This window comes from Thunnus albacares, chromosome 14 (genome assembly GCF_914725855.1).
Source record: "Thunnus albacares chromosome 14, fThuAlb1.1, whole genome shotgun sequence".
NCBI lineage: Eukaryota > Metazoa > Chordata > Actinopteri > Scombriformes > Scombridae > Thunnus > Thunnus albacares.
In genome coordinates this window covers 30,355,736-30,489,334 of record NC_058119.1, presented here as the reverse complement: position 1 = coordinate 30,489,334, position 133,599 = coordinate 30,355,736, and the positions used below count along the sequence as shown (strand labels likewise).

The 133,599-nt window shown below is 39.7% G+C and overlaps 2 protein-coding genes, 1 long non-coding RNA gene and 64 other non-coding genes across 73 annotated transcripts; 8 read left to right on the top strand and 59 right to left on the bottom strand.

The window, feature by feature from the left end:
- Window positions 1–7,761: 7,761 nt before the first annotated feature.
- opn4a (opsin 4a (melanopsin)) lies at window positions 7,762–27,080 on the top strand. Its single transcript, XM_044372200.1, has 10 exons — window positions 7,762–7,920; window positions 11,515–11,648; window positions 13,957–14,160; window positions 18,085–18,256; window positions 18,470–18,646; window positions 19,282–19,389; window positions 21,845–22,040; window positions 22,736–22,900; window positions 23,957–24,016; window positions 26,427–27,080. The coding sequence occupies exons 1-10, from the start codon at window positions 7,784–7,786 to the stop codon at window positions 26,589–26,591; spliced, it is 1,518 nt and encodes a 505-aa protein (XP_044228135.1). The 5' UTR covers window positions 7,762–7,783; the 3' UTR covers window positions 26,592–27,080.
- Window positions 27,081–35,154: 8,074 nt separating this feature from the next.
- On the top strand, window positions 35,155–128,649 carry LOC122996608 (LIM domain-binding protein 3-like). 7 transcript variants are annotated; one of them, XM_044372171.1, is made up of 17 exons: window positions 35,155–35,270; window positions 35,514–35,606; window positions 43,986–44,190; window positions 95,981–96,132; window positions 103,227–103,290; window positions 108,068–108,090; window positions 111,048–111,236; window positions 115,206–115,363; window positions 115,849–115,891; window positions 120,916–121,014; window positions 122,913–122,963; window positions 124,837–125,132; window positions 125,801–126,185; window positions 126,324–126,504; window positions 127,600–127,720; window positions 127,822–127,937; window positions 128,216–128,649. In XM_044372171.1, the coding sequence occupies exons 3-17, from the start codon at window positions 44,095–44,097 to the stop codon at window positions 128,303–128,305; spliced, it is 2,064 nt and encodes a 687-aa protein (XP_044228106.1). In that variant the 5' UTR covers window positions 35,155–35,270; window positions 35,514–35,606; window positions 43,986–44,094; the 3' UTR covers window positions 128,306–128,649. The 7 variants fall into 7 exon arrangements, with proteins under 7 accessions (XP_044228106.1, XP_044228111.1, XP_044228109.1 ...); XM_044372176.1 differs by lacking the exon at window positions 111,048–111,236; XM_044372174.1 differs by lacking the exon at window positions 122,913–122,963.
- Window positions 60,233–60,306, bottom strand: trnat-cgu. The gene has a single exon. It is a non-coding gene; the product is annotated as a tRNA-Thr (tRNA).
- trnat-cgu lies at window positions 60,549–60,621 on the bottom strand. The gene has a single exon. It is a non-coding gene; the product is annotated as a tRNA-Thr (tRNA).
- trnat-ugu lies at window positions 61,273–61,345 on the bottom strand. The gene has a single exon. It is a non-coding gene; the product is annotated as a tRNA-Thr (tRNA).
- Window positions 61,590–61,663, bottom strand: trnat-agu. The gene has a single exon. It is a non-coding gene; the product is annotated as a tRNA-Thr (tRNA).
- Window positions 62,140–62,213, top strand: trnat-agu. The gene has a single exon. It is a non-coding gene; the product is annotated as a tRNA-Thr (tRNA).
- trnat-ugu lies at window positions 62,799–62,872 on the bottom strand. The gene has a single exon. It is a non-coding gene; the product is annotated as a tRNA-Thr (tRNA).
- trnat-agu lies at window positions 63,038–63,111 on the top strand. The gene has a single exon. It is a non-coding gene; the product is annotated as a tRNA-Thr (tRNA).
- trnat-ugu lies at window positions 63,765–63,838 on the bottom strand. The gene has a single exon. It is a non-coding gene; the product is annotated as a tRNA-Thr (tRNA).
- Window positions 64,367–64,440, bottom strand: trnat-agu. Its single transcript has one exon. It is a non-coding gene; the product is annotated as a tRNA-Thr (tRNA).
- On the bottom strand, window positions 64,696–64,768 carry trnat-ugu. The gene has a single exon. It is a non-coding gene; the product is annotated as a tRNA-Thr (tRNA).
- Window positions 65,013–65,086, bottom strand: trnat-agu. The gene has a single exon. It is a non-coding gene; the product is annotated as a tRNA-Thr (tRNA).
- On the bottom strand, window positions 65,325–65,398 carry trnat-ugu. Its single transcript has one exon. It is a non-coding gene; the product is annotated as a tRNA-Thr (tRNA).
- Window positions 65,983–66,055, bottom strand: trnat-ugu. The gene has a single exon. It is a non-coding gene; the product is annotated as a tRNA-Thr (tRNA).
- trnat-ugu lies at window positions 66,368–66,441 on the bottom strand. The gene has a single exon. It is a non-coding gene; the product is annotated as a tRNA-Thr (tRNA).
- On the bottom strand, window positions 67,340–67,413 carry trnat-cgu. Its single transcript has one exon. It is a non-coding gene; the product is annotated as a tRNA-Thr (tRNA).
- On the bottom strand, window positions 68,102–68,174 carry trnat-ugu. The gene has a single exon. It is a non-coding gene; the product is annotated as a tRNA-Thr (tRNA).
- trnat-ugu lies at window positions 68,462–68,535 on the bottom strand. Its single transcript has one exon. It is a non-coding gene; the product is annotated as a tRNA-Thr (tRNA).
- trnat-ugu lies at window positions 68,929–69,001 on the bottom strand. Its single transcript has one exon. It is a non-coding gene; the product is annotated as a tRNA-Thr (tRNA).
- trnat-agu lies at window positions 69,497–69,570 on the top strand. The gene has a single exon. It is a non-coding gene; the product is annotated as a tRNA-Thr (tRNA).
- Window positions 70,369–70,441, bottom strand: trnat-cgu. The gene has a single exon. It is a non-coding gene; the product is annotated as a tRNA-Thr (tRNA).
- On the bottom strand, window positions 71,140–71,213 carry trnat-agu. The gene has a single exon. It is a non-coding gene; the product is annotated as a tRNA-Thr (tRNA).
- Window positions 71,946–72,019, bottom strand: trnat-ugu. Its single transcript has one exon. It is a non-coding gene; the product is annotated as a tRNA-Thr (tRNA).
- trnat-agu lies at window positions 72,253–72,326 on the top strand. Its single transcript has one exon. It is a non-coding gene; the product is annotated as a tRNA-Thr (tRNA).
- On the bottom strand, window positions 72,978–73,051 carry trnat-ugu. Its single transcript has one exon. It is a non-coding gene; the product is annotated as a tRNA-Thr (tRNA).
- On the bottom strand, window positions 73,831–73,904 carry trnat-agu. The gene has a single exon. It is a non-coding gene; the product is annotated as a tRNA-Thr (tRNA).
- On the bottom strand, window positions 74,091–74,164 carry trnat-ugu. Its single transcript has one exon. It is a non-coding gene; the product is annotated as a tRNA-Thr (tRNA).
- Window positions 74,796–74,869, bottom strand: trnat-agu. Its single transcript has one exon. It is a non-coding gene; the product is annotated as a tRNA-Thr (tRNA).
- Window positions 75,121–75,194, bottom strand: trnat-agu. Its single transcript has one exon. It is a non-coding gene; the product is annotated as a tRNA-Thr (tRNA).
- Window positions 75,581–75,654, bottom strand: trnat-agu. Its single transcript has one exon. It is a non-coding gene; the product is annotated as a tRNA-Thr (tRNA).
- On the bottom strand, window positions 75,893–75,966 carry trnat-ugu. Its single transcript has one exon. It is a non-coding gene; the product is annotated as a tRNA-Thr (tRNA).
- On the bottom strand, window positions 76,590–76,663 carry trnat-agu. The gene has a single exon. It is a non-coding gene; the product is annotated as a tRNA-Thr (tRNA).
- Window positions 77,040–77,113, bottom strand: trnat-agu. The gene has a single exon. It is a non-coding gene; the product is annotated as a tRNA-Thr (tRNA).
- trnat-agu lies at window positions 77,505–77,578 on the bottom strand. Its single transcript has one exon. It is a non-coding gene; the product is annotated as a tRNA-Thr (tRNA).
- On the top strand, window positions 77,812–77,885 carry trnat-agu. The gene has a single exon. It is a non-coding gene; the product is annotated as a tRNA-Thr (tRNA).
- On the bottom strand, window positions 78,247–78,320 carry trnat-agu. Its single transcript has one exon. It is a non-coding gene; the product is annotated as a tRNA-Thr (tRNA).
- trnat-agu lies at window positions 78,705–78,778 on the bottom strand. Its single transcript has one exon. It is a non-coding gene; the product is annotated as a tRNA-Thr (tRNA).
- trnat-ugu lies at window positions 79,014–79,087 on the bottom strand. The gene has a single exon. It is a non-coding gene; the product is annotated as a tRNA-Thr (tRNA).
- trnat-cgu lies at window positions 79,452–79,524 on the bottom strand. The gene has a single exon. It is a non-coding gene; the product is annotated as a tRNA-Thr (tRNA).
- Window positions 79,871–79,943, bottom strand: trnat-ugu. Its single transcript has one exon. It is a non-coding gene; the product is annotated as a tRNA-Thr (tRNA).
- trnat-ugu lies at window positions 80,188–80,261 on the bottom strand. The gene has a single exon. It is a non-coding gene; the product is annotated as a tRNA-Thr (tRNA).
- Window positions 80,643–80,715, bottom strand: trnat-cgu. The gene has a single exon. It is a non-coding gene; the product is annotated as a tRNA-Thr (tRNA).
- On the bottom strand, window positions 81,365–81,438 carry trnat-ugu. Its single transcript has one exon. It is a non-coding gene; the product is annotated as a tRNA-Thr (tRNA).
- On the bottom strand, window positions 82,237–82,310 carry trnat-agu. The gene has a single exon. It is a non-coding gene; the product is annotated as a tRNA-Thr (tRNA).
- Window positions 82,688–82,761, bottom strand: trnat-agu. Its single transcript has one exon. It is a non-coding gene; the product is annotated as a tRNA-Thr (tRNA).
- Window positions 82,983–83,056, bottom strand: trnat-ugu. The gene has a single exon. It is a non-coding gene; the product is annotated as a tRNA-Thr (tRNA).
- On the bottom strand, window positions 83,446–83,518 carry trnat-cgu. The gene has a single exon. It is a non-coding gene; the product is annotated as a tRNA-Thr (tRNA).
- trnat-ugu lies at window positions 84,195–84,268 on the bottom strand. The gene has a single exon. It is a non-coding gene; the product is annotated as a tRNA-Thr (tRNA).
- On the bottom strand, window positions 84,708–84,780 carry trnat-cgu. The gene has a single exon. It is a non-coding gene; the product is annotated as a tRNA-Thr (tRNA).
- trnat-agu lies at window positions 85,275–85,348 on the bottom strand. The gene has a single exon. It is a non-coding gene; the product is annotated as a tRNA-Thr (tRNA).
- trnat-cgu lies at window positions 85,898–85,970 on the bottom strand. The gene has a single exon. It is a non-coding gene; the product is annotated as a tRNA-Thr (tRNA).
- trnat-agu lies at window positions 86,478–86,551 on the bottom strand. The gene has a single exon. It is a non-coding gene; the product is annotated as a tRNA-Thr (tRNA).
- trnat-agu lies at window positions 86,941–87,014 on the bottom strand. The gene has a single exon. It is a non-coding gene; the product is annotated as a tRNA-Thr (tRNA).
- Window positions 87,248–87,321, top strand: trnat-agu. Its single transcript has one exon. It is a non-coding gene; the product is annotated as a tRNA-Thr (tRNA).
- Window positions 87,693–87,766, bottom strand: trnat-agu. The gene has a single exon. It is a non-coding gene; the product is annotated as a tRNA-Thr (tRNA).
- Window positions 88,041–88,114, bottom strand: trnat-ugu. The gene has a single exon. It is a non-coding gene; the product is annotated as a tRNA-Thr (tRNA).
- On the bottom strand, window positions 88,429–88,502 carry trnat-agu. The gene has a single exon. It is a non-coding gene; the product is annotated as a tRNA-Thr (tRNA).
- On the bottom strand, window positions 88,782–88,855 carry trnat-ugu. Its single transcript has one exon. It is a non-coding gene; the product is annotated as a tRNA-Thr (tRNA).
- Window positions 89,216–89,288, bottom strand: trnat-cgu. The gene has a single exon. It is a non-coding gene; the product is annotated as a tRNA-Thr (tRNA).
- Window positions 89,782–89,855, bottom strand: trnat-agu. The gene has a single exon. It is a non-coding gene; the product is annotated as a tRNA-Thr (tRNA).
- trnat-ugu lies at window positions 90,125–90,198 on the bottom strand. Its single transcript has one exon. It is a non-coding gene; the product is annotated as a tRNA-Thr (tRNA).
- trnat-agu lies at window positions 90,957–91,030 on the bottom strand. The gene has a single exon. It is a non-coding gene; the product is annotated as a tRNA-Thr (tRNA).
- trnat-agu lies at window positions 91,588–91,661 on the bottom strand. The gene has a single exon. It is a non-coding gene; the product is annotated as a tRNA-Thr (tRNA).
- Window positions 92,052–92,125, bottom strand: trnat-agu. Its single transcript has one exon. It is a non-coding gene; the product is annotated as a tRNA-Thr (tRNA).
- Window positions 92,369–92,442, bottom strand: trnat-agu. The gene has a single exon. It is a non-coding gene; the product is annotated as a tRNA-Thr (tRNA).
- LOC122996695 lies at window positions 99,934–120,992 on the bottom strand. Its single transcript, XR_006407067.1, has 3 exons — window positions 120,003–120,992; window positions 107,197–107,206; window positions 99,934–99,943 (listed from the first exon to the last, which is right to left on the bottom strand). It is a non-coding gene; the product is annotated as an uncharacterized LOC122996695 (long non-coding RNA).
- Window positions 128,650–133,599: the final 4,950 nt, after the last annotated feature.

Here is a 133,599-nt window from a genome sequence, read left to right as displayed (position 1 = left end):
TGTTCCCTCAATTAGTCGTTTTGTCTTTACTGCAACATAAACTATTTTACTGCAACATCAGAGATTTTACTGCTAAAAGCTCTTCAGAAGTGTGGCGTCATCCTGATTATTTCTCATGAAAAACCGTCACTTCCTTATGATATATTTTGCGAGACGTTCATCAGAAGTTTGTTGTTCTTGCTGAGAGAAGATCCAACAACATGTCGACAGGAAGGAAGAACTCTTTTCTTCTCCTACGTCACCAGTTTGTCTGGATTTGAACCAGCTTCTTCTACATCATTAGACCAGTTGTGTTGTGATGATGTTCTGTTCCAGGACACATCGGTGGGTTATTTATCTGTTGGTTCAGCTGACCTTCCAGTATATCTCCCCCCGTCCCTATATCAGACCACGAGCCACGGGTTGGACAAACACACTTCAGTTTGAGATGATTTTATGACTTTGAGATGACTTCATCCGCTGGACAAACGTAATGAGAAAACGGACTTATAGAGGAGATAAGGGATGATAACATACATGAGCTGTGGAAACCTTAATTACATCCAGAACGACTCACAGACGACTGTAATTACAGCGTGAGAGTAATCTGGGGCCGCCGCATATAGAAAAGGTACATTGTGTTACATAATTAAAGTAGTAATGGATCACTGTCGACTGTAAGTGATCCAGTTTACATCCAGTTCATGGAGGATTTTCTATTTCTGTGTTACAGACACTCGCTGTTCTGTACATAACGCTGCTTTCATGGAAGGATGGAAAAAAATGGAAAAATGTCCAAATCGAGATCTTTTACACATTATTACAGGTTTGTTATCACCAGATAAATAAAATGTAGCTTAATTAGCTTATACATTTGGCTTGTTAACAAGTTATTTAGTTAATTGATGACTTGATGATCTAAATTGCCAGAATATACTGTATACTGTAATTTAATTCACTCACTCAGTCACATTTGAATTATTTAAAACAATAATCAGCTTTAAAAAATCCTCATGTGTCATTTGAAATCCTCAAATTCCCAGAAACCCTCTGAAGGACGTGACGCTGCGTTTGTTATCTCCACTGTTGCTCCTGTACAGAAATACAAATAAAATGTTTTTGTTATAAATGTGTATCGGGTTGTTAACAAATGAATCAGCTCCATTAATTAGTCCAAAAATAGTTTGCATATTTATATTATTTCATTTTTTTAACATTTTATTTACATTTTCTGTAAACTTTATATTCTCACAGGAGGATCTAAACTGTGATGAGTCTCGTTATAGAGGAACAATAATAACAATTTAATTTAATTTAGTTTCCTTTTAATTTGTTGAATCACTTTTAAAGTTTCTTTTTAATCAATTTTCCTTTAGTTTAGTGAATCTATATGTTATATAAAATAACAAACACTAATAACATGTTACTGTTTATACTGATTCTATATATTAATCATCTAATACTGCACATCGAACCACAAAACTAACTGTTAACCCTAAATGTAATAGTTTCCATTAAAACATCTTTATTCAACAACACGTCCTTCCTCTGCAGCCATGTTTCTATATACATATATATACATATATATGTGTGTGTGTGTGTGTGTGTGTGTGTGTGTGTAGGTGCTCATTAAATCATCATAAGGAACTGTTGATTGAGAAAATGACCGTAATGAGAAAAACGACCTTTCAGTAAAGTCACAGAGATAATTTACATGTGAGGCTGAAAACAGCTTCCAGTTCTCATTAGTGTGTAATTAGCGTCCGGCTGTACGAACACAGACCTGCAGCCGATTACATAAAGACAACAGCTCACAACAGGTTGTTTCACTTTAAAGCAAACACTCTTATGTAACGTATTAAAAAACTCAGCATCAGTACAAACTTTTAAACCTCTACGATATGTCCTGCGACCGCTGCGGCTCATCGTTCATCTCGCCGGCTGTCAGAGAATCCTTAAAGGAAACACATGACGGATGGAGGTGAAGCTTTATACCTCAGCGACGGGTCGACGTGCATCCATCAGTGTTTCCTTCGCTGCTCAGACGTCCTTGAATGTCACCGCCGCTGCGTCGCCGACTTTCTAAATAAACATTACAAGACGGGAAACGTCCTCGCAGGTCAACAAGGTCGCTGCCGTTACAAAGATTTTAGGATCTAGAAGACAAACCCCCAAAACATCTTTTAGTTCGTTAATGGTGCGTTCGGGAGGTTGTCGTTAACTTGAACGGCCCTTAAATGTCACCTGACCTGGTTTTATTTACCTGTTTACTTTGATACTGAGGAAAACTCTCAGGCAGCTTCTCTGGTTTCTAAACGGTTGTCTGGAGGTTTATTGGTGACGGACATCAGAGATAATAATGTCTTCAGGAAGTGAAAGTCACACTGAATCACATCAACATGTGTTTCATGTCTGTGTGTTCAGTTTTGACTCTTCTTCACTTCACTTCAGTATCTTCAGCTCCACGTCTGTTACAGAGCAGCTCAATTATTTCATTCCTCCACCTCCCTCTGTGATGTTAATCCTGTCTGAATGGAGCTTTAGAGAAACGTCCTGATCAGTTATCGCTGCTCCTTTAATTCATCTGATCACATAAATATAGTCGGTAGAAACGTTTTACTTTGTCAACATGTTCAGGAATCTGTTTAAAACATGTGCAACACTGAAATCGATGATGTCACTCAGTGGATGCATCATCAATCAATGAAGAGCTGCGACGACATGATGCAGAAAAAACACAGTCACAGAGGTGGAAAAGTGTCTAAATCAGTAAATAAGTAAAGAAAATTATAAATAGTTTCTGAAGATAAAGTGAAATGCAAAAGTTTTTACTCAAATTCACAACAAACTGAGGATTTATTTCTGGAGCTTTTCAGGGTCTGAAGATGACGTCAGACCAGAAAAATGTGAAAGAACTTGAACTAAATCCAAAAAAAAAAATGTTGCGAGCAGTTTCACAGACTAATTAGCTCTGTTTTTAATGTGTTCACTTGGTCAGTAAAGCCCAGAGGAAGAGGAAGAAGAAGAAGAACAGACAGAAGCAGAGACAGACTGTTTCTAATGATCAGACTGATCTTCTCTGACTTTAATGCAGCAGCAGCAGCAGCAGCAGCAGCAGCAGCAGCAGCGGGTGAAACTAAAGCGCTGAATCCTTTGTGACAGGCCACACTCCTCCCGACGTGCCAGAGTTGATCCGCTGTGAGATTTGTGACCTTGCGGCAAAAAAACCAAAATGAAAACACTCGCTGCTGATGAGACGGAAAAGATTTTGATAATGAAGGTTTGCACAGAAACACAGAGACTGTAGGAACATTTAGATTCATGTGGAAATGTGCATTTATCCGTGTTTAAAATGAATATGTGACTTGCTGGATGACTCGCAGCAACATGAAAACACACGTTTTCAGGCGGGATTTATTTTGTGGTCCACTTTTGTCTCCACTAAAACTGAAACTAGATTAAATTTTAAATGTATTTATTGGATAAGAACTTAAAGGAAATCCCTGTAAATGTGTTGATGTGTGTTCAGCTGCAGTTCCTCTAATGTCCACTAGATGCTGTTGTGATAAAACCACAGACTGTAAAAAATAATGGACGTTGGTTTGTGGACTCACATGTGAAGCTTCAAGTTCACATTTTTACCTTTGCCATCTTGAATTTTTGTAGCCAGAGTTGACCATATTTGGACGAGAGGGTGGAGCTGACCCTGACACTAGCTGCTGGCTGCTAGCTGCTAGCTGCTGGCTGCTGGCTGCTGGCTGCTAGCTTGGTCAGCGTGGTGTATTTACAGTCTGTGGTTAACTGTGATAATGCTAATGCTAATTTCTGCTAGCAGAATAAGCAGGCTTAAAACCATTAAAACAAAATATATGTACCAGAAAAACTGAACATCAGCTCCTTGGAGGATCTTTTAGTTCAACCAAACACTGAACGAGACTTTTTAGAAAATGTTACAATAAACTTTCATGAACTGGAAACAGGCTGAAATAGCGACGGCTACGTTTATACTCTGTGAATCTGGGGTTACGTTACGGTTACGTTATCTAACCAACATTGTTGCCGTGGTAGCGATTTGCCTGTGACAGCACCCGCCTGTCACTCAAAGTGGCCACGACCTTAATTATGCATAAATTTAAACCCTAATGGCATCGCTAGATGCCACTAAATCCTACAGACTGCACCTTTAATTCAATCTGAGTTATAAAAATGTTTGACTGTATAAGCAAACATCTGTTGGTTGTAGCTTCTCAAAGATTTGAAGCTTTTCTGTGTCATAATGATAATAAACTGAATAAACAAGACGTTTGGAGACGTCTGCTTGGAACAGAAAGGATTTCATTTTGCATTTTTCAGACAAAATGATTCATCGAGAAATGAATTGGCAGATTAATTGATAATGAAAATAACTGCTGGTTGCAGAACTGCAGTGAACCTTTAAACTCAATAAATAACGTTGTATTTCCATCATTACTAGAAACAGCTGTGTCCTTTACTACACTGTCTTTCATTGAGAATTATCTATAAATAAACAGATTATATGATTGTGTTCTGCTTTTTAAAGTAGTGAGAAGTGTCTGTAGGCTTTATTCAGCTCCAGCAGCCTCCACCGAGACGTCAGTACAGTCTGTCTTCTGTCTGAGAGGTGAAACTCAGGACAGAAAGAGTTCATCACTCACTGCTGCTTGCACTGCTGTAAACCAACTGACGGCGACTCAGATGAACATATTAAACATTATAATCAAATCACAGCTTCTCCCATCTGGGACAAATGTTTCCCCCATTTCAATCTCCACTTTTATCCATTAACAAGGAGTCCTTAAAGTGCATCTTATGTTGTCACATCACAGGAAAGTAACAAGAAGAAAAAAACACCAGTTTGGAGCGAAGTGAGACTTTAAAAAGGAACATTTGTGGTAAAATCAGGGTTTTAACCTGCAACCTGCTCGTCATTTATCACCACGTTTCTGACACAAACATCCAACATGACTGAAGGCAGCAACAAGTTCACAGATCGATCTAAAGGATTTGAGAGTTTTAAAGTCTTTCCTGCTGATTCGCTCGGACGCTGCAGTTGTTGCGTCCTTGAACGTGTTTGTTGGTTCGTCTCCTGCTGCATCAGCTCTCACTGTCTGCTGTCACAACATGTCTGACTCCATCACCGTCACCACGTCCCTCACAAGGCTTTTTATTTATTTATTTATTTATTCATTTCACGTCGACTGTTGCACAACAACTTCATGCACATTTGCACCGAATCTCGGCTCTTGAACGTGACGTCTGCCGTGCGACGTTTTGATCTCGTTTCACGGTTCGCTGCAGGAGACGCGAAGCATCAACGTCACACGACACGGAGCGTCTCCTGCAATGATCCCACACGGATCTCTGATTGGTTGGATGGTTGGATTATCACTTCTCTAATCAAACTCTGTAACCGTGGCGACATGCTGAAACAGCAGCACGCCCGGAGACATTTACACATCATGACTTTGGTGAAAGTTTGCTTCATAATATTGGATTTAAATTTTCAAAATAAAGTGAATTCTCATATTTGTATCCAGTTTTCTGTCCTGTAGAGTGGATGAAGCTCCTCTTCATCATGTCTGGTCATCTGTGTTCCTCCTCAGGCTGCTGGACGCTAACAGCGCTGCAGGAGTGAGCAGCAGCTACTGTATCATTAAACGTGATCTCAGTTCTGCACTATTTCTTGTGTAAACAAATAGAATCTTAACTTTTTATTAAAACAAGAAAATAAATCTGATAAAGAATTCCAGGCCACCATTGCTCAATGATGAACTGTTCCAGAGCTGTAACTAACGATTATTTTCATCATCAACTAATCTGTTGATCATTTACTCGATTAATCGTTGTGGATGTTGATCAGTGTTTCCCAAAGTCCAAGATGACGAAGATATTCAGTTTACTGTCATAAAAGACCAAATAAACCAGAAAATATTCACATTTAAGAAGCTGGAATCAGAGTTTGGACTTCTTTTCTTTAAAAAAATGATTAAAAATGATCGATTGTCAAAATAGCTGGTGATTAATTTAATAGTTGACAACTAATCGATTAATTGACTAATCGTTGCAGCATTAAACTGATTGCCAGATTGAGAATTCAAATGAGCCTGATATGGTTTGAAAGTTACTGTGTTAAGCTAACTAGCAGACTTGGATACATCATCCAAATCTGTATTAATCACTGAGTGGATAAGTAGCTCAAAAATGTAGCATAGGAATGCTAATGCTAACCGTTTCATGTAAGTGAATGGAAAATGCTAAAACGATTAGCGCCACACTCTGGAAGGTATAGTTCAATAAAAACAGATATGTGTCATCTACTCCAGTCTGCTAGTTAGCCGATTAGTCAAGATAACTAGTAGCCCACTGGGGTAGTTGATAATAAGCTCAAAAGTTTTGAATAAAAAAGCTAATGCTAACCGTTTCATGTAAGTGAATGGAGGATGCTAAAACGATTAGCATCATACTCCAGGAGGTATAGTTAAATAAAAACACAGTTTCTGGTGGTCTAACCTACTTTGTTAGTTGGTGGATTATTCAAACTTTCAACCAAGTGGGGTCCATTTGATAGATTTGGTAGTAAATAGCAAAACATTTAAGCTAATGCTAACCGTTTCATGTATGTGAATGGAGGATGCTAAAACGATTAGCGCCATACTCTGGGAGGTATAGTTAAATAAAAACACAGATTTGGGTGGTTCAACCTGTTTTGCTAGTTAGTCGATTAGTCAAGCTTTCTAGATTTGGTATTTTATTCCATATCAGCAAAATGTTTTAGTGAATTAATAGAAAATAAAACGGTACTTGAGCTGAAAGTGAGCTGTCAATCAAACGTGATCTGGACACGCCCACACAGTCCTGAGAAATGCTTTGAGCAGCAAATGAGCTGTTTCTGAAGTTTTCTAATAGTTATGAATGATTATATTCATTCAGATTTTTGTGGATGTTTAATAAAAGACTCAACTTTGATATCATATACGCATTTTCATGATTTCAAGCCACGTTTCCAGAGGCTTTAAATAAATAAAATCATTATATCTAATAACTAAGAAGATGAAGAGGAATCGTTTAAAGATTGTTTTACCCTTCATGCATCTGGTACCTGCTGCAGGCTGTGAACTGAGCTGCAGATAAACTGATTGATGAGTCTGTGCAGAGAGTTCATGAACGTGTAGGAGGAGCAGGCACAGCGGGAGTAAACCAGCATGTCAAGGTCCAAAGAAGTTTGAGACATTTTTTTTAATAAACCTGCAGTTAGTTTCTCAGTCAGATGAACCGGCTGCTCCTCTGACTGACCTCTCGTCTGTGATGAGCTCTGCCTCATACTTCTGCCGGCAGAGGAGTAATTTATGCCGTTAACGTGGCAACAGGGGAGATGGGATGAAGAGATGAGAGATATGATGGAGAGGGAGGGAGGGAGGGAGAGAGGGAGGGAGCCCCGAGCAGGTTAATTAGAAACAGTGATGCTCAGGACGGGGAGATATTAGCGTTTCAAAGAGAATTAAGGCTGGTAGCTGGTGATCAGGGCGCTCTGTGAATGTGAAGGTTTAATAATAATGGCCCTGATATGAACGACCTTTTCATCTTTGCACACTTTCATGTTAATTCAGCAGATAATAAGACTTAAAAAACGGTTTAATACATTCAGATCATTTTTTTTTTTTTTTAAATTAGATGAGCTGCCTCTCTCTCTCTCTCTCTCTCTCTCTCTCTCTCTCTCTCTCTCTCTCTCTCTCTCTCCGTGCAGCATCTTCATGTCCTTCTGTGTTTTGTCCTCTAGGTGGCGATGGTGCCCGAGCCCCCCCACCCCTTCCCCACCGTGGACGTGCCCGACCACGCCCACTACACCATCGGCTCCGTCATCCTCGCCATCGGCATCACCGGCATGGTCGGTAACTTCCTGGTCATCTACGCCTTCAGCAGGTGAGTCTGATCCTCTCACGCTGCGTTCAGGGGACGACGGGAAATCAGAAACTACAACTTCCTAAAAACTCTCAAAGTTTATGCTTTAATGGATTTAATGGTTGATTGAAAATCTTTTTCTATTTTTTACTTTTTATGGAATGTAATTATTTTGCTGACTGCATCTTATTTTAAGGTTTTTGTTTATTGATTATTGTTTGAGAGGAAACACGTTACGTTCAACTGACGCAGTAAACACAAATAATCTGTAAGACAAGATCTATATCAGTTATTAAAGAGCAGAAGTTACAAGAGGAATATAAAATAAAACAAAATTAAAATAGTAACAGTTAGTTTACAGACTGAAACTGATAAATAACCAAAGTAGAGATGTTTACATGATAAACTCTGCGTAGAACGACGGCGTCTTCTGAATAATTTTAATTTCATTTGATAACAGATCATAATTTAAAGAGTTTGATTCAGTCTTATTCTAAATGAGCTGTGATGATACAAACTACAAAACATCCTGTTTGTACCTGATTTTATGTTTAATTGAACCAGAAAATATTTGAGAAAAGGCTTTAAACTGTGTGTAGCCGTTAAATTCAAATAATATAGAAAAGAGACCAGTGTGTATAAATAACACAGGTTTACACTTTAAAAATACTTGCTGCATTTTTAACGTTTTCCTTCATTTAACACTGTTGGTTACGTTTAGGCACTTGGTTAGGATCAGAGAAAGATCACAGTTTGGGTTAAAACACAATAAGAATGTGACGGTAAAAACGTCGGGTAGGTGGTTTCCAACACTGCTCTCCTGTTGCTTTGCAGCTTTTTGCCAGCTAACACCAACACGCCTCCTTCTAAAAAGGCAAAAAAAATCACCTTATAGAACGGTAGAAAGTCGCGTTATATGACGTCATTTCTCTGGAAATGATTGTTGTATCACCTGCATGTAAAATTGGACTTCGGCGTATGAACTGTACGTAATGTGAAAGTGTGAAGTCGTGTTATTTGTAGGCAGATTAAAGGAGAACAAGTTGAGTTTATATAATATATTATTAGAATTTAACAATGTCTAAAGCCGTCCAATCTCAGATACATGCACATGATGCTCGGAGATAATTAGGAGACACAAAAGCAGTGATCAGAACTTCTCTTTTCCTCTTTGGGGGTGCAGTGTTCTTCTGTCTTTCTCTGAAATGTTCTTAAAAAGTGGTTTTGCCGACAGTCCGTCTGCACTCAAACATGCTGGAAGGGAAACAGATCGTCTCAGCCGCGTGTTTGAGGAGGAAATAATTGGTCTGAGCTGCTGTTTCGCCTCTAAACCTTCACCTGTAGACTGAGAGGAGCCGCCGCTGTGATGTTGAGCTGTGAGAATCGTTTAAAAGCTGCAGAGCTTTTCAGACGGAGGTTGAATCTTCTGCAGCGACCTGTGTGTGTCTGTAGTGAGTCATCACCGCCCGACGTCTATCGACTCCGGCTTTTATCTTCCATCACCGCTCAGAAGTTGTCTCTGAAACACAGAATCTTTTGAAGTAGCTTCACCACTTAAAGCCAGTTCGACCCACTTATTGATCGAACCGTTTATGGGACATTTATTGATCTTTCATTAAAATCAGAGCTGCTCCATCATGAATGTTCCATCGATTACAGTTTATTTTAGAGATGAAGCAGCTCTGAGTAGTTTTTCACGATTAATTCAGTATTTACCTGCAGAAAACACTTAAAATCAGTGCTGCAAAGTACTTAAGTACAGTTTAGAGGTACTTGTACTTTACTTGAGTATTTCCATGTGATGCTACTTTCTACATTTCAGAGGGAAATATTGTACTTTCTACTCCACTACATTTATTTAACAGCTTTAGTTACTTTTCAGATGAAGATTTGACACAATGGATAATATAACAAGCTTTTAAAATACAACACATTGTTAAAGATGAAACCAGTGGTTTCCAACCTTTTTGTCTTTTGACGTCTTACAAAAAGCAGTGTGTAGTCGGGGTCACATTTCACATGTCTATGAGTTGTTAACAGCTCCACCAAATAGTGATTTTTCCCTCTAAACTTCTCACATGCTTTCATTTCAATAAATGTTCAAATGATCCAATATTTCAGCAAAAATCAAAGATTAGAGAAAAAGTCCACAAACTGAAAACAGATTTGTGTATCAGAACTTTGTTTTTTCTTCTTTCCTCTCCCATTAATCATCTCACCACCCCTCAGATTTATCTGCTGACCCTTTGGAGGGGCCCCGACCCCTAGGTTGGGAACCACTGGACTAAACTAGCTAACTGTATATAAAGTAGTGTAAACTAGCTCCACCTCCAGCAGCTACAACAGTAACATGCTGCTCTAACACTGATGCTTCACTATTAATAATCTAATGATGTCATATATAATAATATATCAGTCAGAGGGACCAAACCACTACTTTTACTGCAATACTTTAACTACATCAAGCTCATAATACTTATGTACTTTTACTGCAATACTTTAACTACATCAAGCTCATAATACTTATGTACTTTTACTGCAATACTTTAACTACATCAAGCTCATAATACTTATGTACTTTTACTGCAATACTTTAACTACATCAAGCTCATAATACTTATGTACTTTTACTGCAATACTTTAACTACATCAAGCTCATAATACTTATGTACTTTTACTGCAATACTTTAACTACATCAAGCTCATAATACTTATGTACTTTTACTGTAGTAGCCAACACAGATTTTTTTCCACTTTTTAAAGAAGGAGCAGAAACATTTCTCATCTTTCTTATCTTATATAATGCCTCCTGCATGTTTAGGAGTCCTGACCGGTGCAGAGCTGCAGGAGATGAAGGTCGGCGACAGTCGGCTCGTTAAAAGATTGTTAAGATGAAAAAAAGGATGATTTTAGAGACCGACCTTGTGTGTCCAGAGGAGAAAACAAACTGTCCCTGAAGCTCCGATTCTATCAGAACATCAGAGCCTGAACTGATCTAAACTAAATACTCTAATTATAAAACAAATAATATGTCTAATTTATGAGGCGTCCTACACTGACTGTCAGACAGGAGACGGACTACCAGGAAATGATGATTAGTTCTCTTACAGTTTGAAATATTAGACTATTTATTCAGTGTAGGTTTTGTGTGTATACATGAATACATTTTAAGGTTCTATGCGAAAATATATGATGCTTAAATTATAACATGATGTATCATAGACTATAGAGAAGCTGCATCTTCCTTGTTACAATAAATCAGTTTCTGCAGGTAAAGTTTGTTGCTTATTTTCTTCAAACTTTCCTGAAGCATCTCTTTTCTCTCTGAACAGCTCAGGACTCTTAAACATCAGCAGAGATACGAATCATTTCCAGAGTTAATAAAGCTGATAAAACTCTTTTACTCCTCGTCCTAAAAGTAGAACCAAAGAAAAACAAAAGTGTCACTGACCATTTTTGGCCAGTTGGTAGTGAAATCCTGCCCTGAGAGGCTTTAAATAAAGACTCCAGACCTCCAGTTCAGATATGTGGTGCTTCTCCAGGTTTAGTTTGGACCACAATCCTGTCTGTCTGCCATCTGGATCAACTGTGTGTGTGTGTGTGTGTGTGCTGCAGGAGTCGCAGCCTGCGGACGCCGGCCAACATGTTCATCATTAACTTGGCCATCACAGACCTGCTGATGTGTGTCACCCAGACGCCCATCTTCTTCACCACCAGCATGCACAAGAGGTGGATCTTTGGAGAGAAAGGTACCTGAAGGTCGTCTTTAATAATCAAATGAATAATATAAAACACAACATAAACATGTGTTGACCTGCTGTTGACAAATCAGAAACAACAACAACAACAACAACAACAACAACAACAACAGGACTGAAAGAGGCTCAGCGTGTAGGAAGCTTCTCCTTAAGAAAACTACTAGTGTGAAAACAAACTTCAGTTTCCTGTACAAAGACCTTCTCCCACTGAGTCCAGTTCAACAAACAAACAGGGAGAACGTCTGAGGACTGGTGGACTAGTGGACTGGTGGACTGGTAGACTGGTGGACTAGTGGACTGGTGGACTGGTGGACTGGTAGACTGGTGGACTGGTAGACTGGTGGACTAGTAGACTGGTGGACTGGTGGACTGGTGGACTGGTAGACTGGTAGACTGGTGGACTGGTGGACTGGTGGACTGGTAGACTGGTGGACTGGTGGACTGGTGGACTGGTGGACTGGTAGACTGGTGGACTGGTAGACTGGTGGACTGGTGGACTGGTAGACTGGTGGACTGGTGGACTGGTGGACTGGTGGACTGGTAGACTGGTGGACTGGTGGACTGGTAGACTGGTGGACTGGTGGACTGGTAGACTGGTAGACTGGTGGACTGGTGGACTGGTGGACTGGTGGACTGGTGGACTAGTAGACTGGTGGACTAGTGGACTGGTAGACTGGTAGACTGGTGGACTGGTGGACTGGTGGACTGGTGGACTGGTGGACTGGTAGACTGGTGGACTAGTAGACTGGTGGACTAGTGGACTGGTGGACTGGTGGACTGGTGGACTGGTGGAGGGACACACAGCCCGACTTGGACACAACAACATAAACAGAGTTATGACCTCAGGCTGGACACCATCAACAGATGATAAATTAGTGAAAACATGCAATTTGTTTTAAGATAATTAATAATTTTCAGTTATATTTCAACAACACAGAAGTGAAGAATCTTCTAAACTTTAATTAGTGAGAGAAAATACAAATGCACAAATAATTACACAAAAAGTTAAGAGTCAAAACTCAAAGTTCTGAATATAATAAAGAGTTTTTTGTGTGATTTTAAAGTTATAATCTGTCGCCAGTGAAAACAGTGATGTGTTTACGTCTGAGCCTCCAGAGAGACGCCGCCAGGTCGTTTTAATATGAAAGCAGCGAGACGTGTTGATTTACTGCTTTTTATTAATTAAATTCACAGAAAGTGCAAAAGCAAAGAGTCATATTTCACATTAAATCCTTTCCCACAGTTTGAGTGTGTATGTTTAAAGGGTCAGTTCACCAAATTAACCCCCCCCCCCAAAAAAACTAACACAGTCATGTCACTTCCCTCCAGTGGAATCTGCGGCCCTGACGTGGAGGAGTTCATGTCTGCTGCTCAAAACATTAAAAAACTGAATTTAAAGAGAAACTTTCAGTAAACTTGTTCTCCTTTATGTGACAACCAGTTTCTCTAAAACATGAAAACTGTCTTACAGATGTAAATCCAGATGTTTATATAGAAACATGAGCAGCTCTGTGTCCCTCTGACCCGTCACAGCCTTCATTACTCTAAAAATAGTAACTGGACTATATATATATATATATATTTATATATATATATATATATATATGTATATATATATATATATATATATATGTATATACATATACAGCTGCAACAATTAGTTGATTCATCTGCCATTATTTTGATTATTAAAGGGGACATATCGTGCTTTTTTGTGGTTTTCTGTTATTTATATCCTGTTCCTTAAAGAGACAGGAGCCTGTTTCAGACAGAGGCTGAACTGAGGGGCTGCATAAAGGACCAGTAGAAGATAAATAAGGAGTTTTTAACTGGAAATCATGTAAAGATATTCCAGTAGAGCCCCAGAATATAAATATAGAGCTGGAAATGTGCAGAATATGAGTCATTAAAGTCAGTTTTAAAGAACAAAATCCAAACGTTCTCTTATTTCAGCTTCTCCAATGTGAAAATTTGCTGCTTTTTCTTGTCTTAACCGTACAGCAAATGTAATGTCTTTGGTGTTTTGGACTGTTGGTCGGACAAAACAAGACATCTGATGACATCACTGTATGAATATGTGAACACATAGAAAACTAAACTAAACTAAAGATCCTGCAGGTGTTTTGGTGAAAATTCACACTAAAAAAAAACAATCCTGATCTGATTTGTGCTGTTTCACACTTGAACCTAATGATAAATGTCTCTTGTCCACGTCCAGCTATGACTGTTGGTCTTAAATAATAATAAATATGTCAACAGGAAGTGATTTTAAACACATTCTCTCTGTGTCTGCGTTCAGGTTGTGAGCTGTACGCGTTCTGCGGCGCTCTCTTTGGGATCTGCTCCATGATCACGCTGATGGTGATCGCCATCGACCGGTACTTCGTCATCACTCGGCCTCTGACGTCCATCGGGATGTTGTCATGGAAACGGGCCCTCCTCATCCTCATGGCGGCCTGGGTCTACTCTCTGGGCTGGAGCCTGCCGCCGTTCTTCGGCTGGAGTGAGGAGACACAAACACACACACACGTTTATAGTACATACAGACTTTGTGTTGTTCTTTTCTAATTAATAAACGGCCGGTAAACATCCGGAGCCGCACACACACACACACACACACACACACACACACACACACACACACACACACACACACACACACACACACAAACACACAAACATCCTCAGGCTGGAAGTGGCTCCTAACCGGCTGAGTGAGGAGAAACCTAAAAGACGCTGACGCATCAGTCGAGGAGTCGAGTCGCATTCTGTCAGTCGAATCGCCTTTTTTTTTTTTTTAGCCACGTCATTATAACAGAGAAAACGCGGCGTGACAGCATGACAGGCTGTAAACTTTTACAGATTCTTGTCTCTATAAATGACCTGAATACATAACTGTGATGGAGACAGAGAGAGAGAGAGACGATGGAGCGTCCCCGTGTCTCTACTGATCAGCAGAGACGCTTCGTGCTGCGTTTGGATTTTCACTTTGTGTTTCTCTGACTGTTTAAATGTTTTCACATGACAGACGATGAACAGCAGCATTAAAAGTCTCACAGGGTAAACATGAGACACGTTGGCAGGTGCGCTTGGTTTTTAACCGTGATAACCGGGTGGAGACGTGAATAATATTTCTGACAGGAGGCTGTATATTTAAGAAATTCACTAACAACGACCACGCCATTTGAACGGTATAAAAGTAGATTTATTTGGATTGTCGAGAGGGTTCAGGATTGGATGAGGATGGTGTACGGTGGGATGAAGGGGGGGTCGATTGCCGGGGGATGAATGGGAGCTGTGGGTCGGTCTGGGTCGTGTACGGTGGGCTGGATGGGAGTCGAGGAGAGGGATAATGGGGGTCGATGGTGTTGGGACGACCGGGTACCAAATGGAATCACAAAGAGGCTGGAGCGTCCAGGAACCCGGGGGTCGAGACTCGGGGTGGGGGAATTAGTGGTCTTGTTCCTGAACCTTGTTATAATAATAACTCCATGAAAAAGTCATAATGTTGTTTAGTATGTCAGCCTGTCACAACGACATATATGTAAAAAAAGATCAGTCTGAATATATAGATGAGAATGTGAGAACTTTTATTTTATTTAACTTATTTTATTTCCTTTTCTCGAGTGCAGTCGTACAGAACAATCAGCTTTTCAGATATTTACATTAATAAAGGTGTAAATGAAGCAATGTTAAGGGTCCGTTCATGATTTTTGACCTTCCATCACGTGTCCATCATCCATACAGCCACTATCAGTGCACAAGTAAATAAAATGAATAATAATAATAATTAATTAAATAAATAAATAAACAAATTTTAAAAAAACAAAGCAAAACAAAAAAAAAAAAAGAAAGAAACACTAAAATGTTTTATGAATCCTAAAGTTAGACCGTACTGTCGTCATGACAACCAGCCGCAGCCGTCACACGCGCACTCACTCTTTTTTGGAAAAAACACACATGTAGGAATTTAAGAGTGTTCGTAGAAACACTTCTAACTAAACTCTAACCGTCAATATGAACTCATGCCGATCACTGTTCAAACCTACAGAACTTTATTTAAACTTTAAGATCGGACAGATCCATATTTCTATTTGATGGAGCTTTAAAGAAACATGTTTCTGGTTTAAATGTTTCTCTCAGTGTAAATATCACAACACAGTTTCATTGAGGAGTTGGTTGTTTGTACAGTATATATATGAAACTACCAGACGGTGTAGAATCATTTTAACAACTTTAAATCTTGAGGGGAAACCGATCCGGACAACGACACGATAAGAGGTTCGCTTGTAAGATGGATGGCTGCTCTTTAATCTTCTGTTCTGCCTCAAAGCTTCAGTTTTATCAAAATTATTGTTCATTTACCTTCAAAATCTCATTTATTATCAGTTCAGTTCAAGTTCACTCACACACTCTGTCTACATGCGGTGTGTTTCTTCTCTCACCTGGTTTTCATTCTCCTCAGTTTTATTTTTTTCATTTTAATGTAATTTATAACTTTTGGAAAAAGCAGAACTCTCATAAATCTTCCTCATTCTTCATGGAAAAGCTTCCAGTGCAGATATTACGTCATAAATATACAGGTTTGTTTTTTTTAGCAGGTGTGTGATTTATGTGTCTGCGGTTTTTACACATATGAGGACAAAATGTTCTCATGAAGAGATAAAGAAGTCGTCTTTAAGAAGTCGATTCAGGAGTTTATGGGTTCACGTCTGGAGCGAGCGGAGGTGAACGTAGTGAATGAATGTTCTCACGAGTGCAGTTTGACTTTTATTGTAATGATTATTTTACAGTCTGAGAGTGACGACGACAGACTTTAATCATCAGAAACTCACAGTGAAGGATTCATTAGATTCATTTTCTTCCACTCAGGAAGTCAGAAAGTATTTCAAAGTCAGAAAATTACAAATTGTATATTAAGGACATACATTAATTATGTGAGGGGTTAACTTATAATGTGTGACACAAAATATTAATTTCTCTCCCCAGTATTTGAGTCAGCTGCTGAAAATTAAATTTTTTCACATCTGATTTTATTTTAGAAAAGCAAAAGGACATCCTCATATTATAAAAACACACTTTTACCTCCAAACACTCACAAATACAGTTGTCAAACTATTTTTGGGAAGTTACCGATGTTTGTTCAAGATGTTTTTTTTTCCTTCTACATGAAAATTTAAGCACATCACTGGAAGATAAAGGAGGATGAAGATGTTCAGACTATCCAGTAGAATATGAATCAATGCTTGAATTAGTTTGGAAACAATTCTGACAAGTCTGAGTAACAGTGAGTTCTTATTTCTTATTTCAGTGATGTTTTCCTGAAGTCAGTTCAGTTTTATTTATAAAGCACCAAATCACAACAGAAGTCATCTCAGGGCACATAGAGCAGGTGTAGACTGAACTTTAATCTACAGAGACTCAACATTCCTCCATCAGCAGCAGGAAAAACTCCCCTTTAACAGGAAGAAACCTCGAGCAGAACTGGACTCTACGTGGACGCCATTTACCTTGACCGATAGTCTAGGCCTATAGCAGCATAACTAAGGGCTGATCCAAGGTGAGCCTAACTATAAGCTTTATCAAAAAGGAAAGTTTTAAGCCTACTCTTAAACATAGAGAGGGTGTCTGCACCCCGGACCGAATCTGGAAGATGATTCGACAGGAGCCTGATAGCTGAAGCTCTGCCTCCCATTCTGCTTTTAAAGACTGTAGGAACCACCAGTAAGCTGCATACTGGGAGCGCAGTGTTCTAGTGGGATAATACAGTACTATGAGCTCTTCAAGATATGATGGTGTCTGACCATTAAGGGCTTTGTAAGTTAGGAGAAGGATTTTAAATTCTATTCTAGATTTTACAGGAAGCCAATGCAGTGAAGCTAAAATGGGAGAAATGTGACTAATAATAATAATAAGTATTGGTAGCAGTGGGCATCAAGCTGGACAGTAGTCAGTCTGCAGCTGAAGGTTTCCTGTGAGACGAGAAAGTTAGTAACATGCATTAATGGTACATGAATGTGTACAGATGAAGAGGAGAGAGGAGCTCAGTGCATCATGGGAAGTCCCCCTGGGACAAATGCAAATGTGAGTGTGACAGCTTCTCCTTTTGCTTTGTGTCCTGCACCTGAACCCGACTAGACTGTTTCCACCTTTTTCACTTTTCAAACATAAATCCAAACCTGCACTGTAGGCGTCTACAGCAGGACTCCAGTTAACCCCTTCACACCCACTATGAATGCAGCTGCAGGCGGTGGGATTTGAATCCCTCTGCTTTGACTGAAGGTCAAAACTGAAGCATCGGAGCACAGACACGTCCTGGTTAACTACAGCTGATCTTCAGTGTTTTTATTATGCAAACAGAAGAGCTTGTAAAACATGACAGGACATTAAACTGTGTGTGTGTGTGTGTGTGTGTGTCGTCCTGCAGGTGCGTACGTCCCTGAGGGTATGCTGACGTCCTGTACGTGGGACTACATGACCTTCACCCCGTCGGTGCGAGCGTACACCATGCTGCTCTTCATCTTCGTCTTCTTCCTGCCGCTCTTCATCATCATCTACTGCTACGTCTTCATCTTCCGCGCCATCCGCAACACCAACCAGTCAGTGTGTGTGTGTGTGTGTGTGTGTGTGTGTGTGTGTGTGTGCTATAACTAGATATTTTAAAAGGAGCAGCTTTGTTTCTCCTGGATTTTACATTTTGTTTTGAGTGTTTGTGATTTAATGTTATTATGAACCTCGAGGGACTGAATGTTAGTTAATATAATGTGTTAACAGGTACAGCACTACAGGTGTGTGTGTGTGTGTGTTTTCAGGGCTGTGGGGAAGATTAACGGCAGCACTCACAGTCACGGCAGCAGTCGAGACTCGGTGAAGAGTTTCCACCGGCTGCAGAACGAGTGGAAGATGGCGAAGATCGCTCTGATCATCATCCTGCTCTACGTCATCTCCTGGTCGCCGTACTCCAGCGTCGCCCTCACCGCCTTCGCCGGGTAAAACAGAACCAGCAGCAGCAGCACCATCAATAAAATCACTGTCATGTTTTAAAAACTAAAGTATATCAGAGGGATTTGTTTGTTTCCTACAGAAAATATTGCTGGAGGTTTAATATTTTCTGCTCATTCAGCAGACAGAGCTGCAGTTCCTCTAATGTCCACTAGATGCTCCAAGAAGTGAACGAAAAAAAACCTCCAATTTCTGTCAAAAAAAAGTTGAAGTTCAGCCCTCATGCATGTTAATTTTGCACTCCAGTTCACCACCAATCACTACAACCTCAATAATAAACATAAAGCTGAATTATTACCTGTCTGACAATGTTGACAACAACTGAAAATGTAAAAGCTTTGTAACAATAGAGTTGATGGCAGAGCTGTTATATTGGATTGGATTAGATTGCACAGGTGTTCTACTACTACTAATAATAATAATAATACATTTTATTTGGAGGCGCTGTCAAGTCACCCAAGATCACCTTACAAGAAATAAAAACATAAAAGAATCAAACAAAACATCAATTAAAACAAAAATCGGCATAAAAACAGGTGAGTTGCACAGTGTTCAGTTATAGGGAGTATAACTGTAACTAACTTCCTCCTGTTCTGGTTTCTTGTTCTGTTTCCTGCTGCAGGTACGCCGACATGTTGACTCCCTACATGAACTCTGTGCCCGCCGTCATCGCCAAGGCCTCGGCCATCCACAACCCCATCATCTACGCCATCACACACCCAAAGTACAGGTAACAACATCACATGACCCACCCAGGGTCATGCTGTTGTCCTGCTGACTGTTACAGTCAAAATCTCTCAGTATAAAACAAAGTCACGCCTACATTCACGACGATTGGCTGTTATGTTACAGCTTGTGATGCTACAGTCACTTCCTGTTCACAAAGTTGGTTGTTTCTTATTAGACTATGTTTCCTAGCAACAGATTTAGTGTTTACTAGTTAAGACATTTCTTAGGTTTTACTGTAATGGTACTTAAGGCTGTCGCAATAACCGCAATATTGCTACACCGCGCTATAGACAACCACTATGTTCATGTTTTTCTTTTTTTCATGAGATGAGGTCTTTCTTGTTTTACACTTCAATGTATGTGTGTTGAATGTTTGGCGTCTCCTGTGGTCCGATATACGGTGGCTCCGGAGGATCCCACCTGCCTGGAGCCTCTCGCAGCTAGCATCCAGGCTAACAAGCTAACCTGCTAACCAAGCTAAGCCCTCGTAATCGGGAGTTGGTGCCGATGCTCGGTAGTTAAAAACACGTCTGTATGAATATTTTGTCTTGCTTACATGTTTAAACTCTCCTGCGTCACCACACAGCCAGGCAGGCCGCTGTTTAACCTACTAAAGTAGTTTTCCACCAATCATACAATCTAAAGGTGCGTCCAGCCAGACTCTGTTCATAAATCACAGGTTTGGCTGTAGGCCAACGTTGTTTCCACCACAACACGATTTAAAGTGTTTTCTGTGTTCGTCAGGTGCTGCTGCTCCATTCAGCCGACACGTAATCACACTGACATACTTTGATTTCATCACAAAAGAAAATAAAAGGTGCTAATAACACATATGATCACATACTGCGCTGTTGAGCCACTTTTAATCACTGCAGAGGAAATTCCTTCACGCGACGGCCCTGAAATGACGAGTTTGAAACTAGTTAGTTGTTACTGAGAACTTTAAGACTTTACACACAAACTTAGTGATGGATCTGCAAACAGCTGGTGCAACACAGTCCAGATCTCAAGGAAACTAGATCTGATTTTAATTTGGTTTATTACTCTTGAATTGATAATGATATATTTCCACATTTTTCAGAACATGAGAAGGAGAAGAGACTTATCTGAGCTCTTTAATACGAGCCTCGAGTTGTACAAAGTGTTTTAATTTGACTCCAGCTAACCTTCCCGCCGCGGCGCCTGTTCTTCTGTTTTTCATCCGTCAGCTCAGTGAACCGTCACGCTGTACGAGAATCGATCCCATTAGAGAAAGCTCCGCCGCCGCCGCCGCCGTAAGCGCTCTAACACCTCAGCTGAACCAACCGCTGCTCAATTAACCTGAATGTTAACTGGGCTGGAGAGAATTAATCACACACACACACACACTTTAATGCAGGACACATGACCTTCATTGTTGAGAGATTTTAAAAGCTGCAGGATAAAATTAAACTTATAAAACGTCATGATGAAGGAAACGTAGAGAAAGAGCTTCAGTTAGACTCACAGTCAGGAGTTTTGATATGAATACTTTACTTAATGTTCACTGTAATAACTAATCTTTGATGTAATGTATTTCAACATGTTCCCTGAAGGCAGAGAATGAGGTTTTCTTACTTCTGGAACAGAACCTGGAAGCTCCAGTTTGACTTCGGCTTTCTATATAAGAAACAGCTCATATACACGGTGTTACAAATCAACTGGTTCTCCTGTTGAACATGTTACCTTTGATTGTAAACATTGGGCGTTTCTCATGGCGACAGCAGATGATCCAATCATGGAGAGGAAACATTGCTGACCTTGCAAATGCCTGATTGTGATATTATTATTATTATATTATTATATCACTCTTAATTCCGTAGACTAGACTATCCATCTGTTTAATTCAGCTTATTGATGGTTTATTGATGGTGTGGCTGCTATCACTGCAATAACAGTGGTCACAAGTTAATCTAGCAGAGGTATTTTAAAACCCAAAGATAATATACGGTTGTTTTTGCTGTGTGTTTGGGTATATTGGTAGTTCTCAAAGCCTCATCGCTCAGTGATGCAGCACAACGTGCCGTCAGTTTTCCTTTAGTTTTAACACCTGGTGTCGAAACCTAGTTGGGGAGTTTGTATTTTGAAGAAAGTACATCAATATATGGTTAAGAATATTTCTGATCTCAAAGTTTCATTGAACTCCATAAACCATAAGCGGAATAAATCAGATGTCTAGTCTATGAAATTATGAGTGATATAAAATCATAATCAGGCATTTTGCAAAGTTTCCTCTCCGTGATTTTAACATCTGCTGTTGCCATGAGAAACTCCCGACGTTTATAAACAAAGGTAACCAGTTAACAGGAAAACCAGTTGATTTGTAACACTGGAGATGTTTCAGTCTTCAGTCGGGGCTGGACCGCTGCCTTCCTCTCCTGATGATGGCGTGTTGATCAATGCTTCGTCAAACTATAAATCTCTGTCCATCTCTTCAGGGTGGCGCTGGCTAAGTACATCCCGTGTCTGGGCATCCTGCTGTGTGTTCATCCTCGTGACCTCCGCTCTGCCAGCAGCAGCTTCGTGTCGACGCGTCGCTCCACTGTGACCAGCCAGACCTCTGACATCAGCAGCCAGTTCAGACGGCAGAGCACCAACAAGTCCCGCCTCTCCTCCGCCTCCGACAGCGAATCGGTGAGCTCAGACAGCTTTGATGGACAGCTGTGTGCTTGTAGTTAAATGTTAGCTGAGACGCTGCTGAGGTTCAAATTCATCAACAACTGCTGTTCTCATCACAGGAGGACTTTTATGTTGAAGTCAGACACACTTCCTTTCATTTGAGTTTGACTCTTCTTCTTCTTCTTCTTCTTCTTCTTCTTCTTCTTCTTCTTCTTCTCCTTCTTCTTCTTCTTCTTCTTCTTCTTCTTCTTCTCCTTCTTCTCCTTCTTCTTCTTCTTTTTCTTCTTCTTCTTCTCCTTCTTCTTCTCCTTCTTCTTCTTCATCTTCTTCTTCTACTCCTTCTTCTTCTTCTTCTTCTTCTTCATCTTCTTCTTCTTCTCCTTCTTCTTCTTCTTTTCCTTCTTCTTCTTCTTCTCCTTCTTCTCCTTCTTCTTCTTCTTCTTCTCCTTCTTCTTCTTCATCTTCTTCTTCTACTCCTTCTTCTTCTTCTTCTTCTTCTTCTTCATCTTCTTCTTCTTCTTCTCCTTCTTCTTCTTCCTCTTCTTCTTCTTCTTCATCTTCTTCATCTTCTTCTTCTTCTTCTCCTTCTTCTTCTTCCTCTTCTTCTTCTTCTTCCTCTTCTTCTTCATCTTCTTCTTCTTCTTCTTCTTCTCCTTCTTCTTCTTCCTCTTCTTCTCCTTCTTCTTCTTCTCCTTCCTCTTCCTCTTCAGGGTTTGACCGACACCGAGGCCGATCTGTCCAGTATGAGCTCCAGACCCGCCAGTCGCCAGGTGTCCTGTGACATCAGCAGAGACACCGCCGAGTTCCCCGACTTCAAACCTTCCTCCAGCTTCAAGTCCAAGATGAAGAGTCACGACTCGGGCATCTTTGAAAAGGTGAAAACACATCCATCTTAAACAAATTATTTAAAAAAAACAGAAAAAACAAATGTGGAGGGAGGAAGAGGAGTTCAAATATGAAGGCTTCCTGTATATTTTAGAGCTGTGAAGCAGTTAGACTGATCAGCTGCTTTTAGCTTTTATCAGGCTTTTCAAACTAAACTTAAAACGTTAAGTCGTCTATGTAGGATTTTAACTTTTTAATGGTTTTTAACTCGTGTCTCTTTTAGCTGTGTTCACTTATTTTGTATATTATTTACATAGTTTTTGTGTCTGCAGCTTCCCTGATAGCTCGTGCTCTGCACCTGGAATGAAATGTGCTATATAAATAATATATAATATTATATATTAAATATATATAATAATAATATTAATATAAATAAGGTTTTGCTTGCTTGCTTAGCTAAATGCATACAAACATGGGCAGAAGAAATTAACATAAAATTGATAACTTATTGTTTATTTAGGAAAAGATTATAAATGTGTTAATTCAAGTGTACAAAAAGAAGTTGAGGTGTTTTAAGCTTTAAGTTTTACACCTCAACATGGGAACCACTAACAGGTATAATTATATAATAAATAATATGATAAGTACTATGAGTGCGGCTAGAATGATGATTGACAGGTTAAAATGTTTCGGGAGCTTTCAGGCAGCATGAAAGCAGCAAGACATTAAACACCAAAAATCATTTTAGCCTTCATGCAGATTATTAACATCACTTTGATGATGAAGATGAGTGGGGTCACTGGAGGAGGAGGTCTGAGGGTCAGTCGAGGCTGCTCTGAAAACATAAAACCTTTTTTTTCATAACACCGGTGTTCACGTTAATCTGTGTTCTGTCTGGACAACCAGGAAGTCAGAGGACGCTGCTCGTTAATCTGCTTGATGTGTTTTTCAGCTCAGAGCAGAAAATCCTCTTAGATCATTTCTTATTCTATGAAGGTGCATTAAAGTTCTGATTAGTGATGCTGAAATACGTTTGATTAAAACTGATTCAGGGCTGATAAACTCTGTCTTTGCGTTTAATGTTTGTTTGTTTTTTCTTCTTCCAGACATCCTATGACACTGATATCTCCATGGCAGGAGTCAGTGAACGCAACAGCATCCCAAATGTGAGTAACAGCATTTATCAGCCCTCTGAACATAGCAGCAGCACGAGTAAAGCAAACTGAATCTATTTTCAATGAGAGGGTATACAACAGTCTTTAGAGAGCCTGTAAAACAGTAGTCCTCGCCTAAGGAGTCTGGAGTTAGGTCAGGTAATGGTTTAGTTTACCTCCTCTGAACCACTTAGCTCCAAGGCTAACCAATCTGATATTGAATCTTTTATCAGAGAAATGCACAAAGATTTCAATTGAATCTAAAACAATTTGTCAACATCAGTGACTGGTTGAGTTTAGCAAATAAAAAGTGTTGATTCAGGTCATCTAACAGTTTAGCCACTAAAACTGTTTGCTCCAGATTAGCTCACGGTTCAGTTTAGAGGCTAACAACATTATTGTTCAGCTGCTAAATTATCTTGACAAGGATTATCTGATGCTAAAATGTGTTTCATTTTACATTTAACAGTAAACTGTTGAAGCTAAACAGTTGGGTTCAGGTTTGTTAAGAGCCCAGTTGAGCTGCTAAAACATTTTAAGATTAGCTAACAATTAGTTACACGTGGCTAATGCTTCAGCCGTTAAGCTAATGGTTTAATTTAGCTGCTAAATTATGTTGATGAGGATTATCTGATGCTAAAATGTGTTTCAGTTTAGCTAAAGGTCAGTTTACCTTTAACAGTAAACTATTGTTTTTCGTGTGTTTGTTTGTTTCTTTCTTTCTTTCCTTATTATTACGCCACTTAAACAAGACTTTGCCCCAATTTTGGCCCCTGAACAAACGCTATGTCCTCCGAGGGCGTTAATGGTATCAGCTTCAAACTTTAATACATGACTTATGACACTATGCTGAAAAAAAGTTGTTAAAAACTTTGTAATAACTTGAACGGTTTGGATTTAATAAGCCCTGAAAGTTGCAGTGCCACATCACCCTTACAATGTAAACCAATGGGGAGGCAATCTATGGGCATGAACTTTGTGTCAAACAGAGGCTGCTGACGTCTAATCTATAAGTCTGACCACTTTCAAACCTGTATCAATGGATTCACCACAAATTTTCATACTAAAATATGATTTTTAATGTAAGATTTGGCCAAAGTCATGGGATTTATGAGGATATTTCACAAGAAGCGTACTCTAAAATCCTCCTCTCCAACTGCTCCTGGTGATGTCACTCCCTCAGTGCTGTGAAACATTCCGCAATACACACTCATTATAAAATCACAGGAGGAGCAAGAAAAGACTTTAAAACTCACACTCTAATATCTCAAAAACAATAAAAGATAGAAAAAACATGTAAATTCGAGATTTGTAGGTCAAAGTCTCGTGACTCATTTAAAGTTCAAATGAAGTTTGTATCTAAAACTATGTGGAAGCAGTAAATGTTCAAAAAGGTGTGGTTTCACTCACACTCTCCATTCAAATATATGAGTATTTTTCTGTGTCCAGCTGCAGTTACTTATTGTCTCTACACACCTGACAGTACACATGTCAATCACACTTTCAAAATAAAAGCACACCACACTTGTAAGAAATATCCCTCATTTTTAAGAAGCAAAATGATCTGATCCCAACGGGCCAGAGCGCGAGGTCCCGACCAACGCCGCTTGCAGCTTTAATTACTTATTATTATTCTTTTAGTCTAGAGCAGAGGTCTTAAAGTAAAGTGGTTTGGATCATCTGGATCAAGTGCTGGTTAGTCTGATGGTCATGACGATGACTCTACAGACACACTGACAGTCAGACACGGTCATTAACTCTCTGCATGCTTTTATCAGCGTAAATGTCAGCTGTGACTGAGTTTATCAGCAGGAGTCTGTCTGACATTATCAGTTCTGACTTCCAGAGGAAAAGACAAAGCAGCCTGCAGGTGATGTCATCCATCTGGCTGACAGGAAACATGTTTGTTTAGTCGTGTTGAGGCAGATGAAAACATGGCAGCGTTTATCTGCTCTGTGTTGAGTCATATCTCACCTTTAAAACAGAGATTGAGATCAACTGCAGACACATGTTTTCTCTGAGGATTTATTTTAGCGTTTAGTCCTTCCGTCCACAGTTTAGCTCCAGACTGAAATATCACAACTGTTACATGATGAATATTACTGACTTTAGCAAACATGCTAAACTACGATGGTGGAGACGGTAAACGTACCTGCTAAACATCAGATTTATTTTACATCTGTTATCTTCAGATCACAACAATAACTTCACATATGGATTGCTTGTGATATCAGCTTTGTAGAAAATGACATCATACACTATAAAGTTATTTTTAAAGTTATTAGTAAAGATGAATCTTGTTTTTGTTCAGTTGATGTTCAGTTTTTGGTGATTAAGTGTAGATCAGTGTTCTGAAATGATCTTTCTTTATTGTAAAAAAGTACTACTTTATTAAATTTAACTATTTAACTATGTCTGACAGAGCGCCGACATCGCAGACGGACACGTGATGAGAGGCGCGATTGGTCGGATCCCGAGCATCGTCATCACCTCCGAGACCAGCCCCTTCCTTCCCATTGGCCGAAACGGCTCACGCTCCGCCCGCACCAAGTCAGCCAACAGCAACACGGGGGCGGGGTCTGGGTAGAGCCCCCCCCCCCTCCAGCAGCTCATCACCTGACCAGCTCACGTCCAATCAGAAACCTAGAAATCAAACTCACAGATGAAGTTTACCTGAAGCTCAGCATGCAGACAGAAACAAAGAGGTTTAGAGAAGTTATCTCACTCGCTCCTTTCGTTTTATTTTTAACTCATTTTTAGAGAAAAAAACGAGCTCTTTACAAACCAAACTGGACATTTGTGCAATATCACTTAAAGAGCAACTTAATACTCTGTTTTAGCTTGAACGCATCACTTTCACATAGTAAAGAAATGCATTTACAATCCAGTTCAGACCAAAAAAACAAAATAAAGGCAAGCGGAGCGTCTTATGGTTTCATAGCTGTGATTCAAGTTTCTTAAACAGAAATTTAAAGACAAAAAAGGAAATAGTCAAAAATGTCAGATATAAACTTTAAAGTAGACGTGATTTTTATTCTTTTTCTATTAAAAAATGAAACTATAATAATTCAAAAATCACAGTTTTACACTTCAGTTCTGTCTGCTGGCGGTGAAACAGGTTTCACGTCAAATTACGTCTCTAAATGTTTTATATGTAACGTCAGTTCTTCACCAGAAACAGTGAGCGCCTGGGAAAAATAAAACCGAACTCACAGCACTGATTATTCCTGTTTTTAAATGTCATGACAAGGGGAATGTGGCCCAGATCGGAGTCAAAATTAATGTTTACTTGTTTGCTTTTTTTTTTTTTCTGTCTAGAGCAAAGGTTTTCAAACTGTGATGTATAACTGCAGAAGCTGCCTGAGAATCATCACATTTGTTAAGTTTTCTTCAGTATCAAAGTGATCCAGTGATAGTTAACAATGAAAACAAATGTGGTCTAAAAAAAAAAAAAGGAAGGACTCAAACTTCAGCCCACAAATACCAAACTTGTTTCAAATTTGTCTGAACAATGATGACGGCAAATAACCAAATGATTTCTGTTGTAAACAAAACTGGGACCACTGAGGGTAAATTATATGTACACTCATATATTATAAACTCCAGAAAGTGTTTTCAGTGTTAAGTTGCCCTTTAATAATGCTGTGATTGATTGGATTTTGGTATTTTACCTTTAAATCTTTACTTCTAGTATTTTTTTTAATATGAAAGACCTTGCACACCTGCACAGGTAGTTATTCTGAGTGAGCAGATCTCTGTGTAAAGATACATTACAGTACAAAGTCTAAGAAAATAACCAGGCACCTGTGTGTGTGTGTGTGTGTGTGTGTGTGTGTGTGTATAATCCCTTTAACATTCAATCAGAAGACTGTAATATGAGTCTTTTATAGTAGTGAAGCCAAACAAGTACGTTTAAGTTTTTACCCAAAGAAAACAGTTTTCCTGCTCCTGACTCCTCGTCCCTGACTCAGATCGTTTCAAACAGGTTTTTAAAAGTGTTGTATTTGTCTCTTCAGGTGAGTTCCTCTGAGCCCTTTTGCAGAAATTTATTTACTGTTTCAGGAAAAAGTAAAGTATTAACATGAGATGACTGTCAGTGTTGAGATGGACTTTAATTTTCTTGCCGCACTACGTGATTTTTCTACAAACTGTGTGGTTTTCTGTTTGTGTTCTTGTCGTCTGTTGCTTTTGATTTGTTTATTTTGTGTTTTTCCGGCTCAGTCCTGTGCAGAGTGACGTGACAGGTGGAAAGTTTTTCTGCTTATGTGAGTAAACTAAAGGACTGAGATGCCATATAAACCTCACAAAAAAAAAAAAAACACAGTATAGGTCTCAAACGACCTGTAGTTACGTTTACACCATCTAGTGGTCGTAGTAATTATGACCTGCAGTTCAGATGACGTCAGTATAAGGTGACATGATGAGATGATTTTGCCTTGTTAAGAGGAGGCGGGTTGGGTTGATAGATGGTTAGTTAGAGTTCATGACTGTCATGTTTCCAACTACGATTCAAGACATTTTTTAAAAAAAACGTTGTGGTGTTTACTTTTGCCTTGATGACGAAGGTTGTAACTTTTGGGAAGATAAACCACTTTTCAAGTGACCCAAACTGTGATCTTTCCCTAAACGTAACCAGACCTTAACCACAGCATCATTACTGTTTAACAGTGATGTTAAGTGAAAGCAGCGTATTACGGTCCAACGGGTCATTCTAGAGGTCGTTCTTACTACGGCCACTAGATGGCGTAAACGTAACTATTGGTTGTTTTTTGCCAGCTGAATTTTCAACCTATATTGTTGTTTATTATGAGGATTTGTTGTGTAATTACTCATTTAATTTGAAAACCAAAGGCCTTCTGATTGACCGATCGTTAAGCCCGTCCCTCGCATAGTGATTGTCCAATTATAGCTTAGCAACTGTAACTAGGCAAGCAAGAGTGATGCTCAGTTTATAAAGAGCTTGGATGGTGGTTTCTTGTTTTTTATCCTCTTCAGAGCTAAAAGTGTAAAAAGTGGATTAAACTATGTGTTTATGTGCTCGACTGTCAGCTTTACACCACCATTATATCCAGGACGTTTCACTCTAACGTTACTTATTTTGTAGGGTTACAGGTTAAAAAAAAAGCACCAATCACAACTAGCGCACCCACTGTGTATATTTCCCCACAGTGTCAAAGCTGCTCATACAGTGTAGCTTCACATTAGCAACATCAAACACATCACTTTGTCCTCATTTTAAACATCTTTGATGGAGTTTTCTGTAGCCTGCGTAGAAAAAAGAGACAAGCTTGTTAATCAACCTGCTGCCTCCATAAAGTTTTGACAAATTGTGATTCTAATGTGATCAGAAAAAACATTTTTTTTTTTAGAAATGATGATATCAACATGTACGACTTGTAAAGCCAGACCTGCCTCCAAAGTATGACGTTTTAACTTTCATGAATATTCATAAATGTATATTAACATTTTAACAGATTTTTGAAAACCACAATTAAAGATCCCTTCAATATAATTCCATTTATAATTTCTATATTAAAGTTCCACATTTCACAGAATTCTTGCCTGAGATTCTTGAGTCTGTCACTGAAAGACATCCAGCAGCTGTTTAAGGACACAAATTATTATTCAAGGTGGAGCATTTTTATGTCTTAAAACATGTGTGGAGGGAATCTTTAAGCAATCAGAACAAAATATTAAGGCAGTCATCTCCACCAGGTTGTCTGGTTGGAGAAATATTGAACAGAAGAAGACAAACACCATTTTTAATAATCAGTTCCTACTGAAATGTGTCCATTTTATTATTTTTTTTTTTTAAATAACTGGTAAAACATCTTCAAACCCACAGCCAGCGTGGCCTCAAACATGAAGGAATTACTGGTTAGATGACAACACTTCATTCTTTATCTCCTTCCACCAATAAATCCGTCTGAGATAAGATTCTTAAAGGAACTATGCAATATTTTGAGAAATCCTCTCGTCATCAGTTGAAGTAGAGTGAATTAGCGTATTGTGGGACATCTACGCTGACATGCATCTGTCTCTTCTAACAAATTAACAAACAGAACTAAACCTGGTGTGTAACTGAAGTCACATGACTTCACACATGTGATGCATTGAAGCAATGTTGCCAGTTATCAGATTGTAATGAATGATATATTCATGCATCAAAATACACTATAATATGGTAAAAACATGTTTTGTTTTCATTGTCTAGCTTTGGAAAACGTTCTTAAATTGGTGAAATGTTTTGTTATATCTAGGCAGATTATAAATGTATTATTACCAATATTAATACTATTATATTACTATACGATTTGTAACAAGAAAACATTGTAAATATTGACCAGAGAAGGTTTTATCGTATGAATTAAGATGATTTAGACTTTTCAGCGTCTCAGTTTTCAGCCTGAACTGTCCCGCATCAGTATCAGTATCTGAGTGTGATATCTGTTTTCATCTTTTCTGATATGATCAGATAACACTTTGGGTGTGAAATATATTACTGAAGTGCCAGTTGCAAAACAGGTCCCACTTTACTCTAATTCACCCTATATTTATTCCTGTTTTGCTTCCGGTCTTTGTGCTAAGCGAGGCTAAACACGTCTTGGACCATCATGGATAACATCTGAATAAGATGAATATTAATAGGATTTTTCCAAAATGTAAAAGTTTCTCCTCATCTCAGTGAGTCCTGAAAGCCTGAGGCCTGCAAAAGCACTTTTTAAAACAAGAAACCAGATGTTTTAAATGTTTTTAAAGTTTCCCTGCGTACTAGTGATCAGTGTTCACTTTGTATTTTTTCTCTTTGTTTGTGTTTTTCTTTCCGTTTCTTACTTATATTCAAAGTGTGTATCTTGCTGAAGGGCAGTGTTGTGGAATGTGACCGTGATGTTGTTGGTGTTTGTACGGGGGGTGAAAAGGGACATAATTGTTGATTGTAACGCAGCTGTTGAGCCAATCTGACCTGTTGGTCTGTGTGAACTTATGTATTCCCAGAATGTTTCTATAAAAGAACACAGAGATAATATGTCAACTCATGGGAGGAAGTTTTCATCAGTTCATCCAAGTCAACAAACAAAACCTGATTAGCATAAAAACTGAACAGTTGGCTAAACTTTTCACAAATGTAACAGGTCAAAATAAACTGTATAACCGCTAAACTGAGTCGTTAGCTCACGTTAATGTGTTAATAAATACTCAACCTGAATGACAAGATAATTTAGCAGCTAAATTAAACCATTAGCTAAACAGCTGAAGCATTAGCCACATAAAACTAATTGTTAGCTAATCTTAAAATGTTTTAGCAGCTCAACTGGGCTCTTAACAAACCTGAACCCAACTTAACCTGACCTTTAGCTAAAAGGAAACACATTTTAGCATCAGATAATCCTCATCAAGATAATTTAGCAGCTAAATTAAACCATTAGCTAAACGGCTGAAGCATTAGCCACGTGTAACTAATTGTTAGCTAATCTTAAAATGTTTTAGCAGCTCAACTGGGCTCTTAACAAACCTGAACCCAACTGTTTACCTTTAACAGTTTACTGTTAAATGTAAACTGAAACACATTTTAGCATCAGATAATCCTTGTCAAGATAATTTAGCAGCTGAACAATAATGTTGTTAGCCTCTAAACTGAACCGTGAGCTAATCTGGAGCAAACAGTTTTAGTGGCTAAACTGTTAGATGACTTGAATCAACACTTTTTATTTGCTAAACTCAACCAGTCACTGATGTTGACAAATTGTTTTAGATTGAACTGAAATCTTTGTGCATTTCTCTGATAAAAGATTCAATATCAGATTGGTTAGCCTTGGAGCTAAGTGGTTCAGAGGAGGTAAACTAAACCATTACCTGACCTAACTCCAGACTAACTAATGTTTTAGCTGTTAAACAGTAATATTACCAAACCAACACCACTTTGGCAGCTTTGGTTCAGTACTTGGAGTTTTAGATGTTGTTATATTCACTCCCAGGTCTTCAAGCTGTTAAATCTTTCTGTCTGAGGCCTGCAGACAAACCTCACTCGTTTCCTAATCATTCCTTCTAACGTCTGATGACTGAACGTATAATGCGGCTCATGTTTAATGCAGTAAATCTCTGCACACTGAACACCAGTGTTGAATATACAGTAATTATAATGAATATAAATGCAGATGTTTGACAGGTTCTTGTGTATTAAAGTTTCTGTTCTAAAAGACTGATGTTTGAAAATGGGAAGAGATGATTTATTGTAAAACTCCTGTTTACTTCAGTGTTGCTTTTATTTATTTTTCTAAATAAATATCTATTATTCACCATATTCAGTGTGGAACGCCTGTATTTGTGCTTTCATCACTGCAGAGACAGAGAGAGAAATTCTGTCACATCAGCTTTAATTTATTAAAGGACAGTTCACAATATTTCCAGTGTGTCTTAAACCAGCAGTCAGGTGTCTGTAATCATTCCTCCTGTTCATACTGGATATTAAAAGATCCTTCAAATGTGTTTTCAATGGAAGTGATGGAGGATAAAAATCCACAGTGTGTCCACACAGTCATTTAAAAGTCTGTGTGAAGCTTCTATTCAGCTTCATCAGTCTGAGTTAGTCATATCAAGTGGATATCTGACACATTTACAGTCTTTTTAGCATCAAATTCCCTCTTTGTGTTTCCTCGGACAGTGTTTCCCTGTTGAGCTGCAGGTGGAAGTATAGTAACAAAAAGAGGAACTTTGGCACTAAAAAGACTGTAACGTTGAAAGATATCTACTTGATTTGACTCATTTGGACGCTGAAGCTTCATATTAGCTTCAGATAAACTTTGAAATACATTTTTGCACAGAAGGAGGACTGTGGATTTTGTCCTCCATCACTTCCATTGTAAGGTCATTATGAAGGGATCTTCTAATGGTCAGTATGAACAGGAGGAATGATTACAGCAAGAAAAACAGCTTTAATGTTCATTTGGGCTCCTGACTGTTGGTTTAAGAGACACTTGATAAACTGTGAACTCGTCCTTTAATCATTTAGTCTCCCAGCTGTCGTATAATTAACTGAAACTACTGACGAGGCTGGATTATCTGCATAATCTTATCAATCTCTGATTAGTAATAAATGATCATCAGTGAAGTCAGTCTGACTGTCTGAAGATTTTCATAGTTTTAGTTTCTATTGAGCTCATTAGTTGTAAAGTTGTGTTTAATCAAACTGAAGGACAGATCCTGTTATTGTCTTTAATAATCGATTGATTGATCAGTGTATAAAGTGTTGATCAATATCTCCTGAAGCCCAAGTGAACATATTCAGATGTTCTATCACTATCATGGAAAACTGGAAACCAGCAAATATTCACATGTGAGAAGCTGCTAACAGAGAATTTTTGGCTTTTTGTGCTTAAAAAATGACGAGAGATAAATTAATTATTAAAACTAATAAAGAGAAAGTTTTTGTTATATAACAATAAAAGTTTCTTGTAAAACTGGAATAATTTGGTGAAATAATAACATGAAAATGTGTCATTATAACAAATCTTAAATATCTTGTTAAACTGTGAAAAGGATTACGTCAAAACAGGAACGTTTTTTTTTATGATAATGAGAAATCAAAATGCTCATAAAAGTTTTGTGGATCCTGTGATCCTTTTGTGGGAATAAAAAATATTAATTATATTTCATGAATTTTAAGTGAAAGAACAGAGAACTTACTGAATGCATCAGTGTGTCAGACTGATACTGATAATTTACTACATATTTATATGTGTGAAACATTTAATCCTTTATTAATGACTCATAATCAATAATAACTGCAGGTCTGATGACTCATCAGTGACTGTGACTATTCAGCAATTATTTACTATTAACAACCAAAGAACTCGTTACCTCATCTTCCTCTGGATGAAACTACAAGACAAAAAGATAAAATAGCAAACTGAATGTTTGTATTATAAAGCTGCGTTCACACAGGAGGCTTTATGTTTGTGTCCCTGAATAACAGAGGTGGAAAGTAACTAAATACATTTACTCAAGTACTGTAGTTAACTACAGTTTAGAGGTACTTGTACTTTACTTGAGTATTTCCATGTGATGCTACTTTATACATGTCAGAGGGAAATATTGTACTTTCTACTCCACTACATTTATTTGACAGCTTTAGTTACTTTTCAGATGAAGATTTGACACAATGGATAATATAACAAGCTTTTAAAATACAACACATTGTTAAAGATGAAACCAGTGGTTTCCAACCTTTTTGGCTTTTGACGTCTTACAAAAAGCAGTGTGTAGTCGGGGTCACATTTCACATGTCTATGAGTTGTTAACAGCTCCACCAAATAGTGATTTTTCCCTCTAAACTTCTCACATGCTTTCATTTCAATAAATGTTCAAATGATCCAATATTTCAGCAAAAATCAAAGATTAGAGAAAAAGTCCAAAAACTGAAAACAGATTTGTGTATCAGAACTTTGTTTTTTCTTCTTTCCTCTCCCATTAATCATCTCACCACCCCTCAGATTTATCTGCTGACCCTTTGGAGGGGCCCGACCCCTAGGTTGGGAACCACTGGACTAAACTAGCTAACTGTATATAAAGTAGTGTAAACTAGCTCCACCTCCAGCAGCTACAACAGTAACATGCTGCTCTAACACTGATGCTTCACTATTAATAATCTAATGATGTCATATATAATAATATATCAGTCAGAGGGACCAAACCACTACTTTTACTGCAATACTTTAACTACATCAAGCTCATAATACTTATGTACTTTTACTGCAATACTTTAACTACATCAAGCTCATAATACTTATGTACTTTTACTGTAGTAAAGGATCTGAGTACTTCTTCCTGCTTCCTGTTATATAAGTGTTTAATGAAAATAAGTAAAGTCTGCAGGTATAAATGTTAATAACTTGTTAATTAATGGCTTTTTTTTCTTCTTTTAAGTGCAAGAGCAGCAAGAGTTTCATTGTGTAACAATCTGAGTTTATAATAAATTATCTTCTTCGCACAAGATGAGAAGAAAGTTTCATCTTTCAGGACTTGAGGGAACTTGGTCTGTTCTCTCAGGCTGCTGCCTCTTTAAATAAAAATCCTGCTAATGAAAATCCACCGTTAACACCCCTCCACCTCCCTCCTCCTCCTCCCTCCTCCCCCCTCCTCCTCCTCCTCCCTCCGCCCGTGCCGGGGACCGGAGCAGGATCCCCGGATCCCGGACTGCAGGTTGTCCCGGTCGGTGTGTGACGTTTCCCGGAGCTGCGGGGCCACCGGAGAGAAGCAGCAGCGGCAGGTATTCCTCTTTCACACTGTTTCCACCTGTTTCTGCCCGCGTGCCTCTGCTCTCTCCTGTTTAATCCCTTCATCTTCACCATCATCATCCTCACCGGCCGGCAACAAGTGGCACCGCCCCGCCGGCTCACCGCCCCGCCGGCTCACAGCCCGCCGGAGCTGCTGCTGCTGCTGCTTCCAGTTTTCAGGCCTGACATGATTCACAGATTTCAGGCTTCACATGTTCGGTTTGTTTGATTTTCAGGGGGGTACGCTGAGTTCGGCGCACGGAGCGGCCCCGCAGGGCGGAGCAGGAGCAGGTGGGCGGTGTCTGACTGCAGGTCACCTGAGATAAAAGGTGAACACACGTTTTTATTGATGTATCACAGGTAACGTGTTTATATCTGAACATGCAGGAGCGCAGAGTAAACAGACAGGTTAGTTTTTATTATTATGAAGTTTTGTTGTTTTAATCGAACAACTGAATCTGAAATGTAAACATGTTTTCATACATTTAGACCGACTAACTGCTTATTACAACATTTACTGCAGAGCTGCAACTAATGATTATTATTATTATCGATTAGTCTACTGATTATTTTCCCAATTAATTCATTTATTTGTGTGGTTGGTTGTCTGTTACTCTTCAAAGTCAAAAATAATCAGTTTATGATCACGGAGGAGAATGAAAACCAGAAAATATTCATATTTGGGAAGCTGGAACATTTCTGCCATTTTTGTGTAAATAATTGCTTTTCTGTCCATCAACTAATCAATTAATCGACTCAACAGTATTTGCATATTTATAGATTCTGTAATGAAGGGGAAAGAGGAGACGTCGCTTTAAAGCCTCTATTATATATATTTCTCTCCTCCACAGTCTGATCTGTCAGTGTGTAATGTGTCGGTCGTGACTCGTAGTGATGAACCTACAGAGACTCTGCAGCTCCTCTCGGCTTTACGGAGCTTTATAGTGAGTTTCAGCTCATTGTTTATCTGTCCGGCTGCAACTTTACTGTTCTGGTTCACTCTCAGCGTCTCATAGCGTAGTTTTCAGAGAGAAAGAGCTGTAAAAAGCCACTGTACACTACCTGCTCAGTACCAAACAGACACAGTTAGCTGTAGACTAGCTGGTGAACATAGTGGAGCATTTAGCAGCTAAAGAGCCAGATATTTCCCTCAGGAGTTGGTAGAGAGTTAAAACAGAAGCTAAAAGAGAGTGAATATTGGACTCACATTCACCAGGTGGACAGAAACACGACTCCACATGAATGATAATGTTGGTTTTAAAGAACTTTGCTGGTGGAAAAAACACATCAGACAAATTATTATTGAAAGCAGAGTATTTATATACGTCTTGAAACATGTGTGGAGGGGATCTTTAATCAATCACCATGAAACGTACTTTATAAAACTACATCAGCAAACCACTAATACACACATGTGTGTGGAGGAAACTGATGTTATTCGCATTTTCAATCTGCAATTAAAAAAACTTGAGTAGAAACACAGAAAATTCAAAAAATCTCAGAATAGTGTGTCAGTGTTTCATGTCTAACAGCAGCTGTGTGGATAAAAATGTGAACAGACTGAGTGAATAAATCATGTGACTTAAACGTCGCTGAAGAGCTGAAAACATCAGATCTGTGTGGAGCGATGATGAGGAGGCTGTAACCTTCCTCACATCGATACATGAAACTAACAGAAACGTCATATTTCCATCATCGTTTGAGCTTCGACTCTTTTAATGACGTCGTCTCATTGTTTCTTCTTCTTCTTCTTCTGCAACAGTTTAACGGCACCGACTGGAGAATCAGTTTATCTGCTGATATTCAAACAACAGCAGCGGACAGAGGCGAGCCTTCGTTCACATGGTGTGTCTCCATGTCGTTGTGAGCTTGTTGTTGTTTTAAACCGTTAACAAAAACACAAGTTCAAACCCTGAAATAACCTCGTAGTCGGCGGATTCTCGTCTCCATAACGTGATGAAAACACACACACTCGTCCAGTTTGTGTGTATTGGACAGTGTGTCTGTATTATTTACTGAGCTGACCTTTAACTTAACAAGGCAGCTCAATTAAGCTGTTTAAAATGACAAACTGTTCACAAGTGTGTGTGTGTGTTGGATTGTCTAGAGTGACTCTCTGAGACTGTAGAGAGTGTAACATAACCTCAACTCACACCTTACCCCTAACCTTATAAAGCACCTCAGAAATGATGTTTTGCTTCATTAGGACCGGGCTTTGGTCCCCATGAGGACTACTGGTCCCAATAAGGTTGGTGTTTATACCAGAAAAGGTCCCAGTGAGGTAACAAAAACAAGCACACACACACACACACACACACTCAGCTCATGTAGCTGTGAATGGTTTTGTCTCGACTCACTGGTCTCTATGAAGGGCAGCGAGCAGCGGCTCACATAGCGACAGCGAGTTGAGACAGTTTGTTTTCTAAACTTGAAGCTCCAAAATGTCGTGAACTCGGTCTAAATCCCCACCAGCCCCCCCCCCACCCTCCCTTCCCCTGGAGGCTGCAGGGTGCATCACACCAACAAAATGAGTAAAATCTGATCAGTAGTGGAGCTAAAAATGTAAAGTTTGTCCTGAGTGTGGTGCCAGAGGTCAGAGCAGGAATGTGATCATGAAGCCGGTAATTATGGAGACAAGTTCAACTTTATTTGTCATTTGTGCAGAATAACAAACATCTGCCATCTGTGCAATTAAATGCATAAAAAGGACATATTCCGATTTATGTGGTTTTCTGTTATTTTTATTTAAACCCATCAATCCTCAGCAGACATGATCATTATAAAAAAATATGCTCTCTAGCGCCACCTATGTAACTAAAATGGCCGCCACAGCCCGTAGGAATGTCGTAGAGAGATCAAACCAAAACTCAATTATTCATCTCATCAAGACCTGCAAATCATACACTGACACCCCTGACCTAAATCCAACAGGAAGTCCACAATTAGCCTTTCAAAATAAGACTTTGCCCCAATTTTGGCCCCCGAACAAACGCCATCTCCTCCGAGGGCGTTAATGGTATCGACTTCAAACTTTAATACATGACTTATGACACTGTGCTGAAAAAAAGTTGTTAAAACTTTGTAATAACTTGAACGGTTTGGATTTTATAAGCCCTGAAAGTTGCAGTGCCACATCACCCTTACAATGTAAACCAATGGGGAGGCAATTTATGGGCATGAACTTTGTGTCAAACAGAAGCTTCTGGCGTCTAAACTATAAGTCTGACCACTTTCAAACCTGTATCAATGGATTTGCAACGAAATTTCCCACTAAAATATAATTTTTAATGTAAGATTTGGCCAAAGTCATGGGCTTTATGAGGATATTTCACAAGAAGCGTACTCTAAAATCCTCCTCTCCAACTGCTCCTGGTGATGTCACTCCCTCAGTGCTGTGAAACATTCCGCAATACACACTCATTATAAAATCACAGGAGGAGCAAGAAAAGACTTTAAAACTCACACTCTAATATCTCAAAAACAATAAAAGATAGAAAACACATGTAAATTCAAGATTTGTAGGTCAAAGTCTCATGCCAGAGTGCGAGGTCAGCTTTAATTATAAGTATGTTTTAATTAGTGTATAATCCCATAAGAATAAGAATCGTGTTTTCGTTACCTTAGAATGAGCCTTTATATCTACAGAGGGAGCAGATCGTCTTCCACGGAGGCCGCCATGTTTCTACAGTAGCCCAGAGCGGACAAACCAAACACTGACTCTAAAGAGGGATTTCCATGTTTTTTTTTCATGAGTTTCGCGAGATTCTCCTACACACACAAGAAGAGGATGAATATTCAGTTGGTTGCAGTCTACAATCTCACCACTAGATGCCACTAAATCCTAAACACTGATCCTTTAAAAACATTCAAACCAGCTGCCTACTAGCCTGTTGCATCATGGGACGTCGCTCTCTCTTCAGATTCCTCCCTGTGACAAAGGCGTCTAAACTTAGCCGGTGATATAACAGGCTGAGAAGATCAGGCTGCTCTGAGATCAGCCTGTCAGCCCCGTCCGGCCTCACCGCTGACGAGATGCAGACACGTTACACATGTCACATATGTTATATGTGTTTCCTACAGAACATAGTGATGTCTTCAAATGTCTCGTTTTGAATTTATTCAGTTTATTATCACATAAGACAAAGAAAAGCAGAAAAATCTGGGCCCAGAGAATGTTTGAGACATATTTTCTTTATTTTAATGCTCCATAAATGACTTAAACAACAGATCAATTACCAAAATAGTTTCAGATTAATTTTCTAATAGTTTGAACTCTACTGTCGTTCGATTCATCATCATGTTGTCTCGATCTTTAGTCAGATTTTTTTTGCCAATTTTAGTCACAATTTTATTAAGTTCTTGTTTTAAGACACAATTTAAGATTTGAGAACTTTTGGTTTCTTTTGTTAAAATAAAAGAAAAAGCTGTTGAAGAAGAAACATGTTTATATTCCCCAAAGTAAGATATTGCTGAACCTCAGGTATTATACTCAGAGTGCTATAAAATGTAATTGGATTACTGTACAACCTTTCTATTGAGTTTAGTTGTTTTTATGTTAAACTGAGTCAACTGTTTGCTAAAAAACTCCCTGAAACAACGATTTCCAATCAAAGCTGTTTTTTTAAAAAAAATAGACAGAATATTAATATAGAAAACTAAGTGTAGGTGTATTTTACATTCAGTATCTTCTAAATATCTGTTCAGATAAACTGTAGAAAACAACAAAACAAAACAAAACAAAGGACGATTACTATTAAACCCCCAGTTACAAGAAGGTTTATAGGCTGTGTAGTCGAATAGAAGAAACATTTGTGTGGTCAGTACATGAAACCTCACACATGCTGACAACTCAGCAGCAGTGTGTGTGTGTGAGTGTGTGTGTGTGAGTGTGTGTGTGTGTGTGTGTGTGTGTGTGTGTGTGTGTGTGTGTGTGTCAGGGAAGCTTCCACCTGTTGTTAACACCTGCCAATATAAAAGACCATTACTCTGACATACATCTGTTACTGCACAGACAGAAGCTGTTAATGTTCTGACTGCTGTCATCACTTTTAAAACTGTTTTTATTCAGGAAATTTAAAGCTTGACTCTGGTGATATTTTCTTTATTTCTTCAGATCCAAATTAACAATGAACTGATCTACTAACAAGTATTATGTGTGTATCAAAGCCTGATATATCTTATTATCCTCTGTTGTTGTCCAGAAACACACCGGTCTGGTGAGGTTTAAATTAGTTAGGTTTGGGTTCAAATGATTAAAGAAACATGTGATGGGTTAAAGTTACTACTTCCTTAAAGTTAGGGCACCTTCATCGTCATGGCTAGAAGAAGAGGACACAATGAGATGATGTCATTAAAACGATGGAAAACCATGAGGAACATATGATGGAAATATGACATTTCTGTTTGTTGTAGATGTTGAGATATTTCGAAGGATCAGAGGATCAACAAAGTCATTAAGATTCATCCTCTGGGAAACATGAATATCTGTACTGAACATCAAGGCAATCCATCCAATAACTGTCAAGATATTTCAGTAAATCTTCTGGTGGCTCTAGATTAAAGTCAGAGGATCAACAAAGTCTCTCTCCAGTCAGGTTTCCATCTGAACCAAACATTTGCTTTTTTATCCACGCAACAACTTTTACACCTCAGGGTGAAAACATTTCTGCAATACTTTGAATTTCTGGCATTTCCACACATGTGGAAATTGAAAATGTGAATAAAAAGGTGTGGCTGGAAACGCACCATGAGACATCTTAACCCATAAGAACCCATTTCTCCTTAAAGGAAAATTATGGGGAATATAAAACAGACCAAATGGACCACAAGGAACACATATCTGAATTTTTATTTTAGAATTCTACCTTCAGTATCAAAGATCTGTAATGTAACATATATGTCATATTATATTATTTCCCTAACTTGTCTTATATCAATTTGTTCAAGAACAGGTTAAATGTAATACAGGACATCTTATTAAAGCATCAGAATTGTTAAATGGGTTGACCAGGCACACCGCCATTTTGGAAGTGATGTCATGGGTACACAGATCCACACATGGTCACATGACTGCACCAGGATGTTCAGTAGATGTCACTTAGGGACTTCATGAGTTCAAATCAAGGATAAAGCTGTTATAAGGAATTTTCCAGAACATTAAAAAGGGCACCTTCGTCGTCATGGCTACAATAGCAACCACAGGGTTAAAGGTTAGGAGACGATCGTAGTTACGCTTTTTAACTTGCAGTTGGAAACTCATAACCCATAACCCCTAACCCATCACTAACCCTAACCCTAACCCCTAACCCCCAACCCTAACCCATCACTAACCCTAACCCTAACCCATCACTAACCCTAACCCTAACCCCTAACCCATAACCCTAACCCATCACTAACCCTAACCCTAACCCCCAACCCTAACCCATCACTAACCCTAACCCTAACCCATCACTAACCCTAACCCTAACCCCTAACCCATAACCCTAACCCATCACTAACCCTAACCCTAACCCCTAACCCCTAACCCATAACCCTAACCCATCACTAACCCCTAACCCTAACCCTAACCCATCACTAACCCTAACCCTAACCCCTAACCCATAACCCTAACCCATCACTAACCCCTAACCCTAACCCCTAACCCATCACTAACCCCTAACCCTAACCCCTAACCCATAACCCTAACCCATCACTAACCCCTAACCCTAACCCCTAACCCATCACTAACCCCTAACCCTAACCCCTAACCCATAACCCTAACCCATCACTAACCCCTAACCCTAACCCCTAACCCATCACTAACCCTAACCCTAACCCCTAACCCATAACCCTAACCCATCACTAACCCTAACCCTAACCCCTAACCCATAACCCTAACCCATCACTAACCCTAACCCTAACCCCCAACCCTAACCCTAACCCATAACCCTAACCCATCACTAACCCTAACCCCCAACCCTAACCCATCACTAACCCTAACCCTAACCCATCACTAACCCTAACCCTAACCCCTAACCCATAACCCTAACCCATCACTAACCCTAACCCTAACCCCTAACCCCTAACCCATAACCCTAACCCATCACTAACCCCTAACCCTAACCCTAACCCATCACTAACCCTAACCCTAACCCATAACCCTAACCCATCACTAACCCCTAACCCTAACCCCTAACCCCCAACCCTAACCCATCACTAACCCCTAACCCTAACCCTAACCCATCACTAACCCCTAACCCTAACCCCTAACCCCTAACCCCAACCCTAACCCATCACTAACCCCTAACCCATCACTAACCCCTAACCCCCAACCCTAACCCTAACCCCTAACCCCTAACCCCAACCCTAACCCATCACTAACCCCTAACCCCCAACCCTAACCCTAACCCATCACTAACCCCTAACCCTAACCCCTAACCCCTAACCCCAACCCTAACCCATCACTAACCCCTAACCCATCACTAACCCCTAACCCATCACTAACCCCTAACCCCCAACCCTAACCCTAACCCCTAACCCCAACCCTAACCCATCACTAACCCCTAACCCCCAACCCTAACCCTAACCCATAACCCTAACCCCCAACCCTAACCCATCACTAACCCCTAACCCCCAACCATAACCCATAACCCTAACCCCCAACCCTAACCCATCACTAACCCCTAACCCCCAACCCTAACCCATAACCCTAACCCCTAACCCCCAACCCTAACCCATCACTAACCCCCAACCCTAACCCTAACCCATAACCCTAACCCATCACTAACCCATAACCCTAACCCCTAACCCTAACCCCTAACCCCCAACCCTAACCCATCACTAACCCCTAACCCCCCAACCCTAACCCCTAACCCTAACCCCTAACCCTAACCCCTAACCCTAAACCACAGTTACTACGACGACAGATGTCACTCAAACTAACCATAGCTTGTTTTTTTGGCGACTGACATTACGACCTGTTGCGTTGTTTTTCTAGAAGAACAGACTAGATAATAAATATTATGGTTTATTGAAACACACAGTTTGGCTACCAGACAGATGCAGTTTGTAGTCGGATGCCTTGCTGTAGGGAACTTCAGCAGTAATGTGTGTGTGTGTATGTGTGGGGGGGGGCGTTGAACCCGCGTAATAACCAGTCTGCTGCTGACCTTTCTGCTATCGGAGCCACTTAGCTCGTGCCCTTTCAGTTTCAGCTTTATCACCACAAAGATAATGAGACGTTTCTTGGCATCGCCCCTGATTGGGTGCGAGGGAGACCCTGGGCGTGCCGGGATGATGGCGAGGGGGAGGACAGATAGGGGAGGGAAGGGAGGGGGGGTCTAGAAGAATCTGCTGGGTCTATATTAGCTCCGGTGAATCACAGCGAGCCTGGCATACCGGGTGTCCCCTTTCACGCCATATAAGTCCACCCCCCCTCCTTTCCTTTCAGGCCCCCCCCTCCACCCCTACCCTGCCTCACCCCACCTCACCTCGCCACCCCCCCCCCCACAATGCCACAGTGCTATCTCTGGCTATTCTTAGGCTGTCACTTCAGCCCATCTGAGCAGGCGAGTCCTCTCCTTTTTCCTCTCTCAGCTTCTTCTTCTTCTTCTTCTTTCAAGCATTTCACACTTTTTTTTTCCAGGTTTGTTTTTCCTGCTTCTTCTTTCACCTGTTTTTTTTTTTTTTGACGCCCGTTTCTTCTTCTCTGTCTTCTTTTTTTTTTTTAGAGGCTACTCGCCGCTGGCCCTCCCTCCCGTCCCTCCAGCTGCTGTGTGGGGTTTTTACTGAATTTGGTTTAAATCGTCCGTTTCGGAGGAACTTTTCTTGCCTGGAAGAATGAGCGCCTACACCGTGTCGCTGCCCGGCCCCGGACCCTGGGGCTTCAGGCTGCAGGGGGGGAAAGACTTCAACATGCCACTGACCATCTCCAGGGTAAGAAACTGCTGAAAAACACCTTCTTTTCATTCATTTAGACTACTTTTCTTCTTCTGGATGTTCTGTGTTTGGCCTCAGTTTGGTGGAAGTCTCTTCTAAAACTGCTGCAGAGGAGCTAACTGGTGTTTCTGTCAATCTTACATCTTTAGTGACCACTTTCTAAAGTATAACATCATATTCTAGACGTTCTGAAGTGATTTTTTATGTCCTCAACAATGCAAAAAACATCCTAAAAATCCAAATGCAAGAAATCTGCCAGTGCAGTAGGAATATTTCAATAAATTCATTGAAGAATTTCCTAGAAATGAGTGACCTGAAACAAAAAAGAACAACAGGTTTGAGTTTGGTCTCTGTCCAACACCTCATTTCCTGTCATCTCTCTACTACTATCCCCTATCAAAAAATCACAAATTGAAATATTTGTACCTTAATTCTAAAAGAAATGGAGATTTTAAGGACTCAGTTAGATGTAAATGACTTGATCAGAAGCAGATTTTTGCAGTGAAGGCAGCTGTTGGTTTCTATTTGCTTCCATACAGTGAGAATTTAGGGTAAATGTATTTTTTTATGGTCACATTTTAATGAGATCAATTAAATGAATGATGTAACTTCAATGCAAGCAAATATATTTGACTCCTGCAAGCTGCTTTTCTGAGTTTACTGAAATGAATGGAAAAATATGGCTGCTTGCAACGATATTTAAAGAGACAGTAGACTTGGAAAAAAAACCCAGCAGTATGCTCCTTTAAAGCTTCCTGTTTCTTATTGATTGTTGGTTTCGGTGATGTGAGAACGTTTGTGGACATGAACTGTGATTCGGTGGATGATTCAGAAACACATGTGAAGCCTGTCAGGGTGAGATCCGGGGCCCCTGGTGGCCCCTGGTAGCCCCTGGTGGCCCCTGGTGGCCCCTGGTGGACCTAGGTTGCCCTGTGGAGGGCGTGGCGGCTGCCAGGATTTGTCAGGGAGGCCGAAAGCAGAGCCGGAGGCCTAAAACTGGAGCTGGTGTTGGTTTCACAGCCGTGGCTCTCTGAATAGACCAGAGACAGAAAACTCTCTGCTTCGCTCTGCTTCTCTCTCTCTCTCTGTGTGTGTGTGTGTGTGTGTGTGTGTGTGTGTGTCGTCCTTCTGGGCTCACAGGAGAATTTGTTGCATCTGTTGTCAGGATGCTGTGATCCCTGACCTTTGACCTTCTCACTGCTGGCTGGCTTGTAGGTGATATAAGAATAGAGGCTCATTCTGAACAGCTTTACTTTAATGTCTGAAAAGTACAGGAGGATTTTATTCTCTGCTCGCTTCGCTGTATCAAAAGCTCGTCACTGTTTACAGGATTTGTCTCAGCTTACAGCTGCCATCTGCAGATCTGCTCACTGAGACACACAGGAAAATGTTGATCAATGTTTCCTAAAGTCCATCATGACGTCCTCAAATGTCTTGTTTTGTCCACAACTCAAAGATCTTCAGTTTACTGTCATAGAGACTAAAGAAACCAGAAAATATTCACATTTAAGAAGCTGAATTAGATAATTTGAGCATTTTTTTGCAGACAGTTTTACAGGCTGCATATTGCCCCTCGTTCCTCTCGTTCCTCTCGTTCCTCTCGTCTTTAGACATACAGTGGTTATCTGTTTGCCGGGTGTGTATTTGGAGGCGGTCTGTGGTTTAGGCAATTAATTGCTTGGAGCAGCAATGTGTGAGGAGTGAACAGAGAGGAGGATAAATCACCTGGCAGCAGCGCCCAGTAAATACATTTCATTATAGATTAGAAGCGTCTTCCCCCCCATAAAGCCAGTACCTGAATAAACCCGGCGGTGAGATTAGCTGATTAAAAAGCCAATCAAACCAATCAAAACACCTGTTCAACAAGCATAAGTCCTGTTTCTCTTCTTGGTCCTTCAGTTGGATGTTTGTTCTCGTCTCTGTGCAGTTTGTTTGTTTTGAGAGTTTCACCTTAAATCTCAGTTTAACTTGTGAAGCTACGAGCAGGATTTGTGACATCACAACTAGTCTGAAGCCAATCGTGGTCCAGTATGCAGCTGACACTAGTGTGATGTGGAAACTTGAAGCCTCCGGAGCAGAAACACTGAGACACAGTGAAGGAGGATTGGATATTTAATGAGGGAGAGGAGGAGATGTTGTTTTAAGGATTTAAGCATCCGACACACATTATTTCTCCAAGCAGAGTATTTTTAAGTCTTAATTCATGTCTGGAGGGAATCTTTAAGCTAAAGCTAAATGAAAGCTGACTGTATGTAGCTGAACTGTTTCACCTCATCAGCCACGTTTCTTAAAACTGAACAAATATTTTTTTGACTGGCCGAGACGGCGGCCTCCACCCCCCACCCCCCCTCCCTCCCTCCCTCCAGCCCAGCCCCTCCCCCCCTCTCTCCACATCCACATCAGCAGTTAGGGGGCGTTCAGGCTGTCATCAGCAGCCCTCTCATTCATTTGAATGGGTGCAGCGTGTTAATGCAGAGTTTGCTCAGGGCACCGAGACACCCAGGAAGTGATTGGCTCAGGTGAACCGCAGACCAACGAGCCGATCGTCAGCAGGTGTTGTGTCTGCGTCTGCACAGCTGCACAAGTGTGGAGATTTCTTTCCCCTCCTGTTAGGACAGAGGACACCGTCTAACAAGCATTTTCTGCTGTGTTTTTAAGGTTTTATCCAAAGTTTTATTTATTCTATTCTACATAAATAATTATAAGGAGACTAAAATGATTTGACTGCTGTTGGATGTTTGGTAACGTGTGGATCTACACTGTAACTGCAGGCAGACTCCGGCGCTGTCAGACGGTCCTTCAAGGCCCCAAATCCCCCCCTTTTTTTTTTTGAGGCTCGCCGTGACCTCTGACCCCCTCATGTGCTGTTTGTACATCTCAGAGGAGGAAGAGCAGAAATGTCCTGCAGCTTTGTTGTTGTGTTTTAAAGCCTCCTCGTCTCCCTCACTGCTGCTGACATGAAGCTCAGCTCGGATGGAAATATGATTCAAAGGTTTGAAGAGCAGCCATATTTATTCCTGGAGGAAACTTTGATTCAGAGAAGAGAAAATCCTCTCAGAGACAAGAGAAGCAGAAGTTACCACATCGCAGGACATTTACAGAAACAGATGTGACGCACAAAATCTAAAGTTACATGAATCCAACTGAGACTTACTGAGATGAACTAGAGTCTCTCTAAGCGGCGTCCTCTTGCTGTTCCACCTGATACAGGACAGATGAAAGACGCTCTTGAGTTGATCAGGATGTTAATATCATCATCTGACTGCCTTCAGTTATTACTGTGAGCTCAGTTATTAAGCTTCAGAGGAGCAGCAGAGAGTTATTTACAGCCCTGGGTTTCGTCTGTCAGGTAATGAACATGCTGTCTTATTGGTGGAAGCTGAATGCAGCCTGTGAGAAAGCCTGCAGACAATACTCAGGGCTGAAAGTCCTTTAATTCCTAAAGAAAATCATATATAGATGGATATCTTTTGGTTTTTAGTTATTTGAAGACGTCGCCATGAGCTCTAAGAAATTAATAATACTAGTAATACTACTACTTTTATTACTACAGCACAGTATTGATCAGATTGGAGCAGATCTGGTTATTATTCAAAGAAGAAGATCATCAGTCTGTCTGCAGTTTTGGCTGAAAGTCCTGCTGAACCGACACACTGACATCCAGCAGCTGTTCACACACACACACACACACACACACACACACACACACACACACACACACACACACACACACACACACACACACACACACTGACAGCAGGCTCAGTCATTCAGGAACAGCTGACGAGCAGCTTCCTCTCTGTGGTTCATGCTATGCTATTCCATGACATCATCAGCACACGGCCATGTTGGAGACAAATTACAAGCAGCTTTTTTAACTGTCATCAGACGTCACATCGCTGCAACGATCGATCAATCGAACGATTACAGTTCAACACTGAACCCACATGTTGAACTTCAACACACTGAGATAAAAACACAACAGGCAGCACATGAGGATCTTTATTACATCACTGTTTTATTGTGTTTATGTAGTTTTAATGGTTGATAGTGTATAAATGTGTATATAGTGTAAATACAGTCAGATGTGTAGCTCTCTATAGAACCTACTACAGTGTATCTACAGGAACGACTCATAGAAACGCAGCAGGAAAGTTTTCATCTTGTGTTTTGGTTGAATATAGATGTATTTCAGTATGAATACATGTTAGTGTTTGAGTTTGGAAGTGAGGATGTAAACTATGAAGGCTGTAGTCACTGAACGCTTTCTGTGTAAAAACGATGCAAACGTGTCACAGTTTGATCCAGAATCGTTGCTGTTGTGTCGACTGTGTGATGAAGTTTGAAGATGTGGATTCAGTATTGATCCCTGCAGGTAGAAATACTAAAATTATCTGGTTCCAGATTCTTAGATGTGAATCTTTTCTGGTTTCTTTCGTCTTCAGTGACAGTAAAAACCGGATGTGGACTGTTGGTTTACGACAAAACAAGACACATTAATCTCTTGGAAACACTGATCGATATTCTTTACACTATTCTGACATTTTAAAGACTGAACGATTAATTGAAAAAATACTCGATAGATTAATCGATAAAGAAAGTTCAGCTCTAAAAGTGATGAATCAGACGAATTTTTGAATCTTTTCTGTGTCGTACATGACAGTAAACTGAATATTTGGACTGTTGATCACACAAAATGATACCCTGTATATATTATAACCGTGTCACTATTTTCTGACATTTTATAGAGAAAACTAATTGTGAAAATAATCTCATATTGATGGTTGATTGCAGCTCTGTTGGCAGAAAAATAAAGACTTTTGTCTTAATGATTTAAATCGAATCATCCAAAAATACTCAACAACCTGAGATTGATCCCGGCGTCCTGCGTGGTCTCATACACTGTAAATCTGTGTGTGTGTGTGTGTGTGTGTGTGTGTGTGTGTGTGTGTGTGTGTGTGTGTGTGTGGAGCAGAAAAGCCTGTTAGACACACACACGTTAATCTGCAGGCTTTCACCACAAATATGTTAATACTCAGAGACGGAAATAAATAAAACACAAAGCCCCCCACACAGAAACTCTTGAGCTTTGTTTGAGAAATATCTGCCATGTGGTGATAATCTGCCGCCATGATGGCAGCAGCCGCGCTCGCTGGAACGGATTTACGCCGCCGTTTTCTGGCACGGACGGAGAGTTTGTAGATGAGCGACGGACTGACGGACGGACGGCGGGCGGGACGCTTCGGTTTCATTGTCTCCTCGGGTTCAGAGCAGCGGGTTCATGGGACGGAGATGAAACAGTGGGATTAACTCACAGATGAGGATGAATCAGTCTCAACCTGCTGCTGCGGGTGTGAAGGAAATCAGATTTACACGACGTTTTCTAAAGAAAACAATCAGGTTGATTCATGTGAAGATGCACTGATGGGCTGATATTTTACTTTCAATCACACACCGATCAATGAACGTTTCAACAGGCTGAAATGATCCGATCTTCCGCATTAAGCCGTCTTCTTCTTCTTCTTCTTCTCTGTTTCAGCCTCCGTCCAGCTTTTTCAAAATGGCCTCCAGAGTGTGTAAATGTGAAAACGCTGACTTGGCGTCGTAGTGAGTACGAAGCTTTGTAGAAACGCTGTCATATCGCTGTCAGAACAGATGTTGCGCCGCGTTTTATTGGCAGAGGAAGAAGAAGAAACACTATGACAGTAACAACAATAGTTCTCTTTATTGTCGCCGTGGAAACAGAAAGGTAAATGCTAGATCCGATGGGTCGGGGGACAAACTCTCGCGAGTGTGGTTAGGGGTTATGCTTAAGGTTAAGTTTAGGGTACAAATCACAGTATACTGTTTCTTCTTCACTGGTTTTCTGTGGCTGGCTTGCTGGTCCTGCTGTGGACACTAAAACGCCGTTTTAGAGTTTAGCGGCTTCATGTAGACAAACGTATTATTCAAGATCAAGATTCAAGAATGTTTAAAAAAAAAAAACAGTTAAATATGATGCAGTTATGTCGCTGGTTGTCACGGTAACGCAGCAGTCAGAGATGGCACCTTTAAGAGGAAGTGATGCTGAGATCTTTCACTGTAAACAAAACTCAAAGAAATGCAGATCCAGACGTGCAGCTTCAGAGTGGTTCTGGCTGCTTGTTGGGAGACAGATTGTGTTTGTTGTGTTTGATAATTAATTTGTTCCTGACGTCATATCAGTTAAAAAACACGTTTCACTAAAATTCCTACAAGTTTTTCTGTTTTTGGTTTTGTTTGTTACACCTTAAATATCAACGCTGTCTCCTCTAGAAATTATGTCATCGTATAAAATGTTTTCCTATTATGTTTCATTAACAAACATAATCACTGTCTGGATTTTTGCATATTTTCAGATGAATGAAGCGACATTTCTGACGGTTGAGGAAGCGTTTTTGACATCATCTCATTGTGTTTGAAGGTGTTGGAGGGTTTTTTAACCTGTGGAGGAGTATTAAGCCTGAATTTAAAGTAAAATTATGAGTATTTACTCTGTTAAGGTGATTATATAACACTTAGAGTGGAGTTACAGATAACCTCGTTTACCCCCTGCTGTGCTGTAACTCTGTTATTTATAGAGCAAAATGACACACTCACAATCAAATCCTCCTCGGTCCAGATCAGACCCGCCGGTCTGTCAGCGGGGATTATCTGGGGTCAGGTCCGGGAGTTTGGGATGGTTGGAGGTTGAAGCAGTGAAAGAGGAAGCTTCTGGCCGCTGAACGGCACCAACATGAGACCAGCAGGGACCGACGGGGAGATCTAACGTTAGATTTCATTTGCTCACCTCGTCATATGAGAGATATTTACTCTTCTGTTCGTTCTTTTGTTCTTTACTTTCTGCTCTTCTCGTTAACACACTGCTGTATGAGGAACAGATTCTCTCTTTCACCCTGGGTGCTTGTTTTTAATGTCACTCTATGTGTCGCTCAGGCTCATTCAGAAATGCCATCATATTGCATGTGAGTAGTATTATACATGCTCTAAAATCTTTGTCTTTATGTGCAGAAGTTTTTAATCCAGCACATATCTCCATATCTGAATGGACAGAAGAGATTTTTAGGGTTCCGGGGATGTAATAATATAATAATAATGACAGCCTTTGTGATGTTAAAACATTTATTGATTTTCACTGATTCAACACTTCCTGTTCATGGATGTAGCTGTAAAAACTTTTACTGGACAAAAAGTCAGAAATTTGATGATTCTGAACAAAGATCTCAAGTTTTTCTCTGGTTTGAAAGCAGATTTACTGACGCTGATCCTGAACACATCACAGAGAAACGCACAAATCAGAATCGTGCGAAGATTATTGGCCAACCTGTGGCTCACTCACTGTCAAGCAGCTCACAACCAGAGCAGCTCCGACTCGCTAACAGTATCTCTTCTGACTTCTCACATGTTCAAACAGAGAAGAACAACTTGTGCCTTCAAATAGGAGATGTGGAGTCCTTCAATTTAAACACAACAGGCTGAAGAATTCTTTTATACATCAGTCTAACCTGTTGCTAAACCAGAATCAGTGTGCTGCTGGTCGAGATCAGATATGATGTCATATGTATGATTGTTGTGACTGTTTGATGTGTGATGTGAAAAATACATCATAATCTGTCAACATCTTAAACTGAACTGCCAACAGACACAAAATGAATTTCAGTGTAAGCTGACAAAGACGTATCATATCGTATCAAATCGTATCGTATCGTATCGTATCGTATGGTGTATCGTATCAAATTGTATCGTATGGTGTATTGTATCGTATCGTATCATATCATATCGTATCATATGGTGTATCGTATCGTATCGTATCGTATCGTATGGTGTATCATATCGTATCGTATCGTATCGTATCGTATTGTATGGTGTATCGTATCGTATCGTATCATATCATATCGTATCGTATGGTGTATCGTATCGTATCGTATCGTATCGTATGGTGTATCATATCGTATCGTATCGTATCGTATTGTATGGTGTATCGTATCGTATCGTATCATATCATATCGTATCGTATGGTGTATCGTATCGTATCGTATTGTATCATATCGTGTTGTATCGTATCGTATTGTATGGTGTATCGTATCGTATCGTATCGTATCATATCGTATCGTATGGTGTATCGTATCGTATCGTATCGTATTGTATCATATCGTGTTGTATCGTATCGTATCGTATGTATCGTGTTGTATCATATCATATCGTATCGTATATCTTTGTGAAGCTGAGTTCTGCTGGTTTTTACAGTGTGTGTTTGATGTCTTTGTGTTCTGGTTTGTGATTGAGGGATTAAAGGTTTACAGTAATGTGCTCTGTGTGTGGTCGTTTGAAGCCTGAACTTTCTTTGTTTTTTATTTTTGTCAGTTACTGGAACCAGAAAATCACCTCCTGTATCTGTTTATGTTCTTGTTTGTTTCTGAGCAGATGTCTTAAATAGTGACTGTGGTGGATTGATCAATCTCGGGTGAGGCTTGTTCAGTCGATTGATTGGTTTTATTCTGTCATCAAACAACCTAAAATGTAACACACTTTCCCACATGTTCACTCAGAAACTACCCCTATTTTTTATAAAAAGAGGGAAAAAGAGAGAATAGTCTTTCAGTTAGCGAGCAGGATTTATTGATTTTACTTTCAGACTCTTTAACCTTCCTGTTGTCCTCGGGTCAACTTTGACCCGGGAGAACAACAGGTGTCATTATGTGCTGTCATCAAAAAAATTGAAATGGTTTTAAAACAGTATCCTGACTAGAATTTTACATAAACCAGTCTGGTCATAATCCATCAACATATTTTCCTTTGATCTCAACTATAGTTTAAATAATTCATAATTTCTTAGTTCTCCCGGGTCAAAATTGACCCGAGAGAACAACAGGAGATTTCAGGACTTTTTACATTCTTTCTTTGAGATCAATAAAGGACTTCATGTTTTTTATTGGCGGAGCATATTGGATTCAAATGTTTTTTCCAATATAATTTTACTGTGACGATCGAAGATTTCAGCAGTTACATAAAAATAAACTTAACTGTGTAAAAAAAATAATCAGGCTCATTGCGTAGAAGAAAAACCAAGAACAAGGTCAAATCATGAAGGTGGATTATTTGTTGCGGAGGTCAGCGGACGATACTGATGATGAGGATGAGAGCGAGAAGGCCACATGTTTATTTTTACCGGGTGTGAGGCGCCGACGCTGAATGATGACAACAGGCGTTACGTGCTGAGAAGTGAGACGTTAAAAAAAAACCCCACATGAAGCCCGATGTGACCCGTCCTGACCGCCGTCGCTCAGTTAGACATCAGATATGAATCAGATCCAGATCAGACCACATATGCAGGTGGTCCAGAGAGGCCACTTCAGCATGTTATTGTGATTTTCTCTGTTTGTCTGCACTCAGATCTGCTGCTGAGGCTTCTCTCCCTGCAGTCAGGGCTGCTTCTATGCATCTGCTGTCAGATTAGATGCTCTGAGATAAAGACAGGAAATAAAAACAGAGAAAACCAACAAACAAACGCTCACAGATTCACACCAACATAAAACATCAAACTGTAACATTTCTGTGAAGTTTGTAGTGGTCACATAATGAATAGAGTTTGATATCTTTGGCATTCTTTTGATTTTGGTCTGAACACTGAATATTAAAGTAATGACATGATTCTCTGACTGATCTCTTGTATAAATAATGTTGTTGAACTGTAGTTTTTTCTTCCTGAAAGTCTCCGTCAGTCCAAACGGCGTCACTCTGCTCTCTGAGCGTCGCTCCGAGCTGCTCTAATAAAGTTTTACAGTCTGTGTGAAAGCTGATCTCTCAGTAACTGGACTCCTGCTGTAACACATCCAGCTGACTCAGCTTTCCGTGAGCTGCATCCTGTTACTGAGCAGGGGATCCCCGACGCGTTCACATCAGGGAACCCCAGATAAGATCCGCATCAGACCTTGCAGAGCCCCGTAGCACAGGATCCTTCCTAGTAAGATATCATCTGGTAGATTATGTTAAAGCTCGTTATTCTCTCTGTAACAGGAAGCATAGATCAGGGCTCCTTAGTGCCGGGCGACAACAAATCTAATCTGCGAAATCAAATCAGAATCAATAAAAACAACTTTATTGTCCACCTTTGTTGTGCAAAAGTGAAAATTTGTCTTCATCTTGCAGCACGACAACATCAGTATCACATCATTCACATCATTTTAGACTATATTAGATGCAACTTTGTAAAAAAAAGCAAGAATTAAAGATAATTGAAGACCAATGTAAGAGGTAAAGTGTCAGGTACATGCTATTCTAAACAATATTGGCATGTCCATTGATTACCAGACATCAATATGCAGAAACTATTTTTTAAGGCAGTTGAGCAAAAATAATAAAAGATTTGCACCATCTGCAAGGCTGATATCATTACACATAAATACAGGTGATGTCATACAGCTGCTGACTGTCAGCACCAGATGCCACTAGACAGAGACGAAAGAGAAGAAGAAGAAAAGTCCGAACACTAACTGATCTGCTGCTGTCGGTGTTTGTACATCAGTCTGATCATCTGCAGACTTTCAGGTTTGGACAAACTGAACAAAGTAGAATCTGGAAACGTGTTTATTTGACTCCAAACACTTCAGCTTCGCTAACCAGAGATGATACCTGGTCTCTTTATAACGGAGGAAGGTGTCACCCAGTGCAGCGGTGTGACAACAACGGAGGAATAAATCAGATATATCAGCTTTGATGCTCAGACAATACCTGTTAGTAGATCAGTTCATTGTTGGTTTGGATCCAAACATGAGATTTGTTAACAAGATATAGAAAAATATAGAAAACCACCAGAATGCTCCTTTAAGAATAGTTCTATAATCACTGTATTGTTCTGTGCAGCAGTCTAACATGTGTCGGTACAGCTGATAGCAGCAGTCATCTCTGCACACACAGGCCTGCAGTGTGGCAGCGAGCGGCTGCTGCTGCTGACAGGCAGGAGGCTGTTTTTAGCCTGTGAAGGTCACACACACACACACACACACACACACACACACACACACACACACACACACACACACACACACAGGTCTTATCAGTTACCTCCCTGCTCCTGCATCGCTGTTCACATATACTGTTACAGACCTGCAGGGTCACTGTAGTCGAGTCTGCTGCTTATAGACGTGTGTGTGATAAACTCCAGGTTTACATTTTTAGACAGTTATAAAGAGCAGCAGTCGGAGGCTTCACTGATTCTGGAAGTGTTTCACCTCATTCTCTATCCCCCTTTTCATTAACAGTGCATTAATTAAGATTTGAGGCATTTACTAATGATCATGAATATCTGATATGAGGTGGTGTCACTGAGCAGTACTGTCACTCTCATTCATACTGTGCTGCCTGCTGTGTTGTCAAAGGTTATAAAGTGCTGTGATTCAAACAAACAGACTATTCAAAAAGTGACCTAGAAATTAAAACTTTACAGATTCACGCTGCAGATTGTAAAAACACGTGATCCTAAGCTTCCGTCCACCGTTACGGTACGCACATGACCTCACTCTAAGCTCAGTGATTGGCTGTTTCTCTCTGAAATGCACCTTGGAAGTCGTTGTTAACTTCTACCCGACATTATGTCCACAGTCTTGTAGCTTTGACTTTACACCAAAGAACCTGATGTTTTCTAACACAGTTGTTCCTCTTTTGTTCTGATGATTCAACCAGGAGAGTTTCATGTTGATCTGAACTGTAGAAGGACTGAGACTCAACGTTGTCTATGAGAAAAATTAACCTGAGTTTTACTTTATTTACTATATGATATGGATATGGAGAGTTTAAAGTGTGTGTGTGGTGTGTTATGTTGTGTATGCAGTGTGTACAGTGTGTGTGTAGTGTGTTATGTTGTGTATGGAATGTGTAGAGTGTGTGTGCAGTGTGTTATGTTGTGTATGTAGTGTGTTATGTTGTGTATGCAGTGTGTAGAGTGTGTGTGCAGTATGTTATGTTGTGTATGCAGTTTGTACAGTGTGTGAGGTGTGTTATGTTGTGTATGCAGTGTGTAAAGTGTGTGAGGTGTGTTATGTTGTGTATGCAGTGTGTACAGTGTGTGAGGTGTGTTATGTTGTGTATGCAGTGTGTAAAGTGTGTGGTGTGTGTTATGTTGTGTGTGCAGTGTGTAAAGTGTGTGAGGTGTGTTATGTTGTGTATGCAGTGTGTACAGTGTGTGAGGTGTGTTATGTTGTGTATGCAGTGTGTAAAGTGTGTGGTGTGTGTTATGTTGTGTGTGCAGTGTGTAAAGTGTGTGAGGTGTGTTATGTTGTGTATGCAGTGTGTACAGTGTGTGAGGTGTGTTATGTTGTGTATGCAGTGTGTAAAGTGTGTGGTGTGTGTTATGTTGTGTGTGCAGTGTGTAAAGTGTGTGAGGTGTGTTATGTTGTGTATGCAGTGTGTAAAGTGTGTGCAGTATGTTATGTTGTGTATGCAGTGTGTAAAGTGTGTGAGGTGTGTTATGTTGTGTGTGCAGTGTGTAAAGTGTGTGAGGTGTGTTATGTTGTGTGTGCAGTGTGTAAAGTGTGTGAGGTGTGTTATGTTGTGTATGCAGTGTGTAAAGTGTGTGAGGTGTGTTATGTTGTGTATGCAGTGTGTAAAGTGTGTGTGGTGTGTGTTATGTTGTGTATGCAGTGTGTAAAGTGTGTGTGGTGTGTGTTATGTTGTGTATGCAGTGTGTAAAGTGTGTGGTGTGTGTTATGTTGTGTGTGCAGTGTGTACAGTGTGTGGTGTGTGTTATGTTGTGTATGCAGTGTGTAAAGTGTGTGGTGTGTGTTATGTTGTGTATGCAGTGTGTAAAGTGTGTGGTGTGTGTTATGTTGTGTATGCAGTGTGTACAGTGTGTGGTGTGTGTTATGTTGTGTGTGCAGTGTGTACAGTGTGTGGTGTGTGTTATGTTGTGTATGCAGTGTGTAAAGTGTGTGGTGTGTGTTATGTTGTGTATGCAGTGTGTAAAGTGTGTGTGGTGTGTGTTATGTTGTGTATGCAGTGTGTAAAGTGTGTGTGGTGTGTGTTATGTTGTGTATGCAGTGTGTAAAGTGTGTGGTGTGTGTTATGTTGTGTGTGCAGTGTGTACAGTGTGTGGTGTGTGTTATGTTGTGTATGCAGTGTGTACAGTGTGTGGTGTGTGTTATGTTGTGTATGCAGTGTGTAAAGTGTGTGGTGTGTGTTATGTTGTGTATGCAGTGTGTACAGTGTGTGGTGTGTGTTATGTTGTGTGTGCAGTGTGTACAGTGTGTGGTGTGTGTTATGTTGTGTATGCAGTGTGTAAAGTGTGTGGTGTGTGTTATGTTGTGTATGCAGTGTGTAAAGTGTGTGGTGTGTGTTATGTTGTGTGTGCAGTGTGTACTGTGTGTGGTGTGTGTTATGTTGTGTATGCAGTGTGTAAAGTGTGTGTGGTGTGTGTTATGTTGTGTATGCAGTGTGTAAAGTGTGTGTGGTGTGTGTTATGTTGTGTGTGCAGTGTGTACAGTGTATGTGGGTCAGTGTGAATGGCTCACAGTGAAACTAGGCCACTCTGCAGCTCTGCACAGGCCTCATATTGTTCGAGTTCATTGAGCAGCTTCCTGAGAGAGAGAAAAAACTCTCCAAACATTCGCTCACATCGGTTCGGTTTAATCCAGCCGGCGGTGGTGAAATAAGCTGGAAGCTGAATGACCCCGAAACCAGCTGGAGTCAGCAAACAGCGGCGGGAGAGACGACAGAACGCAGACCGTTACAGAGGCTTAATGTGATGTAACAGAGAGGTTCGACGTGACGGAGGTCAGCACAAGTGTCTCAGTTAAATGTGTTTTCACTACTTCCCTTTAAGTCTTCACATTCAGCGTTCATAATCAGAATATAAACACTGAGACATATTCCAGATTACATTTATTAATGCAACGTGACAGTACATTCATTACATACATGAGCGTAATATATAGGAGACGGCAGCATCTGTTATATCGTTAAAGTATATATACAACTATTTGAATAAACAATCGATCGTTTTAGTTTGTTTATTTTAAGCAAATATTCTCTTTGTCTAACTTCTGAAATGTCAGGACTTCCTGCTTCTCTCAGTTTTATATCGTTTTAAACTGAATATCTTTGGGTTTCTGACTTCTGGTCGGACAAAACAAGACACTTCATGACGTCACCTTGGACTGTGGGAGATTATAACAGGCATTTTTCATTATTTTACATTTTATACACTAAATGTTTAATCAATGAATCAATAAAATAATCAATAAATAATCAATAATCAAGATAATTGTTAGTCGCAGCCCTGCTAGTAATTGATATTTTATTTTTGTTTTTCCTTTGCATCATTTTAAATACGTCTCCTTTCTCCCATTACCACTTCTCTACCTTTTAATTATTTACTATTTTAAATTATTGTTATTATATTTTTCACATCTGACACACATTTACAACTTATATAACTTATATAACACACATCATACATTCAGGGTACACATGTTCCCCAGTAAACATACATGAAGATTCAGCATCATATCCATCTACCTGGTGTACGGAAGCCCTGAGAGGCAAATGACAAAAAGATTCTGCTGATTTCTAAGTCTAATATAAATTGTTTTTCTCACCTGTGTTTATGATTTAAACGTATAATATGTAATTATTCCACATTAAAATGTCTAAAAACAACTAGACCTGTGTTATATATGTTGTTGAGTTGTGTATTTTCAAACTCAGAGAAATCTGTAATTTAATCAAAGTAACGGACCGTTTCATTTGGTCGCCTGTCGATGACGTCATACCTCCTCTACCAAAGAGTAAACACGCACCAGATGCATACGGCGGCGCTGTGTTTGTCCGCTACAATGGCGTCTACCAAAGAGTAACTTACACACATACAAGATAATACATCGGTGTTGTGGTTGTTCCACACAAACTGTTATAAATGGACTTTTATTCAGTTTTAAGCCACATTTTCATGATAAATTTAGGTGGTTTTTAACTATATCTTTTAGCCGGAAGAAGGATTTTAGTCGTTGGACGTCTGGATCTTAAGTTATCAGAGAAATAAACTGGACAAACGTTAGCAGCAGCTCGGCTAACAGCCCCTCCAGGAAGTCCGGTGGTCATTATTGATTTTTTAGGTGAATCAGCTTTAATTAGTATTTTTAACGATTTTAATCTGCGTTTACGTTTGTTTTTGGAGAGGAGGAGACCTCTGCGGATAATTCGGTTTCTGGGAGAAACCGACCGAACGTCTGGATCTAAAGTTATAAGAGAAATAAACCGAACAAGTGTTAGCAGCAGCTCGGCTAACAGCCCGTACCGGACGTCCGGTGGTCGCCGTACATCGTCGGAGAAACATTGATTTTTTTAGGTGAAACAGCTTTATTCAGTGTTTTTACCTGAAATTACATATTGTGCGTTTAAGAACAGGTGATTTTTTTTCCAGGATCATTTTTTAAAAAGTTTTTGTTGTTGTAATACTCATTTCAGCCACAAGAGGCTAAAGTGCAGCACTACCCCCTTGTTCTAAATAAAACTAAAAGCATAAATGTTTTCTTCCAGGTGAGTTTTAATTTCTACATGCACTCTAAACACATGGTACACATATTGTGTGATAGCAAGTTATGTAACATTACTATCATGTATTTCTTTTGTCACCTGGAAGAAAACATGAATGCTTTTAGTCCTGTTTAGCACATGGGGTAGTGTCTCACTTCAGCATTTCAGAGAGAAAACAACTCAGATCATCAGAACTTTTTTTTCCTCACTTGCCTCTCAGGGCCTCCGTACTGTTTGTCTGTTTAGTTGTGTTTTCCTTTGTTTGATTGTTTCGCGTGAGTGTGTAGAACTGATATTATATTAAATCATTATGTTCACTCCTTTGTACAGAACTTTGGTCACTAAAAACTAAAACTATGTCAACAGGACTTGTACGTTACAAAAGACAAAGATAACACTTAAGCTTCAAGTGCATCTCACGGCCTTCTGCTCACTTGTGAAATCAGCTGCTATTTCAAGGTCAAGAATGAAAGTTTGAATTCTGGAGGTATTGAGGCACCGCTGGGATTTGAACCCAGGATCTCCTGTTTACGAGACAGGCGCTTTAACCAACTAAGCCACAGCGCCACTGTTGGACTCTTCTTCTCCTCTATTAAGTGTCATTCGAATCTGCAAAGTCATTTATGAACAGAAGTGATAAAGATCTAAAAGACAGGAGCATTGTCTTCGATGTGGATTTTGATTTGTGCAAATGAGTCTTTAAAAAACCAGGATATCTCATGGATCAGTTTAGTGTTTTAGTCCAAACATTGGATTTGGGTTGTTAAAATATACCAGAAAAACTCTCATCATTTGAGCGGATTTCATTGAGGCACTGCTGGGATTTGAACCCAGGATCTCCTGTTTACGAGACAGGCGCTTTAACCACTAAGCTACAGCGCCTCACATCTATAGGTTCAAATAGATGATTAAAATAATGTAGCAGATGACATATCACAGTAAATCAGTAAAGAAAAGATATCAGGGGTTAATGGAGGCTTACTGTGGTGACCTGTGATGGTTAAAAGTAATCCATGTTCATGAAAATGGGAAGCGTGGTGTTAGTGAGTAAAGATTTATTCATATAACACTTTTCAAACCACAAGTTACAAAAAGCTTCACATTGAAAGCAATAGATGTAATAACATCAATATTAATTTTAGTACTATCTTCTATGAGACAGGGGAGCAAAGTTGAAAACCTGAAAAGATGTAGCCAGCTGAGTCTCATCGTCACTACAGTGAAAAGAAACATCATATTTTCAGTTGTGAAGGAATCTGTGATGATATTTCAGTGCTTCATTCGTCTCTTTTATTGTCTGTCAGCGTAGTCGATGCTTCAAGTGTTTTTAGAAACGATCCAATCAGTGTGGATTTAAATAACCAATGAGAGGTTGAGTTTCTGCTGCAGTGCTGCAGGTGTTGATCTGTGATCATTTATGTACGACAGAATAGTTAATAAAGACATTTATACAAAGGATACTTACCGAATACACTTTCATATGATGATACTGAAGTTCTCTTTGAGTAAATTGAAAGCAGTTTCTGCAGTGTGAGGCACTGCTGGGACTTGAACCCAGGATCTCCTGTTTACAAGACAGGCGCTTTAACCACTAAGCCACAGCACCACATGTTCTTGTGCTAGATGTTGTTCAAAATTTTGTTGAGCAAAACATTTACCAAAACCAACATGATACTGGTTGCTGCAGTGAGACCAGTAAAAAGGTTTACAGAATCTCTGTTTTTCGTCTTGTGTCTGTACTTTCATGAAGTGGACTCATAAAGATTCAGAACACTGGAAAGTACTTTATTTAAGTTGCGTTGGCAGACACATCCTCCTGTAGTTTCTAGGAAATTATTTATTTGTTAATCAGGCACTGCTGGGATTTGAACCCAGGATCTCCTGTTTACTAGACAGGCGCTTTAACCAACTAAGCCACAGCACCCTCTCTCTCATCTTCTCTCATATTAAAGGTGCCGTCACACTGAGGCGAAGACATCTAAGATCTGAAATCATAAATTTATGTTGATCTTGATTTTGATCCATATTGTTGTTTCGGTTGAAAATAAGGCAAAAATATTTTAAAGAAAAATGGTCACCAAGCAAGTATCTTGGGATAAGATGTAGAAATAGTAATCACTGTGAAATGTACCCCACAACCATCAGATACTGTTGGGATTTGACAGAATTGTCAGTGGTGCCACAGCACCTTCTCTCACATTAAAACTACAATCATATCCTAAAAAAGGGCTCAAGGGAACTAATAATTCTTTTCATAATCAATAATTGTCTGAAAAAAAAAGTCATCAAACATCTTGTTTTGTTGGAACAACAGTCCAAAACTCCAAATATTAAATTGCTGCACTGCAATCAACCAAACCTGACATCACCACCTTTAATATGAGAGTAGATGTCACCAGAGGTGCTGTGGCTTAGTTGGTCAAAGCGCCTGTCTAGTAAACAGGAGATCCTGGGTTCAAATCCCAGCAGTGCCTGATTATTATAATTTTTTTATTGCCAAAAATAATGCCAAGTATCCATTAATTCGGAGATCAATAGCGTTTAGGAGCCTCTGTGCAGCGCTGTTCTGAAATGTGAGTCAACCTCTGTGTCGTTGCCTTGGAAACTCTTGGTAGCGTAGCTCCATTAAGGAATAGGGCAGAGTCCAATATGTTTGCATAGCGAGTGGGAAAGTGACAATGGATGGGAGTGGAGAAGCAGAGGAAATGGTTAGCGGTAAGTTGTCAGTCTGGCAGTAAATGTACAGTACAGACTCCAGTGTGTCAGTAAATAGATGCTGCAGCTTCTCAAGAACAAAAAAAATTACGTCTGTTATTTCCCCAACTGCTGGAAAAGTGAGGGGGTTAGCTACAAAGTTAGCAACAATGGGTTAGCCTAACCTGAAGATGCTAAACAGAAAAATAGAAAACAGAGAAATGTACAGCTGCTGAGTTCACTCTGTCCCGTAACATCCAACAATTCTTATCTCGTCACACCCACGACTTATCGATTAGTTGAAGATTATGTACGATTTCAGTCGACCAAGACTTTCTTCAGTTGACTACAGCCCTGTAAACATCAGGCACTGCTGGGATTTGAACCCAGGATCTCCTGTTTACAAGACAGGCGCTTTAACCAACTAAGCCGCAGCGCCTCTGATAAACTGTCCTCTAGTATTAAAACTACAGTCATATCCTGAAAAATGAATGCAGCTAATAATTCTTTTCATAATCAATAATTGTCAATTGTCAATCATTGAAATCAACCAAAACTGACATCCCTAGACTGCACTTTTAATATGAGAGAAGATGCCATCAGAGGCGCTGTGGCTTAGTTGGTTAAAGCGCCTGTCTAGTAAACAGGAGATCCTGGGTTCAAATCCCAGCAGTGCCTCCTTATTATTATCCCTCACGTTTAATCCACCACCAAGATGCTTCTTTGTGAGCCTTTAATTTAAAATATTAAAGAATGTTATCTGTCATACTAAAGCTATAGTATGATATATAATACATCGGCGTTGTGGTTGTCCATCACAGTGGCGTCTACCAAAGAGTATACACATACCAGATGATACATCGCCATTGTGGTTGCCTGCCAGAAACTGTTTTTTTTGTATTTTTATGATTTTTTTTATCATTATCATTTCTATGAACTTTTTATATCTTGGTCGTTTTTAACTTAACTGGATGAAGGATTTTAGTCATTGGACATCTGAATCTTAAGATATAAGAGGAACAAACTGAGCAAATGTTAGCAGCGGCTCAGCTAACAGCCCCTCCCAGACATCCTCTTCCTGCCAAACAGCATCAAAGAAACACCGATTTGAATGCTTTATTTAGTGTTTTTACTGGTTTTAATCCCTGTGTATGTTTGTTTCGGAGAGGATGAGACCTCTGAGGATAATCCGTTTAAGGTCTGAGAGACTGAAACGCTTCAGTGTGAATTTGATTTGTACAACCGAGTGTCCTCAAGTACAGAAACAGTGAATCATGGGAAACTGAACAAAAGACAAGTCATACATAGGTTCAGGATTTTCCATGACAATAAGGCACTGCTGGGATTTGAACCCAGGATCTCCTGTTTACAAGACAGGCGCTTTAACCAACTAAGCCACAGCGCCCCTGGTAACATAGTCCCTCATATTAAAGGTTCTATATGTAAGAATTATGATGCACTTTATATTTATTAATTGCTTTTTATTGGTTGAGACCTTCCCTGACATTCTTGGTTGTCTGTAACAGCCTGTGGACTGATTTCTATGTGAAGGACCTGAGGTGGATTTTCCGCAAAAATCCAAAGGATGTGACATTTTCTCATATTAAAGCTACAGTCATATCTTGAAATAGGGCTGCAACTAATAGTTCTTTATATAATCAATAAATTGGTTGAAAAAACGTAAAAATGTCATCAGGCGTCTTGTTTTGTCTTGATCGTATTGTTGCTTCAGTTGAAAATAAGATGGTCAGATTCAGGAAGTCTGCTGGGGGGCAGTCGTATCAGACACGTGTTAAGTTACTGCTGATGCAAACCCAACATTTCCTGCTTCACTTAACAGAGTTAATTGTGAAGAATTAACAGGAAGTAGGTCCCCTTCAAGGGGTCACAAATAAGCGTCTTGCTGGTGGATTAAACATGAGAGATAATAAGCAGGCACTGCTGGGATTTGAACCCAGGATCTCCTGTTTACTAGACAGGCGCTTTGACCAACTAAGCCACAGCGCCTCTGTTGACACCTCCTCTCATATTAAAGGTGCCGTCACACTGAGGCGAAGACATTTATGAGCTGAAATTATAAAATTATGTTTATTGTCTTGATTGTGATCCATATTGTTGCTTAAATTGAAAATCAGGCAAAAATATTTTAAAGAAAAATGGTCACCAAGCAAGTATCCCAGGATAAGATGGAGAATAGTTAAACACATTTATACAAAGGATACTTACTGAATACACTTTCATATGATACTGAAGTTCTCTTTGAGGCACTGCTGGGACTTGAACCCAGGATCTCCTGTTTACAAGACAGGCGCTTTAACCACTAAGCCACAGCACCACAAGTTCTTGTGCTAGATGTTGTTCAAAATTTTGTTGAGCAAAACATTTACCAAAACCAACATGATACTGGTTGCTGCAGTGACACCAGTAAAAAGGTTTACAGAATCTCTGTTTTTCGTCTTGTGTCTGTACTTTCATGAAGTGGACTCATAAAGATTCAGAACACTGGAAAGTACTTTATTTAAGTTGCGTTGGCAGACACATCCTCCTGTAGTTTCTAGGAAATTATTTCTTTGTTAATAAGGCACTGCTGGGATTTGAACCCAGGATCTCCTGTTTACTAGACAGGCGCTTTAACCAACTAAGCCACAGCACCCTCAGTCTCATCGTCTCTCATATTAAAGGTGCCGTCACACTGAGGCGAAGACATTTATGAGCTGAAATTATAAAATTATGTTTATTGTCTTGATTGTGATCCATATTGTTGCTTCAGTTGAAAATAAGGCAAAAATATTTTAAAGAAAAATGGTCACCAAGCAAGTATCCCAGGATAAGATGGAGAAATAATGCCTCAATGAAAAGGTAATCACTGTTAAATCAACCCCACAACCATCAGGCACTGCTGGGATTTGAACCCAGGATCTCCTGTTTACAAGACAGGCGCTTTAACCAGCTAAGCCACAGCGCCTCTCATGACAGGTTCTCTCATATTAAAGGTTCTATATGTAAGAATTATGACGCACTTTATATTTATTAATTGTTTTTTATTGCCAATGAGTGAACGGGTTGAGACCTTCCCCAGCTTTCTCGGTTGTCTGTAATAGCCTGTGGACTGATTTCTATGTGAAGAACCTGGGCCAGCTTTACCATGAAAATCCAAAGGATGTGACATTTTTGTGCGTTCCTGAGTGCCTTGCCTCTCTCACGCTAATGTCAACAAATGACCGGCAGAAAACAAGCTCCAGAGTGATAGCAGAACAGAGCTTACCCCTTTAGTTCTTTCTGTTGGTCGTCAAAAGGTGGTAATAAGTACACATTTCACAACAAAAGCACAGTGTGTTGCTCCGCGAGTACAGCTCACTGAACCTTCCGAGGTTTAGTAAACACGGTTGGTAAAAAAAAAAAATTGGTAGTTCACAGGTCGGGTCAGGTTTAGGTGGTTGACAAAGCACATGTTTGTGGGATGGATGGTGCAAATTGGCTCTCACCTGTGCATCAGCGCAGATGACTCTGTGTGTGATAGAACATTTTGCAAAGTGAACAGCATATTCCAGGCACTGCTGGGATTTGAACCCAGGATCTCCTGTTTACAAGACAGGCGCTTTAACCACTAAGCCACAGCACCCCTCACTTTGTAGCTAGATGCTGTTCAAAGGTTCGTTGAGCAAAATATTTACCTAAACTAAGGTGATACTTATGACTGCAGTGAGACCAATAAGGTTAATCAGGCACTGCTAGAATTAGACACAATCTCCTGTTTACAAGACAGATGTTTTAACGACTAAGCCGCAGCATCACTTTTCCCTCTTGCAGCTGCTGTTTTAAGACTTATTGAACAATGTACAGCATGTTGATGAAGACTATAGTGGGAATATTTTTAAGCATCTTAAGACAGTAACAGGAAGGTAATCACAGTGAAAGTAACCCCACCAACAGCAGGTACTGCTGGGATTTGAACCCAGGATCTCCTGTTTACAAGACAGGCGCTTTGACCAACTAAGCCACAGCACCTCTGAGAATATGTTATATTAAAGCTGCAGTTACATCTTAGATGTTAATTAAAAGTGAAATGTTAAAGGTCTTAGAGCAAGGTTTAGTGTGAATTTGATATGTGAAACCGAGTGTTTTCCAGTGCAGAAACAATGAATCATGGGAGATTAAAAGATTATACAGGTTTAGGGTTCTTAAGGCCGTGACACACCGATCGTCGGCCAATGTCGAGCCATCGGTGAGCATCTGTGGCCCTGGTTTTTGCAGTGTGTCCTGCACCATTGGCACTAGTCAGACCCCTGTTGGTGGCTTTTGAGCCAATTGAGCATTTTGAATCGACAGCAGAGCTCGTCGGTGAGAGAGATCACTCTGGTTGGCTGTTCAGCTTAATTAATCAGTGAACAAGAAGAGAAAAGGAAGCGACGAAAGCAAGCAAACGACTTTCCTTTCTTCTTCCACAACCAAAAAACCAATGGCTGATAAAGCCAGTGCCATTTGCAACTTCTTATCAGACATATTCTCAATTAGTAGCTATATTATGAAACTGTCTGTGGTGAGTGAGAGTGGAGTCAAAATGTTAAGCAAACGCTGCATTCCCAGTTCTTCTGGTTTCCCTTTTTGAATGACCAACACAGTCTACTGTGTATATTGAGTTATTCACTCTACAGCAGGTGCAGAAAGTATATGCCAGTTGGCTGTAGTCTTTGTGGTGTGTTCAAAGGTAACTTTTTGGCCCAGACAAAGGCGATGTAACAGTCAGCCTTCATCACTGCAAGTTCTTTGATGTCGGTTTGGTGTGTCTGGGCCTTTAGAGACTGAAATGCTTCAGTGTAACCAAGCGTCTTCAAGTGCAGAAACAGTGAATCATGGGAAATTTAAAGACAGCTAACACACAGGAGGAGGGTTTTCCATGACATCCAGGCACTGCTGGGATTTGAACCCAGGATCTCCTGTTTACGAGACAGGCGCTTTAACCAACTAAGCCACAGCGCCTCTGTCAAATGCTAATTTTTCAATATCAATCTACAAAAGCAACACTGCCGTAACAGCTGAAATCCATGAACTACTTCCTTTGAGTAAATCTCCTCTTTCCTCTCTTCTTGTAACTATGACGGTTCCATATTTGTTCATAAGTGTTTTTAGAAACGATCCAATCAGTGTGGATTTAAATAACCAATGAGAGGTTGAGTTTCTGCTGCAGTGCTGTAGGTGTTGCTCTGTGATCATTTACATATGACAGAATAGTTAATAAACACATTCATACAAAGGATACTTACTGAATACACTTTCATATAATGATAGTGAGAAGTTCTCTTTGAGTAAGTTGAAAGTAGTTTCTGCAATCTGTGGCCAGTAAGTGACATTCTCAGTTGTCTGTAACAGCCCGTGGACTAATTTCTATGTGAAGGACCCGGGCCAGTTTTTCCACAAGAAGGATGCAATGTTTTTGCAGGTTCCTGAGTGCCTTGCCTCTCTCCCGCTAACGTCAACAAATGACCAGCACTCTCCACAACAAAATCTGTGCTGTTGGTAAAAAAAAGTTGGCGATTTGGGGGTAAATTTATACCTGTACTTTCATGTGGTCAAGCACTATCCGACTGGAATCCAATTACCCAAAATGCATTATAATGCAAGGTGCAAAGAGGTCCAAAATGCTTGCAATAAATTAATAGCATCTTCAAGGCACTGCTGGGATTTGAACCCAGGATCTCCTGTTTACAAGACAGGCGCTTTAACCCCTAAGCCACAGCACCTCTTTGAGAAGCTGTACTCTCATATTAAAGCTACAGTCTTATCCTGAAATAAGGTTGTAACTAATAATTCTTTTCATAAAATACACTTAAAAACACATTTAAAAAAAAATGTCATCAGACATCTTGTTTTGTTGGAACAACAGTCCAGAACTCGAGGTGGTTAACATGAGGAAAAGCTGAAGATCTCATGCTACATTTGCTTTCACTGGATCCAAAATGCTGATTTTCTTTCAACCAAACCAAATAGTTTCTTACTGTAATGAAATACAGAATGAACAGCATCTTCCAGGCACTGCTGGGATTTGAACCCAGGATCTCCTTTTTACAAGACAGGAACTTGGACCAACTAAGCCACAGCACCTCTGAGAATGTGAGTTGTCATATTAAGGCTGCAGTCACATCTGAGATGTTAATTAAAAGCGAAACTTTAAAGTCTTAGAGACTGGAACGCTTCCATGTGAATTTGATTTTTGCAACCGAGTGTCTTCAAGTGCAGAAACAGTGAATCATGGGAAATTGAACAAAAGACAAGTCATATAGAGGTTTGAGGTTTTCCATGACAACCAGGTACTGCTGGGACACATAGTTTTGTGATTTGGGTAGTTGCAGATTGGCTCTCACCACTGCATCAGCACAACAGGAGCCTCTGTGTGTGAATGAACACACCTATGGCACCTATTCCTACATATAGAACATTTTGATCTTGTTTGAGTCAAACCAGATAGTTTCCTACTGTAACGTACTAGCATCTTCTAGGTACTGCTGGGACTTGAACCCAGGATCTCCTGTTTACAAGACAGGTGCTTTAACCACTAAGCCACAGCACCTCTTGTTCTTACGCTAGATATTGTTCAAAATTTTGTTGAGTAAGACATTTACCAAAACCAACATGATACTGGTCGCTGCAGTGAGACCAATACGAACAGCTGTTAACCACTAAATCTCAATTTTCTCTCCTAGCCTATGAAGACAGTAGAAGGGTAATCACTGTGAAAGCAACCCTACAACCATCAGACACTACTGGGATTTGAACCCAGGATCTCCTGTTTACAAGACAGGCACTTTAACCAACTAAGCGCCCCTGTTAAACTGTCCTCTTGTATTAAAACTACAGTCATATCCTGAAAAATGGATGCAGCTAATAATTCTTTTCATAACCAATAATTGTCTGAAAAAAGTAAAAATGTCATCAGGTGTCTTGTTTTGTTGGAACAAAACAAGATATTATAAAATATCAAATTTACTGCACTGTAGTTAACCAAAACTGACATCACTAGACTGCACCCTTCATATGAGAGAGAGAGCAAGAAACTGTTATCAGAGGCGCTGTGGCTTAGTTGGTTAAAGCGCCTGTCTAGTAAACAGGAGATCCTGGGTTCAAATCCCAGCAGTGCCTCATTATTATCCCTCATTTTTAATCCACCGCCAAGATGCTTCTTTGTGACCCTTTAATTTAAAATATTTAGCTTCATCTACACCCGAGCAACATATTTGTTTTGACTGAAATTAAATGATGAATCCTGGCTTTTAAAAGTCACCTGCACAGATCCACATTAAAAAGACACATTTTCCAAGTTAATTCAGTCTGTAAGAACTCTTCTTATTGTTCATTTCACCTCTGCTGCAGTTACAGAGGCTTAAAAATATTCCCACTACAGTCTTCACCAACATGCTGTACATCACTCAACAAGTCTTACGACAGAAGCTTAAGGAGGGAAATGTGATGTTGTGGCTTAGTGGTTAAAACTTCTGACCTCTAAACTAGAGGTTCTGGGTTCAAATCCCAGTAGTCTCTGATTGACAGAGAAATTGTCTCCTGCAAAGTACAAAAACATGTGTCTCTACTTGAGTAAAATGCTTTCCAGTAAACGTGAGGTGGTTCTGATTAAAGGGCAATTCCTCTTCCTCCTCCAACAACTGTTTCTGGGAAAATAAACATTGAACTAACATAACTTACTTCATAGTATAGTTGTATACTCACAAATTCTCCTAACAGCCTCTTGAATGCAGTCAATAATTGTTTTCTCTGGCAGTTAACATTTATTGTCTTGTTGAGCTCCTTATCATGTGCCACAGTGGTATTTGGCAGCTTGACATATTCAGTTTCTGCAGTAGAGACGTCAGAAGACACTTTGAATTCGCTTCTTCTGTGGCAGAAAGACACTTTACAGTAGCCTTCCTTTCCCTATTAACCAGGCACTGCGAGGATTTGAACCCCGGATCTCCTGTTTACGAGACAGGCGCTTTAACCACTAAGCCACGGTGCCTTTTACACATCTTTGCTCTATATAAAGCAAGGAATCTGTGTCTGTCTGTATGTATGTAAGTTTGTACTTCCCATATCTGGAGAACCATTCCCAGGATCTCCTGTTTACTAGACAGGCACTTTAACCAACTAAGCCACAGCACCTCTGATAACAGTTTCTCTCATATTAAAGGTGCAGTCATACTGAGGCAAAGACATTTAAGGTCTGAAATGATAAATGTATGATTATTGTCTTGATTGCGATCCATATTGTTGCTTCAGTTGAAAATAAGGCACAAAATATTTTAAAGAAAAATGGTCACCAAACAAGTGTCACGGGATAAGATGGAGAAATAATGCCACAGAAAAAAGTAATCACTGTAAAATTTACCACTAGAAGCTTTAGGTACTGTTGGGATTTGAACCAAGGATGTCCTGTTTACAAGGCACGCACTTTAAACACTAAGCTACAGCACTATTTTCACTGGTGTGAGATGCTGTTCAAACCTTTTTGAGCAAGACATTTACCAAAACCAACATGATACTGGTTGCTGCAGTGAGACCAGTAAAAAGTTTTACAGAATCTCTGTTTTTCGTCTTGTGTCTGTACTTTCATGAGGTGGACTCATAAAGATTCAGGATAATCCAAAGTACTTTAGTTAAGTTGAATTGGAGGACATATCTTTCTGTAATTCCTAAGAAACTATTTCTTTGTTAACCAGGCACTGCCGGGACTTGAACCCAGGATCTCCTGTTTACTAGACAGGCACTTTAACCAACTAAGCCACAGCGCCTCTGGTAACAGTTTCTCTCATATTAAAGGTGCAGTCACACTGAGGTGACGCCATTTAAGATGTGAAATGATAAATTTATGTTTATTGATTGTGATCCATATTGTTGCTTTGGTTGAAAATAAGGCAAAAATATTTTAAAGAAAAATGGTCACCAAGCAAATATTCCAGGATAAGATGTAGAAATAATGCCTCAATGAGAATAATAGAAAGATAATCACTGTGAAAGTAAACCACAACAATCAGGGGGCTGCAAAACATAATGTTTCAGACCTTTTATGTTTTTATGACAAGTGTAAGCGATGAAAAAGACATCACTGGCACTGTTTTCGTGCCACTGCTAGCTCCACAACTGAGCAACAGGAGACCATCTGTTGCTCACTTATTGGCTACTGGTGTCACTATTGACAATGATCTTCTGATTCCTGACACACAATTCTCACACATTTTCTTCTCAAACCAGACAGTTGCTTTATGTAATGAACAGCAGCATGTTTCAAGCACTGCTGGGATTTGAACCCAGGATCTCCTTTTTACAAGACAGGCGCTTTAACTAACTAAGCCACAGCACCTCTTACTCTGGTTCGAGGTGCTGTTCAAAGGTTCATTGAGCAAGTCATTTACAAAAAACCAACATGATAATGATTGCTTCTGTGAGACCAAGGTTTAGATGCTTAATATGAACTTGATGACACATCTTTCTTTAGTTTCTATGAGATTATTTCCCTGGTAATTAGGCACTGCTGGGATTTGAACCCAGGATCTCCTGTTTACAAGACAGGCGCTTTAACCAACTAAGCCACAGCACCCCTGTTAAACTATTCTCTTGTATTAAAACTACAGTCATATCCTGAAAAATGGATGCAGCTAATAATTCTTTTCATAACCAATAATTGTCTGAAAAAAGTAAAAATGTCATCATGTGTCTTGTTTTGTTGGAACAACAGTCCAAAACTACAAAATATCAAATTTACTGCACTGCAGTTAACCAAAACTGACATCCCTAGACTGCACCTTTAATATGAGACAAACTGTTATCAGAGGTGCTGTGGCTTAGTTGGTTAAAGCGCCTGTCTAGTAAACAGGAGATCCTGGGTTCAAATCCCAGCAGTGCCTCATTAGTAGGGAAATAATCTCATAGAAACTAAAGAGGCATATGTCTTAACTTAAAACAATGAAGTACTTTACAGTAAATATGAAGCTACCCTGATTAAAAGATGACTCCTCCTCTTCCAACAATTGTTTCTGCAAAAATGAATATTGAATATAACTAACATCATAGTATCATTACATAGTAACACACTCTCCTACCAGGCTCTTGAGCCTTGTAATTGACTGCCTGTTTGTCTTTTTGAGCTCCTTATCATATGTCACAGTGGTATTTGGCAGCTTGACATATTCTGTTTCTGCAGTAGAGACGTGAGAAGACGCTTTGGGCTCGTTTTCACTTGTCATGAATTCATTTCCTCAGTGGCAGAAAAACACATTACATGAGCCTTCAGAAAACTAGATTTGCAGACACAGAGCATGATTTTCCCCTTAATCAGGCACTGCTGGGGTTTGAACCCAGGATATCCTGTTTACAGGCACTTTAACCACTACACTACAGCACCTCTTACTCTGGAGTGAGATGCTGTCCAAAATTTTGTCATTGGTCATTTACCAAAATCAACATGATCGCTTCAGTGAGACCAAGGTTTAGATGCTCAAGATGAACTTGATGACACATCTGCCGTTACCTTCTATGAGATGATTTTCCAGTTAATCAGGCACTGCTGGGAGTTGAACCCAGGATCTCCTGTTTACAAGACAGGCGCTTTAACCAACTAAACCACAGCGCCTCTGAGAACATGAGCTGTCATATTAAAGCTGCAGTCACATCTGAGATATTAATTAAAAGCAAAACATTTAAAGTCTTAGAGACTGAAACGCTTCTGTATGAATTTGATTTTTGCAACCAAGTGTCTTCAAATGCAGAAACAGTGAATCATGGGAAATTGAACAAAAGACAGGATATATAGAGGTTTAGGGTTTTTCATGACAACCAGGTACTGCTGGGATTTCAACCCAGGATCTCAGCCACAGCGCTTTAACCAACTAAGCCACAGTGCCTCTGAAACGAAGATCTGTCATATTAAACCTACAGTCACATCTGAGATGTCAATTAAAAGTGAAATGTTAGAGGTCTTAGAGTAAGGATTAGTGTGCATTTGATATGTGCAAACAAGTGTCTTCAAGTGCAGAAACAATGAATCATGGGAGATTGAAAGATTATAGAGATTTAGGGTTCTTAAGGCGGTGACACACCAACTGTTGGCCAATGTCAGGCCGTCACAGTAGAAACAGTGAAATTTAAAGAAAGGTAATACACAGGTTTAGGGTTTTCTATGACATGCAGGCACTGCTGGGATTTGAACCTAGGATCTCCTGTTTACAAGACAGCCAATTTAACCACTAAGCCACAGCACCACATGATCTTGTATTAGATGCTGTTCAAAATTTTGTTGAGCAAGACATTTACCAAACCAAACTTAATACTGGTCACTGCAGTAAGACTAGGAAGAAGGTTTACTTTTATACATCTTCCTGTAGTTTCTAGGAAAATACTTCGCTAATAATCAGGCACTGCTGGGATTTGAACCCAGGATCTCCTGTTTACTAGACAGGCGCTTTAACCAACTAAGCCACAGCACCCCTGTTAAACTATTCTCTTGTATTAAAACTACAGTCATATCCTGAAAAATGGATGCAGCTAATAATTCTTTTCATAACCAATAACAAATGTACAGCATGTTGATGAAAACTGTAGTGGGAATATTTCTCAGGATTTTAAGACAGTAACACAAAGTTAATCACCGTGTAAGTAACCCCACAACCATCAGGCACTGCTGGGATTTGAACCCAGGATCTCCTGTTTACAAGACAGGCGCTTTGACCAACTAAGCCACAGCGCCTGTGACAAAGCTTCCTCTCACATTAAAACTACAATCATATCCTGAAATAGGGCTGCAACTAATAATTCTTTTCATAATTAATTGTCTGAAAAAAGTAAGAATGTCATCAGTGTCTTGTTTTGTTGGAACAACAGTCCAAAACTACAAAACGTTAAAATTCACTGCACTGTTAAGACAAGAGAAAACAGCACATTCTCACATTTAAGAAGGTTAAACAAGAGAATATTTGGAATTAAAATGATTGAATGATTATCAAAATGCTTGTAGATTAATTTTCTGTCGATCATTTAATCAACTACTTGTTGCAATTACAGAAATGTGGAAGGTCTCATGCAACATTTGCTTTCCCTGAATCCAAACTACTGATTTTCTTCTAGTTTCTTAATGTAACCACTGAATTGCATTTTCTAAGCATTGCTGGGATTTGAACCCAGGATCTCCAATTTACAAGACAGGTGCTTTAACCACTAAGCGACAGCACCTTTGGTAAACTTTTGTTGTGCAAATATTTACCAAAAACAGGATGATAATGATCACTGTAGTGAGAGCAATAAGTAGGTTTGAAAGTGCTTAAGTTGAATTTGAAGACAGATGTTCCTGTGGTTTCTAGGAGATAATTTCCCTGTTAATCAGGCACTGCTGGGATTTGAACCCAGGATCTCCTGTTTACTAGACAGGCACTTTAACCAGCTAAGCCACAGCGCCTCTGGTAACAGCTTTTCTCGTAATAAAGGTGCAGTCATACTAAGGCAAAGACATGTATGAACTGAAATGATAAAAGTCAAGTTTATTGTCTTGATTGTGATCAATATTGTTGTCCATGTTGTCAAAAATAAATAAAAAATATTTTAAAGAAAAATGGTCGCCAAGCATGTATCCCAGGATAAGATGGAGAAATATTTCCTCAAAGGCAGTAATAGACAGGTAATTACTTTGAAAGTAACCCCACAACCATCAGGCACTGCTGGGATTTGAACCCAGGATCTCCTGTTTACTAGACAGGCGCTTTGACCAACTAAGCCACAGCACCTCTGAGAAAGGAAATCTGTCATATTAAAGCTGCAGTCACATCTGAGATGTCAATTAAAAGTGAAATGTTAATGGTCTTAGAGACTGAAACGCTTTGATGTGCGTAATGGAGTGTCTTTAAGTGCAGAAACAGTGGCCCATGGGAAATTTAGAGACAGCTAATATACAGGTTCAGTGTTTTGGCGGGATTGAACACAGAATCTCCTGTTTACAAGGCAGATGTTTTAACCCATAAGACACAGTGTCACTTTTCCCTTTTGCAGCTACTGTCTTTAGACTTGTTGAACATTGTACAGCATGTTGACGAAAATTGCAGTGGGAATATTTCTAAGCATCTTAAGACAGTAATACAAAGTTAATCACTGTGTAAGTAACCCTACAACCATTAGGCACTGCTGGGATTTGAACCCAGGATCTCCTGTTTACTAGACAGGCGCTTTGACCAACTAAGCCACAGCACCTCTGGTGACATCTACTCTCATATTAAAGGTGCCGTCACACTGAGGCGAAGACATTTATGAGCTGAAATGATAAAGTTATGTTTATTTTCTTGATATTGATCCATATTGTTGCTTCAGTTGAAAATCAGGCAAAAATATTTTAAAGAAAAATGGTCACCAAGCAAGTATCCCAGGATAAGATGGAGAAATAATGCCTCAATGAAAAGGTAATCACTGAGAAAATAACCCCACAACCATCAGGCACTGCTGGGATTTGAACCCAGGATCTCCTGTTTACAAGACAGGCGCTTTAACCAGCTAAGCCACAGCGCCCCTCATGACAGCTTCTTTCATATTAAAGGATCTATATGTAAGAATTATGATGCACTTTATATTTATTAATTGTTTTTTATTGCCAGTGAGTGAACGGGTTGAGACCTTCCCCAGCTTTCTTGGTTGTCTGTAACAGCCTGTGGACTGATTTCTATGGTTGGCTTTCACTGGCACATCGGGAGCCACTGTATGTGTGATAGAACATTTTGATGGCAAAGTCAAACCAATATCGATCTACAAAAGCAACACTGCCGTAACAGCTGAAGTCCATGAGTTACTTGCTTTGGGTAAACCTCCTCTTTCTTCTCTTTTTGTAACTGTGACAGTTCCATATTTTAGTACTATCATCTATGAGACAGGGGGGCAAAGTTTAACAAGCTGAAAACCTGAAAAGGTGTAGCCAGCTGAGTGTCATCGTCACTACAGTGAAAAAAAAACATGATATTTTCAGGTGTGAAGGAATCTGTATATCAGTGCTTCATTCTTCTCATTTATTGTCTGTCAGCGTAGTCGATGATAGAAGTGTTTTTAGAAATTATCCAATCACTATGGATTTAAATAACCAATGACAGGTTGAGTGCTGTAGGTGTTGATCTGTGATCATTTATTTGCAACACAGTCTCAGGCACTGCTGGGATTTGAACCCAGGATCTCCTGTTTACTAGACAGGTGCTTTAACCAGCTAAGCCACAGCACCTCTTGTAAACAGTTTTCTCATGTTAAAGCTACAGTTATATCTTGAAATAGGGCTGCAACTAATAATTCTTTACCCCTTTCATTCTTTCTGTTGGTTGTCCAAAGGGGTAATAAGCACACATTTCACACCAAAACTGCAGCGTGTTGCTCGCCAACCACAGCTCACTGAACCTACTGGGGTTTAGTAAAAATGGTTGGTAAAAAAAAAGTTGATGGTTTGCAGGTCGGGTAAGGTTTAGGTGGTTGACTATCGCAAAGAAACATTTTTATGCGTTGGTTTTCACTGGCACATCGGGAGCCTCTGTACGTGTGATAGAACATTTTGAATGCAAAGTCAAACCAACCTTTAATGAAATACAAACTGAACAGCATTATCTAGGTACTGCTGGGATTTGAACCCAGGATCTCCTGTTTACTAGACAGGCGCTTTAACCAACTAAGCCACAGCACCTGTTGTAAAAAGGTCTTCTCATATTAAAGCTACAGTTTTATCTTGAAATAGGGCTGCAACTAATAATTCTTTACATAATCAATAAATTGGTTGAAAAAATGTAAAAATGTCATCAGACGTCTTGTTTTGTCTTGATTGTAATCCGTATTGTTGCTTCAGTTGAAAATAAGATGGTCAGATTCAGGAAGTCTGCTGGGGAGCAGTCGTATCAGACACGTGTTAAGTTACTGCTGATGCAAACCCAACATTTCCTGCTTCACTGCTTCAAATTAAAAGCTTTTAAATGACTAAATAGCCGACTTTATTGTGAAGAATTAGCAGGAAGTAGGTCCCCTTTAAGGGATCACAAAGAAGCGTCTTGGTGGTGGGTTAAACATGAGAGATAATAAGCAGGTACTGCTGGGATTTGAACCCAGGATCTCCTGTTTACTAGACAGGCGCTTTGACCAACTAAGCCACAGCACCTATGACAAACCTTCCTGTCATATTAAAACTGCAATCATATCTTGAAATCATATCCAACTAATAATTCTTTTCATAATTAATAATTCTCTGAAAAAAAATAAAAATGTCATCAGGTGTCTCGTTTTCTTGGAACAACAGTCCAAAACTACAAAACATTAAATTTACTGCACTGCAGTTAACCAAAACTGACATCCCTAGACTGCACCTTTAATATGAGAGAATCTGTTATCAGAGGCGCTGTGGCTTAGTTGGTTAAAGCGCCTGTCTAGTAAACAGGAGATCCTGGGTTCAAATCCCAGCAGTGCCTGTTTAATCCACCATGAAGATGCTTCTTTTTGAGCCTTAAATTTAAAATATTTAGCTTCATCTACACCCGAACAACATATTTGTGTTGATTGAAATTAAATGATGAATCCTGGCTTTTAAAAGTCACCTGCACAGATCCACATTAAAAAGACAAGTTAATTCAGTCTGTAAGAACTCTTCTTATTGTTCATTTCACCTCTGCTGCAGTTACAGAGGCTTAAAAATATTCCCACTACAGTCTTCACCAACTTGCTGTACATCACTCAACAAGTCTAAGTATCTCAGGATATTATGGAGAAATAGTGCCTCACAGACAGTAATAGAAGGAAGGTAATCACTGTGAAAGGAACCCCACAATGATCAGGCACTGCTGGGATTTGAACCCAGGATCTCCTGTTTACTAGACAGGCACTTTGACCAACTAAGCCACAGCACCTCTAGTAAACAGGTCTTCTCATATTAAAGCTACAGTTATATCTTGAAATAGGGCTGCAACTAATAATTCTTTACATAATCAATAAATTGGTTGAAAAAACATAAAAATGTCATCAGACGTCTTGTTTTGTCTTGATTGTAATCCATATTGTTGCTGCAATTGAAACTAAGATGGTCAGATTCAGGAAGTCTGCTGGGGGGCAGTCGTATCAGACATGTGTTAAGTTACTGCTGATGCAAACCCAACATTTCCTGCTTCACATTAAAAGCTTTTAAATGACTAAATAACGGACTTTTTTGTGAAGAATTAACAGGAAATAGGTCCCCTTTAAGGGAACACAAAAGAAGCGTCTTGCTGGTGGGTCAAACATGAGAGATAATAAGCAGGCACTGCTGGGATTTGAACCCAGGATCTCCTGTTTACTAGACAGGCGCTTTGACCAACTAAGCCACAGCACCTCTGCTGACATCTCCTCTCATATTAAAGGGGCCATCACACTGAGGTGAAGACATTTATGAGCTGAACGATAAATTTATGTTTATTGTCTTAATTGTGATCCATATTGTTGCTTCGGTTGAAAATGAGGTATAAATATATTTTTTAAAAATAGTCACCAGGCAAGTTTCCTGGGACAAGATGGAGAAATAATGTCTCACAGGCAGTAATCACTGTGAAAGCGACCCCACAACCATCAGGCACTGCTGGGATTTGAACCCAGGATCTCCTGTTTACAAGACAGGCTCTTTAACCAACTAAGCCACAGCGCCTGTGGTGACAGCTGTCATAAAAGGTTCTATATGTAAGAATTATGAAGGAATGTACATTTATTAATCATTTTTAATTGCCAATGAGTGAATGGATTGAGACCTTCCGTGGACTGATTTCTATGTGAAGGACCTGGGCCAGTTTTTCTGTGAATATCAGAACGTATATGTGAGTTGCCTGTTTGTTGTTCAAGGGTAACTTCTTGGCCCAGACAAAGGCAATGTAACAGTCAGCCTTCATCTTTGATGTCGGTTTGGTGTGTCTGGGCCTTTAGAGACTGAAATGCTTCAGTGTAACCAAGCGTCTTCAAGTGCAGAAACAGTGAAAGACAGCAAACACTCAGCTTTAGGGTTTTCCATGACATCTAGGCACTGCTGGGATTTGAACCCAGGATCTCCTGTTTACGAGACAGGCGCTTTAACCACTAAGCCACAGCACCTCTCGTGACAGCTTATCTCATATTAAAGGTTCTATATATAAGAATTATGACACACTTTATATTTATTAATTGTTTTTTATTGCCAATGAGACCTTCTCCAGCTTTCTTGGTTGTCTGTAACAGCCTGTGGACTGATTTCTATGTGAAGGACCTGGGCCAGTTTTTACATGAAAATCCAAAGGATGTGACATTTTTGCACCTTGCCTCTCTCCCATTAACGTCAACAAATGACCGGCATAACCACACAACAACACAACAAAAAAGGTGCTATCCGAATAGAAAGGATGGAGAAACACCTTATGGCTTAGAGAAAGGTAATCAATATGAAAGTAAACCCACAACCATCAGGTACTACTGGGATTGGAATCCAGGATCTCCTGTTCACAAGACAGGCGCTTTAACCACTAAGCCACAGCACCACGTGATCTTGTGTTAGATGCTGTTCAAAATTTTGTTGAGCAAGACATTTACCAAAACCAACAGAATACTGGTCGCTGCAGTGGGACCAGTAAGAAGGCTTACAGAATCTCTGTTCTTCTTCTTGTGTCTGTACTTTAATGAAGTGACCTCATAAAGATTCAGAACACTGGAAAGGACTTTATTTAAGTTGAATTGGAAGACACATCTTCCTGTAGTTCCTAGGAAATTACTTTCCTGTTAATCAGGCGCTGCTGGGATTTGAACCCAGGATCTCCTGTTTACAAGACAGGCGCTTTAACCAACTAAGCCACAGCGCCTCTGGTGACATCTCTTATATTAAAGGTTCTATATGTAAAAATTATGAAGGAATTTACATTTATTAATCATTTTTTATTGCCAATGAGTGAATGGATTGAGACCTTCTGCGGACTGATTTCTATGTGAAGGACCTGGGCCAGTTTTTCTGTGAATATCAGAACATATATGCTAGTTGCCTGTTTGTTGTTCAAGGGTAACTTCTTGGCCCAGACAAAGGCAATGTAACAGTCGGCCTTCATCGCTGCAAGTTCTTTGATGATGATTTGATTGGTGTGTCTGGGCCTTTAGAGACTGAAATGCTTCAGTGTAACCAAGCGTCTTCAAGTGCAGAAACAGTGAAAGACAGCAAACACTCAGCTTTAGGGTTTTCCATGACATCTAGGCACTGCTGGGATTTGAACCCAGGATCTCCTGTTTACGAGACAGGCGCTTTAACCACTAAGCCACAGCACCTCTCGTGATAGCTTCTATATATAAGAATTATGACGCACTTTATATTCATTAAATTTTTTTTATTGCCAATGAGTGAACGGGTTGAGACTTCTCCAGCTTTCTTGGTTGTCTGTAACAGCCTGTGGACTGATTTCTATGTGAAGGACCTGGGCCAGTTTTTACATGAAAATCCAAAGGATGTGACATTTTTGCACCTTGCCTCTCTCCCATTAACGTCAACAAATGACCGGCATAACCACACAACAGCACAACAAAAAAGGTGCTATCCGAATAGAAAGGACGGAGAAACACCTTATGCCTTAGAGAAAGGTAATCAATATGAACGTAAACCCACAACCATCAGGTACTATTGGGATTGGAACCCAGAATCTTTTGTTCTCAAGACAAGCGCTTTAACCACTAAGCCACAGCACCACGTGATCTTGTGTTAGATGCTGTTCAAAATTTTGTTGAGCAAGACATTTACCAAAACCAACAGAATACTGGTCGCTGCAGTGAGACGGCTTACAGAATCTCTGTTCTTCTTCTTGTGTCTGTACTTTAATGAAGTGACCTCATAAAGATTCAGAACACTGGAAAGAACTTTATTTAAGTTGAATTGGAAGACACATCTTCCTGTAGTTCCTAGGAAATTACTTTCCTGTTAATCAGGCGCTGCTGGGATTTGAACCCAGGATCTCCTGTTTACAAGACAGGCGCTTTAACCGACTAAGCCACAGCGCCTCTAATAACAGCTTTTCTCATATTAAAGGTTCTTTGTGTAAGAACTATGAAAGAATTTACATTTATTAATCGTTTTTATTGCCAATGAGTGAATGGGTTGAGACCTTCCTCGACTTTCTCAGTTGTCTGTAACAGTCTGTTGACTGATTTCTATGTGAAGGACCTAGGTCGGTTTTTCCATGAAAATCCAATGGATGTGACGTTTTTGAGTGTTCTCGAGTGCCTTGCCTCTCTCCTATTAACGTCAACAAATGACCGGCATAACCACACAACAGCACAACAAAAATGGTGCTATCTGAGTAGAAACACCCCGCAGATATTAGCTCTCCAGCTAATGAGACAGCTAGCTGCCTCTGACAACCACTACACAGTTCACAACAAAACACCCTGCAATGACAAGTCAGCCACTCCCGAGTACACACAGCTAAACAACATTATTTCCTCAACAAAGGAGTAGAAAACAAGCTCCACAACGATAGGAGAACAGAGCTTACCCCTTTCATTCTTTCTGTTGGTTGTCCAAAGGTGGTAATAAGCAAACATTTCACACCAAAACTGCAGCGTGTTGCTCGCTGACCACAGCTCACTGAACCTACTGGGGTTTAGTAAAAATGGTTGGTAAAAAAAAAGTTGATGGTTTACAGGTGGGGTAAGGTTTAGGTGGTTGACTATCGCAAAGAAACATTTTTATGGGTTGGCTTTCACTGGCACATCGGGAGCCTCTGTACGTGTGATAGAACATTTTGAATGCAAAGTCAAACCAACCTTTATTGAAATACAAACTGAACAGCATTATCTAGGTACTGCTGGGATTTGAACCCAGAATCTCCTGTTTACTAGACAGGCGCTTTAACCAACTAAGCCACAGCAGCTCTTGTAAACAGGTCATATTAAAGCTACAGTTATATCTTGAAATAGGGCTGCAACTAATAATTCTTTACATAATCAATAAATTGGTTGAAAAAAAGTAAAAATGTCATCAGACGTCTTGTTTTATCTTGATTGTAATCCATATTATTGCTTCAGTTGAAAATAAGATGGTCAGATTCAGGAAGTCTGCTGGGGGGCAGTCGTATCAGACGTGTTAAGTTACTGCTGATGCAAACCCAACATTTCCTGCTTCACATTAAAAGCTTTTAAATGACTAAATAACAGACTTTATTGTGAAGAATTAACAGGAAGTAGGTCCCCTTTAAGGGAACACAAAAGAAGTGTCTTGGTGGTGGGTTAAACATGAGAGATAATAAGCAGGCACTGCTCGGATTTGAACCCAGGATCTCCTGTTTACTAGACAGGCGCTTTGACCAACTAAGCCACAGCACCTCTGGTGACATCGCCTCTCATATTAAAGGTGCCGTCACACCGAGGCCAAGACATTTATGAGCTGAACGATAAATTTATGTTTATTGTCTTAATTGTGATTCATATTGTTGCTTCGGTTGAAAATGAGGTATAAATATATTTTTTAAAAATAGTCACCAGACAAGATGGAGAAATAATACCTCACAGGCAGTAATCACTGTGAAAGTGACCCCACAACCACCAGGCACTGCTGGGATTTGAACCCAGGATCTCCTGTTTACAAGACAGGCGCTTTGACCAACTAAGCCACAGCGCCTCTGGTGACGGTTCTCATAAAAGGTTCTATATGTAAGAATTATGAAGGAATTTACATTTATTAATCATTTTTAATTGCCAATGAGTGAATGGATTGAGAACTTCTGTGACTTTCTGTGGACTGATTTCTATGTGAAGGACCTGGGCCAGTTTTTCTGTGAATATCAAAACGTATATGCTAGTTGCCTGTTTGTTGTTCAAGGGTAACTTCTTGGCCCAGACAAAGGCAATGTAACAGTCAGCCTTCATCACTGCAAGTTCTTTGATGATGATTTGATTGGTGTGTCTGGGCCTTTAGAGACTGAAATGCTTCAGTATCACCAAGCATCTTCAAGCGCAGAAACAGTGAAAGACAGCAAACACTCAGCTTTAGGGTTTTCCATGACATCTAGGCACTGCTGGGATTTGAACCCAGGATCTCCTGTTTACGAGACAGGCGCTTTAACCACTAAGCCACAGCACCTCTCGTGACAGCTTATCTCATATTAAAGGTTCTATATATAAGAATTATGACGCACTTTATATTTATTAATTGTTTTTTATTGCCAATGAGTGAACGGGTTGAGACCTTCTCCAGCTTTCTTGGTTGTCTGTAACAGCCTGTGGACTGATTTCTATGTGAAGGACCTGGGCCAGTTTTTACATGAAAATCCAAAGGATGTGACATTTTTGCACCTTGCCTCTCTCCCATTAACGTCAACAAATGACCGGCATAACCACACAACAACACAACAAAAACGGTGCTATCCGAATAGAAAGGACGGAGAAACACCTTATGCCTTAGAGAAAGGTAATCAATATGAAAGTAAACCCACAACCATCAGGTACTACTGGCATTGGAATCCAGAATCTCCCGTTCACAAGACAGGCGCTTTAACCACTAAGCCACAGCACCACGTGATCTTGTGTTAGATGCTGTTCAAAATTTTGTTGAGCAAGACATTTACCAAAACCAACAGAATACTGGTCGCTGCAGTGGGACCAGTAAGAAGGCTTACAGAATCTCTGTTCTTCTTCTTGTGTCTGTACTTTAATGAAGTGACCTCATAAAGATTCAGAACACTGGAAAGGACTGTATTTAATTTGAATTGGAAGACACATCTTCCTGTAGTTCCTAGGAAATTACTTTACTGTTAATCAGGCGCTGCTGGGATTTGAACCCAGGATCTCCTGTTTACAAGACAGGCGCTTTAACCAACTAAGCCACAGCGCCTCTAATAACATCTTTTCTCATATTAAAGGTTCTTTGTGTAAGAATTATGAAGAAATTTACATTTATTAATCATTTTTATTGCCAATGAGTGAATGGGTTGAGACCTTCCTCGACTTTCTCAGTTGTCTGTAACAGTCTGTTGACTGATTTCTATGCGAAGGACCTAGGTCGGTTTTTCCATGAAAATCCAATGGATGTGACGTTTTTGAGCGTTCTCGAATGCCTTGCCTCTTACCATTTAACATTAACAAATGACCAGCATAACCACACAACAAAAAAGGTGCTATCTGAGTAGAAACACCCTGCAGATATTAGCTCTCCAGCTAATGAGACAGCTAGCTGCCTCTGACAACCACTACACAGTTCACTGGCACATCAGGAGCCTCTGTATGTGTGATAGAACATTTTGATTGCAAAGTCAAACTGAACAGCATCATCAAGGCACTGGTGGGATTTGAACCCAGGATCTCCTGTTTACGAGACAGGCGCTTTAACCACTAAGCCACAGCACCTCTGTCAACGGCTAGATTGTCAATATCAATCTACAAAAGCAACACTGCCGTAACAGCTGAAGTCAATGAGCTACTTTCTTTGGGTAAACCTCCTCTTTCTTCTCTTTTTGTAACTGTGACAGTTCCATATTTTAGTACTGGGGGGCAGACGTTTAACAAGCTGAAAACCTGAAAAGGTGTAGCCAGTTGAGTGTCATCGTCACTACAGTGAAAAAAACATCATATTTTCAGGTGTGAAGGAATCTGTGATGATATTTCAGTGCTTCATTCTTCTCATTTATTGTCTGTCAGCGTAGTCGATGCTACAAGTGTTTTTAGAAATTATCCAATCACTATGGATTTAAATAACCAATGAGAGGTTGAGTGCTGTAGGTGTTGATCTGTGATCATTTATTTGCAACACACTCATATAAAGGATACTTAGTGAACATAGTTTCATATAATGATACTGATAAGTTCTCTTTGAGTAAGTTGAAAGTAGTTTCTGCAGTCTGAGGCACTGCTGGGATTTGAACCCAGGATCTCCTGTTTACTAGACAGGCGCTTTAACCAACTAAGCCACAGCACCTCTGGTAAACAGGTCTTCTCATATTAAAGCTACAGTTATATCTTGAAATAGGGCTGCAACTAATAATTCTTTACATAATCAATAAATTGGTTGAAAAAATGTAAAAATGTCATCAGACGTCTTGTTTTGTCTTGATTGTAATCCATATTGTTGCTTCAGTTGAAACTAAGATGGTCAGATTCAGGAAGTCTGCTGGGGGGCAGTCGTATCAGACGTGTTAAGTTACTGCTGATGCAAACCCAACATTTCCTGCTTCACATTAAAAGCTTTTAAATGACTAAATAACTGACTTTATTGTGAAGAATTAACAGGAAGTAGGTCCCCTTTAAGACCTTCCACGGACTGATTTCTATGTGAAGGACCTGGGCCAGTTTTTCTGTGAATATCAGAACGTATATGCTAGTTGCCTGTTTGTTGTTCAAGGGTAACTTCTTGGCCCAGACATAGGCAATGTAACAGTCTGAAATGCTTCAGTGTAACCAAGTGTCTTCAAGTGCAGAAACAGTGAGAGACAGCAAACACTCAGCTTTAGGGTTTTCCATGACATCTAGGCACTGCTGGGATTTGAACCCAGGATCTCCTGTTTACGAGACAGGCGCTTTAACCACTAAGCCACAGCACCTCTGTCAAATGCTAGATTGTCAATATCAATCTACAAAAGCAACACTGCCATAACAGCTGAAGTCCATGAGCTACTTGCTTTGGGTAAACCTCCTCTTTCTTCTCTTTTTGTAACTGTGACAGTTCCATATTTTAGTACTATCTTCTATGAGACAGGGGGGCAAAGTTTAACAAGCTGAAAACCCGAAAAGGTGTAGCCAGCTGAGTGTCATCGTCACTACAGTGAAAAAAAGTCATATTTTCAGGTGTGAAGGAATCTGTGATGATATTTCAGTGCTTCATTCTTCTCATTTATTGTCTGTCAGCGTAGTCGATGCTTCAAGTGTTTTTAGAAATTATCCAATCACTATGGATTTAAATAACCAATGAGAGGTTGAGTGCTGTAGGTGTTGACCTGTGATCATTTATTTGCAACACACTCATACAAAGGATACTTAGTGAACACAGTTTCCTATAATGATACTGATAAGTTCTACTTGAGTAAGTTGAAAGTAGTTTCTGCATTTTGAGGCACTGCTGGGATTTGAACCCAGGATCTCCTGTTTACTAGACAGGCGCTTTAACCAACTAAGCCACAGCACCTCTGGTAAACAGGTCTTCTCATATTAAAGCTAGTTATATCTTGAAATAGGGCTGCAACTAATAATTCTTTACATAATCAATAAATTGGTTGAAAAAACATAAAAATGTCATCAGACGTCTTGTTTTGTCTTGATTGTAATCCGTATTGTTGCTTCAGTTGAAAATAAGATGGTCAGATTCAGGAAGTCTGCTGGGGGGCAGTCGTATCAGACACGTGTTAAGTTACTGCTGATGCAAACCCAACATTTCCTGCTTCACTGCTTCAAATTAAAAGCTTTTAAATGACTAAATAGCCGACTTTATTGTGAAGAATTAGCAGGAAATAGGTCTCCTTTAAGGGATCACAAAGAAGCGTCTTGGTGGTGGGTTAAACATGAGAGATAATAAGCAGGTATTGCTGGGATTTGAACCCAGGATCTCCTGTTTACTAGACAGGCGCTTTGACCAACTAAGCCACAGCACGTATGACAAACCTGCCTCTCACATTAAAACTGCAATCATATCTTGAAATCATATCCAACTAATAATTCTTTTCATAATTAATAATTCTCTGAAAAAAAATAAAAATGTCATCAGGTGTCTCGTTTTCTTGGAACAACAGTCCAAAACTACAAAACATTAAATTTACTGCACTGCAGTTAACCAAAACTGACATCCCTAGACTGCACCTTTAATATGAGGGAAACTGTTATCAGAGGCGCTGTGGCTTAGTTGGTTAAAGCGCCTGTCTAGTAAACAGGAGATCCTGGGTTCAAATCCCAGCAGTGCCTGTTTAATCCACCATGAAGATGCTTCTTTTTGAGCCTTAAATTTAAAATATTTAGCTTCATCTACACCTGAAAAACATATTTGTGTTGATTGAAATTAAATGATGAATCCTGGCTTTTAAAAGTCACCTGCACAGATCCACATTAAAAAGACACATTTTTCCAAGTTAATTCAGTCTGTAAGAACTCTTCTTATTGTTCATTTCACCTCTGCTGCAGTTACAGAGGCTTAAAAATATTCCCACTACAGTCTTCACCAACTTGCTGTACATCACTCAACAAGTCTAAGTATCTCGGGATATTATGGAGAAATAATGCCTCAAAGACAGTAATAGAAGAAAGGTAATCACTGTGAAAGGAACCCCACAATGACCAGGCACTGCTGGGATTTGAACCCAGGATCTCCTGTTTACTAGACAGGCGCTTTGACCAACTAAGCCACAGCACCTCTGGTGACGGTGTCTTTCATCATGTCCTCTCATATGAAAGCTATAGTCATATCCCCAAATAGGGCTGCAACTAATAATTCTTTTCATAATTAATTGTCTGAAAAAATGTAAGAATGTCATCAGTGTCTTATTTTGTTGGAACAACAGTCTATAACTACAAAACATTAAATTTACTGCACTGTTAAGACATGAAAGGGCAGCACTTTCTCACGTTTCAGAAGCTGGTAGATTGAATAGCATACAAACAAACATTTAGAGATTTCCATGGCAATCAGGCACTGCTGGGAGTTGAACCCAGGATCTCCTGTTTACAAGACAGGCGCTTTAACCAACTAAGCCACAGCACCGCTGTGAGAAGCTATCTTCTCATGTTAAAGCTACAATCATATCCTGAAATACAGCTGTAACTAATAACTCTGTACATAATCAATGAATTTTTTGAGAAAAAAAAGTAAAAATATCATCAAACGTCTTGTTTTGTTGGAACAACAGTCAAAAACTCCAAAACGTTATATTCACTGCACTGTTAAGAAGAGAAAAAGCAGCACATTCATTTTCAAAATCCTTGCAGATTAAGATTTTCTGTTGATTAATTAATCAACTACTTGCAGAAATGTTGAAGGTCTGATACAACATTTGCTTTTACTGAACAGCATCTTCCAGGTACTGCTGGGATTTGAACCCAGGATCTCCTGTTTACTAGACAGGCGCTTTAACCAACTAAGCCACAGCACCTCTGGTAAACAGATCTTCTCATATTAAAGCTACAGTTATATCTTGAACTAGGGCTGCAACTAATAGTTCTTTACATAATCAATAAATTGGTTGAAAAAACATAAAAAATTGTCATCAGACGTCTTGTTTTGTCTTGATTGTAATCCATATTGTTGCTGCAGTTGAAACTAAGATGAGAAAATGAGGTATAAATATATTTTTTGAAAACAGTCACCAGACAAGATGGAGAAATAATGTCTCACAGGCAGTAATCACTGTGAAAGTGACCCCACAACCAACAGGCACTGCTGGGATTTGAACACAGGATCTCCTGTTTACAAGACAGGCGCTTTAACCAACTAAGCCACAGCGCCTGTGGTGACATCTGTCATAAAAGGTTCTATATGTAAGAATTATGAAGGAATTTACATTTATTAATCATTTTTTATTTCCTGTGGACTGATTTCTATGTGAAGGACCTGGGCCAGTTTTTCTGTGAATATCAGAACGTATATGCTAGTTGCCTGTTTGTTGTTCAAGGGTAACTTCTTGGCCCAGACAAAGGCAATGTAACAGTCGGCCTTCATCACTGCAACCCACTGCAAGTTCTTTGATGTCGGTTTGGTGAGTCTGGGCCTTTAGAGACTGAAATGCTTCAGTGTAACCAAGTGTCTTCAAGTGCAGAAACAGTGACAGACAGCAAACACTCAGCTTCAGGGTTTTCCATGACATCTAGGCACTGCTGGGATTTGAACCCAGGATCTCCTGTTTACGAGACAGGCGCTTTAACCACTAAGCCACAGCACCTCTGTCGAATGCAGGTTTTTCAATATCAATCTACAAAAGCAACACTGCCGTAACAGCTGAAGTCAATGAGCTACTTTCTTTGGGTAAACCTCCTCTTTCTTCTCTTTTTGTAACTGTGACAGTTCCATATTTTAGTACTGGGGGGCAAAGTTTAACAAGCTGAAAACCTGAAAAGGTGTAGCCAGCTGAGTGTCATCGTCACTACAGTGAAAAAAACATCATATATTCAGGTGTGAAGGAATCTGTGATGATATTTCAGTGCTTCATTCGTCTCTTTTATTGTCTGTCAGCGTAGTCGATGCTTCAAGTGTTTTTAGAAACGATACAATCAGTGTGGATTTAAATAACCAATGAGAGGTTGAGTGCTGTAGGTGTTGATCTGTGATCATTTTATATAAACACATTCATACAAAAGATACTTACTGAAAACACTTTCATATGATGATGCTGATAAGTTCTCTTTGAGTAAGTTGCAAATAGTTTCTGGAGTGTGAGGCACTGCTGGGATTTGAACCCAGGATCTCCTGTTTACTAGACAGGCGCTTTAACCAACTAAGCCACAGCGCCTCTGCTGAAAGATGCTCTCATCATGTCCTCTCATATGCTGCAACTAATAATTCTTTTCATAATCAATTACTTGTCTGAAAAAAGTAAGAAAGTAAGAAAAGAAAGTAAGTAAAAAGTAAGAATGTCATCAGTGTCTTGTATTGTTGGAACAGCAGCACAAAACTACAAATTACTGCACCTTTAAGACAAGAACAAGCAGCACGTTCTCACATTTCAGAAGGTGGGCGATCGACAGCTAACATACAGCTTTATGGTTTTCTATGACAACCAGGCACTGCTGGGATTTGAACCCAGGATCTCCTGTTTACAAGACAGGCGCTTTAACCAACTAAGCCACAGCGCCTCTGACAAACTTTGCTCTCATATTAAAACTACAGTCATATCCTGAAAAAGGGATGCCACTAATAATTCTTTTCATAATCAATTAATTGTCTGAAAAAAAGTAAGACATAAGGAGTAAGACAAGGAAAAGCAGCACCTTCTCAAATTTCAGAAGCTTAAACAAGAGAACGTTTGGACTTAAAACGATTGAATGATTATCAAAGTGCTTGAAGATTAATTTTCTGTCGATTGATTAATCAGCTACTTGTTGCAGCAAGAGAAATGTTGAAGGTCTCGTGCAACATTTGCTTTCACTGGATCCAAAATGCTGATTTTCTACAAGTCAAACCAAATAGTTTTTTACTGTAATGAAGAACTCTCTCTGAACAGCATCGTCAAGGCACTGCTGGGATCAGAACCAACAATCTCCTGTTTACAAGACAGATATTTTAACCACTAAATCACAGGTTCGCTTATTTAGCCTTCAGCTTCTGTCTTTAGACTTGTTGAGTGATGTACAGCAAGTTGGTGAAGACTGTAGTGGGAATATTTTTAAGCCTCTGTAACTGCAGCAGAGGTGAAATGAACAATAAGAAGAGTTCTTACAGACTGAATTAACTTGGAAAATGTGTCTTTTTAATGTGGATCTGTGCAGGTGACTTTTCAGTCAACACAAACATGTTGTTCGGGTGTAGATGAAGCTAAATATTTTAAATTAAAGGCTCACAAAGAAGCATCTTGGTGGTGAATTAAACATGAGGGATAATAATAATAACAACAAGGCACTGCTGGGATTTGAACCCAGGATCTCCTGTTTACTAGACAGGCGCTTTAACCAACTAAGCCACAGCGCCTCTGGTGACAGTTTCTCTCATATTAAAGCTATAGTCATACTGAGATGAAGACATTTATAAACTGAAATGATAAAGTTATGTTTGTTGTCTTGATTTTGATCCATATTGTTGCCTCAGTTGAAAATAAGGCAAAAATATTTTAAAGAAAACAGCGTGGTTATGCACAGTGGGAGGGGAGGGCCGGCTCACTGACTGGGAGTGAGAGATGCTTTGCAGAAACATGGTGCAAAACACAACATTAGAGATCTTTTATGTCATTATGAGAAGTGTAAGTGAGGAAATTGACATCACAGGCAATATTCTCGCGCCGCTGTGAGCTCCACAAGTTATATTGTCTGTCAGTGTAGTCGATGCTTCAAGTGTTTTTAGAAACGATCCAATCAGTGTGAATTTAAATAAGCAATGAGAGGTTTAGTTTCTGCTGCAGTGCTGTAGATGTTGTTCTGTGATCATTTATAAGTGACAGAATAGTTAGTAAACACACTTATACAAAAGACACTTACTGAATACACTTTCATATAATGATACTCTTTGAGTAAAGTGGTATCAGCAGTCTGAGGCACTGCTGGGATTTGAACCCAGGATCTCCTGTTTACTAGACAGGCGCTTTAACCAACTAAGCCACAGCGCCTCAGATAACAGCTTCTTTCATATTAAAGCTACAGTCATATCATGAAACAGGGCTGCAACTAATAATTCTTTACATAATCAATAAAATGGTGGAAAAAAAGTAAAAATGTCATCAGACGTCTTGTTTTGTCTTGATTGTAATCCATATTGTTGCTTCAGTTGAAACTAAGATGGTCAGATTCAGGAAGTCTGCTGGGGGGCAGTCGTATCAGACACGTGTTAAGTTACTGCTGATGCAAACCCAACATTTCCTGCTTCACTGCTTCAAATTAAAAGCTTTTAAATGACTAAATAACAGACTTAATTGTGAAGAATTAACAGGAAGTAGGTCCCCTTCAAGGGGTCACAAAGAAGCGTCTTGGTGGTGGGTTAAACATGAGAGATAATAAGCAGGCACTGCTGGGATTTGAACCCAGGATCTCCTGTTTACTAGACAGGCGCTTTGACCAACTAAGCCACAGCACCTCTGGTGACATCTCCTCTCATATTAAAGGTGTCGTCACACTGAGGCGAAGACATTTATGAGCTGAAATGATAAAGTTATGTTTATTGTCTTGATTTTGATCCATATTGTTGCTTCAGTTGTAAATAAGGCAAAAATATTTTAAGGAAAATGTTCACCAAACAAGTATCCCGGGATAAGATGGAGAAATAATGCCTCACAGGCAGTAGAAAGGTAGCCACTATGAAATTAACCCAATGACCATCAGGCACTGCTGGGATTTGAACCCAGGATCTCCTGTTTACTAGACAGGCGCTTTAACCAACTAAGCCACAGCGCCTCTTACTACCATTACTGGTGTTAATGGTATTGCTGGTTTTGGTGAGTGAGGCCTTTAGAAGCTTGCTGCCGCTCTACAATATCCAGCCGGTATATGAGAGGAGGAGGATCGACGTCTGATTCAGGAAATAATTGATAGTAGATACATTCTTGTTTTATAGTTATACAGTGAAATAATCAAAGCAGCAGAGAAGCTGTTTCTGTCTTTCTACCAGTGGATCAGTTCTCCACTTTGAACTTAAATATCTCATCAACCATTGGATGGATTGTCATGAACTTTGGGTCAGACATTCATGCTCCCCTCAGGATGAATACCTCTAATTTTTCCTATACCACCACGAGGTTGATATATCAAATAATCGAAAAGCACAAAAAAAAACCAACGATGAGAAACATTGTGAAGCACATTTGATTTGATTCTTTTTGTCAGATGTCGAGACGGCCCTCCCAGAAAAACAACACAACAGGTCGTAATGTCAGTCGACCAAAAACGACCTATAGCGACGTTTGAGTGACAGCTGTCGTCTAGCAGTGGTGCAGATCAGATGACGTATATATATGTGGACAGATTTCCTCATTCAGAGGAGGAGGGAGGATGGAGGCTTTAACCCAACAGTGGACTTTGTTTCCTGTTTCCAACCGCAAGATAAAAAGCATAACTACGATCGCCTCCTAACCTTTAACCCCGTGGTTATTATTGTAGCCATGACGACGAAGGTGGCCTAACTTTAAGGAAGTAGTAACTTTAACCCACAGGACCAAAACAAGCCAAACCAGACTTTAACCACAGCGTTGTCACATCATAAAACATCATTATTGTTTAACAGTGATGTGTGATGGTCCAGCAGATTACTGCTGATAGAGACGCCAGATAAGAAAACGCTTGTATGTGTCGTTCTGGAGTCACATGATCAAACCAGAGCTGCTAACTTGCACCTCTCATCACCTGTTGCCAGGTGTTACTACACTAGTTATTTGTCACTGTCCACGGACAACCAAACTGGTCCTTTTCTCCAGATTAATAAAGTTTTCTAATCTAATAAACCAGCATCACACTCAGGTGTTTGAGTCTCTGTGTGATCAGGTCTGTGTGCAGGACTTCATTCAGCTGTAACTGGACCAGTAATGTGAGCAGAGTGTAACTGGGACCAACTCACTGCCGTCTGTCACTGTCAGCGGCCGCTAACAGCTCGTCTCCAGGGGGCGATGTTTCATTCACGCCTGTTAACCCTCATTCAGTGGAAATGTCAGCCAGATGAGTCAGAGAGAGATAAGAACTGCAGCCAACTGTCAGAGTGCTATTTAACCTTTATCGATGTGTGTGTGTGTGTGTGTGTGTGTGTGTGTGTGTGTGTGTGTGTGTGTGTGTGTGTGTGTGTGTGTGGTACAGTCTCATTCAGGATCATTCAGGTCTCAGCTGCTGTTATTTTTCTGTTAATCCTGCAGACTTCTCTTGTTTCTCTGCTGTTACTCTCCCTGCAGACAGGGGGCGACGTACCAACAGACTTAAAGGACAAACACACTCCTGCTGTGTGCTAAAACTGAATTTCTTCAACACAAGACAAATATGTGTTTATGAATGTATAGAGGAGGGTGTCAGTGTTCCAGGAATATAAGATTCTGATCATTAGTAGTGATAAAAATATGGAAAAAGTTCATATTATTGGATTTTGTCTCCTGTTATTATTCTTTGTTCCTGTCTTACTTTCTCAGATTTAGAACTACAATTCTTATGATGCTTTAGGGGATGTAAACAGGAAGTGTAACGTTGCCATGGATGCAGTTGGTCCATCCCACACAGGCTTCTCCAAACACCGCTTCATATTCAGAGCCAAATGTATCCCACAATGCACCACCAGTACCACCAGTCCAGTGGTTGGTGGTCGTGCGCCTGTAGGCTGGTTTTATAATAATCAACAAATAAGAAGAGTCATGAAAGTTGGATTTAGCATGAATATTATCATTCATATATAATCACAAAGTGATGACAGAACCTCCACAGATAGTTATCATGTAATATTAACAGTGAATCTGATCTTCTTGATGGGACTGATGAGACTAATATCGTTATATATCTGACACTGTTTCATGTAGTATAAATGAAACCTGCACACTTCTAGATAACTTCCTCCTTCCTCCTGCACCATCACCACCTCCCTCTATTTCTACACCTCCATCTCTACCATACCTTTAGCCCTCCCATCCCTCCTGCTCCTCCTGCGCTCTCTCTCCTCCAGGTGTAAAGGTCAGAGGTCGTGGACCGTAGCTGGATGGAAATAGAAGGATGATATGAGAGAGTCAGAGCAGCGAGATGGCATGAGGGATATTTGGTTGTAATTGGAGTGATTGGATGTGACTCAGCGATGGGGTAGGGGGTGGGGGGGGGGGTTAGCGCTGTATGTACAGCTGTCTGGGGTTTAACACTCAGGCATGAACACTTGTGCCCAGTCATTGTGTTCGAGGCGCCACAGAGGCCACCGAGGTTGCAGACAGACCTCCGTTAATGAAAGATCACAAATCCTGCAAACAGACATGTTTCCATCAGGGATAAATTTGTCCTGCTGAGATGATGTCTGACCTCACACACCGCACGAAAACTGTATTTGGAGCATCAGTCGGTCCCTGCGTGGTGTGAAGGTTTTTACCATGAGAAGACAGAGATGCTTTATGTGATTATATCACTTCCATAACGCTGGTCAGAATCTGTGCTGCAGAGGTTGAAATTATCTTGACTCGTCCCATATTTATACAGTTGTGTTAATTATTCCTTTCAGATGTGTCTCAGTCATGTGAAACAACATGTGATGTACCGTAACGCTGTTTTAGTTTCCGTTTCCACAGTGATGAAGTATAAACTTTGTCACAGGCTTCAAGAGTTCAACAGTCAGGAGCAACTGCTGCTTTTTAAACATGAACATTCCTCTCGAGTTATATCGCTTTTCTCTCTTTTAACGACTTTTTGATACTTTCAGGTAAACATTTATTACACAGTTTTAAAAAGTCTTCTTGCTCATAATTTTGGTTTATTTGAAGATGGACGCCGTCGGTTCAAGGTGTTCTCTCTCAGGTTTCTGTAAACGCAAAACAAAAACTCCAATCCTGAAGTGGATTTTTAGATTATAGTGACGTCAGGCTGCAGACACTTTAATCATTACCTTATTGATTAATTCTTTTCTCATTTGATTGATGGTTTCGTGGTAAAACAGTGAAGCTTTTCCATCCATAAAGTGATTGAAAGCTGCAGACTGACGTGTGCGCTGACCTGTTCTGTGTTACTGGACACATTTTAATACATGTGCTAGAAACCTACATTCAGAACAGTTGTAACAGACGACGTAACAACAGAAACATTTTCACCTGTGTCCTCTTTTCTTTTCTTTTCTTTTCTTTTCTTTTCTTTTCTTTTCTTTTCTTTTCTTTTCTTTTCTTTTCTTTGAGCAAGAGTTTAAACAGTTGACATTGTGGCAGATTTGTTTTTTTGCTTTGAGGAAAGTGGGATGTAAATGTGTGTGTTTGTTGTTGTGTTTGTGTGTGGATAGATCACTCCGGGCAGCAAGGCGGCGCAGGGTAACCTGGTCCAAGGTGATGTCATCGTCGCCATCGATGGCGTCAGCACCGAGGGGATGACTCACCTGGAGGCCCAGAACAAGATCAAGATGGCCAACTACAACCTGGCACTCACCATGTCCAAGTAAGATCAGACACTATGGATGAGTTGATGATTTCTGTCTTCTGGTGACTTTTTAAGTAAAATATGACTGAAAGGAAATCCTGAAAGTTTCCACCTGAACTAAAATAATCCTAATCTGGAACGACAGATGAAACCACTGTAAATAGATTATTGGCAAGGAGCAGAATGGCCATCAGGAAGTTATTTTAACTGTGACGCAGCAGTGGACTGACTCATTTAACGTGAATAACAAAGATCATAAAGAAAAACATAAGAAAAGAAGTTAAAATCCCCCAAAATGGAAGCAAATAATGCTTCAAAATAAAAAGTTAAAGTTCAGCTCCAGAGACGTATAAAAACACTCAGCTTTGAATAATAATTTCCACAAACAAATGTTCAATTGTTCTTCAAATTTGGCACAAACGTCCACTTGGACTTAAGGATGAACTGATTAGATTTTGGTGGTCAAAGGTCAAAGGTCACAAAACACATTTTTAGCTCATAACTCAAGAATTTATACAGAAATTATGACAAAGTTTCACACAAATGTCTAACAGGATGAAATGATGTAGTGATGGCATTTAATATCCAAAAGGTCAAAGGTCAACTTCGCTGTGACATCATAATATCCTGTAAAAACACTTTTCTGGCCGTTATTCAGCGTCGTAACTCAGGACCAGAAGGAGAGATTGTGTCCATATTTCACACTCAGATGCTGAACTGGTGAATCTTTTGTGTCCACGTTGAAACTGGTGATAGTTTAGATCTTCTGCGTGTGAAACGTCCACGTTTTTACAATCCGTAGCTTCTCTGCAGCAACATCCAGGTCTGAAGCGTCGTCTACTGTCATCACTACGACTCTGTGTTCTATCACAATCAGATTTATAAGCCAAACACATACAAGGAAAAGTCTTCACTATAAATATTATGAGTCTGGACGGACGTGGATGTAAACTGCAACCTGACAAACAACCACCAGTCAGTGTTTTATTAGTTTACTATTTAATTCTGGTAAAGTGTGACCTGGTCTGAATGCACAAAGTAAAAACATTATATTATGTTATCCAGCAACTGCTTTCTTCACGGGATCATAAAACTAATGTTTTAACCTGTTATATCTTTAACTTAAATTAATTTAAAGTGCAGGAAAAAAAGAGGCAAAAAGAGAAAGAAGAAGCAGCAGTAACACACACATAATAACACACACACACACATCTGAACAGATATGATGAAAATGTGTCCTCTCTCGTTTCTCTAATCTCTCCATCTGCAGATAAAAGGTCAGCTGAAGGTAAACAGACTCTTCATACAGCAGATAACACACAGATATTCAAGGACGACATACAGTAACTGAGCAGCGTTGTGCTTAAAACCGTCCAGATTACATTTAAAAAAGAACATTTTTACTGACATTGTAAGAATCAGTTTCAAGGATTTTATGCTCTAATGTGAGCCGCATGTCTACTAACCAGGCGTGTTAGCATATCATTAGCTCGCTAGATTATTTTGCATGTTTCCAGGTTTAGTTAGAAAAGCAGCTGACAGGATAAAAGCCCTGCGGTTAGCTGGATCAGTGAACATCGATGGGTTTAAAAGGTGACACGGTGACGTTTCCTCCTGCCCTACTTTTAACTGTTTACCCCCGACGGGACGACAAAGACAACGTGAACCTCTCTGAACCTCAGACAGACAGCCGATTGGTCGGTCAGATGGACGTTTAAAGGTCACCGCTCTCTCGTTAGGACGGTTCAGGCTCTCGGGGGACTCGAGGAGGAGGTGATGGCTGATGGTCGCCTTCAGGATCAGAGCGGAGAAGACATAACTGGAGGGACAGCCACGGTGCAAGTGGAGGGTCATGTGACTGGCATCCGTCCGGCCACTGCGGCTTTACATGATACTGTAGAAATGAAAAATGATTGGCGGCCTGGAAGGAAGGAATTGAAATCAAAGCTGTGAGCAGCGTTGGTCGGGACCTCACACTCTGGCCCATCGGGATCATTTTGCTTTTTAAAAATGAGGGATATTTCTTGCAAGTGTTGTGTGCTTTTATTTTGAAAGTGTGATTGACATGTGTACTGTCAGGTGTGTAGAGACAATAAGTAACTGCAGCTGGACACAGAAAAATACTCATATATTTGAATGGAGAGTGTGAGTGAACCCACACCTTTTTGAACATTTACTGCTTCCACATAGTTTAAGATACAAACTACATTTGAACTTTAAATGAGTCACGAGACTTTGACCTACAAATCTTGAATTTACATGTTTTTTCTATCTTTTATTGTTTTTGAGATATTAGAGTGTGAGTTTTAAAGTCTTTTCTTGCTCCTCCTGTGATTTTATAATGAGTGTGTATTGCGGAATGTTTCACAGCACTGAGGGAGTGACATCACCAGGAGCAGTTGGAGAGGAGGATTTTAGAGTACGCTTCTTGTGAAATACCCTCATAAATCCCATGAGTTTGGCCAAATCTGACATTAAAAATCATATTTTAGTAGGAAATTTCGTGGCGAATCCATTGATACAGGTTTGAAAGTGGTCAGACTTATAGTTTAGACGTCAGAAGCCTCTGTTTGACACAAAGTTCATGCCCATAGATTGCCTCCCCATTGGTTTACATTGTAAGGTGTGATGTGGCACTGCAACTTTCAGGGCTTATAAAATCCAAACCGTTCAAGTTATTACAAAGTTTTTAACAACTTTTTTTTGCATAGTGTCATAAGTCATGTATTAAAGTTTGAAGCTGATACCATTAACACCCTTGGGGGAGATAGCGTTTGTTTGGAGTCCAAAATTGGGTCCAAAAAAGTCTTATTTTGAAATTGAGATTGCGGACTTCCTGTTGGATTTAGGTCAGGGGTGTCGGCGTATGATTTGTAGGTCTTGATGAGACGATTAATTGAGTTTTCTCTCTACAACATTCCTACGGGCTGTGGCGGCCATTTTAGTTACATAGGTTGCGCTAGAGAGCACATTTTGGCACTTTAGGGGTTAATTTTTACATGTTATCAAATTTTTCACCAAACCTGATGTGCGTGCCAAATTTGGTGAGTTTTTGAGCACGTTTAGGGGGTCAAATTAAGGGTTTAAGTGGCGTAATAATAAAGAAAGAAAGAACAGCAGTCCTCGGTCTCCAATGACGAACTGATGGAGGATGATCAGCAGTGGATGGAATAAATAATGTGCTGCTGCAGACGTTGACATCGGACTGTTTTGGTGTCACACAGTCGAATCTTCCTCCTCATAGCCTGAAGGTGTCTGACAGCAGATCTGATAAGCGCAGAGAGGAAATGAATGTTGGTCCACAGCGAGCTCAGAGCAGAGTCTCATAACCACGAACCCTCCAGGTGAAGAAGATAAGACGGCTCGGCTGAGGATGAGGATGAGGAGGCTGTCTTTTTTTGTTTGTTTCATCCGTGTGAAGTGGACGGTGGTGAGGCCTGTGGTGGAGCTCAGGGAATAGATGTGAAGCAGCAAATATAATAGAATCTGTTTGACCTCTGTTAACCCTTCACGCCGCCTCCGCTGATGAAACGGGCGACATAGAAATCACACAAAGCAGAGAGAACAATCAAGCTTTCATTTTTCATTTCAGGGTCACAGTTTTTTTTTTTTTTACTGTTCCTGCAGCACAAATTGACTGTAATATATGTGTGAGAGTCAGTAGGTTCACTTTGTCAAATACTTCTGAGGTTTCTGGCTCAATTTTAGAGCTCAGTCCGATAAATTATCCAAACGAAACAACAGAATAGCTTCTCATCGCCGTCCGAGAACAACACACACATCAGCGTTTTCTGATCTGATCTGACAGAACCGTTAAAAATCAAACTTACTAAAAGATTTAAAGGGTCGCTCCACTGATTTTTTACATGTGAAGATCAGTTTATAAGTGCACCGGAGTCGGACCGACCCTTATTTCATGAAACAGATCGCAATCAGATTTGTGATGTGAGCGACAGAAACGTGTTCATGTGGTCTTATGATAAATGAAAGTGTCTTAAATCTCATCATCTGGGTTTTATCTGGATATGCTGGGAATGAAAAGTGGAAATGGGTTCACACTCTCTCCCGCTTTCTACCGACTGAGGAGGAAAACGACACCAAGGGCCAGATGTTTAAACCTCTGTATAGACAGAAATATGCAGATATGTTCTTCTCCATCAGATTTATAAAGAAATGCATAGACATGACTCAGCTATTAATAGATGAAAACGCCCTTAATCAGCTGTTTTCATATCAATACGCCGCCCGCTGCACCTGTCTGAACAACTGTCGATGAAACAAACGGGAAAGAAGCACAGCTGACATCACACATGTCCGTTATAGGCTGTTTATTTATAGCGTTAATACATCATATCATCATATCACAACTAAGGATAAAACAAAAAGAATATTAACAGTAAAATAAAATGAAAATTAAAAGAATGATTGAAGTAATTAATCGATGTTATGTTTATGACGGCGCCTTTGATTGGCAAAGATTCTCTCAGTTTTTATTTCATCTGCACCTTTTTTCAGGAAGTTTTTCCTCCTTTGAATCGAAGGTCTGATGATGTTTTGTTGTTGTACAGACTGTAAAACTCCCCGAGACAAATTTGTGATTTGTGATATTGGGCGATACAAATAAAATTGACTTGACCTCATCGCATCAAAATCCCGTGTACGCTGGTTTGAGATGTTCACACACTGTGTTTATAGATACCAGTTAACAGTGACGCCTTACAGGTCACCTCTATACTGTATACTGTATAAAAATATGGACGTAGTTACCGTGACGTCACTAGTTGGTTTCTGAAGAGCGGTTTTAAAGCTCAAAGTGAGCCGCTCCAGCCGTCGCCATCTTGGCAGTACGTGACTCTGCCTAACTCCCAGCCAATCAAAAATGGGTAAAGAGGCGGGCCGAATGGCTGAAACAAGCCACCTAGCGGCTGGCGGACCTGTCACTCAAAGCAGCCATGTCCTTCATTATGCAGAACTTTACGGCTTAATAACATTTAAACGAGTGAGTTTTAAAAAAATTCACCCCCCCGTACAGTTGTCATGAAAGAGGAAATTAGCTACAGAGACCAAAACCGTTGTTTGTACCAGACTGTAAACATGTTTATTTCTGCTGTAAAGTTGGACATTTTAACATGGAGGTCTATGGGGATTGACTCGCTGTTGGAGCCTCAAGTGGTCGTTCAAGGAACTGCAGGCTTCATTTTACAGCCCCGGAGGTTTGTTAATTTGTCATAATGGAGTCTTTCATTTATGAGTCTATGATATATATATTATGTTGTTTTTAGTTTGATATTTTCCGTCTGAATCAGTGACCTGTAGCAGGAAGCCAGACTGTGTTTATTACACTTTTCATGTCTCATCTCGACTGTCTGATGAATAAATTCCTTCCGTCCGACTCTTATTCTGTTTTTTTAGGTCAGTGTGTGAATGCTTGCGATTACGGCAGAATTGATTACATTACGTGTAGTTTACGTGTGTCCTACTTTTACAACCTTTTCTTCTAGTTTACCTTGAACATGTCTCACTTCCTCTCCTGTCCTGTATGTACTCTACCATGAGCCTCTCAGGGACATTTTCTATAGTTTATAGCGTGCTCTGACCTTTGACCTTTTGATCTCATCCTATCTGTCGCTGGACACTTGAAGGTTTTTCCATCGCTGCCTTCATTGTGTAGGTGGTTGTTCTGAATAAGAGAGATGAATTCATTCTGTGTTCCTTCTGTTGATAAGTGAAAAGAGTATTTCCATCTCACTGACCCACATACTGAAGGATTTCATGGATAAAATACCAACAAACTGCTCCTTGATTCTTCTTCTCTTTACAGGACACAATCCTCTATATTTAAAACCAGATACTCAGCAGCCACTGGATCAGGATATTTGAGGAGAATAAAAACAAAAAGCTGACAGTTATTATCCCTTAACAAAGATAATAATAATAATCAGAAGCGGATTATTTTGGAGAGGGTTATGAGGGTTTTTGTGCAAATTTGGGGAGCATGTACTGAATTAAAGAATAAAAATAACCATGAAAAAATGACTTAAACAATGAATTAAATTGCTGAGCTTTAAAGGTGTTGGTACGTTTATTTTTAAACTTTGCATAAAACCAAGCTAGCTCTTTCCCTCTGCTTCCAGTCTTTATGCTAAGCTAAGCTAACCACGTTCCAGACTCCAGCTCCAACACACAGATATCCGACTCCTGGAAAAGAAACAGGAAAAGAGGATTTACAAAAACACGGTTGCTGAAATGAAAAGAAAGCTTGAACGGAAATAAGAACAAACAATCTCAGGTGTTTGTATCCAAACATCCAAACGCTACCGTTAGCAGGTTGACATACAGTAGATAACACAGGTAAACTACAGTGTTATCTCTGCCTCTGCTAAATAAAACTACGTTACACAAACTACCATCATCACCTGCTTTATTTCTGTCACAATTACTAATAACATGTGAATCTGATTCTTGCCAGGATGCTTCTGGCAAGAGTTACAATCTCTATTTAGCTCGTTAGCTCGCCAACATAACTGACAGTGTTATCAGCAGAGCAACAGTACCCCGCCACTCAGAGTTCATAAATATCATAATATAATAAAGATATTTTAGAACAGAATCTGTGCTCACCTGAATACGTGTCAGAAAGAGAGAAGTGTGTTTTTTATGCTGCTTGGCCTCGTTTCTTCTGGACGTAATAAATAATATAATAATAAATTAGACGGACTGTAAAATAGGCTGTCATCTGTTTTAATATTATATATCTCCCACGCTGTCACTAAACATCTTTTTTTTTCTTCTATTGATGTGAAAGTTAATCAGGAGCGGAGCTGCAGCTAACGATTATTTTCATGTTTAATCTGTAGATCACTTTTTTATTAATCAATAAGTTGTTTTTCTATCTAAAATGTCAAAGGTGATGTTGTCAAATGTCTCATTTTGTCCGATTATTCAGCTTCCTGTCATTTAAAACACAGACAAGAATTAAATCATCACATTTTAGAAGCTCAATTTTTTGCTTAAAAAACGAGTAAAACATTTATTACATTGATTGATCTTCTGTCAGTTTATTTATCGTCGCAGATCTGATCATTAACTAAACTTTTTCTTTCCTCCTGCAGGTCGAAGCGTCTGATGTCGACACCGAGAATCGAAGCAACTATTCCCATAATCCCTCACCAGCAGGTAACTGAACTCTCTGCAGCCACATCATCCCTGCTCTGATCACTCTGATCAGCTGTTATTAGTTATTGATCACAGCATCACAGCATGATATTCGATCAGTACTTTAAGTCCTCACTGATGGCAGAATTCATCCTAAAACCACAGCAGGAGAGTCGGGTGGAAAAATATATGGATTGATTGAACTTAAATATTAACTGAATATTAACTTTTAAACCTTCGTCTGTTTTATTTGAGACTTTAAACACATTTTTCTGCCTGCTTTCATGTTTTGATTTGATTGATGACCTGTTTTTCTCCGCAGCGTCTCTCACTCCTGCAGATATTCGACGTAAATCTGTTTTATGTTTTTTAAGCCGAGTAGTTGCTTTTTATTTTTGGGAACTACTTCTGTTAATTCACTTCCATTTTTATCAGCACATATATAGACTTTTACTATCTGTGAGCTCTGAGTCTGTCTGAGGCTGAGAGGTGAAGAGCTGCTGTCACCTGCTGGTCACAGCAGGAAACTAACCGGCAGGTTTTAGAGAAACATCATCAGATCCAAACAATAAAACAGATTCATCAAAACTGTTTTAACTCTGATCCTTTACGAAGGTGCTGCATGAACCTGAAGATGATCAATATCTTCCATAATCAATGAAAATATGATGATTTTCACCAAACAACAATCAAATATAGGACTTGGTTTATTTTTAAGGGAAGTGATAGTCGGCGATATCCTGATATAGAGATAAAGGCAGTGATTTATGGAAGTCCAAAGTGTTCAATATTAAATAATATTAATAAGAATTAAATTAATAATCTTATAAATATATTGTGTAAAATGCTTAAATTACAACTAATTATTATGAAATATTATTAATATCATTTATTTCCATAATAACAAATAAAGCATTGTATTGGTTTTTCATTTTTATTTAATTATAGACATTTTTTGTTTATAAAGTGGCTTTTATTTACTTTACTTACTTTTTTATCATTTTTATTTCATGTCAAGTTTTATTTCATAATTTCATTTTTCATAATATAAGAAACGGTTCTAGTCATTGTTTTGACACTTTGGGCTTCCATATTCATTAGATTTTTTTTTTCAATAATAACGATTTGTAGAAATATTATATATTATAATTTTAAAATAATTTAAAATACACAAAATAAATAAATAAAACAGAATATAGATACATAAATAAATAATGAAATAAAAAAAAAAAATTAATTATTTTTTTATTTTCAATCAATTTTTTAAGAAATATTAATAGGACCTTGTTCCAACATTTTGTAGATTAGAATTTGTCTAATAAACATATTGATCAGATATTGATAGTTTCTCTGCTCCCTCCCCGTCTCCTCCCCCTCCCCCACCTGAAGCCTCAGTCAGCGCAGGTGAACGGCCGCCTGTCGGCCTGCAGTGCCTCCTCCGGGCCTGCAGAGGCAGCGGCCAGCCCCGCTCAGAGGAAGCAGTATAACTCCCCCATCGGCCTGTACTCAGAGGAGACTCTGAGGGAGATGGCGGCGATTCAGGCGGGCCGGCCTGCGGGGTATGTAGAGAAGAAGAAGAGGCCTTAACGAGGCGCTTAACGAGGAGTTAACGAGCAGAGGAGGAAGTGTTGGGAGTTTCTCAGAGGCAGAGCAGAAATAAACCAACCGAAAACATCTTAGCTGTCTGACCTTCATCATCGTTGGTCGTCTGAGCATCTGAAACAATATCCGAAGTCAACACCTCTAAAGTTCATTAATTAACACGCTGCATCTCGTTTAATCCAAACAGAAATGTCAAAGTTTGTTGTTTTAGGAGGAGTTTACATGCTGGATCTATTTCTTGTTGAACAACAGTGTATCCATCCGCCCAGTCCTCCGTCTGTGCAGCGTCTCTGGTTATATTTCCACACAGTCACTGCAGCTGCTGCTGTTCAACAAGAAATACTCGATGTTCTCTGAGGATCAACACGAACCACAACCGTGACATCATCACGACGTCCACAGCAGCTCGGCCTCTGAGATCCCTCCAACGTTATCTGTTATACTCCGACCTTTGACCCTGAACAGAAGGAGAGAAGTGGCGTATCAGAACATTCAGTGTCTTAAAACCTCCCAAAAATAAAACTTTTGGCTGAAATCTGAATTTGGAAAGACAGAAAACAAATAACAGATGAATATTTGATGTGGATCAATAACTGTGTCAGATATGAAAACAATCCATTCAGGATCCGTTCAGTCAGGAAGGAAATAATTAAACTCCTGGTTCTGGATGACATTTTAACTGAAGAGATGACAGATCTGGTCTGTAATAAACATGTTATACATCCTGCCTATTAAATCAATGATTAAATGATGATCCTTTACTAGCAGACTCTTCACACTGAAGTCATGTGACTGTATCACATGACTGATGACTGGTCTCACATCTCTGAAAACGTTGCAGCAAATTTCCAAACAGGCGTTAAACAGATAAACTGATCACATATTGGGAATCTAAATGGTTACTTTAAGTTATGGTGACCTGAAAAAATATTAAAACTTAATAAAGTGATTTATTTTAGACTTCTCCACAGTCAGAAGAGACGCAATGCATTCTGGGGCAGTTGAGTAGATCCAGTAAACTCAGGACGCATTCTCAGAAGTGTCAGGCATTTCTCACATACAAAAAAATCCACATAATGTGCAGTTGGAACGCGCGTCATACTTAGTATGAATAGTACGTTAGTGTGTGATTCTGAACACGACCAATGACATTCAGCAAAGCCTCTCCAGAGGGGCGCCGGAGAGTTGAAGGTGAGGCAAAGATACCGCGTGAGGTGAAGAAGAGTCAAAAACTCCTTCTTGGAGATAACTATCATTATCTCTGATGTCCATCAACAATAAAAACCTCCATAAATACAAAAGAGAATCAGTGTTAAACACTGATAGTTGTCTGAGCAGCAGCATCTATCTGTAGCTGACCAGCGGTGGAAGGTAACTGAGTATATTTACAAAAAGACAAATTTCACACTGAGCTGATAAACTCAGAGATCCACTTTAAAATACCAGGACGTCACTCCGGATGGGATTTAAATGACGAGGAGGAGCGGCGAGTCAGTCATTGCAGCTGGAATTATCACCACATCGCCCCTGCAGACAGAATCATGGAGATGTTTCAGTGATGATGACAGAGAGCGTTAGTGAGCGGGAGGATTCAGTGTCCCTGTTGGCTTAAAGTGAAGAGGGAGCGCATCCAAAAAATACATTACTGTCCTTTATAGCACACACACACACACACACACACACACACACACACACACACACACACACAGTCCTGTAACAGATCCAAACACACACTTCCACTTTAGCCGCAGCATTACAGCCGCTGTGATGGGAGAGAAGTATGTGACTGTTACTCTGTTACCCAGCATGCCTGTGGCGTTTCCTCAGTTGTGATTTGGTTACTGTGTCGGTGACGAAGCCAAACACCTGTTGGTTCGTCTGGCTGCTGTTAAAGGTCAGGAAGCTTCTGGACACACACACACACATACGGTCTTACTCTGAACATTAACGCTGCAGGACTGTGGAGCCGCCTCAATGTCCCCAACTCCCGTCTCCAAGAGAACACGTCCATATAAAACTAAACTGCAACTTGCAAAAAAGTTGATCCTAAATGTTCAGAGACAACATAACTAGTTGCTTTTTTTCCCACCAAAAGGTTACAAGCAGCACAATATCTGCTAGTAGAAACCTGCAGGGATCAATACTGAATCCACATCTTCAAAACTTCATCACACAGTCGACTCAACAGCAACGATTCTGGATCAAACTGTGACACGTTTGCATCGTTTTCACACAGAAAGCGTTCAGTGACTACAGCCTTCATAGTTTACATCCTCACTTCCAAAACTCTTCAGTTTCTGTTCAAACACTAACATGTATTCATACTGAAATACATCTATATTCAACCAAAAAACAAGACGTGCTGTCAGAAATAAAAACCCACTGAAAACTTTCCTGCTGCGTTTCTATGACTCGTTCCTGTAGATACACTGTAGTACGTTCTATAGAGAGCTACACATCTGACTGTATTTACACTATATACACATTTATACACTATCAACCATTAAACTACATAAACACAATAAAACAGTGATGTAATAAAAGAAGGTTTTTTATCTCAGTGTGTTGTTAAAGTTCAACATGTGGACTCAGTGTTGAATCAATCATATAAAACTATAATACAGAAGCTACAGCAGCATCTTTCACTAAAACGTGCTTTTATTGTCTAAACCTGAACACACACAGGACTCAGGATGTGAACCTGGGTCCTGAGTCCTGAATCTGGTGGGACCTCCAGAGTCCAGAGCGACATATAAATGTAATAACAACATAATTGGGGAAACAATTTAGGTGAATGTGAAGATAATTTCTAGGAGACGAGGTCCATAAACACATCAATCTCCTGGATAATTGATACTATTGACCTGATTTTTTTTTTTCTTTTCCATTTCCTGTTTTGTCTCTTAACTTCCTGTTGCTTTGTTGCTGGTTCATCACCCTCCTCATTTCTCTTCCCGAGCGTGAATCTCCTTTCAGCTCTGCAGCCCAGAGGGCTGTGGGAGTATATTAGAGTTGAACTTTGACCTTTTATATTTCTTTATATCCGGCAGCCTGGCAGGTGTTGTGCTGCTGCGATTACTGATCCTCTTCCCGTCATCCTTCAGCTGCATAAACAAACTGAAAGTGATCTCTAATGACTTTATCTTCTCTCTCTCTCTCTCTCTCTCTTTCTTCTCCTCGCTGTTGGTCAAACAAGGTTTTCGGCCCCGCTGCTCCCAAGTTAGTATCTTCTTCTCCTGCTGAATGCATCCCGGATGTGTGTTTGTTGTTTGGACATTTAAAGGCATGGTTTGGTACTGTGGCTGATGTTGGCTGGACTGTGTGTCATCATGTTTCCTGTTGCGGAGTGTTTTATTAAAGCCTGTCAGCTTTTTTAACCATCAATGCATCATCGCCCAATAATAGAAAACCTATTACTGGGTGAAAACCATAAATGAATAAGACCCTGGTGGGAATAGTGGGAGTGTTATTGTTAGTAGTGTTCATACAAATTAAGATCCCTGTTGTTTCCTACTTAAAGCTTTTTCTTTCTTTTTTGGATCCAAACCAACAACGAACTGATCTACTAACAAGTATTGTGTGTTTATCTAAAGCCTGATTATCTTATTCCTCCGTTGTTGTCCAGAAACTATTAAATTAGTGAGTCACACGGCTGCACCGGGTCACATGTTCCTTCATCATGAAGAGTTTGGTCACGTTAGTTTGATTAGAAACGGCTCTAACGACTAATAACAGCATCATGTTTTCAGTCTCCAGAGAGTAGTTCTGTGTAAGACAGACGCTCCTGAGTGAAAACAGCGATATCGACATCATCACTCAATCACAGCACAGAAGCAAAACCACCCGACTGAAACACACGGCTGTCTAAGTTTAGTGTTTTCAGTGACTTTGTGACTCTTTCAGTGATGTTCTGCAGGTGAAACTCTGGTGATGAAGAGAAGCTGTCGACACAGATCTTGTTCTAAATATTATACAAAATATTACAGGGAACAATCAAAGAGAGTCTGAGATGCAGCTTATGTTTCTTGCGTCGCTGGTTTTACTTTATTTTAATTGAAATGTTACTGCAGCATCAATACTGTGTGCAGCTGCAACAGGAAGAGAAAATCAACAAAAGCAAATATTCAATTGGATTTGTGAGGCAGACACTAGTCTGCTCTTCTAAAATCTTTAAATGTTTTTGTGATTATCAATGTTCTTCTTTCTTCTTTTACCATAAAACACTGATGAACTGGTTGGTCTGTAGCTGCTTCACTTGCAGTCAGATTGTCTAAACTTTTCTGTTTTCTGTGTCAAACCAACGAATCCTCTAAATTAAACCAGCTGATCTGTGGTTTGATCATGTGACTCCAGAATGACACATAGCAGCGTTTTCTTATCTGGCGTCTCCATCATCTGTCTGGTTTGGTTGAAAGATGATGGTTTGGATTAAAATGATCATTTTGTTAAGGTTAGAGGAACATATGGTGTGGGTTAAAGTTACTACTTCCTTAAAGTTAGGCCACCTTCATCGTCATGGCAACAATAATAAGATTAGGGTTAAGGTTAGGGGACGATCGCCTGGTTTGTGTGTGAACCTGCATCGTTGTGGTTTGCTATGTGTCGTCTTCTTCTTCTCCTTAAACTAAAGACACAGATGAGTCTCCAGCTAATGAAGTAAAGCAGTTAATTAGCCGTCAAAACCTCCTCCAGGTTTTTGTGAATGTCGTTTAGCTCTTCTGGTGTTGTGGTGTGTTGATTGTCTCTGCATGCGTCCTCTGATGCTTCATTTATATGTTAGAGTAGAGAAACAACATGCTGAATATAATTGATTAAATCTAGTTTCTGCTCTGATATGATCATCTACGTTACGTCTTCTGGCGTCTCTGTCGTGAAAGTGAAGGTCACACTTTGACACGTTTCTCCTGTTAGACTGAGCTGTTGACATTTCATGGTGGAAGCATGTTGATGGTGTTTGAAGCATGAGCTTGATGTTTCATCTCTAACTGGATCTCCGCAGTCATAAAGGACAACTATTTTGATAATCAATTAATCATTTAAATCATTATTTCTTGTAAAAATGCTGAAAGGTCGTTGGATCCAGCTTCTCCAGTGTGAGGATGACAGTAAACTGAATATCTTTAGGTTTTGGACTGTTGGTCGGACAAAACAAGACGTTTGAAGACATCACCTTGGATTTTTCACTATTTTCTAGCATTTTGTTGAGCAGACGATTCATTGATTAATCGATCGAATATCGTCAGACCAGGGCTGGGTGATATCTCAAATTATTTCTATTAATTTGAATTTTCATTTTTGCATGATGTATAAAAAGTCTAAATCATAAAATTGAGAACAAAAAGCTTATTTTTGGTCAGAAATTAAATATGCTAGCTGCTACATTAGCCGTTTTTGAGTCATGACCATAAACTGTGACGTGATTAGTTTCACTACATGTTGCATCTACGACACAGACAGACTGAAAATAACTCCGACACTGATCTGTGCTCTCAGTTTGGGAGTCGACTCGACAGTTTCCTGATTGTCTCTACCTGCAGGTAGCTAATGCTAATGCTAACGCTAGCTAGCAGCAGCCTGCAGATATCAGACTGATGTAAAGAAACACAGACAGCAGCAGATTGTTAAACTGGATGTGCTGCTTTATTATTTTGTTTCAATCCTGCATTTTGCAGACAAACAAAAAATTAATTAAAATCATGAAGGGAGATTAGCGTTTTGTCCATATCGCCCAGCCCGACGTCAGACGAATCAGTCTTGACCATAACTGTTAGTTGCAGCTCTGAAATGGAAAATTGACCCGATTTAACAACAGGAATCATCTTTTAACAGCTGCTAAAAAGCATCACATCAGTTTCCAGAGAACAGATTTATTTCCTTGTGATGCTACTTTCTGTTTCTGGAGCTTTTCCGCTCCGACAGGAACTGAAGTCTGATGGAAAGTCTGGTGTTTTTCAGCTCGCTGGTCTGTTTGCTGTGAGCACGACTGAGTGTTTCTTCTTCTTTATAACACAAACTGTGTCGTCAGCAACACCCCCGCCTTATTGTTCCCCTCGTCCTCCACCTCCTCCTCCAACTATCTGTCCTCCTCTACCTCCCCTTCACCTCCCCCCTTCACCTCCTTCTCTCTTCCTCTGTTTCCTTTTCCGCCACCACGTCGTCTCTCACGACGCCAACAGCGCCGGCTTCAACCCCGGCGTGCTGAAGGACACCGCCATCGCCACCCATAAGCCCATAGAGGTGACGGGCCCGGGAGGCAAGGCCACCATCATCCACGCCCAGTACAACACGCCCATCAGCATGTACTCGCAGGACGCCATCATGGACGCCATCGCAGGACAAACGCAGGGCAAAGGGCCCGAAGCCGGGTGAGACGCCTCATCGTCCTCATCTTCACTCTTCCTCTTCCTCTGTTCGTCTTTTTTTTTCTCGTCCGTTGTTTTTCCTCCTTTTGTTTCTTCCTCCTCACCGTCTCTCCATCTTCTCTCTGGCTGAATCCACACGTCCAGACTTCAGATGATCCATCATCGACTCACCGTGACACGTTCACTGACGATCAGTCGATTAGTCGTTTAGTCAATCAGGAGAAAATTAATTAGCATCTGTTTTGAAAATAGAATAATCGTTTCAGTTACTTTTCGAGCATAAATATCAGATGGACTGTTTAAATTTACTGCTTTTCTTTATCATATAGAACAGTAATAAAAATATTATTTTTACACTGTTGATCATAAAAAAAACAATGAATTAGAAGAGGTCACCGATATTTTCAACATTTTATAGAGAAAGTAACTATTCAATGCATCAAGAAAATAATCTGTAGATTAATTGATAATAAAAATAATCGTTAGTTGCAGGTCGATTTTTACATTTTTGATTTTTAATGGTCCTTTAAAAACAGTCCGAGCTGATATTTACAGAATATTTATCTAAATGTTGAATAAATATGTATCTGAGACATTAAAGTAACAGCTGTAGACGATTACATTACAAGCTACTTTATCCTAATACTGATCGAAAAGCATTTATTGAGCTTAAATTATTGATCCGATGTGAATCAGAGTTTAGATCCTCTAGAGACACGACGTCTCACTCTGATCACGAAGGCTGAGGAGGACAAAACGCAAGAGAAAACAGAAAAGATCCACATTTGATCAGAATTATTATTGATACTCAGATCAGCCCTGATATTGATCCATAGAGACGTCTGTACGAGACACTGAGTACAGTCAGCTGAGCTTGAGAAAACTAAAAAAAAACTTGTTTTCTTGCAGAATGCTATTTGTTAAGGACACTCAACACATAATACACTGTTTTTGGATATATTATTATATTATGTGTTATAGATATTAATGCCTCGCAGATAGGAGCTTTTGCACTTGGTGCAAGTTGGAAGAGTTTCTACAAAACGATGCTCTAAATTAAGTTAATAATTAAAATTAAATTAAAAAGATGTAGTAAATGTAACAGTTACTACATTGTAGTAAACTCGGGTTCCTTAAATTCAGTGTATTTGCTTCCTCGTCTGCTGGAGATGAAGGTTCAGTGATTCGTGCTGCAGCCTCTCTACACACTCAGCGACTCTGTGTTGTGTTTTTGTTTTGTCATGTGACTTTTCCCTCACAATGAAGGGCGGGATTATCTTGATTATCTTGATTATCTTGATTATCTTGATTATCTTGATTATCTCGCAGACAGACTGAATATGAGCAAAACCTTCCTCGTTCTCATCATCCAAAAATGAAATCCGCCAATCAGAACGTTCTGCAGACGGGAGGTTTTGTGCTTCGGCCGTCGATATGTAGATTTATATTCAGTTTATGATAAACAATAAAACTTTACATGAGCATGAACACTTCAGACCCACATAAACATCCAGCTGTGCAGATGATAACAGACAGATGTTTGGTCCTGCGGACGTCAGCAGAAGGTTTTACTTTCAATGCATCCATGACGAGTTTAAACGTTTGGATTCAGCTTCTCTTTCCTCCTCTCTCTCTCTCTCTCTCTCTCTCTCTCTCTCTCTCTCCCTGTGTAGTCCTGTTTCCTCCTCCTCCTCCTCCTCCTCCTCTCATCTTCATCCTGCTGTCTGGACTCCTCTGTGTTCTCTCTTCACTCTTCCTCGTTGTTGCAGGATGTAGATACAGTAGTTAATCCCAAATACACTCTCCTTCCTCCTCCTCCTCCTCCTCCTCCTCCTCTTCCTCCTTTAATCTTCCTCCTTCCTTTTAATCTTCAGTCTGTCTCGTATCAGCTCTGAGTTTCTGTCCGACTGTGTTGAAGCTTCTCTCTGAGTGTCAGTTGAAGTTTAAAGTCAGGTCTCGGTGATTTGTGAGGGTTGATTGTGCTGCAGCGTGTCGGTCGTACGAGGCTGTTTTGGAGGTTGACGGTGTTGCAGGTTTGTTGGTTTGTTGTTGTTGGTTTACAGTCGGTGGTGTTTGTGTTCACGTTGGTTTCATCTGCTCAGTGACTGATGGAGTTTGTGAGCAGTTACACCTCAGATTCATCCTGTTCAGACAAACCTGAGATTCATTCACTGGATTCTGAACTTTCATCCATATTTCAGATTAGAGGCACAATCTGTAAATAACAACATCTCAACACAGTCTGCATGTTAATAACAAGCTACGATGCACAACTGAGTCAGCAACTGGAAAATATGTCACCAGTTCATATGATGGCTGTAAACCAGTTTGAGTAAAGTAATAAATGGACTCACTGATTCATTCTGACCTGCTATGTAAAACACTTCAATCTAAGTCATTTTAAAGAAAAATGAATTTAAAATCCCAATTAAACGGTAACTTCATGTATATCTGAATTCATTAAAAGAGATATTAAAGTCTCTCGTCTGAAGCCTCAAAATGACCAAATACTGATGCAAAACAGGAACATTTGACTCAGTTTAAAGAAATAACTCATTAAAATTCAAATGAAGTTCAAAGTCATAACTTGTGGGAGGTGAGAAACTCTCTCTGGCAGGTTTAAGCTCATTCAAAGATTAAATATTTGTTTAGTGGTAACTAAATATGACCAAATACTGACACACTATTCAAAAGACATGAATTTAAGGTTAAAGAAAAAATAAGTTGTAAAAATGATTTGTTAACTTGTGGGGAGTGATTGTTCATCCCTGTATTCTCCCACAAATGATCAAATACTGATGCAAAAGACAAACATTCAGTCTTCAGTCTGTGAACGGACATGTTGACCAGAATCTGATTTAATATGAAAATAAACATGAATTTGAGTTCATTTAAAGAAAAATGTCATTCAAACCCTCGTCTCATCCCACAGATTTCCTATTTTTTATGTATGATGCGATAACGCAGCAGAGGAAACGAACTCTGCAGTAAACATCAGCAGACAGTAAGACGTGTCACTTCCTGTTGAACACGACCTTTGACCTTCACTATCTTTTCCCACCATCAAGCTCTCTGTTCATCTGTCGGGTTTTTCTGATCTTCTCCTTTTGTCATTGAAGGCAAACAAACCTGTCGTTTGTTTCTGTGTTGTTATGGCAACCGTTATGTATTCCTCTTCTCCAACAACCTCCCAGATTATACTAACAATTAATTTTCCATCCTGCTGGAAAATTGAGAGTTTCTGCTGCTGCTGCTGCTGCTCGGTGTGTGTGTGTGTGTGTGTGTGTGTGTGTGTGCATGAGAAAACTTGCTCTTGTTTTTCCCTCCCAGATATTATTTGCTCCAAACATCTTCACACCCGTCCTTCATTTCAGCAGCTCTATTTTTATTCCCTGATAAAGCCGCTCTAATTGAAACGTTATCCTGAACAAAAACCGACCGGCCGCGCCTGAAAAAACCAATTACACTCCTCCGTCTCTCCCTCTCTCTCTCCTCAAGGACGATGTCAGAATAAAAACCCAACAAAGATGATTTCATTTGTCTTCTGTTTTCTTGCGTTAAAGTGACGACGACGTCGTTAAAAACAATTTAAAAAAATCAGACACAAAGACAGAAGGAAACGAGGTTTGAACAGCTGAATGTTCTGAGCTCTTCTCTCCTTCTTCTGGTGGTTTGTTCATTCTGTTTCTAACAAAAGTTTTAATCTAACATGAGAAATGTCGTAGAAAGCTTTCAGTCCTTTCTGATCACTTGAAGGTTTCGCTGTCAATCAATCAGCTCGTGTTTCTTGTTTAGACATCAAAAAAAAAAAGGCAGCAGTTTTATCTTCTTCAACCAAAATCTTTCAGTTCCTGTAAGATCCTCTCAGCTCCTCCTCATCCTCCAGCTTCAGTGTGTCACTGTTGACTCAGTTGGTTTTTTTTGGGGGGGGGCGTGGGGGTGTGTGTGGTGCCCTCTGTCTGTTGGTTGCAGTACTGTCCCAGTTAAAGATGGTCTTGTAGACTCTCCGGTCTATCAGGCCGTCCAGAGTGCAGAGAAGGACCAGGACCCGGGTGAATGGGGTCGCCGCAGCGCCAACATGCAGTCCAAGTCCTTCCAGGCGCTGGCCCACATGACCGGAACCGACTCCTGTAAGTTTCCTGTCCGCATTTATCATTAATGAGAATATGTTTGTAGGCTCTTAAACGACTGAAGCTCATCAAGCAAAATCACACTCGAGCTTTTTGAGAAGCATCTTCCTGTTAATAGACTACTTCATAATTATCTTTTAGTAATAATTAGACTGTAATAACGAGCAAAAACTTCATCCATTAAAAGAGTAACGTCTACACGCTGACACCGACTGATCTGATTGGACGTTTGGATCCCAGTCGGATCTTCATGAGATTAAACAACATTTCGACTGTTCAGTTGAATATTTTCAGCTCGACGTGTTCAGAAAACATAAAAGCTGCTGAACGTAACATCGTCCAATGTGATCGATTTTAGTTTGAGCTTCTCATCAACACTTTTACTCGTCTGGTCTCACAGATATTTTCAACCTCATATTTAAACTTTAAAGTGAAAAACCTGTTTGTGACTCTTCCTTCCTGTGTTCTCTCTCTGTCTCTCACAGTACCGGAGGAGGAGGAGGAGGAGGAGGTGCTGAGGAGGAGCAGGTAGGCAGCAGAGTTGAGGTAGACAGCTGCTGACCCCCCCCTCGCCCCCCCCCAGCTCCTCACCTGCCCCCTCAACACATCGCCCCGCCCCCTCACCTCGACCCCCCCGAAACACCTCGAACCAGCAGATCGTCTGAACGTCTTCATACATGAAGCTCAAATGATCTTGAGAGCTGTAACCATAGTAACAGCAGGATAATTTAATTTAATTTAAACCAAACTGTGAAGTCAAATGTTGCTAAAACACAACAGAAGACAGAAAACCATCATCAGCTGCTGCTGCTGCTGCGTTATAACGTCACAGACTGGTTGATATGAAGAGATAAACGTCTGCAGCTGACAAACATCAGCTCGTTAATATCTGAGGTCATATTAAATATAGTCGACATATCTGACCTGAAACTTTACATTTCACAGAAAAAACAAAACAAAATATGATCTTAAATTACTAAAACGAGACTTTACACACAAACTGAGGTTTATGATGAGCTGGTTCCACACAGTCCTCATGTCAATAAATAACTAAGTTCCAGTAAACCCAGTTCAGTAATCTGTACGTTTCATTTCATGTCTGAATGACAGAAAAATATCCTGATTTAATGAACTTTTCTCAGCAGTCAGCAGCTTTTGGTTAAATTAATTCTTTTGTCGTCTAAACTAAATTTGAGTTGGTTTATTTTTTATATTTTATTTTCTTCCTGCACAGATTTAGCACCGAACTCACAGTTGACAGTGTTTAAAAAAGAAAAAGGAGCCAAATCAATCTTCCTTTGTCAAAACCTGCCGCCTACATTACCCACAATGCAACTCATCCTCACCTCTCTCTGACATCACACCCTCAGATTTTTTTTTTTTACTTTTAAATCTTGTCGTCTTCTTTTTTATTTACTTGTTTGTCTTTTTGACGTATAAAACAATTACAATTCATCCACAAAACAATCATTTACAAAATATCAGAAATATTTAAAAGTTTAAAACATTGTTAAAAAGACTCAGAGTGATGGTGAGTTACAGTTAAAACATTTATAAATATATATATATATATATATATATATATAATGTAATCCAATTTAGAGGACATGTTTCCAAAATGATATAAAATGTTCAATCAACACGGCTGCTGACTCGAGTGACGTCATCAGGACAGTTTTATTTAAATCAAATATAAAAGTCATCAAGACAAAATGTAAAAGCAACAAAAGGCAAAATAAAAATACATTTAATTACAATTAAAAAGAGTCAAATAGAAACTAAAAATAAGCTTCTGTCTGTGAGGAGCAGCAGAGACCAGTTCACTGCAGTCCGTCGTCATAGCAACGCAGCTCACTGCTCCCAAACACCTGCTGAACAGCAGCAGCATCACGTCAGGTTCATGTTCACCTGTCGTCTGGTGTTATGAGCCGGTTCCACCAGCAGGGGGAGCAGTCGGATCGGTTGAGTTCCATGTTTACAACCGTGACTCTCAGTAAACAGACGAGACACATGAGGAGTAAACAAACAAATACTGCAGCAAACATAAACATTCAGAACACAAATTATTATTCTTCATTTATTTAACAGGATAAAAAGTCTCATTCAGATTAAAATCTCTGTTTCAAGAGAGATAATAAACAGTTATAACAATTAATAAACATAAACAAACAAGACAACAAATGAACACAATTGTTAAATAACAAAGTAAAGTACACAATAAATAGTTAGAAAGAAATAAAATAAATACTAAACTTCCTTTTTTTTAAATGTTTTTTTAAATATTTCTCTCATGAATGTGTAGTTTTGTTAACAGATATCTGGTTTATAATATGGCAGCACAAATATAAATCAGATGCAGAAATATAAAATATCAGAGCAACAATAATAATAAACAAAAAAACAAAACAGAGTTCATTGTATTTTGGTTAAATAATCAAATTATTTGGTTGATCAATAATAGGACTTTTTTTTTCTCACCTCTGTGACACCAACACAAATTAATATTAATAATATTGTTTAATATATTTTATAATCAGGACATGATAGAAATAACATCCTGTAACAAATAAATAAATAAAAGTGTTCACTTCAAGTTTTAATAAACAAAAGATGCAAAAACTATTGTTAACGTTTTAAAGAAAGAAGAAACACAACATGAAAGATCAGATTAATATTCTGAAGACGTTCGTGTTTCATTCTCACGACGTTTCCTCTCATAGTCAAAGAAACGTGGTCGGAAAACTAAGAAGGAGACAATCAGCAGCTGTTTCTGACAGGAGACCACACAGACGCCCCGCGCCGCCTTATTAGTCGTCTTTGTATTGATAAATGTTGGTATTGATTGATTAAAGAGCATCCTGGAGCAGTTTGGTCTGCTTGTGATTATAACCAGGGGAACAATAACAGGAAAGTAAGTCTCCATTATGAGGAGCATAGTCCTGCATTCCCGTTATATATATTTACATTTACTGTACATGAGCAGATCTGGAACAACATTACAGGAAGAAATTAATACATTTTCATTCCCGAATCAGCAACATAACAGTAAACTAATATGAAAGAGGTCACAGTATCCAAACAGAGCTTTTTCTTATGAGTATCAGACTGAATAACTAGACTGAAACTACAGTTTTATACAGTTTTACATCCTGAAACCCTTCAAAACCCTTAAAACATACAAACAACAACACAAACAAGATTCATTATGACTTACACATCCCAGAGATATCATGATATCTGATGAATAAACCTGCCTGAGAATCTTTCGTTTTAATGGAGACTGACAATCACTGAGTGAAGCGTAACAACCTGCAGCTCCAGGTGCAGGGGACTTTATGCCAGTGTCTATCCACCAGTTACACTGCAACTGGTTTTACAGGAGACACTGGATCCATCGATCCCTTACACTCAGCACTCAGTCCTCTTCCCCCCTTTATGTTCAAAGTATTTGTGTGGTGTCGTTCCCTCCTTTTCCTTTATTATTTTGTTATATTTCGTCATGAAATAAAGGGAACAGGTTGCACTGAGATAGTCTGTGTTCATACTAACGTCCACAGCAGGTGCTCAAGCTGTAAAGACTGATAACGACACCTTGAGGTGGACGGTCAGTCCACGCCTTTACTTGAAGAGTTTACCAGCTTTTATGTAAACGGCTCAAGTTGTAGCTCACAGCTCAACTCGCTGAATCCATGGCGATGTTCTACTTCCTGTTTACATCCTGCTATGTATGGGAAGTATACTGTATCTCCAAAACTTTTATCATATTGCACAATGACTCTCTATGTGTCCTACAGACATACAGACAAAAAACACTATTATACCAGTTTGACATTGTGCCTGCTGGGGGGGTGAAGATGTCTCAGTTCTGTCTTCAGTCTCATTTCTGCTGTTTGTTTCCTTGTTGTTGAACTGTTTCCCCCCAACAGGTCGTTTGAAATCGCATCTTCAGTCGACGCTGAGTAACAGACACTGTATATTCACTGAGTGTGGAGGTGTGCAGCGTCGTCTCTGAGAGGACGAACAAACCTTTTAACCCCCCCCCCCCCCCCCCCCCCCCCCCCCCCCCCCCCCGCCTGCCTCAACACTGATGGATGGAGCTTTCTCTTCTCCACGCACTTATTTAATCATCCCTCCATTATGCACAATCGATCCCTGCTGCCCCCCCCTCCCCGCCTGTTTGGACTGAAATACAACTAGATAACCCCCCCCCCCACCACACACACACACACACACACACACACACACACACACAAACCTCCAGCCCGCCCTCGACTCTCGTCAGTCTCTATCAGCCGTCCAATGACTCAACATGAATCAATAGAAGCAGAGGTCAAGCTTTTATCCGCCAATAAAGAGACTGTGGTTTCTGGGGGGGGGGTTTGTCTTTTAAATCATCCCGGAAGGAAGCGGCTCAGATGTGACTCACAGGTTTCAAAAACATGACGATAAAAGATTCCCCCGTCGAGTCATGATGATGTTGAAACAGGAAACAATCAGGAAGAAAAACAGAAAAATTGACACCAAATTCGAGGAAATTGTTGAAAGAAGTTGATTTTTTTTTCGGAAATGGTTTAAATGTTCTTAGTTTTCTTAATTTGATTTCACATTTTTTCAAAAAGCAGAGCTGTTTAGTTCCCACGATCAGTGTTGAAACTGTGGAAACTTCCTTGTGATTTCAGTTTATATTGTGCAAACTGTCGTCTTCAGTCTGACTAGATGGAATTTGCAGACATCAGGGGCCCGACAGCACATTTTTTGCCCCAAAACAGGTAAATTGCAGCGTTCGTTGCAAAAATCTGCATCTCATCAAGTTGTTTTTATCCGTTTATTGAGTCCTAAAATTCTTGTTTTCTTCAGTCAAAAAACCTGCAAGTGCAATAACATCTTTCAACCTGTTTCCATTTCGACATGTTTAAGGAATTTTCCAGAGAAACACACTCACACACCCTGAGCTGATGTTCCCAACAGGATTCATTTAAAGCAGCAACGACATTTTCAAAAGCTGCCATCTGGTCAACCTGATGACTCAAGATATTAAAACGTCGGCACAAAATAAATTTTTATGAGCATCATGTCGCCTTCTCGTCGAAGCGTCTCATACGATATATAATGATGTTCATACGTTTTCTAAACACGAGTGTCTTGAGTCTCGACAGAAGAAAGAATAACTTCACTACAATCAAAGAAAATGACACCTGATTGAAATAAAATTTAAAAAAAAATCTTAAAACAAGTTGTTGAAATAATAATTTCGGTGTCAAATAAAGAAAAATAAAACATTTTATCGACGTCTTCGCATCAACCTGAGCAATATCAAGCATTTTGATTTTTGCATGACACCAATAACAAGCCTCATGATCTTCTTCTTTTCCAGGCTTTAACTAATCTGATCTTTGTATATGCAGCATAAATATATATATATATAGTATGCAGACTGGTCAAACTGCATGTATTAATATATAAATGCATACTATATATTTGTGATTTCAGCCCAGAATGGCTCTCTTCCTCTCTCTCTCTCTCTGTTGCTCCTAACCCTTCCTGTGCTGTAGCCCTACTGAGCATGCTCCAGCCTCTGCTGGCTCCGCCCCTGCCGCTGCCGTGCAGCCTCTGGACCCCTCCCCCTTATCTTCTGACCCCGCCTCTCACAGGTAACCAATCAGCTGTGCAGCAGATCTGGGCACAAATATGATTTTTTTTTTTCTGATCTTATGAGCTGCAGCTGAGTCACAGAGACGGAAGCAGAGTTTTATTGTCCCATGATGCTCTAAATCCTGCTACCTGTGGCGTTAAAACCTTCATAAATCTAAAAGTCTCACTAATATTACAAGTTATACAACATGCAGAGAAACCTGGGAAGAAAGAAGAAGCCAAGAGTTTGATTTTTAACTGCCCAAAATCTAAACTATATTACAGTAAGTGTGTTGCTCTGCTTTAAGCTTTGCAGACAGTTGTTGGGATGTTTTCCTGTTTGCTGCTCCCTTTATTCAGCAGATACATGTGTTGTTGACTTGAAGAACTGAAAACTGATTGCATGTCATTTTCAAAACATTGTGCGTTGCATCGTGGACAAAACTGTTATTATTTATTAACCAATATTGGGGATGCAAATAAATTGACTTGATTTTCATTCACAGTGTTAAAATCATATAATCGTGTGTGTGCTGAGGATTCTGGGATTTGATGTGACTGGGTCTGTTTGTGAGGTCAGCAGGAAATATGAACCTCTTGGCTCTCCGTAGGATGACTGACTGTTGTTGTTGTTGTCGACTGTGATATAAAGTTGTGCTTCACTCGTTTGTGTTTGTGGGATTTTGGTTTTGATCTGGAATCCGAGATTTTGGCTATTAGAGATGTGTTGTGTTCAAGTCCTGCTTGTAAAGTCCGTCATCAAGGACTCCCAGGATGTCTGCTGAACGGTGCTGAACTATATGTTGAACTTGTTTGTTTTATTGTAGGCTCATGATGTGCTGATGGTGTACTAAGTGAGATATACTTTATTAGCATATTTTAGGTGAATTCCTGTGTTTAAACCTGCATTATCGAGTTTCTTTGCCACTTGGGGGCAACGCAACAAGATGAAAATCCAACTTCAGACATCTTATGAGCTTATAAAGAAGTTGTGGCTAATATGTTAGCACACAGCTGCTTACTTCCACATCAGGCAGGCACACAGCAACATGATCATCCCATTAACAGAGTCAATAATTACTTGTGGGGTTCCTCAGGGTTCTATTTGTGATCCTTTATATTTTCAGTTCACATGCTAACATGTAACACACAACAAAACAGTTTGATAACACCTTCAAAAATGTCACGAATTACCAAATTATAGGAGTGTTTTCTCATCTGACACCTAGTTCAGGTTTGGTTGAGTTTACTAAAAACAACTTCGTTAAGGTTCAGATGTACAGTAGGTCTAATGACAACTGGCTACATATATTCTAAAATACAACATATCAGACTTAAAGTTTTATTAATGGTTTTTGGTCACTTTGGAGGCTGCAGAAACAGCTCAAAACACAACATCAGACATATTATATCACCTTATAAAGTAGATGTGGCTACATAATCATCCCACTGATAATGTCAATGTTCCTCAAGGTTCTATTCTTGGTCCTTTATAGTTTCAGTTTGGTTAAAGCTTAATTTAAATATTATCTTTTCACTAGTTTGCAGCTGAACAAGCTGTAAACACATCTGACATGTTATCAGCTTATAAAGTCATGTGTAGATATTAGCGAACAGCAGACACAGAGCAACATGTTTGTGTTCACCTGATGAATGTAAGTCCAATATTCACTCTCCTTATATCTCTGGTTTGGTCTCTACCAGCTCATGAGGGAAATATCTAACTCTTTAGCTGCTAGATGTTCCACTTTCTTCACCAGCTAAAATCCAAACAAGGCAGTTGTGGTGAGAAAAGATTCCACTGAAGCATCACCAGCAGTTCTGTACATGTAGCAGTGGGCAGCCTGCAGGTACAGGTGACCCCACAGGTTGCACATCGTCATGGTGACCTCTGCTGTTGTTGTTTCTACACCTGCAGCCTGAAGCGACAGTCTGGCTACAGCTTCCATCACAAAGCTACGGTCTCCAGGTACCAACACCTGCAGGGAGCCGACGCTAAAGTTCACCTGCTGCCAGCGTTTCAATCGCCTGATTATACGCTACGTAACACATCATCCGCCATTAAACAGAGGCATCTTTATCTAAAGCTCCTCGCAGTATCATGAGTGGATTTCTTTTTAGCATAACCCCCCGGCAGGCAAAACGTAACGTCATCATCTGACTAACATGCTGAATCCTAACTGGTTCTGAAGGATGAAAGTCCAGCTGTCACATCTTTTGCTCATCTTTGTTGGAGCTTTTTCTTTAAAATCTGCTGATCGTTCTTTAAGGTGAATTTTGGCTTTTCTGCGTCTCTCTGTGACGTCAGGCTTCTTTCCTGTTCTCTTCTGTGGCTTCCTTGATTATAACTCACACTAACTTTTGTGTCTCTCTTGTGTATTTTCATGTGTTTTTGTGTAAATACAAAGGTATGATATTCCTTACTGTACACAGCCCAGTGAGCACTGATTTGATGATCAGCAGGTTTAATGATCTTTTTTATGTCGAGGTTAAAGCAGGTTCTACATTTGGATTTTTAGACATCAATCAGTAACTATATTTAAGATACAACAACTTGTCAATCGACAGAAACTTAATTGGCTATTATTATGAAGATCAAATAATAATTTTAACAATTTTTTAAAGCAAAAACGGCAAACATTTGCTGGTTTCAACCATTCAAATGTGATGATTTGATGCTTTTCTTTGTCTTATGTGACAGTAAAGTGACAAAGACATCTGAGGACATCACCTGTTAATGAATTAATCGAGAAAATACTCAGCAGATTAATTGACAGTTGTTAGTTGCAGCCCTAATAAGGACCTGTTTTAATTCAAACTCATTGAAATGCCGTATTGAAACAATGCTTACTGTATATGTAACCATGACATGTAAGCTCAGTTTGAACCTGGACGTCTTGACGTCTTTTGACCTGGAAATCATCAAATCAGACTTACTGGGAGGTTTCTGTCACATAGAAACACATCCAGGTAAGTTCTGTATTTGTGCACATTAAGTGTTACATGTTCAAACTGCACATTCAACTTAGTGGCGTCGATGAATTTCAAGTAGCAGTAAACTCATGAAAATTTACCGCCACACAAAACTCCACATGAAGCAACAAGCAGGATAAAGATCATTTTATAGATTTGTTATTATTTTTAGCAACAGAAATCTAGTTTGTCAGTATCATTGTCATTACACAAATGCTGATATGATATATCAGATATACTTTAATTAACTTTATATGGGAGAAAGGGAAAGGAAATCCTCTTTCATTGTGATGTCTTTATGAAGCTCTCCCTGGTGGTTATATTACCACCATCAGTAGGTTGAACTGGTACCACAAGTAAAGTCACTAAAGCAACGTTCAGACTGTTTGCTTTAGTTCTGCAACTAACTTGATTTACTGAGAAATTGTTTTGTCTATAACATGTAAGAAAATAAAAAAGCTTAAAAGCTTCAAATCTTCACATTTGAGAAGCTGCAACAAGGAAATGTTTGGCGCTTTTTCTTTTTTTAAAAAAAAAAAAAAGGACTAAAACGATTACTTGATTGTCAAAATAGTTGCAGATGAATTTTCTGTTGATCGATGATTTGATTAATCTACTAATCGTTGCAGCTCTAGTTTACTTATTGCAACTTATTTCTGTTCAAATGTCTAGTTTAACAACAGAAGGTGAAACATAGAAACAACTCTGACAATATTCAGTTGCATGAAAACACTCACATGTAACACTAGAGAGCGATTAAGAGACGGATGTGTGCTTCTAATAATAATAATAATTATTATTATGACCTATTATGTCCTGCATGCAGCTCACACTGATAGTATTTCAATGATATTTTTATCCCTCTCCAGCCAATACATTCAGCCACCCGCCATGCATCAGGCTCCACAAGCCCCGCCTCCACAGCAGTACCAGCCAATGCCGCAGCACCCACCCACGCAGCAGTACCAGCACCCACCACCCACGCAGCAGTACCAGCACCCACCACCCACGCAGCAGTACCAGCACCCACCACCCATGCAGCAGTACCAGCAACCACCCATGCAGCAGACCCTGCCCACTCAGCAGAGCTCTATTCAGATGCCTGTTGGCTCCGCCCCCCCTCACAAGGTGGTCAGCACCGCCTGCATCTACCCCTCCCAGCCAGGTGAGGATACGGATGATGAGTTTGATATTTATTTTACCTCCAGAAGATCCAGAAATGTTTGATGTACAACAGCAGCACAATTTAGTTTCAATTAAACACAATTCCCTGTGATTTCATCACTATTTGTGTATTTATACATTCATATATCTGTCATATTGTTGTTCATTTCACGTGTTCAGTATTCACAAAGATTTAAATATTTCACACAAATACATTCAACTTATAAAATGATAATTACATAATGTTTTTGCAGAATAACAAACCACTAAATTAACTAAAATAAAAGTTTTTTTACTTGTTAAAAGTGTTTCATCTGGCAGATGTCAGTTCATATCACTGATTGGCTGTTCCTCCATGTGATCAATCATGTGATCACTTGACACTTGCCTTTCAGGAGGATAAATGATATTGATCACTAAGTGAAGAACTGTTTTACTCTTCAGTTGGTTGTGTTTTCCTGTGCGATCTCCAACGATTAACTTGTGAAATGAACAACAATCTCATATATTCATAAGATGAAAATATACAAATAAGGATTAAATGATTGGAAACAGGAAACCAAACTGAGTTAAGTTTTTGAGTAAAACTGAAAGATTTTTATCTTTCTCTGAAGTCTAAAATGTAACTTTTATTGCTCACTGGTCATAAATGTTTTTCCTCGCCTCCAGCTCAGGCTCCGGCTCCAGCCCCTCCTCAGCCCCACCATGCAGCCGCCGCCCCAGCCCCGCCCCAGGCCGCGGCTGCCGGCGGCTCCTCCAACAGACCCCCCTGGGTGACCGACACCAACTTCGCCGATAAGTACGACCCCGGTAAGATGACCACCTCCTCCATGAAGGTGCAGCCGCTGCCCCAGTCTGTTCATCCCGCACCCGCATACATCCCTGGTCCCGGGGCCGCCAATCCAGGCCCCGCCCACCCCACTCCCAGCCCCGCCCCCATAAACCCTAGCCCGGCCCCGTTCCCTCCTGTGGCGAGGGGCGTGGCCCAGAGGGCGGAGAGGTTTTCGGCCAGCACCCGTACCCCTCTCTGTGGAGCCTGCAACAACATCATCAGGTAATTTACACCTGACAGCTGTACACTTTAATGTTTAATGGTTCCTATTCTTCTTCTTCTGTGACCTGTTGTTGTTGTTGTTGTTGTTGTTGTTGTTGTTGTTGTTGTTGTTGTTGTTGTTGTCGTCGTTGTATCCAGGGGCCCCTTCCTGGTGGCCCTCGGTCGCTCCTGGCACCCGGAGGAGTTTAACTGTCACTACTGCAACATGTCTCTGGCTGACGTCAGCTTCGTGGAGGAACAGAACAGCGTTTACTGTGAGAACTGCTACGAGGAGTTCTTCGCCCCGACCTGCGCCCGCTGCAACACCAAGATCATGGGGGTGAGATGCTCCACCTGTCTACCTGTCTACCTGTCCACCTGTTCACCTGTCTACCTGTCTCCCTGTCCACCTGTCCACCTGTCTACCTGTCTCCCTGTCTCCCTGTCCACCTGTCCACCTGTCCACCTGTCCACCTGTCTACCTGTCTACCTGTCTCCCTGTCCACCTGTCTCCCTGTCTCCCTGTCTCCCTGTCTCCCTGTCCACCTTTCTACCTGTCTCCCTGTCTCCCTGTCTCCCTGTCTACCTGTCTCCCTGTCTCCCTGTCCACCTTTCTACCTGTCTCCCTGTCTCCCTGTCTACCTGTCCACCTGTCCACCTGTCTACCTGTCTCCCTGTCCACCTGTCCACCTGTCCACCTGTCTCCCTGTCTCCCTGTCTCCCTGTCTCCCTGTCTACCTGTCCACCTGTCTACCTGTCTCCCTGTCTCCCTGTCCACCTGTCCACCTGTCTACCTGTCTCCCTGTCCACCTGTCCACCTGTCTACCTGTCCACCTGTCCACCTGTCTACCTGTCCACCTGTCCACCTGTCTCCCTGTCCACCTGTCCACCTGTCTACCTGTCTACCTGTCTACCTGTCCACCTGTCCACCTGTCTACCTGTCTACCTGTCTCCCTGTCCACCTGTCTCCCTGTCTCCCTGTCTCCCTGTCTACCTGTCTACCTGTCCACCTTTCTACCTGTCTCCCTGTCTCCCTGTCTCCCTGTCTCCCTGTCTACCTGTCTCCCTGTCTCCCTGTCCACCTTTCTACCTGTCTCCCTGTCTCCCTGTCTCCCTGTCTACCTGTCTACCTGTCTCTCTGTCTACCTGTCTACCTGTCCACCTGTCTCCCTGTCCACCTGTCTACCTGTCTACCTGTCTCCCTGTCTCCCTGTCTACCTGTCTACCTGTCCACCTGTCCACCTGTCCACCTGTCTACCTGTCCACCTGTCCACCTGTCCACCTGTCTACCTGTCCACCTGTCCACCTGTCTACCTGTCTCTCTGTCTACCTGTCTCTCTGTCTACCTGTAATGGAAAAATCCATTCCATGTTTAAATGTTCAGCATGATTTATGGACGTCTCTCTCTCTGTCTGTCTGACACGTTGTGTTGCAGGAAGTGATGCACGCTCTGCGGCAGACGTGGCACACCACCTGCTTCGTGTGCGCGGCCTGTGGCAAAGCGTTCGGGAACAGCCTCTTCCACATGGAGGACGGAGAGCCGTACTGCGAGAAAGGTACAAACACACCTGTGCCGTCCCGGTGTCCACAGACAGCTGACGTCAGAGGTGTGACTGTAAACTGAAAGAATGAACTGAACTCTCTTCTTCTCTCTCAGATTATATCGCTCTGTTCAGCACTAAGTGTCATGGCTGTGACTTCCCAGTTGAAGCTGGTGATAAATTCATCGAGGCTCTGGGTCACACCTGGCACGACACCTGCTTCGTCTGTGCGGTAAGAACCACAAATACATCCTGTAGGTTGAAGAGAAAAGATGTTCTATTCATGAAGATGTTTTTGGTTTTATGTGTCCAGGTTTTCATATTTCTGTCTCTGAGGTTTCTGCTTCCACTTAGGAAGGAATTTAGTTTGTGCTGCTCACCGTTTTATGACTTTTATAAAAACCAAACAGCAACATTTCTGCACAGAAACAGTGTCCTGTTTGTGAAATGTGTTTTTTTTTTTCAGTCCAGTTCCAGTAAATCCTCATTAAACATTTGTTCTGATTTCAGGTTTGCCATTTGAACCTTGAGGGCCAACCTTTCTACTCAAAGAAAGACAAACCTCTGTGCAAGAAGCACGCTCACGCCATCAACGTGTAGACCCGCCCCTTGGAGGAGGAGGAGGAGGAGGAGGAGGAGGCGGAGGAGAGGGGGCGGGGCAACCCGAAGCGGACACCACCACTGCCACCAACAACTTTCACCATGGATGTATTATAAGAGCTGGATACCAGACTAAATATGGCGCCCATTCAAGTCAATAAGGACTGCTCAGCTGGCGCCAAAAAAAAGTTTCTAGCTTCCAGGTTTGCCGTTGTGCGACCCACTTAATATTCACAGTAGTGTTTCCCCCGTTAGCCCCGCCCACGACGAGTTCCCGCTCGGCCTTTACATTGTGATATTTAAATCGCTTTTCTTGGCTCAAGGAAAGTTTTACAAATATAAAACCTCCCCTGGATCAAAATAACATAATAGAAAGAGTCATAATTGACGTTGTTTGCAGTTGGAGGCGTCCTGTCAACAGTTTTACAGACGTCTCTTTTATAACGGTGGTCTACGGGCCGCAGGGGGATTTTTTTGCTGCAATACCGCGAGTGGCCACTGGGGGAAAAACTGGCTGCAAGGCTGAGCGGCGGCGCCCTATCCAGCTCTTATTATACATCCATGACTTTTACAGATGTGTGTAAACACTCTTTATGCTAAATACACTTTGGTTTGAGACTTTTTTTTTTTTTTTTGTGCATTAATATGAATGTTTAAAAAACGACGCTGCCTGATGATTCTGCTTCCAAACAGGAATTTATTTAACAACAAAGTCACGATGCTTCTTTCTGTTGTCTATCTGACCCACTATATATATTATGTACTGTAGTTTCTTTTTTTCTTATGTTTTCTACCAGAAACTCTTCATGTGTTGGATTTGAACGCTGTGCTGTTCAGTTCAGACATGGAGCAGTTTGTATGGAGTCTGCAGTGCGTCACTAGGACAAATTAAAACTTTAAAATGTTTAATTATAATAAAAAATAAATTGATAGTGCAATAGAGACTTAAAACTAATTATAATACTAAATAATAATGATATTAATAATAATAATAAAGTCAATCATTCTTTTTCCTTATTCTGTCTTTAAATTATGAAATAAAGTAATTTTAAAATGTAGCTTTTTTAAAATTAATTTTGTGATTTTAAAATTCAGTTACTGATTCATTATTTAAAGGGAATAAAATGGAAGAAAGTATGATTATTAAATATTACATAGTAAATTTAATGCTTTTTTTTTTGCTTAGCTGTTATTTTATTTCTTTTGATTAGTTTTTCAAATTATATTTTAATACATTTATTTCAATTACTTTTACTATTATTATTATTATTATTAATATTGTTATTATTATTATTATTAATATTGTTATTATTATTATTGTTATTATTATTATTATCATTATTATTATTATTATTATTATTATTATTATTATTAATTATCAATTTGCAAATGTATTGAAACAGCACTGGATAATTCTATAATCTATATATAATCTACTATCTCAAATGTTTTCCAGTGACACTCAGCTGTTGTTTGTCTCCAGAATATAAAGTGCCTGTTTTGTCTTGTTTAGGTCTTTTGAACGTCACCTTAATCTTTTGTTTTTCACTTTACACCTAAAAAAAATATATATATATATTTTATTAACGCTTGGTTCAGCGCTACAATGTAAAAATATTTCACCTGTAGAAACCAAAAGGTCATTGAACAGTTTACTGGGAGCAGCAGATAGAGAAGTGAAACGTTACTTTTACATTTTTAATAGTCATAAAAAAAAACAACTGAACTGAACAGCAGAGCGACACATGAAGAAGCCTTATCTGAACCGCGTGTCTGACATGTTAGAAGCGGGACTGGCAGCGAATGTAACACGAATGTTTTTAGGAAACCAGGTGACACGTTTCACTGACCTCTTTCCTGCAGGTTCACCTGTGTGCTCAAACATGAAAAATTAAGTAGAAGGAATCAGTCACAACAGCAACATTTAACTACAAATACAATCTTTATGGAAATAAAAACAAAGTGTGTTCCTGGAGTTGAATGTTTTTTCCAGGTGAACCTGCTCAGGTGAGGCAGCTGCAGAGTGCTGATGGCGTGTGAAGATGTGATGTGGAGTGTGAGCTACTAATCTCTCTTTAACTTCACATACAGTAGGTGTTACTATGCAACAAATAACCTTCAACATCATATTTATTGACTATTTTTGACTGTGTGATATTTATTTAAAAAGCTAATATATCTTCACTGCTGCGTTCGGTGCTCATCAATGATTAGTTGTTTGTTTCTTTGTTTGTTTTGGGAAATGTTTGGCATCACAAAATGTATTTTGAGCGTTGATGGATTTGTAATTACACTGTAAATGTTTGTTGCTGTCCTGAACTGTAAGAGCTTGAATGTTTATAACAAACCACTCATCGGCTCCGTTCACACTGCAGGTTTTTCTTTCTGTTTTTATGACTATTGCAGGATACGATGAAGCCCAAGAAATCCTAAAAGATTATATTTTTTTATTTTCTTTCGTCTTGTGCTCACAAGATTTAAAAAAATATCATCTTTTGGGACTTTTCGGGCTTTATAGATACAACATACATCCCATTAAAATACAAGACAACAGTCACATATAAATAAATAAATGAGGTATCATTAGATTTAATTTAGCACAATTGCTGTTTCCTGTTTCCAATCCTGAAGATTTTCATCATATAAAACTCACATTTTGATGTTACACCTGGCTGCTACTCTTCTATACCGACTCCAAACCAAAATTTAAGTGGACGTGGTTTGATCCCAGTTGGATCTTCGTTAAGTCAAAATGTTGTAAAATTATATTTATAAAGAAAACATCAAAATTTCATCATGACTGAATAAACACAGAAAAGAAAATAACCCTCTGAAAGGAGTTTCCTGCCCGCAGTGATCGATCAGCATTTTTAAAGGAACTCTGGGTGCTGTATTATTATTATCATTAATTATTATTATTATGTTATTTTTTCTGAAATCTTAAGGATAATATTAATAGTTTTAAGCCTCAAAATCTCCACTCAGACTTACTTACTGTTCTGAGAGCGGAAATTTGTGTGGTAAAAACAAAAATTTGCCTTGTATTTGAAGAGAGAAGTTGCAGGTTTTCCTATTCACTTCAATGCTGGTAGCATGTGTGACTTAGCAGCATCTGGTGGCCATTAGAGGAACTGCAACTTATGTTTGGCTGTGTGAACAGAGCCTCAGATACACTGATAGATGATTTAGAGAAGAAGGACTTTTATTATAGGAAAATCTGTGTTTCAGATGAACTCAAACGACTTTACGAAGTGTCTTTTGTGGAAAAATGTAAAAAAATGTGTTCAGCATATCGTGCCTTACTGCGCCACTCTGTGATCTGTTTGTGTCTGAACTTCATCTTCTGCTGGGTCTGACTGGCACACACACTCGGCCAGGTCGGATGAGTCTGTGTGCTGGTGTACAGTTTTTACTTTGAATATTTTATACAGTTTGTGTGTTTTTTTTCAGAGTGTGAATGTGTGCATGCAGAACATTTGTCACAGTGTGTCACAGCATGTGGATCGAGGCAACGTCAGTATTAGTTTGTGTTTGTGCCACCGCACGTGAAAAAAAGAGAAGCGTAAAAAACCCCACCGTTTAACTTTAGAAGAGTGTTTGAACTGGTTTTAGTGGAAGAGAAACATTATGGATGTCAAATTATGACTGAAGAAAGGCAGAGAGGAACGAAGCTGAAGGAACATTCAGACTTTCCTGGTTGTAGCAGGTTCTGCTGTTTTACTACAATAACGTCACATTTTGTGTAACAGATTTCAAATATTTGAAGAATATATGTGTTGCAAGTTAAATAAATTCAAACACTTGAAAACTTGCTGTTAAGATGTTGTCTGTCAAAGATGTCGCTGGGTTTTCTGTTTGACTTTAGCAGCAGTGATGGAAGAACAGATATTTTACTTTAGTAAAAGTAGCAAAAACAATGAAAAATACTCCATTAAAAGTATAAGTATTGCTTTCAAAATCTCAGTTAAGTAAAATTACAGAAGTATTGGCAGTAAAATGTACTTTAAATATCCAACTTTCAAATACTAATTATACAAAATGTCCCCATTTAGTGTTTTGTATTATACAGTTTATGTTAAGTGTTTTCTGTTATACTTATAATATATATATATATATATATATATATATATATATATATATATATATATATATATATATATATATATATATATATATACATGCTATTGGAATATTAATAGTGATTCATTGACATGTCAATTTTTATATTTTCAGGGTAGCTAAATTTGAACAACTTAAACTGTTGGGTAGTTTAATCTATAACAATGAATATCTTATAAACAGTTTTCTTACGTATAAAATATTGATTTGAAAAGTAGCTAACTATAGACGTGAAATAAATGTTGTGCAAAAAGTAAAAAGTGAAACATTTCCCTCCGAAATGTGATGAAGTAAACGTAGAAAATAACATCAAATGGAAGTAATGAAGTAAAGTACAAGTACCTCAAAATCGTACTTAAATACAGCACTTCAGTAAATGTATTTAATTACATTTCATCACTGTTTAGCACTCATGCTACAAATGCTATAAATGCTATAAATGCTACAAATGCTATAAATGCTACAAATGCTATAAATGCTATAAATGCCACAAATGCTATAAATGTTACAAATGCTATAAATCCCACAAATGCTATAAATGCTACAAATGCTACAAATGCTACAAATGCTATAAATGCTACAAATGCTATAAATGCTACAAATGCTACAAATGCTATAAATGCTACAAATGCTACAAATGCTATCAATGCTATAAATGCCACAAATGCTATAAATGTTACAAATGCTACAAATACTACAAATGCTATCAATGCTATAAATGCCACAAATGCTATAAATGTTACAAATGCTACAAATGTTATAAATGCTACAAATGCTACAAATGCCACAAATGCTACAAATACTATAAATGCTACAAATGCTACAAATGCTATAAATGCTACAAATACTACAAATGTTATAAATGCTACAAATGCTATAAATGCTACAAATGCCACAAATGCTACAAATGCTATAAATGCTATAAATGCTACAAATGCTACAAATACTATAAATGCTACAAACGCTACAAATGCTACAAATGCTATAAATGCTACAAATGCTATAAATGCTATAAATGCTATAAATGCTATAAATGCTACAAACGCTACAAATGCTATAAATGCTATAAATGCTACAAATGCTATAAATGCTATAAATGCTACAAATGCTACAAATACTATAAATGCTACAAACGCTACAAATGCTACAAATGCTATAAATGCTACAAATGCTAT

Bases quoted from the DNA above. Each gene is read 5' to 3' on its own strand.
- opn4a (XM_044372200.1), top strand. From the start codon at position 7,784: ATGGTGCCCGAGCCCCCCCACCCCTTCCCCACCGTGGACGTGCCCGAC. The intron at 19,390-21,844 runs GTAACAACATCA...CCATCTCTTCAG, and splicing joins ATCACACACCCAAAGTACAG to GGTGGCGCTGGCTAAGTACA. The intron at 22,041-22,735 runs GTGAGCTCAGAC...CTTCCTCTTCAG, and splicing joins CCGCCTCCGACAGCGAATCG to GGTTTGACCGACACCGAGGC.
- LOC122996608 (XM_044372171.1), top strand. From the start codon at position 44,095: ATGAGCGCCTACACCGTGTCGCTGCCCGGCCCCGGACCCTGGGGCTTC. The intron at 103,291-108,067 runs GTAACTGAACTC...TGGTCAAACAAG, and splicing joins CCATAATCCCTCACCAGCAG to GTTTTCGGCCCCGCTGCTCC. The intron at 115,364-115,848 runs GTAAGTTTCCTG...TGTCTCTCACAG, and splicing joins CATGACCGGAACCGACTCCT to TACCGGAGGAGGAGGAGGAG.